Genomic DNA, 117,992 nt, shown 5'->3' with positions numbered 1-117,992 from the left:
CTGAAAATGACACAGGATACATGAACGCAAAACATTCAAGTCAAGGGAATTCCCACATGAAATACATTGGTTCAGGACAACAGGACATTTCACTGGACAGTAGAACATAACATTTGCTTCCATACTGACCCTGCAGGATCAGAGACAGAACAGTAGAGGTGTGAGCCCCTTCTTTGTTCCTGGCCTCACAGAAGTACTGTCCACTGTCAGAGGAGGTTAGAGAGGTCAATTTCAACACCTCTCCTGACCCTGTCTGTGAGATGTCTGTTCCATCCTTCTTAAACCAGGTGTAGTTATCCACTCCTGGGTTGGCATGACTGCTGCAGGTCAGGTTCACAGAGCTTCCCTCTACCACTGGACCAGAGGGACTGACTGACACCAAGGTGTTCCTTGGGGCATCTAAAGCAAGTAGAAATGATAAAAAGGTCATATCTGCTGTATATTTGGTTATGATTATTCCAAACAGTCCTTCCCAACACGGTTGTGTTAATTTCATCTATATTCCACTGTAACGTAAAACCGTTCCTATGCAGTATCTTGGAGATTACACTGTCTCTTGCCCAACAACATAACATTTTAACAATCTGCTTCCCTTTTAAGCAAGCACAAACAACTTTGGACAAAAAAGGAACATCCCCGCAAGCAGACTTAACCTACACAGAACACTAAGAACCATGAAGGATGAGTTGAGGGCTCCAACTTTGTTCCGTGCCTCCCAGTAATACCTCCCTGAGTTAGCAGGAGAGACCTCCTCAAGTATCAAATACGTCCCTGACTGGATAGGGCTGCTCCCATTGACAAGGTACCAGGTGTAGCTCACTGCTGCGTTAGCATGGCTGCTACAGGTCAGATTCGGAAACCTGCCCTCTCCCACTGGACCAGAGGGACTGACTGACACAGAGGTGTCCTAAAGGGTCTGAAAGTGACAACAAATTATACATTGGGGAAGAGAATGTTCTTTCGCAGACTTTGTATTCAAAGGTCCTATTGGCACCACAGTCTTGTTGGCCTACAGCTCATACATTCTGACGGTGGAGGCTGCTGAGGGGAAGACAACTCATAATAATGCCCAGAATGGTGTGAATGTTGTATAGCATTCCATTCACTTGATTCCAGCCATTATTATGGACATCCCCTCAGCAGCCTCCAGCAGCCTCCACTGAATTCTGACGGTCAATTAAACTGCCAATACCCACAATGAACATCGAGGTTAGTTACATTAGATCTGGCTGTGTTGATACTGACTGTGCTGGTGTCAGACTTGCAAGAGGCTGTGCATTCTCCCTATATAGGTTGTAGGTCAACACAGGGGGGTTTGCACTGCAGCTGTAGGTGAGAGTGACTGAGCTACCCTTAACAACATCTCCAGATGGACTGACTGACAATGTGACATTATTTGGAGCATCTGTAGAAGAGGAAGTAATGATGAGCATATCTCTAGAACAACACTACTACAGTACCTCTCCCCACACATTATGTTGCCCATATATTTCACAGAATCATAACACTGAACTTTCATCCCCGTAAGTGGTTCCAGTATATCTAATAGGTCGGAATATTTTCTATACATTCTGTTAGTAGCCTATAATTCCCTGTGTTATTTCCTCTCACCATACCCTGTCATCATGAACACCATTGTCACTTTGCATAACTTCCCCTACAAGTAACCACAATGTAAACACACAAAGGCACACTCAGCAAATAGGCACTGCCATTGTCATTCAGACCAAACTGACAAAAGCTGATATTGGAGAGCACTATTTCATCAATACAGTTCTTTCAAAATCACTCCTATTATTTTACCAGAAATTCATAACAGACCTTGAATTTAACTTTATTTGCAACATAATGCAATTAAATGAACACATTTCAGAATCACCACATCTTTGGTGCAGAGCTTTGAACGTAGCTAGCTGCTTGAATATGCCTAAAATGATCTCCTCACATTAATTAGGTGAGGTATTTACTCACATTGTATATCAAGAAACACTGAATCAGAGGAGAGATGATCTTGACCTCGAACAGCACATTGGTAGCTGCCAGCATCCTGAATGCTGGCCAGGAACTCTGAGTTGGATACTGAGTGTCCATCCCTGAACCAGACAATAGTGGGATGGTCACTCAGTGTACAGGTTGTGACACATGTTAGTGTCACCCTCTCTCCCTCTCACAGTGGCAGGGTTTACATCAGCTGTCAGCCCTTGTAGAGAGAAGAAAGAAACCAGGCAGGAAGTCACTGAAACCGTTTATGTAGCCTATTCATGATAATGAATGGTCAAACAATTCGACTGATTTCAACATTACCTGTAACTGACAACACAACTCCTTTTCGATCCGACCATTTATCATGGTCTGTCAGAAATCTGAATTGGTATTTTTTTGCATCACTCAGTCTTAAGGTACATATTCTCAATGTGCAGTTGTGCTTGTTGTTGCCAAGGTATTCTACACACCCACTAAATGCCTGGTTCTGAAAGATGTCCGTCCATGTGTTGGTCTCCTTAGCGAACCAGATGGTGTCTCTTGAGGGGTAATCATAGCTACAGTTGGGAGAACAAGTATTTGATACACTGAGAGAGAAAGAGAGAAACAACACTACTCACCCTCCTGCAGAACTCATAGAGAGATACTTACCATGCAAATAAATACCATGGAGAGATGTGATAATAACCATGTCACAAGCAGAATGCAGAAGTTGGAATGAGAATGAATTGTCTGTGGAGCCTTTTGGTGCTATTGTACTTCCTGTTACCATACACTTGATATATTATAGTATATTTAAAACTTCACTAGGGTAGGGGGCAGCATTCGGAATTTTGGATGAAAAGCATGCCCAAATTAAACTGCCTGCTACTCAGGCCCAGAAGCTAGGATATGCATATAATTAGTAGATTTGGATAGAAAACACTCTAAAGTTTCCAAAACTGTTAAAATAATGTTTGTGAGTATAACAGAACTGATATGGCAGGCAAAAACCTGAGGAAAATCCAACCAGGAAGTACTATTATTTTGAAAGGCTGTTTTTCCATTGAAAGCCTATCCACCATAAAAAGACTTTAGGACCCAGTTCACAATCTCTATGGCTTCCTCTACATGTGGCCAGTCTTTAGGCATTGTTTCAGGCTTTTGCTCTGAAAAATGAGGGAGATACACCACTTTCAATGAGTGGACAGTGGAAATTTCCAGACATGAGCCCAGCGCGTGATCGGGAGCGCGCATTTCTTGTTTACCTTTTCTTTTGACGAAGCTTTTGTCCGGTTGAAATATTATTGATTATTTATGACAAAAACAACCTGAGAATTGATTTTAAACATCGTTTGACATGTTTCTACTAACTTTTATTGTACTTTTTTGACTTTTCATCTTGATGTTGAGAGAGCGCATTGTGCTTTTGGATTTCTGAACTAAACGCATCAACAAAACTGAGGTTTTTGGACATAAAGAGGGACATTTTTGAACAAAACAAACATTTATTGTCTAACATGGAGAACTGGGAGTGCCACCAGATGAAGATCATCAAAGGTAAGTGATTAATTTTAACTCTATTTCTGGCTTTTGTGACACCTCTCCTTGGTTGGAAAATGGCTGTATGGTTTTTGTGGCTAGGCGCTGACCTAACATAATCGCGTGGTGTGCTTTCGCCGTAAAGCCTTTTTGAAATCTGACACAGCGGTTGCATTCAGGAGAAGTTTATCTTTAAATGTATGTTAAACACTTGTATCTTTCATCAATGTTTATGATGAGTATTTCGATAATTTGATGTGGCTCTCTGCATTTTCACCGGATGTTTGTTTGAGACAATGATTACTGTACATAATGCGCCAATTTCAACTGAGGTTTTTGGACATAAAGATGAACTTTATCGAACAAAACACACATTTATTGTGTAACATGAAGTCCTGTGAGTGCCATCTGATGAAGATCATCAAAGGTTAGTGATTAATTTAATCGCTATTTCTGACTTTTGTGAGCCCTCTCCTTGGCTGGAAAATGGCTGTATGGTTTTCTGTGACTAGGCGCTGACCTAACATAATCGCATGGTGTGCTTTCGCTGTAAAGCCTTTTTGAAATCGGACACTGTGGTTGGATTTACAAGAAGTTTATCTTTAAAATGGTGTATAATACTATATGTTTGAGGATTTTAATTATGGAATTTCTGTTGTTTTGAATTTGGCGCACTGCAATTTCACTGGCTAGCGCTAGCGTCCCACTTGTACCAGAAAGGTTAACTTTTTAGGGATAGGGGGCAGTATTTGGAAATTCGGATGAATGGCGTGCCCAAAGTAAACTGCCTGTTACTCAGGCCCAGAAGCTAGGATATGCATACAATTGGTAGTATTGGATAGAAAACACTTTGAAATTTCTAGAACTGTTAAAATAATCAAGGTATTTAATTTAATATCAGTCCGAATGCTCAATCCCTCTGTCTTACTCCTTCAAATTACAAAAAATATTGCATTATTGGATTGCTATCTGAAAGCCAATTACCATTCACCTTGTTACTTTCACTAGTCTCCAAAATCTGTTTCTTTCAACTGAAACACTTCTTCTCTTTCTGTAAGGGGTGCGTACTGGCGGCAGAGAAGTCAGGCGCAGGAGAGCAAAAACTGATTTACAACGGCGCAGTTTAATAAATAAAACCACCGTTAACAGTACAATAATCAATGGGTAAAGCCCATCACACACCAGCATAACGTGCACAAGCATTACAATAAACAATTCCGGACAAGGACATGGGGGGAACAGAGGGTTAAATACGCAACATGTAATGATGGAATTGAAACCAGGTGTGTGGGAAGACAAGACAAAACAAATGGAAAATGAAAGGTGGATCGGCGATGGCTAGAAGACCGGTGACCGACCTCGGAGGAAGTCGTGACACTTTCCAGTAAAAAAAAAAACCATTCTCAATCACTACTCGTAATACACACGGACCACTCTCAAACAATGTTCTGCTTTTCCCCCTCTTGCAAGGGCTACAACAAAACAAAAGAAACATGATAACTTTCTCCATATCGGAAGGCATTGTTTTCATTTTAGTATACCTTAAAAAAATTGCTCTGTATTTGTATTACCAATCTCTGTTGGATATTCCCTTTCTGCTTCAATATTTATTAAATGTCTATTTTTTTATTCATATGTAATGCTTTAGAGGGATCAATATGTATTAACTGGGTTGGCAATGTCTTAGTCCCCAGTAGATGTCGCGCTCCGTCCATAATAAGTCTGGCACCTGAGACAACAGGGGAACAGATGCAGTCTCCATATTGCCTACTCACAAATTGGTTTAGAATGTCATCATTTGGGATATCAACGAAAACTGTTTCAGGAGTACAATAAATTGTAGCCTTTTAAGTTTAGATACTTTTTTCACCACTTGTGTGGGTGTGCTAGTTGTATATTATTATTTTTGTTCTATTCTTAGTTCATCAGATAATCATAATAACACATTATACAAATATTATGTTACTTTATCTCTAGTAACGTTCATATATCCATACATAATAACGTTATACATTAAACTCCACCTGTAGATCCAACGGCTGTGTTGGACAGACCCATAGTTAACATTACAGATGGAAAAACTCAGCTCACAGAACTGTTGGGTGCATTCATTCATCTCTTTCACACATGAGCTAGTCCCCTGAAAGCTCTCATTCATTCAATATTTAATAGCTCAATTTCAAACCTCTTACATCCAAATTTCAATCAATCATTTTAATATCCAAATTCCAAAGAGCTTAATGAAACCCACATTTCAATCAATCAGCTTATTATCTAAATTCCAAACAGCTTAACACGTCCTTTCCACACTCACACAACTCTCACACTGGGAAAACACCTGTTCAGTTAATTAGTCAAGCACACAATACATTCATCCACATTCACTTAGTACTATTCCCAAACACACTCAGTAATCTCCTGTATAACTCGGTGTTACCTTCTATGCATACATGTGTATCTTCTGCAGTTCCTCTATAGTCTCCATAGTAGCCATAGTCTCTACAGTATCAATGGTACCTGAGCATCAATCATTATTAGTCCCAATGGCATCCATAGTCCCTATAGGTACAGTATAGCAATGGTCCCTACAGCATCTATAGTCTCTCAGCATCTATAGTCCCTCGGCATCTATAGTCCCTCAGCATCATAGTATCAATAGTTTATATAATCATAAATGCTATGGTCTCCATAGACTCTATAGTCTTGCCGCTTCCCATACATATAGAATAGCACCTTGTGCACCTTATGCTATTCCCACATAGACACTTCTCATAAATGCCTAAAATAAGACCTTGTGCTACTACCAGTGGTTCTCAGACCACGTAGACACTTCTCATATAAATGCCTACAGACAATTGTCAGTGGGGCCTCTCCTGCCCTCACTCTAGCTTTCCTTACATTTAATTATTTACATTTAAAAAATATATAGATATATACAGATTCATTTAAATAGATTTACTGAAATCAGTTGCCGTCCCTCAATTGTTTGCAGATGATGTCACGCCCTGACCATAGTTTGCTGTGTATATTTCTGTTTTGTTTGGTCAGTGTGTGATCTGAGTGGGCATTCTATGTTGTTTGTCTAGTTTGTCTATTTCTATGTGTTTGGCCTGATATGGTTCTCAATCAGAGGCAGGTGTTTGTCGTTGTCTCTGATTGGGAGCCATATTTAGGTAGCCTGTTTTGTATTGTGGGTTGTGGGTGATTGTTCCTGTTTCTGTGTTTGTTCACCATACGGGACTGATTCGTGTTCGTTAGTTTATTCGTTATTTTGTTTGTTTGTTTTAAGTAAATAAATATGAATACTCACCACGCTGCGTATTGGTCCGATATCTCCTACTCCTCCTCAGACGAGGAGGATGAAGAATTCCGTTACAGAATCACCCACCACCAAAGGACCACGCAGCGTGGTAACGGGTAGCAGCAGCAGCAGCGATCGCAGGACGCCTGGACCTGGGAGGAAATTCTGGACGGCAAGGGACCCTGGGCACAAGCTGGAGAATATCGCCGCCCCAAGGCTGAGCTGGAGGCAGCGAAAGCGGAGAGGTGGCGGTATGAGGAAGCAGCACGAAAGCGCGGAAGGAAGCCCGAGAAGCAGCCCCAACAATGTATTGGGGGGAGGCACACGGGGAGTGTAGCTAAGTCAGGTAGGAGACCTGAGCCAACTCCCCGTGCTTACTGTGGAGAGAGATGGTCTGAGCAGACACTGTTTTATGTGGAGATACGCACGGTGTCTCCAGTACGTGTGCATAGCCCGGTGCGGTACATAGCAGCACCTCGTATCGGCCGGGCTAGAGTGGGCATCGAGCCAGGTGCCATGAAGCCAGCTCTACGCATCTGGTCTCCAGTGCGTCTCCTCGGGCCGGTGTACATGGCACCAGCCCTACGTGGTGTCTCCAGTACGTGTGCATAGCCCAGTGCGTCCTATTCCACCTCGCCGCACTGGCAAGGCTACGGTGAGCATTCAGCCAGGTAGGGTTGGGCAGGCTCGGTGCTCGAGACCTGTAGTGCGCCTCCACGGTCCGGTCTATCCGGTGCCTTCTCCACGCACCAGCCCTCCTGTGGCAGCCCCACGCATCAGCTCTCCTGTGGCAGCCCCACGCACCAGCCCTCCGGTGGCAGCACCACGTACCAGGCCTCCAGTTCCTGGTCCCCGCACTCGCCTAGAGGTGCGTGTCCCCAGCCCGGTACCACCAGTTCCGGAACCACGCACCAGGCCTACAGTGCGCCTCCAGGGTTCAGTATGCCCTGTTCCTGCTCCCCGCACTCGCCCAGAGGTGCGTGTCCCCAGCCCGGTACCACCAGTTCCAGCAACACGCACCAGGCCTACAGTGCGCCTCGTCTGTCCTGAGCCGCCCGTCTGTCCTGAGCCGCCTGAGCCGCCCGTCTGTCCTGAGCGGCCTGAGCCGCCTGAGCCGCCCGTCTGTCCTGAGCCGCCTGAGCCGCCCGTCTGTCCTGAGCCGCCTGAGCCGCCCTTCAGTCAGGAGCCGCCTGAGCCGCCCTTCAGTCCAGAGGCGCCTGAGCCGCCCTTCAGTCCAGAGGCGCCTGAGCCGCCCTTCAGTCCTGAGCTGCCCCTCAGTCCTGAGCTGCCCCTCAGTCCGGAGCTGCCCCTCAGTCCGGAGCTGCCCCTCAGTCCGGAGCTGCCCCTCAGTCCTGAGCTGCCCCTCAGTCCGGAGCTGCCCCTCAGTCCGGAGCTGCCCTTCAGTCCGGAGCTGCCCTTCAGTCCGGAGCTGCCCCTCAGTCCGGAGCTGCCCCTCAGTCCGGAGCTGCCCCTCAGTCCGGAGCTGCCCCTCAGTCCAGAGGCGCTCCTCAGTCCAGTGGGGCCCTTTATTAGGGTTCCCAGTTCAAGGTCGGTGGCGAGGGTCGCCGCTCCAAGAGGTCACTGAAGCGGGAAATGACTATGGTGGAGTGGGGTCCACGTCCCGCACCAGAGCCGCCACCGCGGACAGATGCCCACCCAGACCCTCCCCTATAGGTTTAGGTTTTGCGGCCGGAGTCCGCACCTTGGGAAGGGGGGGTACTGTCACGCCCTGACCATAGTTTGCTGTGTATGTTTCTATGTTTTGTTTGGTCAGGGTGTGATCTGAGTGGGCATTCTATGTTGTTTGTCTAGTTTGTCTATTGCTATGTGTTTGGCCTGATATGGTTCTCAATCAGAGGCAGGTGTTTGTCGTTGTCTCTGATTGGGAGCCATATTTAGGTAGCATGTTTTGTATTGTGGGTTGTGGGTGATTGTTCCTGTTTCTGCGTTTGTTCACCATACGGGACAGTTTCGTGTTCGTTAGTTTATTCGTTATTTTGTTTGTTTGTTTCAAGTATTCTAAATAAATATGAATACTCACCACGCTGCATATTTGTCCGATATCTCCTACTCCTCCTCAGACGAGGAGGACGAAGAATTCCGTTACAGATGATGTGTCTTCTCCTGGGCATCTCACAGTAAGGGTCTGGTCTGGACGGGTCCTCATCCTCTTTTGGTCAGACGGGAATTTTTTTCACGCTTTATAAAATGTGCCACCGGTTTCGCTCGCAGACCCCCACTGGAAAGCTCCACAGGCAGAATCAATCATATTGTTCGTTGACTGCAAATTGTCATGAAAATTCTTCCACAGGGACACTCGAAGTCAATCTTAAGTTAATCATTGTTTATTTGTCAGCGCACTGAAAAGGTTGCAACCAACTCAAAACATCATAGTACACATGCCAATCAGGACCTCTGCCTGGGCAGTCCCAATAGTTGTCTTATATACGGCTATACACAGACAAGTTATATTTGCATGATGTAGCATAATTAATCATTAATGTTTTGTTTAATTCATGTGACAGACCAATACTGGTTCATAATGCGTGACAGACCAATACCTCACGAGGTTTCTTCTCTCTAAGCTGAGACCTTGAAACTGAGATATCTTTCAAAAAAAGGACTAATTCGTAACATATCATATGTTAATGGGTGATGGATATTCACAAATTAATACATACCATATGTAACAGTATAACTTTAAACCGTCCCCTCGCCCCGACACGGGCGCGAACCAGGGACCCTCTGCACACATCAACAACAGTCACCCACGAAGCGTCGTTACCCATCGCTCCACAAAAGCCACGGCCCTTGCAGAGCAAGGGGCACACTACATCTAGGTTTCAGAGCAAGTGACGTAACTGATTGAAACGCTACTAGCGCGTACCCGCTAACTAGCTAGCCATTTCACATCCGTTACACTCACCCCCCTTTCAACCTCCTCCTTTTTCCGCAGCAACCAGTGATCCGGGTCAACAGCATCAATGTAACAGTATAACTTTATGGCGTCCCCTCGCCCCGACACGGGCGCGAACCAGGGACCCTCTGCACACATCAACAACGGTCGCCCACGAAGCATCGTTACCCATCGCTCCACAAAGGCCGCGGCCCTTGCAGAGCAAGGGGCACACTACATCTAGGTTTCAGAGCAAGTGACGTAACTGATTGAAACGCTACTAGCGCGTACCCGCTAACTAGCTAGCCATTTCACATCCGTTACACATACAAAACGTAACGTATCATACTAAATGGAGTGTTTCGGAATTACTTACAGAATAATAGCAAATGCTCTGAGACCAGGTTGGTTCCAAAGGCCTAGACCATAATGACTGAACGCAGCCACACCCTATTTTTTCAAACCTGGCAGACAGGCCGGCAGGACCTACCTACCTGGCCGGCTGGCCGGACCTACCAACCTGGCCGACCGGACAGACCTACCTACCTGGCCGGCCGGACCTACCTACCTACATGGCAGGCAGGCCGGACCTACTTTAATGGCCGGCTTTACCTATCTTTCTGGCCGGCTGACCATACCTACCTACCTGGCCGGCCGACTGGTCCCATTTGGCTGGATGGCGGTCCTATCTGTCCATGGTCTCATCTGGCCGTCCGTGCGGTCCTATCTGTCCAACAGGCCGACTGGACCTATCTATTTATGTTATATTATCTTGTTGCATTTTCACCTATGTTACATTATTTTTCTGCATTATCATAATATTACATTGTCTTGTTGCATTGTCATTTATGTTACATTATCTTGTACATTATCAATGCTACATTGTCTTGTAGTATTACTGTTTGTTACATTATGTTGTTATATTGTCATTATGGTACATTATCTTGTTACTTTATAGTGTATGTTACATTATCTTGTTGCATTGTCATTTGTTACATTATCTTTGTTACTTTATCTTCTTATTCTTCAATCAACAGTCTTTGCTGTTTTTTTCCTGTGTTCACTTACCATAAATACATGCTTTAAGCATCTCTTTTGTTATAGTTTTACCTTATTACAGTATCAAATGTACAGTTTTGCATCATATCAAAGAAAATAAGTACTTGAATTTCTCTGAAATTTTTGCACTGAAGAGTCATCAATAAGTACAATAATTCAATGTGACTGTTACTGGTGTAGTTCAAAATATCACCATGGGGTTGCGCCCAACTCCTATCCAGACTATGGTACCTCCGCATTAGATGGACAGCATTTCTGCCTGACTCAGTCTTTCCCCACCCCTAACCATTCCCTGTCAGCTCACCCACACAGGCCTCCTCTAAGCATACTGAGCTGCCAGGGACGGACAGGGGAGGGGAATAGAGAGCATAATTGCTTGCTTTACTCAGCTTGTAGGCAGGCAGACCGTTTAGGCAGAGAGACACAGAAGAACACTTGGAGAGATTGAGAGGAGGCACAAAATAAAGAAAGAGAGAAGTAAGATAAAAGGGAAACAAATCCCCAACAGCACAAAAAAATGGATCCCAACAAGATGCCAAACGCCCCACCACCAGGCTGGAACCCAGATGAGAAGTCTGGGATGGGACAACCAGCTCCTCCACCCTACCAGGACCACCCCCAGTACCCCAACGCAGGATACCCCGCACCAGCAGGCTACCCCGCACCAGCAGGCTACCCCACCAATCCCCAGGGCTACGCACCACCGCCACAGTATGGAGGAGCTCCTGGGGCCCCTTACAGCCAGCCATACCCCCAGGGACAGTACCCCCCGGGACACCACCCCCAGTCCACCATCACAGTCCAGCCTACGGTGTTTGTGACCCATGGAGCTCTGCCTTACCCTCTGCCAGACTACCTGGGCTACTCCATTTTCACCATGCTGTGCTGCTGCCTGCCACTTGGCATCGCTGCACTTATCTACTCCATCTCGGTGAGTGGAACTTTTATTGCTGTTTTAAGAGTATTCAAATGTAATGTAGACTAATGTGTTTCTAGTAGAGATGTATCCCAAATAATCCAGAGAACATAACTTGTTTCATTTTGTAGAGTAGTCAGTAGTGTATTTCTCACTCTAGTCTTTTTATAGCATTATCCAAGAAACCCAGTTACCGGTTTTGTTTAAATAAGGGCCCGTCTCGCTCTCTCTCTTTAGAGTTAGTGATCTGACTTTTGACTTGGTGGTGGGCTGCATAGCTGGGGAGAGGGACGGACATGTTTGTGATAGTTTTAGCCTTACAGTGTGGGTGTCTCACAGTCTTGAGTTCTGTTTTGAATAAGATCCTGAGGACAGGTTGGTTTGGGGGGAGCGGGGGAGGGGAGATGGGGTGCGGAGTGGGAGTCAGGGAGAGTGTGTGTAAGAAAGGGAGGGACCCTTCCCGGAATATGGGTGATTAAAAATAGGGGCGTGACGATGCGGGTGCCTTGACTGTGAGTGACGTAAGAGGGGGAGGTATTCAACATTTAAAAGGTATTCTGGGATTATCCAGTTGCAGAAGACGAAAGGAGAACTCCATCAACCCTCCATCTTGTCCTTTGCCAAACCTCACCCTCGAATGGACAGCCACACTGAGAAGAGGGATAGGAAAGGGCTGGAAACCCTGATCTATCCCTACAAGCTCCAAGTCAATTTCAATTTAAGGGGCTTTATTGGCATGGGAAACATATGTTTAAATTGCCAATGCCAGTTAAATAGATAATAAACAAAAGTTGAATAGACAATAAAAAATGTACAGGTAACATTACACTAACAAAAGTTCCAAAAGAATAAAGACATTTCAAATGTCATTATGTCTATGTACAGTGTTGTAATGATGTGCAAAATGTTAAAGTACAAAAGGGAAAATAAATAAAACATAAATATAGGTTGTATTTACAATGGTGTGTGTTTTTCACTGGTTGCCCTTTTCTTTTGTCAACCGTTCACAAATCTTGCTGCTGTGATTGCACACTGTGGTATTTTACAGATTGTACTCTGTGTAATCTGAGGGAAATATGTGTCCCTAATATGGTCATACGATTGGCAGGAGGTTAGGAAGTGCATCTCAGTTTCCACCTCCTTTTGTGGGCAGTGTGCACATAGCAAGTCTCTTTACTTACTTACTAGGATTACAAACGCATATCAGGATAGACAGCTAATTGTTGACCGGGTATGACTCATATAGATCAATGTGGGTAATGGTGGAAACATCCGGGTCAAAGCCTGGTAAAGAGAGAAAGGAGGTTGAAGACCTCTAAGATGTTATTATGGGCATCTTTATTTCACAATGAGAAAGTGACTTATTATCAAGTATCAAAACCTAGTGGATGACTTCTAATGTAATAACAACATCAACTGAGGTTGAACAATGTGCTGGTGAATTGACTTCATCTACATCCATCATAGACATAATCGCTCAGTAAAGTTCCTCCTCTCCTGGGCAAGTCAAGGGCTATTTTATACTGTAAGATATTTCATATTTTCATATTTGTATCATATTTGTACTGTGTACTTGAGCTTATGTCCTCAAAAGTGACTACACCTCAGCAACTATTTTTGCCAGAAAGGTGAGATGTTAACCTTTCTTTGACTATGTAGGATTACTAGTTTTTGCTGATGGCCCTCTCATGATAAATAATTACTTTTGGGGCCGCATGGAATATTCAATACATTTGATTTTATATATAAATAAAGACTTGCTAAAGCGCAAATTTTCTGCGTTTTGACCCGTCCCTGTGCATTTTAACCCACTTAACGCCAACATTTCTCAAATTTTTCACCATTCTAAAGCTCTAATTATTTTGTTACTTTCACAACGTCATTTCTGTAGATTATTATTTATTTTGAACATCTAATAGTCAAATAATATTGTAAAAGCAGATGAGCTCGTCTACTCTTTTTGACCATGTTCTGGTGTTTTGTGGTGGAATGCCCAATCTGTGGTGGAAAACTGAGTGTGTTGAGCATAACAGGTCAACCCTGTTACACATAGAAAGTGTCACGTTCCTAACCTTATTTCCTTTGTTTTGTCTTTGTTTAGTTGGTCAGGACGTGAGCTGGGTGGGCATTCTATGTTATGTGTTTCTATGTTGGGTTCATTGTTATCTAGCCTGATATGGTTCTCAATCAGGGGCAGGTGTTTTACGTTTCCTCTGATTGAGAACCATATTAAGGTAGGCTGTTCTCACTGTTTGTTTGCGGGTGATTGTTCCTGTGTCAGTGTTTGTGCCACATGGGACTGTTTTCGTTCGTTTCGTTATTTCATTCGTGTGTTCCTTCCTGTTCGTGCGTTCATGTTATATGTTCTCAAGTTCAGGTCTGTTAACGTCGTTTATTGTTTTGTAGTTTATCAAGTGTTTTTTCGTGTTCGTCTTTCTTTAATAAAACAAGTATGTATTCAAACCACGCTGCGTTTTGGTCTGATCCATGCTCCTCTTCAGACGAGGAGGAAAACGACCGTTACAGATAGACAGGCTAGAAATGTTTTCACAATAATAATAAACATTGTGAAGTTTGCATTCAATTGCCCCTCCCTGTTGAACACAACAAACTTCCATTTCCCCTGTAACAAGGGGATTTATGGCTGATCAACAGTGTTACGATCATACCTGTTGGCACTTAAAGTATATTAATAGGCACTGTTAGCAGTTGATGTTATTCTTCAATAACACAGACCCCAAAGCAAAAAAAAAAAAAACGTCATAGTTGTTATCCTGGAAAGTAGATGACAGATGTTCCTTCTTCCCTGTCCTCAGTGATTCTCCACAGAACAAGGAGACAGGATGTAATCTATAACCCAACCCTAGCCTGTGGTTGACCAATTAGAATTCCTTGCACTAAAATTGGGCCAATGGCTAAATAACAAGTACCTTGTTTCAGGCTCAATGTATAGGCAATTTGAACCAATTAGAACTTGCCACACGTAGCTATGAGTCCCGGACTGAAATTCCTCCCATGTCTCTGACCCATTAATCAATGTTTCCCTATTACAGAAAAACAGCTATTTCCATCGATCGTTAATTCCCTCTTGACCTTTAGTCCTCTGCGTTGTTTATTTATCTTTAAATGATCTTACAGCACTTACTATAGTATTTTTTTAATTTAACCTTGAGGTGGGAAAACATGTTTTATATTAAGTTGAACATGTGCTCATTATGACATCATGTTAAAATTAGGTTTAAAACATTTTTGGTGGAACGACCCACATCACAGACTGAATCATCTTGGCATGCTCTTGTAATCTCATATCCATGACTCACTGCTATAAAGTTATGTTTCATTTTCTCCTAAACTGAAGCCACCAGAGCGGATTCTTATCTGTGCAACACCCTAAAGTCATTGGGAAAACAAATTCATGTCTCCTTATCTTTTGGGTATCAACACAAACAACAGACTATTGTTTCTGCAATTTTCTTCCAGTTTTACACAACTGAAAAGGCTATCTGGGGACAGATAGCATGAAAGCATCCATAAGATACTCTGGAATCAATCTGTCAGACCTAGGTTTGATTTGACGCTTAAAACCTCTTAAGGATCTGACCCTTTAAAAAAAGAAAATCATCTAAAATGACATACCCAAATCTAACTGCCTGTAGCTCTTGACCTGAAGCAAGGATATGCATATTACTGGTACCATTTGAAAGGAAACACTTTGACGTTTGTGGAAATGTGAAATTAATGTAGGAGATTATAACACATTAGATCTGGTAAAAGATAATGCACCAACTAGAATAGAAATTGTGATAAATATAATGGGATAATTGCCTACTTATAGTAAACAGTTGAGCACCTGTCACATATACGCCAGGAGTCAGGAAGCAGGTGCAGAAGGTGATTTTAATAATGAAGAATGCAGATAAACAAAACATGAGAAGTGTACAGACCGTGAATGAAAACAAACCAATACTGCCTGATGACAGAGGCTACAGAGGGCTAAATAAAGGGGAAGTAATCAAGGTACTGATGAAGTCCAGGTATGCATGACGATGGGAGCGGGAGACCGGGAGTAGGCGTGACCGCACCCAGTTCAGACCTGGCGGAGACATAATGTGTGAGTGGTGTATTATCTCTCTAAGAGGCTACTTGACGCTCTGCCAGGGAGTTTGGGCATGACTATCCCACACCGAGCCCTTCCCACCCTGACTCAGTTGTGGCAAGCTGCAGTTGCCAGTTTTTGGTGGGCACTGCGTACAGAGGTGACAAGCCGCACTGTTTTCTCTTCTGTCTCTCCCAGTCAGCAGCACTGTCCGACTGGCACATAGACTTAATGCCCACTCACATAGAGTACACTACCGGCCCATCTTAAAACTATTCCCAGACAGAGAGAGATACAACGGAGTTATGTATCTAGGAAAATGTATGTTCCAAAAAATGTGTTACTGTACATTGTTTCTTCCTTAAAAATAAATGTAGAAAGAAAAGGAGGTATGGAGTTATGTCCTGTATGAGAAAGCTGGTGAAATTATGACTTCCTATTTCCTGCCGGCTACTGTTGTGGAAATGATTCCCTTAGATTACATACAGTGCATTCGGAAAGTATTCAGACCCCTTAACTCTTTCCACATTTTGTTACATTACAGCGTTATTCTAAAATGGATTAAATAGTTTCCCCCCCCCCCCCCCTATCAATCTACACACAATGACCCATAATGACAAAGGAAAAACTGTTTTTTAGAATTTTTTGAAAATTTATAACAAATAAAAACAGAAATATCACATTTACATAAGTATTCAGACCCTTTACTCAGTACTTTGTTGAAGCACTTTTGGCAGCGATTACAGCCTTGAGTCTTCTTGGGTATGATGCTACAAGCTTGGCAAACCTGAATTTCTGGAGTTGCCGCTGAAAAAACGCCCCCGCAGCAGGATGCTGCAGACACCCACCCATTCAGGCCAAATAGTTCAATCTTGGTTTCATCAGACCAGATCATCTTGTTTTTCATGGTCTGAGAGTCCTTTAGGTGCCTTTTGGCAAACTCCAAGCGGGCTGTCATGTGCCTTTTACTGAGGAGTGGCTTCCATAAAGGCCTGATTGGTGGAGTGCTGCAGAAATGATTGCCCTTCTGGAAGGTTCTCCCATCTCCACAGAGGAGCTCTGGAGCTCTGTCAGAGTTACCATCGGGTTCTTGGTCGCCTCCCTGATGAAGGCCCTTCTCCCCCGATTGCTCAGTTTGTCCGGGCGGCCAGCTCTAGGAAGAGTCTTGGTGGCTCCAAAATTCTTCCATTTAAGAATGATGTTTTCTCAGGGACCTTCATTGCTGTAGAATTCTTTTGTACCCTTCCCCAGATCTGTGCCTCAACACAATCCTGTCTCGGAACAATTCTGCTCTGACATGCACTGTTAACTGTGGGACCTTATATAGACAGGTGTGTGCCTTTCCAAATCATGTCCAATAAATTGAATTTACCACAGGTGGACTCCATTCAGGTTGTAGAAACATCTCAAGGATGATCAATGGAAACAGGATGCACCTGAGCTCAATTTGGAGTCACATAGCAAAGGGTCTGAATACTTATATAAATAAGGTATTTCTATTTTTTATTTGTAATAAATTTGCAAACATTTCTAAACCTGTTTTCGCTTTGTCATTATGGGGTATTGTGTGTAGATTGATGAGGGAAATGTTGTATTTAATCCATTGCAGAATAAGGCTGTAATGTAACTAAATGTGGAAAAAGTGAAGGGGTCTGAATATGTTCCGAATGCACTGTAGATAGTTGCATTCCCTATTTTATTGAGTTTGGATTGTTTGAGGTTAGTTCGAGATCTATGCAGGATATTGTTATGTTTTGATTTATAGGATTTTCCACGTTTCAGCATGTTTTTCCTGGCCTAACCCGCGAGAGGGGGAGTTGCTTTATAGCTGAGGTGAGGGTCTGTTGTGTTTGGAATTTGCGCCAGGTTGTCTGGGAAGGGTAGGAGGAGGGGAAAAGGCCTGTGGGAGAGTCAACAGAGGTACAGGCCTGGGGAGGGGAGTGCAACAGGAATCTGCCTCTTGGATATTCAACGTTCACACAGTGGGGCCTTTCTAACATGGTGGACAAGAGGGCATAATCAGAGAGCAGAAAGAAGCTATTGTGTGTGTGTGTGTGTGTGTGTGTGTGTGTGCTCGTGCTTGTGTGTTTGTTTGTGTGTGTGCTCGTGTGTGTGTGTGTGTGTGTGTGTGTGTGTGTGTGTGTGTGTGTGTGTGTGTGTGTGTGTGTGTGTGTGTGTGTGTGTGCGTGTGTGCTTGTGCGTGTGTGCTCGTGCGTTTGTGTGTGTGTGTGTGTGTGTGTGTGTGTGTGTGTGTGTGTGTGTGTGTGTGTGTGTGTGTGTGTGTGTGCTCGAGCTTGGTTGCGTGTCTGTGTGTGTGTGTGTGTGTGTGTGTGTGTGTGTGTGTGTGTGTGTGTGTGTGTGTGTGTGTGTGTGTGTGTGTGTGTGTGTGTGTGTGTGCTCGTGCTCGTGCTTGTGTGTGGTTGAAAGTGGTGTCTGTGGCTGAAAGTGTTTTTAGATTTGTGTCTGTGTGTCGCAGGCTGTGTGTTTTCCAGTCAGTATGTTTTGAAATGTTTTAGTGTGATTTGCCATGAAATAAGGACAGGACGATGAACAGATCCCTTTTGGAGATTGCACACAATTTCCTGGCAATTGTCTTCAAAAGGAGTAGCTTGTCTGTTGTTTCCCTTGACAAGTTTCAAGTTCATTTAGTAATCCATTAAGCATATTTTCCTGTCTTCGTAACATTCTGAAGAAAACGGTGCTTACACAGTTATTATTTTAATATTATTTATACTGTACTCTGGCATTATCAGAAAATGATTACACACACTAACTATTAACACCAGTTGCTAGGATACCCCAGCCTCCTTTTATGAAGCGGCCCCTGTCTGGGCCCCATGGGTTGTTGGGAATGAATAGGGTCATTACCACAGGTCCAAATAGGATGTTGCTTACACTGTTGGTATTTGCTCTAAACCCTGAACTTCATTGTGAATGTTATCTTTATTGTGACTTTCATGATATTTTGAGAATGGTACTTCAATATTTGGCAACATCCGTTTATGACATATTCTTTTTCATCAGTTTGTCTTTTAGGCTCAGATTTTTTGTGTTTAACGTCACAGAGTGCACTTTGAGGAAACAGAGATGCGGAAAATAAGTTATAGTGGCCATGCCTTAGACTAGAAAAACATAAGCAATCACAATCACAACTAACAAATCTATGAATTTGAAACATTGTCGAACACAGCTCGTTTGTAAGCAGGACCGTTAGTGGCATGAATCCGGCATGTGTTAAGCTGAACCTATAAGCAACATGTGGTGAAAAGGGAAAGTGGCTGAGAATTAGGTAATTTAAGGGAGAATAATTTAAGGGAGAGCCCAGGTGCACCAAACCACACAACTTCTGTGTTCCACTCCCAGTAATTCTCCAATTAATACAGTCCACACTCCAAATGTTTCTGTCATATTTTAGGTGAAGTGTAGAGACTTAGCTGTCAATGAAAATAGCAACAGCATTGTTTCAGTTAACCCTTCGATAGCCACTTTATCGATCCATCCATTGTTTATACACACTCATCCCTCTTATCCCCATTACTGACAGTACCCTACTCTACCCTCATGTACGTGTAACAGTATAACTTTAAACCGTCCCCTCGCCCCGACACAGGCGCGAACCAGGGACCCTCTGCACACATCAACAACTGACACCCACGAAGCGTCGTTACCCATCGCTCCACAAAAGCCGCGGCCCTTGCAGAGCAAGGGGAAACCCTACTTAAGTCTCAGAGCAAGCGACGTAACTGATTGAAATGCTAGTAGCGCGTACCCGCTAACTAGCTAGCCATTTCACATCCGTTACACTCACCCCCCTTTCAACCTCCTCCTTTTCCGCAGCAACCAGTGATCCGGGTCACGGCACCAATGTAACAGTATAACTTTAAACCGTCCCCTCGCCCCGACACAGGCGCGAACCAGGGACCCTCTGCACACATCAACAACTGACACCCATGAAGCGTCGTTACCCATCGCTCCACAAAAGCCGCGGCCCTTGCAGAGCAAGGGGAAACCCTACTTAAGTCTCAGAGCAAGCGACGTAACTGATTGAAATGCTAGTAGCGCGTACCCGCTGACTAGCTAGCCATTTCACATCCGTTACATACGTACTGTATATTAGGTAGAATTTGGTAGAGTTTGTTTTTGGTCTACTCTTGTAAATATTGATTAATTGATTATATCTTAGTGGAATAAGAAAGGATGTAGTTACTAAGCTAACGCACTTCTGTACATTTCTCTGTAATGTACAATTGACCTTATTTTAGAACCCCAAAAAAGTAATAAATCAAATAAAAATGTATTTGTCACATGCGCCGAATACAACAGGTGTTGTAGACCTGACAGTGAAATGCTTACTTACAAGCCCTTAAACAACAATGCAGTTTTAAGAAAATCTCTAAAAAAGTAAGAGATAAGAATAACAAATAATTAAAGAGCAACAGTACATAACAATAGCAAGGCTATACACAGGGGGTACCGGTACAGAGTCAATGTGTCAATATGTCAATGTGCGGGGGGGCACTGGTGTCGAGGTAATTGAGGTAATTATGTACATGTAGGTAGAGTTATTAAAGTGACTATGAACTGCAGCCTCGTTTGAATGCCACGGTTGCGCAAATATGTACGCAATGGGGTTAGTCAACAGTATCTTCCAGTAAACCAGATTAGCCGGTTAGCTCTATTCTATGATTTAACATTAGTAAGAGATAGATATCTGCTAGCCAACTAGCTCTGTTTAGCTTAGCATTTTAACTGTCCATAACTGTCCATTTTTTTCATTTCACCTTAACATTTCAACAAAACAAATGTTAGCTGACATACTTGTATATCTATTAATTCAACATAAGTAGCTAAGAGGTTGCTAAATGCTTATCTAGCTAGCTTGCTCTGATTAGCTTAGCATGTTGCTGCTAGCTTGCTACAATTTACTCTTTGCTTCAAGTCTAAGAGATGTTGTCACATTTGTCTGACTACTGTATCACAATAATTATTTCAAAACGTTACAACTTTTAACTCAAAGTTTTATTTACAAGATGCTCAGTTCAAACCTCCGCTATGATTTCAAGTTGTGCATCTGTTAAACTCCGCCCATTGACCTTTTAGAAACCAATCGGATTTGTTCTTCCCTAAACCAATCAGATTCTTTCTGTTGACTACATGTTGACAACCTTCTCTTCAGTCACAGAGAAGAGCAGAAATCTGTTGACACTGTAAATCAATAGTAGTCCCGTGTGGCTAATTTGGTAGAGCATGGTGCTTGCAATGCCAGGGTTCTGGGTTTGATTCCCACCGGTGACCTGTACGAAGTCACTCTGGATATGGTTGTCTGCTAAATGACCCCAAAAATATATAAATGCTCCCTGGGTCACTCAATGGATGGTCCATTCACCAGTATTTCTGTACTGTCACTGAGAAGGCCCTTTATGTCGCAGAGATTAGAAAGACAGACTCCCACAACGATCTGATTATGTTCGATCTTGGGATTTTCTCACATATCACCCATCTCACATCCTGCCCCTCCCTCTCCATGAGGTCACACACAAACACCATACAATGTGTTCAGTTATAGATCCTCCACAAAAACAATTCATGAAATGTTCACTTTGTCGTCCGATTGCACTCCCCACATTGCTTAGAACAAATCACAGATTGCAGATACAGTATTTTATATTTTATAAAACACTAGAATAACCAGTTAATTGTTCAGAATATTTTATTTAGGCTTTAGTTGGTATTGAATGTAATGTGGTTTTCAAGGAGCCTGGCCCGACAGATTATATTATGATGAGTCATATGGACAATATGCTGCAGTGCTGATAGAGGCCCATGGGGAAATTAGTATTACGTGGGTAAGTGAATGGTATCAAGCTTCCAGTAGGTTTCTGGGGCCTCATTTATAAACTGTGCATATATACAAAATATACCCCAAAATGTGCATGTGCAAGTTTTATTTAAAAAATGTACTTGACGTGAGAATGTACTCACCTCCCTGCAAACTTCAGACCATGCATACTTACATCTGCTAGTGGTTGAAATATTGTATTGGAAGCTTGCAAGTGAGTACTTTGTGCGAATGGGGGATATGATGAAAATAAAACACATTTAACAGGAAAACATATTAACAAGAACGCAACTATTTGCCATCAGTGAGAAGAGCAAAAATATGTTTTATTTTCAGAATCTAAAATAATTTGACATAATCTTATAATTAGACATAGGAATATTTTTCCTATTTATTTTATTTTCATAACCATTGCAGAATATACAGTGTTCCAGAATACACAGTATTCCAGAATATACAGTATTTCTCACCTTTTCTGGCGGTGATGGTTTCATATTCCATACAACAAATTACCAAGCACATCTCTTATTTAATTGTACATAGTAGCCTAGTAAATGGATAGGCTATATGTATTTCAGGTTTTGCAATATCACGGCAAACAGAGCATACAGACAGACAGATGGGATGGAATATCAAACAGAGCATACAGACAGACAGATGGGATGGAATATCAAACAGAGCATACAGACAGACAGATGGGATGGAATATCAAACAGAGCATACAGACAGACAGATGGGATGGAATATCAAACAGAGCATACAGACAGACAGATGGGATGGAATATCAAACAGAGCATACAGACAGACAGATGGGATGGAATATCAAACAGAGCATACAGACAGACAGATGGGATGGAATATCAAACAGAGCATACAGACAGACAGATGGGATGGAATATCAAACAGAGCATACAGACAGACAGATGGGATGGAATATCAAACAGAGCATACAGACAGACAGATGGGATGGAATATCAAACAGAGCATACAGACAGACAGATGGGATGGAATATCAAACAGAGCATACAGACAGACAGATGGGATGGAGGAAATCTTGTGAACCTCAAGGAAATGGAAGAAAACCGTTTGGTGGAGTGCCCAGATAATTATTCAAGACACGCAAGTACACAGACCCTCAGAAACACAACAACTGTCCAGTGCTAAGAGAGCCAACAAGCCCTTCTCCTCCAACTAGCCGTGTAGAAACAATTATGATCCAGCTGTCAGTAATCAGGAGGAGGGTTTACAATAGCAGGCAGGCCTTCTCACGCCACACTACCCTAAATTAACACAGAACCTCTCTGCCTAAAGCCTTCTGTCAACCCTCGCCCTGCTGTGGAAGCCAACTCAAATATTTCACCAGAGGACGGAAACAGATTGAGGCTATGTTAACAACGTCATGTGACTAGGGGGAGGGAGGTTGATTAAATTGAGACTTAAATTAAATTGAGTCAGTCACTATTGAGTGGGAGAGACCTTATAGGGGGGTGGGAGGTCATGTTGTTATTTTTTAAACATGGACTAAGGTGGCAGAAACGCTACATTTATTTCACTCTGAGAATTTTAGCTTCTGCTGCTTAAAAAAATAATGCTTTGAGGGGGAATTTTGGTGCCTGTTTGTGTTTTACAGCCACTTCATGTTTGGCACAAGACTCTTCCTGACATCATCCAAGACCACATGAGACACACATATACTGTTCAACTTTTTCTTAGAGCTTTACTGTTGCTTAGTGTGTGACTCATACTGACTCTTGTAGTCAGCTGCTCAGAGATGTCTATAGTGTAAAGTCAATGGCAAGGAGAGTGACGGACACTGAGACTTCAGTTAGTTGACTCAATGTTTAGCATCGCCTGTCAACTCTTGTTCTTCCCCCAAGAGAAATAATAACAGGTGTCAAAATATGTCTCACAATATAGCACCATTCCTAAGACTGTAGCTAGGGGAGAGAGCTCCATGTTTGTGCTCCATCCACAGCTGTTTCAACTTAGTGCTGCTTGAGGTGTGGCCACAGGAAATCAGCATTCTAGTTGTTATATCATCACTAGTAGGTATTAATATGATATATTATAGATGCTCTGCAGTGAGAGAAAAATGTCCCTATTTGGTTTTTATTTTCTGACTTTGTTGGCATGTTGGCTAAGTATTGTGTTTGTGAATTAATACTGCATCTCCTGAAATAACTCCAATCAAATAAGAGCATGGCACTGAATCATCGTTGAACTCTCTCCGTTGAAGTCTCTCTCTATCTTTTTCCTGAATGACGATTACAACAATTACAACTCTCTCTCACACTCTCCCTCCATCCCTCTGTCCTTCCATCCCTTCGTCCTTCCACCCTCCCTCCCTCCCTATCTCTCTGCTCTCAGACTAGAGACGCCAACAACCAGGGTCACCAGCAGATTGCTGAGAAGAATTCTCGTCTAGCGCGGATACTGAACCACACCGCCCTGGGTATCGGCATCACCATCATCGTCCTGTACATCGTCTCCGCCCTCATCCTGGGAAACCGTATCGACTGATCTGACACCTCAACACCGGCTAGCACCACAGCCACCGCTTCTCTCAACCCCAGCACCCAAAATCATCCTAACCTTGACCACATACAATAGGTGCCGGTGACAGGCACTTTCCAAAGAGATACATCCCACTGGGGACACACTGGTTGAATCAACGTTGTTTCCACGTCGTTTCAATGAAATGGTGTTGAACCAACGTGGAATAGACGTTGAATTGACGAATGTGCCCTGTGGGATATATCATAATGCTGTTTATTCATCAATGTTTATGACATACATTTTGAAAAACTACATCTAATGACTTACTTTTTTTAATACCTGCAGACCAGATAGTTTAAATCATTCATTATGTTGCCTGTTTAATTGTATATTTAATATACATAAATAAACACCAAATTATTGACACTAATTGTATTTTGGAATATTTCTAATAAATTTCTGAAGGATAGTGTATGTATATTCAGTGTGTATGGATAAGTCATATCAGAGTTCAAAGACAGATTTGACAATGTTATGAGAATGCAGCAGAAAGAGACTATTCTTAAAGTCTGAGAGGATGTAACGGCAGCCTTCATCCTCTTCGTCTGAAGAGGAGGTGTAGCAGGGATCGGACCAAGACGCAGCGTAGCTCGTGCTCAACATGATTTTAATAAACAAGACAAAACTGTGAACACTTACAAAATAACAAACGTGGCTTACCGATACAGCCCTATCTGGTGCAGAGAAAACACAGAGACAGGAAACAACCACCCACAAAATCCCAACACAAAACAAGCCACCTATATATGATTCCCAATCAGAGACAACACAAAACATCTGTCTCTGATTGAGAACCATATTAGGCCAAACATAGAAACAGACAAACTAGACACACAACATAGAATGCCCACCCAGCTCACGTCCTGACCAACATTAAAACAAGCAAAACACACAAGAACTATGGTCAGAACGTGACAGAGGACATGTATTACTGGTTGTCATTACACAGAGTGCCAGTGAGGTTACCGCTCACAAGAGTAAACATTTTACAACTCAATGTCAAATATTTACTTCTTGTTACACAAGTGTATCAATTTCCTCAATTCAGTGTTCTTTGCTGTCGGCAATGACACAAGCAATATCTAATTCAACTTATTTTGGACAACTGTGGAGACTAAGGCCTACATTCAATCTGTAGCATGGAAGGTCTGTTGTATAGCACGATTGAAATTTAAAGTTAATTTCTGATTGAGTCAACATATGCAAGATTTACCGTGAACGCAGTCTCCTCGAACGCAGGAACATTTCTTTTTTCCTTTTGGTACGGATTGAATCTAGCTCTAGAAGTCAAAAGGAATTGCCACGCTGTTCCAGTTTGGCCTTACAGTTGTTTAATTTGGTAAAAATGTCCCCACTATCAATGTCATTTATAGTCACATATTGTCAGATTATGTTTAACGCCGTATAGATATATATTTTATTTTACTATATATTCAGTGATGCTCACCTCTTCTATTTACCAAGGAAATGTATTTTATCCTTCTCTAAAGTGTGTAGTTGATGGAAAAAAAATTGTTTGTTTGTGAAAACACAAAAGAAGAGGCCATTATCAGAATACAGATATGTAAACCAAATTTGTTTTTAAATAAAGCTCAAAGGGTAAATAAATCACACACTCTAATTTCTAACACAATTAGATCAACAGCCTTTTGTCTGGCAGCAGGGTACAATTAATAGTCCGCTAAAAAGCATGATTAATCTTAACACTGAATATTTCTCTCTTTACTCTCTGATTTATGTATATTAGCATTTGTAATATCTATACAGTACCAGTCAAAGGTTTGGACACACCTACTCAATCAAGGGTTTGAGTAGGTGTGCCTGGAAAATTGAGCATGCCTGGAAAATACAATAGGAAATTTATATCTAAAATGAAAAGTTATATTACAGATATATGGATTATCTCTTGAAAATAACGTACTGCCCGAGAAATCAGTGCACTATGAACTGAACAAAAAAGGAGAACCTAAACTTAATGGTAGAAAACAAGCACAGATTCAATGCCAGTAAGTCTGCTCACCCACATGGGAGAGTCTATTTACACACAAAGCCACACAGCGTCAATGCCAGTAAGCCTTGCTCAAGGGGCGCAATGCACCCACATGAGAGAGTCCATTGGCCTGCTTTGGATGGGGGTGTGTCCTGGTTTATCAGTGTTGCCTTGGCTGCCCTCTGTTGGTTTGTGTAGACAACTGTATAGCTTAGCTTGCCAGGTTTATGTGGAAGACATGGCTAGGAACAATACTCACTGCAATAATACTAACTACAGTAACAAGGAGGAAAATAGTATTTGGGAGTAACAAAGATCCCCCCCCCCCCCCACACACACACACACTAATATGCTCTCCCTAACCTTATTGTTCTGTAGGAGAAAGGAAGTGCAACTCGAGAAGTGGAACATGACATGACAGACATGAGGTTAAAACAGCTTGTAGAGGTTAACTGAGGCTACTGTGTATGTGTGCACTCTCTCTCTCTCTCTCTCTCTCCCGCAATTAAATTAAATTCAAATGGCTTTATGGGCATACCCTGATGAAGACAGGCTGTCGAAACGTTGGATATTACATTTTTGCATTTGAGCTCCTAGAGTGTGCAGCTCTCCTTTATTTTTACGTTTTCTACTCCGCTAGCCAGCACTTCGCCTAAATAGGTGTGCGTTTTCTTTTTCTTCTAGATTTTATTGGCATGGGAAACATTTTAAATTGTCAAAGCAAGTGGAAATGATAAACAAAAATGAAATAAACAATCAGAAATTACCAGTTAACATTACACTCACAAAAGCTTCAAAATAATAGAGACATTTCAAATGTTAGATTTTTTAATTTTTTTTATTTCACCTTTATTTAACCAGGTAGGCTAGTTGAGAACAAATTCTCATTTACAACTGCGACCTGGCCAAGATAAAGCATAGCAGTGTGAACAGACAACAACAAAGAGTTACACATGGAGTAAACAATAAACAAGTCAATAACATGGTAGAAAAAAAGAGAATCTATATACAATGTGTGCAAAAGGCATGAGGAGGTAGGCAATAAATCGAATAATTACAATTTAGCAGATTAACACTGGAGTGATAAATCATCAGATGATCATGTGCAAGTAGAGATACTGGTGCGCAAAAGAGCAGAAAAGGAAATAAATAAAAACAGTAAGGGGATGAGGTAGGTAAATTGGGTGGGGCTGTTTACAGATGGACTATGTACAGCTGCAGCGATCGGTTAGCTACTCAGATAGCAGATGTTTAAAGTTGGTGAGGGAAATAAAAGTCTCCAACTTCAGCGATTTTTGCAATTCGTTCCAGTCACAGGCAGCAGAGAACTGGAAGGAAAGGCGGCCAAATGAGGTGTTGGCTTTTGGGATGATCAGTGAGATATACCTGCTGGAACGTGTGCTATGGGTGGGTGTTGTTATCGTGACCAGTGAACTGAGATAAGGCGGAGCTTTACCTAGCATGGACTTATAGATGACCTGGAGCCAGTGGGACTGGCAACGAATATGTAGCGAGGGCCAGCCGACTAGAGCATACAGGTCGCAGTGGTGGGTGGTATAAGGTGTTTTAGTAACAAAACGGATGGCACTATGATAAACTGCATCTAGTTTGCTGAGTAGAGTATTGGAAGCTATTTTGTTGATGACATCGCCGAAGTCGAGGATCGGTAGGATAGTCAGTTTTACTAGGGTAAGTTTGGTGTCGTGAGTGAAGGAGGCTTTGTTTCGAAATAGAAAGCCGATTCTTGATTTGATTTTGGATTGGAGATGTTTAATATGAGTCTGGAAGGAGAGTTTACAGTCTAGCCAGGCACCTAGGTATTTATAGATGTCAACATATTCTAGGTCGGAACCGTCCAGGGTGGTGATGCTAGTCGGGCGGGCGGGTGCATACAGTGAACGGTTGAAAAGCATGCATTTGTTTTTACTAGCGTTTAAGAGCAGTTGGAGGCCACGGAAGGAGTGTTGTATGGCATTGAAGCTCGTTTGGAGGTTAGATAGCACAGTGTCCAAGGAAGGGCCAGAAGTATACAGAATGGTGTCGTCTGCGTAGAGGTGGATCAGGGAATCGCCCGCAGCAAGAGCAACATCATTGATATATACAGAGAAAAGAGTCGGCCCGAGAATTGAACCCTGTGGTACCCCCATAGAGACTGCCAGAGGACCGGACAACATGCCCTCCGATTTGACACACTGAACTCTGTCTGCAAAGTAGTTGGTGAACTAGGCAAGGTAGTCATCAGAAAAACCGAGGCTACTGAGTCTGCCGATAAGAATATGGTGATTGACAGAGTCGAAAGCCTTGGCCAGGTCGATATCATAACCGCCATCTTTTATCGATGGCGGTTATGATATCGTTTAGTACCTTGAGCGTGGCTGAGGTGCACCCGTGACCGGCTCGGAAACCGGATTGCTCAGCGGAGAAGGTACGGTGGGATTCGAGATGGTCAGTGATCTGTTTATTAACTTGGCTTTCGAAGACCTTAGGCAGGGCAGGATGGATATAGGTCTGTAACAGTTTGGGTCCAGGGTGTCTCCCCCTTTGAAGAGGGGGATGACCGAGGCAGCTTTCCAATCCTTGGGGATCTCAGACGATATGAAAGAGAGGTTGATCAGGCTGGTAATAGGGGTTGCGACAATGGCGGCGGATAGTTTCAGAAATAGAGGGTCTAGATTGTCAAGCCCAGCTGATTTGTATGGGTCCAGGTTTTGCAGCTCTTTCAGAACATCTGCTATCTGGATTTGGGTAAAGGAGAAGCTGGGGACGCTTGGGTGAGTAGCTGCGGGGGGGGAGAGGGCGGAGCTGTTGGCCGAGGTTGGAGTAGCCAGATGGAAGGCATGGCCAGCCGTTGAGAAATGCTTGTTGAAGTTTTCGATTGTCATGGATTTATCGGTGGTGACCATGTTACCTAGCCTCAGTGCAGTGGGCAGCTGGGAGGAGGTGCTCTTGTTCTCCATGGACTTTACAGTGTCCCAGAACTTTTTGGAGTCAGTGCTACAGGATGCAAATTTCTGCTTGAAAAAGATAGCCTTTGCTTTCCTGACTGACATGTACAGTGTTGTAACAATGTGCAAATAGTCTCTCTCTCTCCCTCTCTCTCAGTTAGTGATAACACAACCTCTGTGATCAGATAGCAGGACAAAGTGCCTGGTAGACTTAGAAACTCAGACCCAGGTCCTACTGTAAGTCTGTTTACCCACAGTATGCAGGCTAAAGGAGCCCCCATAGGCCTGCATGGGAGGGGTCACCACCACCTTAGCCAGGATATTCTGACCATTTCACTTTAGGTGAAACTTTAGGTGAATGTGCTTAACCTATTAGTGAAAAGCCTACATTTCACAGAACTTGTTTTTTAATGTATTTGCATATAGTACATTGTATTTCAACATATTAAACTCTACTCACAATTCTGTACTGTCACAGGACCAGTTCGTGCATTTATCCAATGTGTTCCAAGCGGTGGGCACTCCACTCAGAGCAGTTTATTTTTAATATCTCGGACTTGTAAACTAGAACACATTCCAGCTCCAGCCCACTCTACCTTACTGAGATTAGGATGCTAGTGTCCTGTTTGAAAGCAACTCCATGTTGTTTCATGTCGTTCTAATAGTTCCACCAGAGTTAGAACAAAGACCCAGAAATTTCACCGGACATATACAGTGGGGAGAACAAGTATTTGATACACTGCCGATTTTGCAGGTTTTCCTACTTACAAAGCATGTAGAGGTCTGTAATTTTTTATCATAGGTACACTTCAACTGTGAGAGACGGAATCTAAAACAAAAATCCAGAAAATCACATTGTATGATTTTTAAGTAATTAATTAGCATTTTATTGCATGATATAAGTATTTGATACATCAGAAAAGCAGAACTTAATATTTGGTACAGAAACCTTTGTTTACAATTACAGAGATCATACGTTTCCTGTAGTTCTTGACCAGGTTTGCACACACTGCAGCAGGGATTTTGGCCCACTCCTCCATACAGACCTTCTCCAGATCCTTCAGGTTTCGGGGCTGTCACTGGGTAATACGGACTTTCAGCTCCCTCCAAAGATTTTCTATTGGGTTCAGGTCTGGAGACTGGCTAGGCCACTCCAGGACCTTGAGATGCTTCTTACGGAGCCACTCCTTAGTTGCCCTGGCTGTGTGTTTCGGGTCGTTGTCATGCTGGAAGACCCAGCCACGACCCATCTTCAATGCTCTTACTGAGGGAAGGAGGTTGTTGGCCAAGATCTCGCGATACATGGCCCCATCCATCCTCCCCTCAATACGGTGCAGTTTTCCTGTCCCCTTTGCAGAAAAGCATCCCCAAAGAATGATGTTTCCACCTCCATGCTTCACGGTTGGGATGGTGTTCTTGGGGTTGTACTCATCCTTCTTCTTCCTCCAAACACGGCGAGTGGAGTTTAGACCAAAAAGCTCTATTTTTGTCTCATCAGACCACATGACCTTCTCCCATTCCTCCTCTGGATCATCCAGATGGTCATTGGCAAACTTCAGATGGGCCTGGACATGCGCTGGCTTGAGCAGGGGGACCTTGCGTGCGCTGCAGGATTTTAATCCATGACAGCGTAGTGTGTTACTAATGGTTTTCTTTGAGACTGTGGTCCCAGCTCTCTTCAGGTCATTGACCAGGTCCTGCCGTGTAGTTCTGGGCTGATCTCTCACCTTCCTCATGATCATTGATGCCCCACGAGGTGAGATCTTGCATGGAGCCCCAGATCGAGGGTGATTGACTGTCATCTTGAACTTCTTCCATTTTCTAATAATTGCGCCAACAGTTGTTGCCTTCTCACCAAGCTGCTTGCCTATTGTCCTGTAGCCCATCCCAGCCTTGTGCAGGTCTACAATTTTATCCCTGATGTCCTTACACAGCTCTCTGGTCTTGGCCATTGTGGAGAGGTTGGAGTCTGTTTGATTGAGTGTGTGGACAGGTGTCTTTTATACAGGCAACGAGTTCAAACAGGTGCAGTTAATACAGGTAATGAGTGGAGAACAGGAGGGCTTCTTAAAGAAAAACGAACAGGTCTGTGAGAGCCAGAATTCTTACTGGTTGGTAGGCGATCAAATACTTATGTCATGCAATAAAATGCAAATTAATTACTTAAAAATCATACAATGTGATTTTCTAGATTTTTGTTTTAGATTCCGTCTCTCACAGTTGAAGTGTACCTATGATAAAAATTACAGACCTCTACATGCTTTGTAAGTAGGAAAACCTGCAACATCGGCAGTGTATCAAATACTTGTTCTCCCCACTGTAAATGTGAAGCATCCGGTTGGCTTTTCCACTCACTACCAAATATGGTAACAAGAGGAAGCCCAGTGGCTAACAGTGTGATATGATGGAGCTAGATGGATTTTTGCTTCAATTTTGCACATTTTCTACATCGATGAACAGCAGCAGTGTGTGGGTAAAATCTCTGGGGAAGTCCACAAAGCATATTGCATGTAACAGACAGTTACATGACCTAGAGCATGGTCAAGCAAGTTGGGACCACAAAACAAGTATTGATTTAGAACCACAGAGAGTTACCACAAGTTGCAAAGAAAACAGCAGCTGCTTCCCCTATTCCAGCACCATTTCAACTTCATCATTTCAACATCATCAAATCACCTCTGCTTAGTCTAATACAGCGACAACTAAAATATACCTAAAACAATTTAGTTCAATCAAGGTAAGCTAAATAAGATGTGGCTGTCCATGGTTCTGATTTCTGTGTGCGTGCATGTTCGTGCAAGTAGAAAACATGTTGACTCACCCTACTGCATTTGTAGAGAAACACCATTGCAATCCACCTCTCTTTCATGTTGACGAAACTGTCTATCACTCTGTCATACAGTACATGCTTTCTATTTTTTGTTGTCCTAGGCTACCTGGCTAAAATGCTTGCTTGCTAGCCTGACTTCCATTCATGGGCAACGTTAGCTAGTTAACATTAGCCTTCTACATCTAGCTACATATTGAACTTGCATCCTCTCAGGCCAGAGGCACAACAATGTATGAATTAATGGTTGGATCGGAGTTGCTTATAATCATTGGCCAGCACGGAGAATTAAGTAACACCTCAAGTCCAAATCCCTATCTCCATCAATGGCTAATTTAGGAAAGGGTCCATTTTAGCTAGCTAGCTAGCCTCCAGAGTACAACAACAAAACCAGATTCAACTATTCAAATTTTTCTGAAAATGATGTATGCTCTCAACTGGATTTGATAGGAGTGACGCCAAAATCCAAGCTGGCTTCCCATTACATGTTTTTGTTGGTGTGCCAGGACCATTCACAGTTGAGCTCGCTCAGTTTAGCTCAACACTGATTGACACATTTTTTCTACTTTTCTAGGGAGGCCAAATGCTCGCTGGCTTCCCTTGCCTTCAATGCTACGGGTGGCAACGATTTTATACTCGTTTAGACCAGACAGCATCAGATAGATGGCCTACAGTTAGAGAGACAGAGGGGCACTGTTTCGCTCGCTCGGATGCTTTCTCCTGTGAGATACATTCAGCCTCTTGAGAATTGAAGGAAAATTATGAAACACAGAGAGAAAATATAAATTATTATATATTTTTTTTTATTGGTAAATTTTTTTCGGAAGCCTGGTTTCTCTTGGCATCCATGAATACATGCCACTGTCGATGAAATATTTGCTCTCCATACATTTTTCTGTTTAACTTCTTATGGCTGAAGGGGCAGTATTGAGTAGCTTGGATGAAAGGTGCACAGAGGTGCCCAGAGTAAACGGCCTGCTCCTATGTCATAGTTGCTAATATATGCATATTATTATTAGTGTTGGATAGAAAACACTCTGAAGTTTCTAAAACTGTTTGAATTATGTCTGTGAGTATAACAGAACTCATATGGCAGGCAAAAACCTGAGAAGTTCCACTTCCTGTTTGGATATTTTCTTTGGGTGCCAGATTTTCAACCAAGCTCTCATTGAAAATACAGAGAGATATGGATGGGTTTTCACTTCCTACGGCTTCCACTAGATGTCAACAGTCAATAGAACTTTGTCTGATGACTCTAATGTGAAGGGGGGCCGAAGGAGACAGGAATGAGTAATCACTTCCATGAGGTGCCCACGCATTGAACTGGCGCGTTCATGTGAGAGTGAGCTCCGTTCCATCGGTTAATTGAAGTCGATGTAATTCTCCGGTTGGAACATTATTCAAGATGTATGTTAACAACATTCTAAAGATTGATTCAGTACATCGTTTGACATGTTTCTACTGACTGTAACGGAACTTTTGGACATTTCGTCACGTTATAGTGGACGCGCTTTGAGACTTTGGTTAGGGTGTTTGGTAAACAATTCGAAAGTAGCTAATTGGACATAAATAACGGACATTATCGAACAAATCAAGCATTTATTGTGGACCTGGGATTCCTAGGACTGCATTCTGATGAAGTTCATCAAAGGTAAGGAAACATTTATCATGTATTTTCTGGTTTCTGTTGAGTCCAACATGGCGGCTAATTTGGCTATTGTTCTGAGCTCCGTCTCAGATTATTGCATGGTTTATTTTTCCGTAAAGTTTTTTTGAAATCTGACACAGCGGTTGCATTAAGGAGAGGTATATCTATAATTCCATGTGTATAACTTGTATTATCATCTACATTTATGATGAGTATTTCTGTTGAAACAATGTGGCTATGCAAAATCACTTGATGTTTTTGCAACTAGTGAATCTAACGCGCCAATGTAAACTCAGATTTTTTTATATAAATATGAACTGTATCAAACAAAACATGCATGTATTGTGTAACATGAAGTCCTATGAGTGTCATCTGATGAAGATAATCAAAGGTTAGTGATTAATTTTATCTCTATTTCTGGTTTTTGTGAAAGCTATCTTTGGCTGGAAAAATGGCTGTGCTTATTGTGGTTTTGTGGTGACCTAACATAATCGTTTGTAGTGCTATCGCTGAAAAGCCTATTTGAAATTGGACACTTTGGTGGGATTAACAACAAGAATACCTTTAAAATGATATAAGACACATGAATGTCTGAGGAATTTTAATTATGAGATTTCTGTTTTTTGAATTTGGCGCCCTGCACTGTCACTGGCTGTTGTCATATCATCCTGGTGACGGGATTGCAGCCATAAGAAATTATTAAGAAACTATAATCTGTAACAAACATAGTGGATTGCATTTGTAGACTTTACCCTTTGCCAAAGTTTCTAAAAATGGTGTTGTTTAGAAGGAGTGCAAGGCCGAATGGAGTTATTACACGTGCGCACTTCACAGAGCAGGCATTCCCTACGGGAAAAATGCAAATAAATGCCAGAACGCGCCGATAAGATCTCACTAGCTCATACTTGGCTCTGCCCACCTCCTTGCTTGTTCTGCCCCAATGATTAATTTGCTCCCATTGGAAACAACAGGCTCTGGTCTATCTTGGGTTAGTTATAAAAATCACCTGTTCAGGGTGCTTACAGTATATGTCTTACAAACATGATGGAAAATGATTGATAAATTGGCAGATGATAGAATTCACTGTTGGATGGATATTGCCGTTGAATAAACATTATTTCACTTAACACTTTGTTCAATAACAGTAATAAAAGTATTACGTCAGTTCATCTCCCGCCCACTGGTGTCTTTGTGATGGGAACATGGTGCAGTACAAAAGAGGTTGTGAGTGTCTATTTGCTTTTAATGTTCAAATGTCCTTTCCTTATAAGGGCAGATGACGCAGCAGTGACGCCACCTTTCAGCAGTCTGAGGCACAAATAAGTATTTACACACTCTTCCACCGATAAGGGGTTCTCACATTGGACCCTAAACAGGAAATGTAGAAAAACAGTCTCCATTTCTAAACGCTTACTGGACTGGCATGACCATACCACTGTATTTTATTTGAATTGACCATTACAGTTTTTTACACTGATATACACTGTAAGTTAGGCCCTCCTGAGGGCAAATAATGAACTATAGTATATACAAGGCATTTTAATCTACTTTTCACTAGATGTGTTTCATTCAATTCATGTCTTCTATATCTGTACCAGTCATTGAATGGGATGAACCAGTCATTGTCTCAGTGTCAATGTATCAGTCAATTAATGTGTATCTGAGTTGAAAAGAAAATCACCCTTGATGTAATACAGATTTGTCCTATCACAAGTGAAAGAAGTAGTTGTGACTTTGGAATGGCATTGACCTTTACAGTTAATCAGGGAACGTAGAAACGTGTGTATTCTGATAAGACAGGTACAAGGCCTACGCACAAGGCCATTGGCACTGATATGAAGGAGCCACCAAAGTGGGTAGGGGACACTTTGCCACTCACCTTAATAGGGGTGACATTGGCTACTCTTAAAATAACACTGCCATTTTGGGGCGGGTAGAGGAGGTGAAGGTGGTGCAGTAGTATATAAAGCTGAGCCAACAGTCTGGTCCTGCTCTGGAGGTTGGGGATTTTACTGTGAGGAACGTCCCTAGAGCTGCTATAAAGACGCTTCCAAGATTTCGGGGGAAAAGAGGACTGAGCGTTGGACTTCAATAGATTTGGGCAGGCCCTCCACCATGAGTAAAGGGGTAGGTGACCCATTTATGTGATTAATCAAAGCTCTGATCAAATTGCCATGAATTAAATTAGATTTTCCTTCAATGATCAAGGATATTGATTATTCACCCCTAGCAAGATGATACAGGATGTCATCTCTTTGTCTCCAGGACTCTTACGACATGTTTGAGATGAATGGAGAAGTGGATGTCAAGATGAAGAAAAAGAAGAAGATAAAGAAAAAGGATAGGCTAGAGGGCATGAAGAAGGAGATGGACATTGTGAGTGTGATTCACAAGACCAGAAGGAGAGAGAGCTGGAGAGAATATGCCAAATTAAATGAAATGGGACAGAATTGCAGCATAAATACATTGCAGCTTTTACAGTCTGTCAATCTTTACAGGATGACCACGAGATCACAATAGAAGAGCTAGAGATGAGGTATACCACCAGTGTTACCAAGGTAACTAAATTACAGTTTATGTCCGTCCGTCCGTCCGGCCGTCCGTCTGTCCGTCTGTCTGTCCGTCCGTCCGTCCGTCTCTGTCTGTCTGTCTGTCTGTCTGTCTGTCTGTCTGTCTGTCTGTCTGTCTGTCTGTCTGTCTGTCTGTCTGTCTGTCTGTCTGTCTGTCTGTCTGTCTGTCTGTCTGATGAAACAGACTTGCTAATATAAAGTAAATGCCCCCTCTCTCCCTCTCACTCACTCTCTCCACCCTCCTCCTCCTCCTTCCCTCCCCTCAGGGCCTGACCTCCAGCAAAGCAGCAGAGGTTCTGGAGCGGGACGGCCCCAACGAACTGCTCCCCCCCAAAGGGACCCCAGAGTACGTCAAGTTTGCCCGCCAGCTGGCCGGAGGGCTGCAGTGTCTGATGTGGGTGGCAGCCGTCATCTGCTTCATTGCTTTCGGCATCGAGTTCTCCAGGGGAACCCTTGGCTGCTTTGACGATGTGAGGAGGATGGGCGGGGAGAGAAAAATAGGGAGGAGAGAGGAAGGGTAGGAGGAGAGATGTGGAGGCAGAGGTAGAGTAGGAGTAGGAGACTAAAGTTACACTGGGAGGGTGAAGGAGATGCTAAAGTTACACTGGGAGGGTGAAGTAGATGCTAAAGTTACATTGGGAGGGTGAAGTAGATGCTAAAGTTACCTTGGGAGGGTGAAATAGATGCTAATGTTACACTGGGAAGGTGAAGGAGATGCTAAAGTTACATTGGGAGGGTGAAGTAGATGCTAAAGTTACATTGGGAGGGTGAAGGAGGGGCTAGTTACATTGGGAGGGTGAAGGAGAGGCTAAAGTTACACTGGCAGGGTGAAGGAGAGGCTAGTTACATTGAGAGGGTGAAGGAGAGGCTAAAGTTACAATGAGAGGGTGAAGGAGAGGCTAGTTACATTGAGAGGGTGAAGGAGAGGCTAAAGTTACAATGAGAGGGTGAAGGAGAGGCTAGTTACATTGGGAGGGTGAAGGAGAGGCTAAAGTTACACTGGCAGGGTGAAGGAGAGGCTAGTTACATTGAGAGGGTGAAGGAGAGGCTAAAGTTACAATGAGAGGGTGAAGGAGAAGCTAAAGTTACAATGAGAGGGTGAAGGAGAGCCTAAAGTTACACTGGGAGGCTGAAAGAGAGGCTACAGTTACACTAGGAGGCTGAAGGAGAGGCTGAAGGAGAGGCTGAAGTTACACTGGGAGGCTGAAGGAGAAAATACTGTATGTGAAGAAAGGGGAATACATACGAATACAACATGTATTACAGCGTCAATATAATGTAACTGTTTATTTCATCACTATTGCTCTGTGACCACACCTGTCTACAGCTGTACCTCGCCATCACTCTGATCACTGTTGTTGTGGTGACTGGCTGTTTCGGTTACTACCAAGAGTTTAAGAGCACCAACATCATCGCCAGCTTCAAAAATCTAGTGCCACAGGTAAAGATATGGAAATGCATTATAACTAGAGAAATACATTATAACTAAGGAAATACATTATAACTAAGGAAATACATTATAACTAGAGAAATACATTATAACTAAGGAAATACATTATAACTAGAGAAATACATTATAACTAAGTAAATACATTATAACTAAGGAAATACATTATAACTGGAGAAATACATTATAACTAAGGAAATACATTATAACTAAGGAAATACATTATAACTAGAGAAATACATTATAACTAAGGAAATACATTATAACTAGAGAAATACATTATAACTAAGTAAATACATTATAACTAAGGAAATACATTATAACTAGAGAAATACATTATAACTAAGGAAATACATTATAACTAGAGAAATACATTATAACTAAGTAAATACATTATAACTAAGGAAATACATTATAACTGGAGAAATACATTATAACTAAGGAAATACATTATAACTAAGGAAATACATTATAACTAGAGAAATACATTATAACTAAGGAAATACATTATAACTAGAGAAATACATTATAACTAAGTAAATACATTATAACTAAGGAAATACATTATAACTAGAGAAATACATTATAACTAAGGAAATGCATTATAACTAGAGAAATACATTATAACTAAGGAAATACATTATAACTAGAGAAATACATTATAACTAAGGAAATACATTATAACTAAGGAAATGCATTATAACTAGAGAAATACATTATAACTAAGGAAATACATTATAACTAAGGAAATACATTATAACTAAGGAAATACATTATAACTGGAGAAATACATTATAACTAGGGAAATACATTATAACTAAGGAAATACATTATAACTAAGGAAATACATTATAACTGGAGAAATACATTATAACTAGGGAAATACATTATAACTAAGGAAATACATTATAACTAGAGAAATACATTATAACTAAGGAAATACATTATAACTGGAGAAATACATTATAACTAGGGAAATGCATTATACATTGTTAACAGACAAGGAAATAACAGCCCTAAATACCCATACAACAGTTATTTTGTTATTGTAAGAAATTGTTTACTTTCATGACAAATATATTCCTTTCATCAAGACTGATCATAATCCACTCACTACTGCACTGAGGCAAGGCAGTCAGTCCATCAATCAATCATTGAAATACAGGGATTTGGTATAACCATCTATCTCTTTCTAGCAAGCCCTGGTGATCCGTGACGGGCAGAAGAACCAGATCAATGCCATGGACCTGGTGGTGGGAGACCTGGTGGAGATTAAGGGTGGTGACCGCGTGCCTGCTGACATCCGCATCATCTTTGCCCAGGGCTGTAAGGTAGGTACACTAGGCCACCAGTTCCCATTATAGACCACTAACACACTTTCAACCCAGAAGTAATGGCTAAGGGTGTTGATGCAGGTTGAGCAGGAATGTGAACATATGGCTAGAATTCCGGTTAGGATTAGTGTTAGGGTTATAGTTAGAGTTAGGGCTGAGGCTAGGATTAGGGTTGATCCGGGATGTGGACATGAAGCTAGGGTTAGGGTTAGGTTTACGGTTGACCCGGGGTGTGGACATGAAGCTAGCGTTAGGGTTAGGGTTAGGGTTAGGTTATGCAGAAGACCCGGGCTTGAACCCTGGTTGGTTTCATATGTTATAACCCTGTCAGTTCCTTGATCTCATCATCCCCTCCAGGTGGATAACTCATCTCTGACAGGAGAGTCAGAGCCCCAGAGCAAAACCCCGGAGTGTACCCACGAGAACCCCCTAGAGACCAAGAACATCGCCTTCTTCTCCACCACCTGCCTGGAAGGTAGACACATCACAGGAGGCTGCTGAGGGGAGGACGGCTCATAATAATGGCTGGACTGGAGTAAATGGAATTGCATCAAACACATGGAAACAATGTGTTTGATGAGTTCGATACCATTCCATTTATTCCGGACGATGAGCCCGTCCTCACCAATTAAGGTGCCACCAACCTCCTGTGCTACCTAAACACGCACACGCACACACGCACACGCACACGCACACGCACACGAACACACACCTACACATACACACTGCCACCACTGCCTGAAAGGTACTACAGAAGGACACCAGAGGAGGTTGGTGGGAGGAGCTATAGGAAGATGGGCTCATTTTAATGGCTGAAATGGAGTAAATGGAACGGAGTCAAGCATGTTGCTCCCATGTGTTTGATGTGTTTGGTAGTATTGGTACCATTCCATTGATTCCACCACCAGCTTCCTTTGACAGACACACCCCTTATTCAATCACACACAGAAACGATTCACACAGAAACACTTACACTCATAACAACAAAAATTTGCAAAAACATCAACATTATACTTATAATGTAATCTAAAATCCCCTTTCCTCTGCTTGGCCCCTACCAGGAGTGGCCACAGGAACGGTCATCAACACGGGTGACCGCACCATCATTGGCCGCATTGCCAGCTTGGCGTCAGGCGTAGGCAATGAGAAGACGCCAATTGCCATAGAGATTGAGCACTTTGTTGACATCATTGCTGGGCTGGCCATCTTCTTTGGCTTCACCTTCTTCGTGGTGGCCATGTTTATCGGCTATGCATTCCTGGAGGCTATGATCTTCTTCATGGCCATCGTGGTGGCCTATGTACCTGAGGGGCTGCTGGCTACTGTCACTGTGAGTCAACACTGAGGCTCTGGTCTGTCTAGGCCTATATCAAGTTGGTTATAAACAGTTTTCATCAACCATCTCCCTCTCTCTCCCTCCAGGTGTGTCTGTCACTGACGGCCAAGCGTCTGGCCAGGAAGAACTGTGTGGTGAAGAACCTGGAGGCTGTGGAGACCCTGGGCTCCACCTCGGTCATCTGCTCTGACAAGACGGGCACTCTGACCCAGAACAGGATGACCGTGGCCCACCTGTGGTTCGACAATGTGATCCATGCCGCAGACACCACAGAGGACCAATCAGGTCAGAGCTTTGACCAATCATCCGAGACATGGCGATCGTTGGCGAGAGTGGCAGGACTCTGTAACCGGGCCATCTTCAAACCCAACCAGGAGTCTCTGCCTATTCCTAGGGTGAGCAGATAGACACCAACCTCAACACACATTCATTCACAGACACAGCATCAATGAAAAACGATATGATTTATGAGTTACCTTTTTTCCAATGCATCTATGTGCAACAGAGAATAGTGGTGGGCGACGCCTCAGAGACGGCTCTGCTGAAGTTCACTGAGCTGGCCATAGGGAACATGATGGAATACAGGGAACGCTTCAAAAAGGTTGTTGAAGTACCATTCAACTCCACCAACAAGTTCCAGGTAAGAGGCCTGATTTTCTGATCTGATTTCAAGTCAGTCTGTTGAAAGTGTTTATATAATCTACAGTATGTTGTATAGGTGTATCATGTGACTATGAGAAATAATTTAATGGCATGACCAGAATGAGCTATTTGTGTTTGAATCGTACTCTGTCTCCCCCCGGTGGCGAGTAGCTGTCAGTGCATGAGTTGGAGGACCCCATGGACCTGCGCTACCTGCTGGTGATGAAGGGGGCGCCAGAGAGGATCTTGGAGCGCTGCTCCACCATCCTGATCAAGGGCCAGGAAATGCCTCTGGAGGAACAGTGGAAAGAGGCCTTCCAGACCTCATACATGGACTTGGGGAGCCTGGGGGAGAGAGTGCTGGGTAAGGGACAGTGTTGGGGTGTAGTGAACTACATGTAATTCAACTAGTAATTGATCTACATTTTGCAGTAACTTGGTGGTAGTTGAACTATATTCAAATCTTGGAAGTGTTTTCAGTAGTTTTCCTTTTTTAGTGTTACTTTTTGGGCCATGTAGCTTTGTAGCTAACTACTGGAACTACACAGTACTTTTTGGGGCTAAAATAGAATATGGGAGAAGTAGGCAAAAATTTCCTTTCTTTTTCAGCATCAGACCTGCCAAATATTTTGTGTTTAATAGGTTAAATGACACATTCTGTTAACATCTGACTGCAGAGTGAACTGTTCTTGCAATTTGTAGTCTATGACATTTCAGATTTCACGTAGTTATCACAACGTGAATAACTTTTCTAAGTAACTTTAGTTGAGTAAACTGTTTTTTTATGGTGGCTTTAGTATAGATTAACTTGTATTATTTTGTAGCTTGGTAAACAATATTTTCAGAGTAGCTTCCCCAACACTGGTAAGGGACCGTACAAGGCTATAGGAAACCATGCACGAAGGTTGAAGGAACAAGCCAAGAGAGAAACGCAACAGGATCAATTGACTACAAGAGAGGATGAGGGGAGAAAAATCACATCTAGAAAATGTGAAAATACAAGATAGTACCACAAAAGCTTTATAAGCTATCAGGGGGAAATTGGTACCTTAATGGTATCTCTTCTTTGGGCCCATAAATACCCACTAACCCCTCCAATCTGTCCAAACATTTATCTCCAGGTTTCTGTTACATCTATCTAAATGAGAATGAGTTCCCTCGTGGTTACAAGTTTGACTCTGATGAGATGAACTTCACCACGTCTGGTTTGTGTTTTGCTGGACTCATCTCCATGATCGACCCGCCCCGCGCCACTGTGCCTGACGCTGTCATGAAGTGCCGCACGGCTGGAATAAGGGTACGAGGGTAAAATGGGGGAGAGTTCGGGCAAAAGAGAAAGACAGAAAGAGAAAAATGGAGAGAGAGAGTTAGAACGTACAGTGCCTTGCAAAAGTATTCACCACCCTTGGCGTTTTTCCTATTATGTTGCATTACAACCTGTAATTTAAATATATTTTTATTTGGATTTCATGTAATGGACATACACAAAATAGTCCAAATTGGTGAAGTGAAATTTAAAAAATTACTTGTTTCAAAAAACAAAACGGAAAAGTGGTGCGTGCATATTTATTCACACCCTTTGCTATGAAGCCCCTGAATAAGATCTGGTGCAACCAATCACCTTCAGAAGTCACATAATTATTAAATAAAGTCCACCTGTATGCAATCTAAGTGTCACATGATCTGTCACATGATCTCAGTATAGATACACCTGTTCTGAAAGGCCCCAGAGTCTGCAACAAAACTAAGCAAGGGGCACCACCAAGCAAGCGACACCATGAAGACCAAGAAGCTCTCCAAACAGGTCAGGGACAAAGTTGTGGAGAAGTACAGATCAGGGTTGGGTTATAAAAAAATATCCGAAACTTTGAACATCCCACGGAGCATCATTAAATCCATTACTAAAAAATGGAAAGAATATGGCACCTCAACAAACCTGCCAAGAGAGTACCGCCCACCAAAACTCACGGACCAGGCAGGAGGCCATTAATCAGAGAGGCAACAAGGAGACCAATGATAACCCTGAAGGAGCTGCAAAGCTCCACACTTTAAGCCGTACACTCTACAGAGCTGGGCTTTACAGAAGAGTGGACAGAAAAAAGCCATTGCTTAAAGAAAAAAATAAGCAAACACGTTTGGTGTTCGCCAAAAGGCATGTGGGAGACTCCCCAAACATATGGAAGAAGGTACTCTGGTCAGATCAGACAAAAATGTAGCGTTTTGGCCATCAAGGAAAATGCTATGTCTGGCACAAACCCAACACCTCTCATCTCCCCGAGAACATCATCCCCACAGTGAAGCATGGTGGTGGCAGCATCATGCTGTCATGCATCATGCTGTGGGGATGAAACTGGTCAGAATTGAAGGAATGATGGATGGCGCTAAATACAGGGAAATTCTTGAGGGAAACCTGTTTCAGTCTTCCAGAGATTTGAGACTGGGACGGAGGTTCACCTTCCAGCAGGACGATGACCCTAAGCATACTGCTAAAGCAACACCTGAGTGGTTTAAGAGGAAACATTTAAATGTCTTGAAATGGCCTAGTCAAAGCTCAGACCTCAATCCAATTGAGAATCTGTGGTATGACTTAAAGATTGATGTACACCAACAGGAACCTATCCAACTTGAAGGAGCTGGAGCAGTTTTGCCTTGAAGAATGGGCAAAAATCCCAGTGGCTTGATGTGCCAAGCTTATAGAGACATATCCCAAGAGACTTGCAGCTGTAATTGCTGCAAAAGGTGGCTCTACAAAGTATTGACTTTGGACGGGTGAATAGTTATGCACGCTCAAGTTTTCAGTTTTTTTGTCTTATTTCTTGTTTGTTTCACAATAAAAAATATTTTGCATCTTCAAAGTGGTAGGCATGTTGTGTAAATCAAATGATACAAACCCCCCAAAAATGCATTTTAATTCCAGGTTGTAAGGCAACAAAATAGAAAAAACTCCAAGGGGGTGAATACTTTCGCAAGGCACTGTAGCTTATACAAGGTAACAGGCCATCATAGTCTCCCTCATTGTGTCACGTCAACCTATATCAACTCATTCCACTGTGAACTCCCTCAGGTAGTCATGGTGACAGGTGACCACCCGATCACGGCCAGAGCCATCGCTGCCAACGTTGGCATCATCACAGAGGGCAGTGAGACAGTAGAGGACATCGCTACCAGGAAACGCATCCCAGTGGAGCAGGTCAACAGGAGGTGGGTCTTGTTCCCCAACACCAACACGGTCTGGCAGGGTTAGGACTCTGACTCTCACTGTGGTTGATCAATCTCCTGTGACAGATTTGACTATTTATGCAGAGTTTGTATATCAAGTAAGAAGGAGTGAGAACTCCTAATACTTCCTGGAGGTAATAACACTAAACACTGTCAGTGGATTAGACATGTATATTCTATTCTATCATATTCTAATCTATTCTATGTGGTCTTCAGGGATGCCCGTGCCTGTGTGATCAGTGGTGGTCAGCTGAAGGACATGAGCAGTGAAGAGCTGGACGAAGCGTTGAGGAGTCACCCTGAAATGGTGTTCGCCCGCACCTCCCCCCAGCAGAAACTCATCATCGTGGAGAGCTGTCAGCGCCTGGTGAGCCCCCCCCCCCCCCCCCACACACACACACACACACACACACACATATACCAAGTCTTTAGTCACACTGCATTCCAGAGAGGTTTTTGGTTTGGCTAACCCTTCTTTTTTGTCATGTTATCTCTCTCAAACCCTCTCTTTCTCTCTCACTCTCTCACTTTCTCTCTCACTAAGGGCTCCATTGTGGCTGTGACAGGCGATGGGGTGAACGACTCCCCTGCATTGAAAAAGGCAGACATCGGTATTGCCATGGGCATAGCTGGCTCTGATGCAGCTAAGAATGCAGCTGACATGATTCTGCTGGATGACAACTTTGCCTCCATCGTCACAGGGGTGGAGCAGGGTGAGTGAGAGTGTCTTAGCAAATCACAAAACACAACAATAGCCATTTTAACAGGCAGATTACAATTGAAATGTATCCTGTGAACCAATATTTGGTTTCACAAAGTTAAGCCTTCATGATACTAAGTAATACTGATATTGAGGGATTGATTTCGACCATATCTGACACCCAGGCCGTCTGATCTTTGACAACCTGAAGAAATCCATTGCGTACACACTGACCAAGAACATTCCGGAGCTCACACCCTACCTCATCTATATCACTGTCAGTGTTCCTCTGCCATTGGGCTGCATCACCATCCTCATGATCGAGCTGGCCACTGACATTGTGAGTCTCCTCCTCTTCCTCTTCCTCACCCCTCATCCCCCTGCACTATAAGACCATTCTAGAATGATGCCGATTATCCTTCTTCTATCCCACAGTTTCCCTCTGTGTCTCTGGCCTATGAGAAGGCAGAGAGTGATATTATGCATCTGAAACCCAGAAACCCGCGTAAGGATAGGTTGGTGAACGAATCTCTGGCTGCCTACTCCTACTTCCAGATTGGTGAGGGTCCATGTCTGTTCCTGTAGTAATAAAATGTCTGGAAAAGGCCTTGCTTTTTAACTAGGTCCTTTGAGTCCAATTGATCCTTGAAGCTGAATGATTTATTGACCAATATTCAAGGTGATAACCTACAAATAGTCTATTAGTACATTTTTCATGTCCAATTTTCTCCTCCCTCCCTCTATTTTGGTTTATCTCTCCCCCTCTCCCCTTATCCAGGAGCGATCCAGTCTTTCGCTGGTTTCACAGACTACTTTACAGCGATGGCCCAGGAAGGCTGGTATCCCCTGCTGTGTGTGGGGCTCAGGTCCCACTGGGAGAACGTCCATCTGCAGGACCTGCAGGACAGCTATGGCCAGGAGTGGGTGAGTGTGTGTGGCTTAAGGTAGGATAGATATGGCCAGGAGTGGGAGAGTGTATGTGGCTTACTGTAGGATAGATATGGCCAGGAGTGGGTGAGTGTGCGTGGCTTACTGTAGGATAGATATGGCCAGGAGTGGTTGAGTGTGTGTGGCTTACTGTAGGATAGATATGGCCAGGAGGGGTTGAGTGTGTGTGGCTTACTGTAGGATAGATATGGCCAGGAGGGGTTGAGTGTGTGTGGCTTACTGTAGGATAGATATGGCCAGGAGTGGGTGAGTGTGTGTGGCTTACTGTAGGATAGATATGGCCAGGAGGGGTTGAGTGTGTGTGGCTTACTGTAGGATAGATATGGCCAGGAGGGATTGAGTTTGTGTGGCTTACTGTAGGATAGATATGGCCAGGAGGGGTTGAGTGTGTGTGGCTTACTGTAGGATAGATATGGCCAGGAGGGGTTGAGTGTGTGTGGCTTACTGTAGGATAGATATGGCCAGGAGGGGTTGAGTGTGTGTGGCTTACTGTAGGATAGATATGGCCAGGAGGGGTTGAGTGTGTGTGGCTTACTGTAGGATAGATATGGCCAGGAGTGGGTGAGTGTGCGTGGCTTACTGTAGGATAGATATGGCCAGGAGGGGTTGAGTGTGTGTGGCTTACTGTAGGATAGATATGGCCAGGAGTGGGTGAGTGTGTGTGGCTTACTGTAGGATAGATATGGCCAGGAGGGGTTGAGTGTGTGTGGCTTACTGTAGGATAGATATGGCCAGCAGTGCGTGAGTGTGTGTGGCTTACTGTAGGATAGATATGGCCAGGAGGGGTTGAGTGTGTGTGGCTTATTGTAGGATATATATGGCCAGGAGGAGTTGAGTGTGTGTGGCTTACTGTAGGATAGATATGGCCAGGAGGGGTTGAGTGTGTGTGGCTTACTGTAGGATAGATATGGCCAGGAGGGGTTGAGTGTGTGTGGCTTACTGTAGGATAGATATGGCCAGGAGTGCGTGAGTGTGTGTGGCTTACTGTAGGATAGATATGGCCAGGAGTGGGTGAGTGTGTGTGGCTTACTGTAGGATAGATATGGCCAGGAGGGGTTGAGTGTGTGTGGCTTACTGTAGGATAGATATGGCCAGGAGTGCGTGAGTGTGTGTGGCTTACTGTAGGATAGATATGGCCAGGAGGGGATTTGTGTGTGTGTCTTATGGCCAGTACTGGACGAGTGCGTGTAGCTTTACAGCGCCCTCACTTACCTGTAACTCTTGGAAATGTCTATTGAAAATCTCCTGTCTTCTCTGTTCTGCAGACATACGCCCAGCGTCTGTATCAGCAGTACACCTGCTACACTGTCTTCTTCATCAGTATCGAGATCTGCCAGATCGCTGACGTGTTGATCAGGAAAACCCGCCGTCTGTCCATCTTCCAGCAGGGCTTCTTTAGGTCTGTGGATGTTGACTGCATGGAACAAATGTCTCTTACTCCCTACATACAATCATATACTCCATGTTATGCATCGTTCATGAAAGGATAGTGGCAGAGAAGGCTTCCAACAAAATAACTTAGGATGTACCAATCTTGATGGGACTAATAAAACATTGTTTGACCATCCTCCATGTTTTCTGTTTGTGTGCAGGAACAAGGTGCTAGTGAGTGCAATCGTCTTCCAGCTGTTACTGGGTAACCTGCTGTGCTACTGCCCAGGGATGCCCAACATTTTCAACTTCATGCCCATTAGGTACTGTTACACTCTGTTTGACTTGAATGGTTATCGATTCATCTTCTCTGTCATTGTTTTAATGGCTTTCATGTTGGTTTGTTCATGCATGTAACTCCCCCTTACAGGGGCCAATGGTGGTTTGTTCCAATCCCATACGGAATTCTAATCTTTGTCTATGACGAGATAAGAAAGCTGGGGGTCAGAAGACATCCAGGAAGTAAGTAGCCTTGCTTGCTTCTGTCTTATCCATCCATTCATCCATCCATGCATCTATCCATCCATTCACCTACCCATCCATCCATCTATTTATCATGCATCTATCCATCCATTCCTTGCAGTAGTCCGCCCTAATTCTGATTATTTCCATTCCCCTCTCACAGGTTGGTGGGACCAGGAGCTGTATTATTGAGAGAAGAGGGCAGATATCTAGACCAAAGCCATAGGTAGAAAGATGCAGGTTAGCGTTTTCCGTCATGAATCTTGTTCTGGAGGCAGCTCTGCTCTGCAGTGGTCACTAGTTGGCCCAGCCACAAAGTCATAAAATATGATTTTAATCCTAACCCTAGCCTTAACCACACTGCTAACCCTAGCTAATGGCTAACCCTAAACTTAAATTCATTTTTGTTTTCATGAATTTTTACAATAAGTCCAATTTGACTTTGCAGCAGGCCTATGAGAAAATCTCTCAGTTCTGCCTCTAGGACAAGACTCATGACAATAAACGTCAACCTGTTGACGTTTATTGTTATACAAACTGAGTCTGGCTAGCAAACTGTCCTCCATCTTGGCCCCAAACATTCCATTACAAACATTGGTGCCATGGTGTCTATTACAATTTAAATATCAAACAAGGTTTGCCAAACTCTATACAAGTGTAGCTCTGAATATCCTAAACCATTTCTGATATGGAACCAAATATTATACATTGAAATAATAACCATAAATTCTTATGTGATATGTTTTTAAAGACACACCTCCATGTTCTAATACAAAAAAAATAAGAATGCTTGATGTGAGTTTGTCATATCAATTATAATTTAGAATCCTTTCCTTTTGTAAATCCAGTATGTATATGTCTGTGTGTGATTGCCTTTTGCTTCTGAATTCCATTGCCTTTTTATGTATAACATCAAACATATTTGCCATCAAGGGTTCTTTCTTAGTGATAATGTTGGAGGTACAGTAGCCTATATGCATTGTATTTCTGTATTTGTATGAATAAAGTGTGTCAAATATAATGTATTGTATGACTTCATATTCTAGAGAGATACCTGAAATGTTTCTTCACCATTCTAATTTCAATTCAAATTAATGAATCACTTTTATTAAAAGCCAGACACTCAGGGGTTTTGTACATTGTGTAGCTCAGTCTACCTCTGGTTGATCAAATCTTATCCTGTCCTACATCTGTCCACACAGATGGTAATATGGCTTTGACACCTCCACAGTGAAAAAAAGCTTACCAATATTGAGGGATATGATGTCATTGATGTACTTCCTTTCCTTTTAGGTCATTTCAACGCACGATGGCGCCATTGAGAAAAGTAGGCTACAACGTGTTCAACGTTTGACACGACTATGGTTTGACAGCTTCACATTATTATTCCTATACATATATTTTTACGCAACTCACCATATGTGATGTAACATTTAATATACACACTGTTCAGTCAGATTAGAGAGTAATCTAGTCGATTTAAAAACTCAACGTTTAGGTAGCATACTACCATAGCGGTTAAGAGCTTTAGGCCAGTAACCAAAAAGTCGCAGGTTCGAATCCCCGAGCCGGCAAGGTGGAAAGATCTGCCGTTCTGCCCTTGAGCAAGGCAGTTAACCCCCAACAATATCTGTTTCCCGTGCGCCGATGACGAGTGAGGCAGAACACACTCGGGTAGGGTAGGGTTTAATGCGGAAGATACATTTCAGTTGAACGCATTCAATTGTGCAACTGAATAGGTATCCCAGTTACCATAAAATAATTATATATTTTAAATGTTTTTTCCCCAGAGATATTATTTTACACTGGGAAATTAGATTAGTTAAATTCGCTATTACATTGAGATCGTGTGTAACTACAATGGAGGGATGATGATTCATCAAAATGTGGTCTCAGACGGTTTTCATCCATGGGGTTTCCACAGAGGCACGCATCATATCTCACGTAGCCCAGCAGCCGGATGCTCTGCAGAACACTAGCCCAGATAGTCACGTGCTGCAGCATGTGGAATTTTAGAGCAGTACTCAGATTTTTCCATCAAATTATGCAAACTAACGACTTTGCCATTAATGATCCGTTATTATGGTTATGGTTCCGTGTGTGAAAATAATATAAAATACTAATTTAAATTTCTGTCCATAAAAAAACAAACATTCGTAGCATATTTTGATTATATTTCTAAATACTCTTGCATATTGATGCATCATCAGGCTCCCGAGTGGCGCAGTGGTCTAAGGCACTACAGACACCATGGTTCGATTCCAGGCGATATCACAACTGGCCGTGATTGGGAGTCCCGTAGGGCGACGCACAATTGGCGCCATGTTTGTCCGGTGTAGGCTGTCATTGTAAATAAGAATTTGTTCATAATTGACTTGCCTAGTTAAATAAAAGTTACATCTTAAAAAAATCTGCAGAAAAATCTGCAGAAACTGGGGATGTCGCCAAACCATGGGAGGATATTGGTATCCTCCCATTGTTTGGCAACATCCCCAGTTTCTCTATGGTTTCCATAGCAGCCGTGCCCCAGCAAAAGATAATGTGACGTCATGTTTCCAGGGCGATTAGACCAATGCTCGTGTCACGTGTCTGCTATAAATTCGGAAATCTGTACTCTCAGTTTGCACAGACACTGCAGCATCTCCCTTCAAGGTAGGCATGAAAGACAAAAGGGGTTATTATACAACAATAATTGTAATACTTATTGCTTAATATGTGGCTTTGTGTTTTTTGAATGCCGTAGCAGTAGATACTTTTGAGCCTCTCCTTTCTCTTTAACATTACAAAGCCAGGAAATAAATGATGGAGGCGGGGAAAAGATGCGCCCATGGCCTTGTGTAATAATTCGCGTTTCTGTACAACAATTTCTGAAAATATGAAAATATTTGCTAACTAATGCATAGCACGTACAAATCTTGTTTATTAAGACACGAGTTGAGCATTTAGTGAGAACAACAAGATAATGCATTATTCATTAATTAGAAGGCAAAATGTGCCGAGGTTACGTGACACTGTAGTTTGAACGATGATGCATTTTGCGGAAGACTGTTGACAACGAATATTGTGGCTTCATGCAACGTCTAGATTATGTCTTCATGAACCTAAATAGTTGTATCAAATGGTCGGTGTAAATCAAGAGTTCTGGCATAGATGACTGTACAGGAAATCCCAGAAATGTTGCTCTAGCTAGCTACGTGCCTCACCACATACTCATGATGAATTCTTTTGATTGCGTCATAGCATTCTAGAACGTTACGGTCGAAATGATGAAAATCTAAACAAAAAAATGTAGCAAAATTAAGCCGAGACCGCTTTTTTTTATGAAGTGGATGTTGAATTGTAATTGATACATTCACGTTGAAAGTTTTAATTTTGGGGGTGAGATTAATGATAATTGAAGATTAATTGTATTGTTCCAGTGATGTTCTTTCTCTCTGAAGGTGGAAGCAATGGTGCGGTGTGTCGCATCAATGTGCCTACCGATTAGGTTACTCTTTCCGAATTGTTGCAAATTGTATTAGTTGCTCAAATATACATACTTTAATCAAGATGTCAACCGTTTGCAAAGACAGGAACAACAGGTTTCGGCTCGGTGTCACTATGGAGGATGGAGAGGCAGCCATCTCCAGACTATGGGCCTTTTTCATCACTGCGATGGTGAAGGTCGTATCATACTGTAAGGTTATTTTACAGACCCGGCCTATTTTCCAGGAGATGCCATAAAGAGTGACTGATTCCCTGCTGCGTTAGTTGCCTCGCTCATAAAACACTTATTATCATTTTCTGGATATAAAATTATTCCTCATCTAAAAGGACAGAAAAATGGGATGTTAGAATTGTTGAAATAATTATATATTTCAAAATGAAGTGATTTTAAAGTAAAAATATGTAATGCACATCATCATCAGTAAACTGCTAATTTATCTAGTTTGGCCTGCTGATATTTATGCACACTGTGTCAATTATCATTCTTGAAGAATAACTGCTAATGACATTGATTGCATAGGCCTAATGTAAACAAGCTGATGATGTACTGGTTAGGTCGTGTGACTAAATAAGGCCTAGTCCTATTTTCCTGCTTGAACGTGCCTGCAGCTGACTCAATGGCCGTGTTCGAGTTAATCAAAACTGTGATGTATCATGGGAAAATTGAGCCTGACTGACTGATTTACAAATAATATTGAATAGTTATATATGATGCAAGTTAATCAGCCAGTCTCGACTTTCCTTTAAAGTCGCCTGCAATGTCGAACACGGCCAGTCTCTTCCTGGGTAAAAAGAGGTGGTTCCCTCAAACTCTCTACTCCCTCTCTCTGACCTGCTCAATGCGCTTTCCTTTTTTTGGTATGCACTTACCATCACCTTGAGGTTACCATGGAGATATTTCCCCCACCATTATTTACAGTACATGTGTGTGAAGAATCCTATCAGTGTGTTCTTTATACCTGTATTGTTAGTGTCTGGTTTTGTCCAGACAAAGCTGACTACGTTAGTCTATTACTAGGCCTTGATGATGTGATATTTAGTGGCGTGAGTTGACTGGCTGTCTGCAGTGAGGGCAGTCATGTGACAGTAAAGAGGCAAGGTGCTGAGGCTGGCTGGTCCTGAGGCTTGTAGAGGAGGACTGGACAGCATGCCGCTCTCTGACAGCTGTCCAACCATATTAGACTGATAACATTCTCAGATGAGAACCAGTAGCCTATACAGAGGTTCATTTTATGTATTTGAGATTAGCCCACATACTATAGTTTAGCTGCAGGCAATAAGATCTGATTATTTCCAAACAAATCAGAATGATCTTGAAAAACATGCTTTTGACCATAAGTGGATTTCTTTTAGGTAATCATGTTTGATGTTTCACAAATACACAAAAGGTTTGATACATTGATTTACTGAAAATAATATTCTAGATGTAGGTTTGTGTGAGACTTAATGTAGTTTATTTTCCAAAGGGGCGTGGCAGTCAGTGAGCAGGTTGAATGGTGAGTACTGAGCTGTGTCTTCAGTCTCTAGTATCAGGGCCTGCCCCTCATGGCTCAGGTCTCAACAGTGGAAAACTACTGAGCTACAATCAATACAAGACATGCCTGGGAATGTAGAAAATGCCAGTGAGAGGGTGTGTGTGAGGCAGCACGTTTTCTTTCTCTCTCTCTGCTGAGGTTAAGACAGCTTGTAGAGGTCAACAGAGGTTACAGTGTGCTCTCTCTCTCTCTCTCTCTATGCAAGTGACAACACTGGTTGATAGTATATTTGTTGTTATTACATTGTAAATATCTATATATTATTACCTACAATTACTCCGCCTGCCTCTTGCATCATATTTGCCTGGTTGTGTGTCATTCTTCCTGTGTGCAGCACACTAAATGGACGTGGTGGTATGACACAGCACTTCCTCAAAATGGCTCCCAGGCTCTGCTAACAGGAATGGTCTCCATCTGCCTCATCCCTCAACACAGCCACACACAGGTTTTTGCTTTGTTTCTTGATTGCCAGCATTTTTGTGAATACCGTAGTAAAAGGCCAACTCGTTCATAAACGCTTCCATATTGAGACGCTCCCACACTGCACCCACTTTATTTTTGTCCCATTGTCTGGGACATTTTCTGCCTGAGTGGGTATCTGTATGCCCCTGGGGTGAATGACCCACATACTACAGGCACCCTGTTTCTCCCCAGTAATTGGGTTGGTGCTGTAGCTGTGTACCATTGCCTGTCTGGGTGAGTGGAGGGGTGGACGGCTACACCCCAACAGAGGAGTAGCCCCACAGCACTTGACTGATTGGCTAGACAGACTTAGAACAGACAACTACCATGGTGGATGTTTGAAACAAAGTACTCATTATTGAGATTTGTTCCCCCAGGCATTTTGAATACTTTGCTATGAAATATTATTGGTATGATGGTCAATACACCTAGGGATATGACGGTCAGGTCATGGAATTTTGGATGGCGGTTATTGGTCAACCAAATGACCGCTGTCACCAGAATAGATATAAGACTCACATTTTATCCTCGTCTCCTGACTGGTATGTTCTGCTGATGGGAGGGGGGAATCACCTAGGCAACCAAAGATTAGTTTGCTACAGCATCTTGCTTGTTTCAGAAAGGAGCAACAAAGTTGAATTAAGTTGTAGAGTCCATGTTACAGCAGAAACAGAGTCAACCGCATGAATGCCCAGCTCTCCTGTTTTCAGTCAGCTGTTCTTTCCACACACCAAAACATTTAAATGTATATACAGTACCAGTCAAAGGTTTGGACACACCTACTCATTCAAGGGTTTTCTTTATTTTTACTATTTTCTACATTGTTGAATAACAGTGAAGACATCAACACTACACAATAACACATATGGAATCATGTAGTAACCAACAACGTGTTGAACAAATCCAAATATATTTTAAATTTGAGATTCTTCAAAGTAGCCACCCTTTGCCTTGACAGCTTTGCACACTCTTGGCATTCTCTCAACCATCTTCATGAGGTAGTCACCTGGAATGCATTTCAATTAACATGTGTGCCTTGTTTGTATTTGTATTTATTATGGATCCCCCATTAGCTGCTGCCAAAGCAGCAGCTATTCTTCCTGTGGTCCAGCAAAATTAAGGCATTTTATACAGTTTAAAAAATATTACAATATATTCACAGATTTTACAATACACTGTGTGCCCTCAGGCCCCTACTCCATCACTACCACACATCTACAGTACTAAATCCATGTGTATGTTATCGTGTGTGTGTATGCATGTGTTTGTGTTGCTTCACAGTCCCCGCTGTTCCAAAAGGTGTTTTATCTGTTTTTTTAAATCTAATTGTACTGCTTGCGTCAGTTACTTGATGTGGAATAGAGTACCATGTAGTCATGGTTCTATGTAGTACTGTGTTCCTCTCATAGTCTGTTCTGGACTTGGGGACTGTGAAGAGACCTCTTGTGGCATGTCTCATGTGGTATGCATGGGTGTCCGAGCTGTGTGCCAGTAGTTTAAACAGACAGCTTAGTGCATTCAACATATCAATACCTCTCATAAATAAAAGTAGTGATGAAGTCAATCTCTCCTCCACTTTCAGCCAGGAGAGATTGACATGCATATTATTAATATTAGCTCTCTGTGTACATCCAAGGGCCAGCTGTAATGCCCTGTTCTGAGCCAATTGAAATTTTCCTAAGTCCTAAAAAGTTAATTTGTGGAATTTCTTTCTTTCTTAATGAGTTTGAGCCAATTAGTTGTGTAGCGACAAGGTAGAGGTGGTATACAGAAGATGGCCCTATTTGGTAAAAGACCAAGTCCATATTATGACAAAACTGCTCAAATAAGCAGAGAAATGACAGTCCATTACTTTAAGACATGAAACTGTCTCATGTGGACCGCCAATGGAATGGAAGACCCAGAGTTACCTCTGCTGCAGAAGGTAAGTTCATTAGAGTTAACTGCACCTTAGATTGCAGACCAAATAAATGCTTCACAGAGTTCAAGTAACAGACACATCTCAACATCAACTGTTCAGAGGAGACTGCGTGAATCAGGCCTTCATGGTCGAATTGCTGCAAAGAAACCACTACTAAAAGACATCAATAGGATGAGACTTGCTTGGGCCAAGAAACACGAGCAATGGACATTAGACCGGTGGAAATCTGTTTTTTGGTCTGATGAGTCCAAAATTGAAATTTTTGGTTCCAAACACCCATGTCTTTGTGAGACAGAGAGTAGGTGAACGGATGATCTCTGCATGTGTGGTTCCCGCCGTGAAGCATGGGGGAGGTGTGGGGGTGCTTTGCTGGTGACAGTCAGTGATTTATTTAGAATTCAAGAGACAATTAACCAGCATGGCTACCACAGCATTCTGCAGCGATACGCCATCCCATCTGGTTTGCCTTAGCGGGAGTATCATTTGTTTTTCAACAGGACAATGATCCAACACACCTCCAGGCTGTGTAAGGACTATTTGACCAAGGAGGGTGATGGAGTGCTGCATCAGATGATCTGGCCTCCACAATCACCCGACCTCAACCCAATTGAGATGGTTTGGGATGAGTTGGACTGCAGAGTGACGGAAAAGCAGCCAACAAGTGCTCAGCATATGTGGGAACTCCTTCAAGACTGTTGAAAAAGCATTCCAGGTGACTACCTCATGAAGGTGGTTGAGAGAATGCCAAGAGTATGCAAAGCTGTCGTTTTTGTTTGTTTAATACTTTTTTGGTTACTACATCATTCCATATGTTTTTTTCATAGTTTTGATGTCTTCACTATTCTACAATGTAGAAAATATGAAAAACCCTTGAATGAGTAGGTGTGTCTAACTTTTGACTGGTACTGTATATATTTTTTATGCTTATGAAGGTTATTTTATTTTCATGGCCGTCTTCATCAATAACCATCGGTTCAACGTTATACAGTAATTGTGCCAGCCCTAAAAAATACCATGGCTCATGCTCAATCTTTTGCTTGAATGACACAATCAGAAAAACATGGGCCTACTCTTTTCAGTGTTTGGAACTTGATCATGGGGTGTTGGTATGGAGATGTTAATTTTCACCTGACGTTGTGTGTCAGTTTTCAGTAGAACAGGCAGATAATTGATTGAGGTTGAGTCAGAAGCAGAGGTGGATCCTATAGGCCTGTATAAACACAGTGGCCATTTGTCTGTGCTAAGAGTCACCACCATGTTGCCACCAGCCTGCGCCTGTTGAATTCCTCCACAGTTCAGCTCTTAATTGAAGGTCGTTTGACATCTTGAGGCATCCAGGACACAAGTCCAGTATTGATTGGTCCCCTCGACAAAGGATTATATTTGTCAGCCCACTTGCGTACTCTTGAGACCAAAAGAGGGGTGGTAGTACTTCAGACAATAGTACACACAGACACAATAACAGAACCCACCGACATTTTCTTTTGTAGACCACAGCAGCCTTGACAAGACAGGCGTGAGGCTTGTCTATTCTGTTTTTCTCAAGAAACAAAATGAAGGTGATAGAACTAGTGCAGTGGACTTGATATGTGGATTGGACCATACTGCAGCTGAAGGGGGAGAGCGGGAAGGTGTGAACAGAATATAAAGGAGGGAGGAATGTGAGAACCCGATACTAACATGGAGCCTTCTCTGACTGCCTCTCAGCCTGCTTGCCTGTATCACTAATGGCTGGGTCAATTTATGATGCCTGTGTGGCAAGGAGAATTGAATATGGCCTGACAGTCAAACTTGATGACATCTTTTTAATGTACTAATCCAAACTTTCAATGTTACTGAAAATTTCAAGCTCCAGACTAGTACTTTTAATTCCCCACTGGTGCAGTGAATGGAGTTGAGGCACAGATGCCATTCATTTGTAGTCAGTGTGACTGCATTATGTGAGGAGGATTCACTGTGAGCTTGGCCCAGTCGGCTCATTATTGGCCAGTCAATCCAGGCAGCATACGCAGTGCATTCTGGGGCTCTTTAAAAAGACCACAGGCTGGAGGAACAGGCAGATTAGGATAAGCCATCTGGGTAAATTGCGGTGCAGTGGGAGCCACACACACAGGCATACAGGCACACAAACTCACACAGGCACAGATTATCAAGTTGTCTAACGTACACCAACCAGATGCAAGGGCAATCCTGTGTGTCCTTTCAAAGACGGCGCTAAATCCTACCTTGCTGCTGCACAGCAGTCTTACATAGAGGCCTGCAAGCTGTGGAGAGGGGAGTCCTAAGGAGTTTTTTGACTTATTGCTCATAGGAGGATACTACAGATTCTAAGCATATTCAGTAAGGTACTTGACCTTATGACACTAGTCCAATTAAATATGTAGCCTATGTAGTGTTGCATAGCTTACTACACTTAGTTAACCAGGTAAATAAATTGTCTATTGAGGATATATATATTTTTTTCATTTGACCTTTATTTAACTAGGCAAGTCAGTTAAGAACAAATTCTTATTTTCAATGATGGCCTAGGAACAGTGGGTTAACTGCCTTGTTCATATGTTGCTTTTGCATAACCCTCACGTTATAGCCTACACCCAGACAGTTTGAAACGGGTGCTAGACATTAGACAACCGGACAATCCGTTGGAAAAATCTAAGCCTATTTATAGCTATTTTGAGTTGATTGTCTAAAGTGTTGCTTCGATTGGTTTGAGGTGTTTTAGCCCCAAGGGCTTTGTCCGTACTAGTCTAGCCTAATGCTCGGAGAGTTCAGTACTAGTTCTGTCCCGTGTATGGATTGTTTCTGTGCTTCCATTTCGGTGACCCTCCACTCAGAGTGGAAAAGCTAATGGAGGATAACTGGGACTCCCTTCATATAGGGTCATGGCTAGAAGGGATCCAGATTTTGTCAAATGAACATCAGATTTGACTATTCGTAACTGATTAGGAAAGCTTGCGCAGCAGGTTAGGAGAATTAGGTTACTGTTAGGGAAAGGATTAGAGTTGTAAAATAAATCTACTTTTGATGTTAATTTGACAAAAGCTGGATCCCTTCTAGCCATGACTCTAATATAGCCTATCTGTCCAGGGTTCTTCTTTGAACACTGTGTTAACAAACCTCCAGACGAGCTTCAATGCCATACAACTCTCCTTCCGTGGCCTCCAACTGCTCTTAAATGCAAGTAAAACTAAATGCATGCTCTTCAACCGATTGCTGCCTGCACCCGCCCGCCCGTCTAGCATCACTACTCTGGAAGGTTCTGAGTTAGAATATGTGGACAACTACAAATACCTAGGTGTCTGTTTAGACTGTAAACTCTCCTTCCAGACTCACATCAAACATCTCCAATCCAAAATTAAATCTAGAATCAGCTTCCTATTTCACAACAAAACCTCCTTCACTCATGCTGCCAAACATACCCTCGTAAAACTGACTATGCTACTGATCCTTGACTTCGGCGACGTAATTTACAAAATAGCCTCCAACACTCTACTCAGCAAATTGGATGTAGTCTTTCACAGTGCCATCCGTTTTGTCACCAAAGCCCCAAATACTGCCCACCACTACGACCTATATGCTCTCGTTGGCTGCCCCTCGCTTCATATTCATCGCCAAACCCACTGGCTCCAGGTTATCTACAAGTCTCTGCTGGGTAAAGCCCCACCTTATCTCAGCTCACTGGTCACCATAGCAGCACCCACCCGTAGCACGCGCTCCAGCAGGTATATTTCACTGGTCATCCCCAAAGCCAACTCCTCCTTTGGCCGCCTTTCCTTCCAGTTCTCTGCTGCCAATGACTGGAACGAATTGCAAAAATCACTGAAGCTGGAGTCTTATATCTCCCTCACTAACTTTAAGCATCAGCTGTCAGAGCAGCTCACCGATCATTGCACCTGTACACAGCTCATCTGTAAATAGCCCACCAACTACCTCATCCCCATATTGTTATTTTATTTTTTTGCTCCTTTGCACCCCAGTATCTCTACTTACACATTAATCTTCTGCTCATCTATCACTCCAGTGTTAATGCTAAATTGTAATTATTTCACCATTATGGCCTATTTATTGCCTTACCTCCCTAATCTTACTACACTTGCACACACACTGTATATAGATTTTTCTATTGTGTCATTGACTGTACGTTTGTTTATCCCATGTGTAACTCTGTGTTATTGTTTGTGTCGAACTGCTTTGCTTTATCTTGGCCAGGTCACAGTTGTAAATGAGAACTTGTTCTCAACTGGCCTACTTGGTTAAATAAAGGTGAAATAAATCAAATAAAAAATAAAAGGTTACAGCGAAGCTAGGTTATGGCCTAATGATTTATCCTAACTTGAGAGAAGAAACAAACCACATTTACCTTTCCTTTGAACTGGACATGGTCATGGATTTTTTTTATATACCTAAATGTTATTTTAGTCCTGTTAGATTGGACCTAATTGGACCTCCATGTGCAGCCAAAATCCCTATCTGTCATCATGGCAGAATAGGACAAATCAATAGTCTCCTTTGTTGAAACGAGAACAGTTTATTTTTCAGTTGAAATTGATTAATAATGAGTCTGTCATTTGCTTTATTGGTTTAAATGTCACATATAGAGCAAAGCAGATTATGGTAAATATGATGCATTGAAAGATCTATAGCCCAGGGCTATGACTTGTTTAAACAGCATTGTTTCTACATTGATATTCACAAGAGTTTGCCACATCAATTTCCAACAAACGTTTTCATCGATGCAAAATGAAGAAGCAGGAATTTCCTGATTGTTGCATCACTTTGTGTTAGCCAAAGGTAGTAACTTACTGTTATGCGGTCCATCCTCCATCACGTACCTGACATTGATGTTATTGGCCAACTGTATTTTGCAAGTATTGCCTCAAAAATGTGTTCAAACCTCTCCCGACCTCATATTACCTTCAGCATTACTAACCAACACTTGTTTTGCTAGGCTACATAATTTGGTTGAACATTTATCTTTGGCTTGCTCAAACAGTATGTAAAGACAGAGTTAAACTATAACGCCTTATTTGTCTCAGCTGTAATAACTTGCTTTGTTGTTACAGGAAGTGTCTCATATCTAACTTGTTCACACACAAATCTGCTTCCTGTGTCTCTGGCTAATGGTCCCTTCCTCCACAAAAATATCTCTGTTTGACTCCTCTCCCTCTCCAGTCCTTATAGGGCTGATGAGGTTACATGCTTGACTATGTTGCAACCCTCCCTCTTTTTTGTTTAGTAGACATGTCTGTCTCTCTTACATAACCAATAGCCTATCTCAGTGTCTTTAGAAACCTCAACATGCTCCTGCACAGCCACTCACTCTGTCAGAAATACCACACATGCAGCAGCTTGCCCATAAAGTAATGTGCATATGATCACAATACAGATTGTCACTGAAAACTAGGCACTACCCAAGGCTCATATTTATACGTTTCCAGGCAAGTTGAGCTGAGAACAGAAAGGCATGTCTGTGTCCAATCCTCCAATATGGACCATTGGAGAAGTCAAAGTAGACAAATAGCCTAGTCTCCTATTAAACCAGAAGGTTAAAGTGGAAGGCTGTGTTTTATCATTCCTTACACACCGCAGCCTCTGGAAAGTAATGAGACTGGCCTGGCACCACAGGCCTTCAGGCTGGTAATACAGTGAGAGCTAACATTGCGGAGGAGAGGAGAGCTACTGATTTGTATCCCCTGTGGATTCAGACAGGTTCCAAGGGAGGAGCCCAGAACCCAGTGTTTGTTTCATACTGGGCTGGTTTCCCCTGGAGTCTACAGAAAGGAAGTCCTCTGAATAGGAAGTCTGGGCCTGTTGCTTCAGTTCCTCAAGTCTCTGCTCTCTGTCTGGCATGTTAAACAGGCCTGGAGACAATGGAGCCTTCCATAGCCAAGTTAGGGACACAAATCTAGCCTACACCTCCCAGCACGAGGCCACCTAGGCCTGCACTACATAGCAGAACAAGTGTTTGACTTAGCTAACTGCAGTTATATAACTGGACAAATTAAACTTTTGCACTACTTTCTCTGCTGTTATAGAAAAAAAGATTGATTGCAGATTCTAGGCACTGTGCTCTGTGAGAATAGACGGCGTGGAAAATTTCAGTGTTAGTTAGGCCTACCCTCTTTGTGAAAGCTGTACATTTGCAAGACTGCTGTTTCTACAGGGAGAGACACTTTTGTTGCAATACGCTTCCTAATGTTTTCTAATGTCTTGTTTCAGGTTCACCACTACAACCCAATCAACAGCAACTATGTCAGACCTCTGTGTTGGAATCAACGGGTGGGTATTACATTCACCTCTAATATACAAATTGTTGCATATTTATCAGAAAAGGTGTTAAACACTGCCATTCAAAAAATGGGAAATGACTCATGTGCACCAACAGAAGATATCCAGCCCCAGTTAAGACTAGTTATGTAATAATAACAGGCTATGAAGCAATATAAAGGTGCAAAGCAATTGCAAAACACACTGAAAGCTCTATGGTGTAAGTCACATTTGGGAGCAGCAAACAATGAACACTGAACAGACATTGGTCGTTTTCCTATGGGTATCTGTCGGCCCCCACAGAGCTTGTGGTTGTCATCAGGGGCCAGTTGCACCAGTTGGGTGTTAAAGAAGTTGGCCTTAAATGCTAGTTCGGGCGTAGCTACGTCCAACTTTGGGATCAGAATTTAGTCGTAGCTAAGTCCGGCGTAAGCAATGGCCGTTCATGAGATTTGATGCTTCATACTGATGGTTGCTAGGCTGTTACCATCATCGTGTGTCACGCTCGTCGTTAGGTGGAAGAGAGGAGGACCAAGGCGCAGCGTGGTAAATGTTCATGATGAAGAATTTTAATGATGATCCAACAAACAGAACACTGACAAAATGACGTGAACAAATGAACGAAAACAGTACCGTGTGGCGAACAAACACAGACACGGCAACAATCACCCACAAACAAACAGTGAAAACAGGCAACCTTAATATGGTTCCCAATCAGAGACAATGACAAACACCTGCCTCTGATTGAGAACCATATTAGGCCAAACAATAAACCCAACATAGAAACACATAACATAGAATGCCCACCCAGCTCACGTCCTGACCAACTAAACAAAGACTGAACAAAGGAAATAAGGTCAGGAACGTGACATTGTGACAGTTCTGAACTTTGCGAGGCACGTCCCATCACTTTGCAAAGCCCACCGCTATGAATGCATGTTTTCTAAACCACATCTGGATGGGTCAATCAATAATTACTGTGGGAATGAATATCACTAAATTACGAAAATATTGGGATAAATTAATTGAAATACTTTAAAGTAACGATGTGTGTGGTCAACTATAATTTCATCACCGTTATGATTGGGACAGCGCCATCTCACTGCTTTGAGACAAGCATGAGGACTCGTCTTGATAATTAATGAATGTCAGATTTTTGTTTTCACTGTATCTCCATTTGGATATTTGGTGACAATTAGGCTGGGAAAATGTTACCCAGTTGAGGTGAGTGTTCATGATGATAATCTTTAGTCTAGTTTGCTCATCTAATAGTGTTATCAGAACATTTTGCTAGCATGTTATGTAGCCTACACTGGCCTAGTATAACAGGGGGGTCATTTTTGCTCTTCACTGGCGTAGTAGCCAAGGCTATATCCCCATGAAAAGCCTTTGACTTGTCTGATCAATCAATGTGATTTTGTTTCACAGAATCTCTGTTGTATACAGTATTTGGTTATTTGATCTCTGGTTGGGCAAATAAGTGGAGGTTGCAGCTCAGCTATTCGTTTGCTAATATCTGATCAGACACATTCAGCATGGTCTGTAACATAAGTCAAGTGTATTATTGACTCACTCATAGGAAACTCAAAAAGCCCGCAGAGGTTGTGAAATATGAACACGAGACTCGCATCCTTTTGAAAATATAGATTTTCAGAGCATGTCATGAAAGAAGATTCCCAATTTAACGCCTGCTCCCTACTAGGTGTAGAATCTCCGCCAGGCATAGCTCATAGAAGGGAGGTGTATCAGGTATCATTTTTAGGTCCGGCGTAGAGCATGTTTTACCTTGGACGTAGAGTTACGACCAACTTGTGCAACCGGCGCCAGAAGGTGTGGTGTTGAGGGGAGTCAGTAGTGTTAGATGGGAAGAGGAGGACAGCACTGTGAACAGATAATGAGGATTACACTGTAAACCATCACCCCAAGGAAAGCACGCCAACGCACGTACAACAGAGTCACACGACTAAGTACACACACATTTCTTCACTCACCACATGATGTGTAAATCCTAACTCAAAACATTTTCATTTAGCATCATCTGGAATTTTTCACAGCAGTCCCAATACACAGAGGCCGGACAAGGGAATTTTAGAACGTTTTTAGGGGAGCAATACCATGTCGCCCTTTGTCTGTGTACTGAATCCAGCTCTTCCCTCTCTCTGTCCAGATTTGGCCGCATTGGCCGCCTGGTCCTCAGGGCCTGCCTGCAGAAGGGAATCAAAGTTGTTGCCATCAACGATCCCTTCATCGACCTGCAGTACATGGTGAGCTGAGTCTCTTTCAGTTCCTCAACCAACAGCCTTCATACAATATGGCACCCTGCCATATTAATCAGAGGCCAGATCAAGCTACCTGTGTGCTTATGTGGTAGTATTTATTGTAAAAACGCACCAATTACCCCATCATGTGTAATGAACTGATAACCTTGATGTTCTCTGACATTTTCTTTCTCCACAGGTTTACATGTTCAAGTATGACTCCACCCACGGCCGTTACAAAGGTGAGGTGAGCATGGAGGACGGGAAGCTGATTGTGGACGACCACTCCATCTCCGTATTCCAGTGGTGAGTGATGGCATCATCACGTGTGCTCGGGTGTGCTTGCCTGTATGTGTGTGTGTGTGTGAGGGCCACTGGAACAGCGTTTCTGTACGTCTGAGTAAAGTTCCATTCTATGGGGCTAGGTTGATTTGGGATTGAGCGTGTGTGTGCCCCTTTCTCCCTGGCTCATAGAGTATTACCTCAGTGGTCTGTAACCCCTCTGGCCATTATCTCCTCAGTGTTGCTATCGGCCTTTGAGGGCTGGCGCCACCTGTCTGCAAGGCCCAGCTCACAGCGATAACACTGAGGCTTAAAGGAAATATTCACCCATTTTGAATGTTACTCCCAAAAGTTCCAACGGAATAGACATTTAAAATGTGTCTATGTACAGTGTTGTAACGATGTTCAAATAGTGAAAGTACAAAAGGGAAAATAACTAAACATAAATATGGTTGTATTTACAATGGTGTTTGTTCTTCACTGGTTGCCCTTTTCTTGTGGCAACAGGTCACAAATCTTGCTCCTGTGATGGCACACTGTGGTATATTACCCAATAGATATGGGAGTTTATCAAAATTGAATTTGTTTTCGAATTCTATGTGGGTCTGTGCAATCTGAGGGAAATATGTGTCTCTATGGTCATACATTTGGTAGGAGGTTAGGAAGTGCATCTCAGTTTCCACCTCATTATTTTGTGGGCAGTGTGCACATAGCTTGTCTTCTCTTGAGATCCAGGTCTGCCTACGGCGGCCTCTCAATAGCAAGGCAATGCTCACTGAGTCTGTACATAGTCGAAGGCTTTCCTTAATATCTCTCTCTCCCCATTAGTATGAAGCCCCATGAGATCCCATGGGGTAACGCCGGTGCCGACTACGTCGTTGAATCCACCGGAGTCTTCCTCAGCATTGACAAGGCCTCTGTAAGTAGCAGTACCCAGACAGACAGAAGACACTGACACTCGTGTGTCCCCGTCAAGCACTGATAACTATAGCGCTCACCAAGGCCTTGCAACAGCCAAATAAGTAACCCTAATGTACTTTGTCAAAATAAAGCTATGAAACTCGAAAGACTTTATCAACAGTTCTCAAGTGTATTAGGACCAGTCAGATCCAGACACAAACATTCAATATGATGTATTAGATGTGCATGCAAGATTTGAGACTTTCTCAATGTGTTTTCTTTTCTGTTTTCACAGTCCCACATCCAGGGTGGTGCCAAGCGGGTGGTTGTGTCTGCCCCCTCCCCCGACGCCCCCATGTTCGTCATGGGAGTCAACGAGGACAAGTATGACCCCTCCAGCATGACCATCGTCAGGTGAGTCCCTTTATTCCTGACCAATACATGCATGATCAAAGGGCGAACTCTTCACAAGAATAGTCGACCTTTAATAACGCTAGCATAATTGATTCATCTGAATTGGTGACCTATTGTAATTCTCTCTGGTCATCCACAGCAATGCATCCTGCACCACTAACTGCCTGGCCCCCCTGGCTAAGGTCATCCACGACAACTTCGGCATCGAGGAGGCCCTCATGGTCAGTGTTTTTCTTCCATTAGACTGTCTGTCCATGCATCTTCATGACCAGTATGCAGGGAGCATCGGAATGTCTTTTTGTCCTGTGATCCATATTGACACATCCGCTGACGCTATGGAACCCATGCTCATCTTTCCCTTTTTCTCTATCTCCTGTCCTCTCAGACCACAGTCCACGCCTACACCGCCACCCAGAAGACGGTGGACGGCCCCTCTGCCAAGGCATGGCGCGATGGCCGTGGTGCCCACCAGAACATCATCCCTGCCTCCACCGGAGCTGCCAAGGCTGTGGGCAAGGTCATCCCTGAGCTCAACGGGTCAGTAGTTTGAGTGTGTGTGTGTGTCACAGGAGGCTGGTTGGAATGAATGGAATGACATCAAACAATAACATTTCATTGACTCCATTCCAGCCATTATTATGAGCCATCCTCCCCTCAGCAGCCTCCTGTGGTGGGTGTGTTGCATACATTTATGTGATTGTGCCTGCTACTTATCAAAGATGCTGAATGCAGATGTGTGCTTGACGAAAAATACTGCTTATATAAGTGCTGATGTGAGCCTTCTCTCTCTCTCTGTCAGCAAGCTGACTGGCATGGCCTTCCGTGTGCCCGTGGCTGACGTGTCAGTGGTGGACCTAACCTGCCGCCTGTCCCGGCCCGGCAGCTACGCTGAGATCAAGGCGGCTGTCAAGAAGGCCGCCGAAGGACCCATGAAGGGATACCTGGGATACACTGAGGACTCTGTAAGTTAATTACAAAATATGTATGTCAACATGAAAGATGAGCAGAGGTGGCAATAGAGCTCAATTTCACTGGAAATTATATGCAATTATAAGTTGTAGTTTAAAAGCAGGGCTCCTAGATTACATAGATCTCTGTATACTGCAGCTGTTCTGTTGGTGGGTTTCTCACTTTTCATATTTCCTGTCCCACCAGGTTGTGTCTTCGGACTTCATTGGAGACACCCACTCCTCCATCTTTGATGCTGGCGCCGGTATCTCCCTCAACGACAACTTTGTCAAACTCATTTCCTGGTAAGTTCCTCCCTTAGAATTAGAGTAAATATTCAATCGTTCTTCATTCTAATTCTATAGTTCCTCCCCTGCTAACGCTGAACCCCTTTTTGGTTATTCTCAGCCCTCAACTAAACTATGACACCATCTGTCTGTTTCCCCAGGTATGACAACGAGTTCGGCTACAGCCACCGCGTCGCTGACCTGTTGCTGTACATGCATTCTAAGGAGTAACTTTCCGGCTCCAGAAGCTGGGATGGGACCACCCTCCTCTTTTACATGCACTCACACCCTCCAGTGTCACAACCCTAGCACCCCCAGCCCTCCACCACTCTCTACAACACAAATTAGTCTCTGTAGTAGGCTGTGTGTACGAGTATTTGTTTTTTCCTTTACGAAAAAGTCCCACTTTGAGACTGTTTTGACTTGACAGTATGAGTTCCTGTGTCTTCCCAGAGCATTGCCGTAGATGTTTCCATACTGGCTGTTACCATGTAGTATTGGTGTTAAACTAGAAATCTTTAAAAGTCAAGTGAGAAAGACAAGCTATTGTAACTAAAAAAAATAATACTTCTGGAAAATCTTTACAAATATCTCTGTCTTGCCTTGTTGTTGTTCATGTTTCCTGTTTGCCAGTGTTATAAGAACATGTTTTCACACAATGGAAAATAAGTCGTCATCTGCATTCAAGATAATCAACAGGATGCAGAACATGAAGATGATGCATTATAAAGTGACAATTGTATGATAATGTGTTTGTTACATGAATGACAGGATTAGACTTAATTTGATCTACATTTGCATTATTTGAAAATCCCAGTTTTTGTGAAAATTATCTTGAAACAAATGCTATTCCCTAAACTTCAGTTTTAATAGCTGATGCTTTAGCCAGGCCACAGTTTTAATACTATGCTGGAACAAAAGTCTGCATACCATGTTGGTACCTAGGACCAGGAGTCAAACATGATTGATATTGAATTTGCCAATCTGGTTGTGCACATTGCACTGGATGACTTCTCAGACAGGTTTTCTGCCAGAATTTAATGGGTGTAAGGCTATGGGACTGACAGTTTCTCAGTCAAGTGTCAACTCTCCATCAAGGACATATGCAAATGCATTCTGAAATCTATCTGGAAGTCCACTATTGAAATTTATTTTATCCTGCCCTAACGGGAATCGCAGGAGACATCTAGTGGCAAATATTGTAGCACAATAAGGTAAACCAAATGACAGGTGGTATATTTTCTGCATTCAACACTGTTCACATGAAAAACCACAACACCCATTATTTTGGAATGACATTATAGCATGGTTGTACATTTCTATATTAATTAGACTAGCCTAGACTACTGCACATTGTGGATGCCTGAACGACCATAATGAGCTTTAAAGGTCCAGTGTAGTCATATCTCAATATCAAATCATTTCTGGGTAACAATTAAGTACCTTACTGTGATTGTTTTCAATTAAAATGGTCAAAAAGAAACAAGAGTGTTTCTTAGCAAGAGCAGACCAAAACTTCATCCCACCAAAAGAGGTTGACATTTCAGGCTGTCTTTTCAAACAGCTCTTACACTAAAAGGGCATTATCATAATTTGACAGTTTTCAGAGTACTATTCCAAGCTCATAGTTTGGAAATATTTTTGAAACAGACAATCACGTTTTTGACTGCACTGGGCCTTTAACTCTGACGTTAGACTACTACATATAGTGTAGCCCTGCTGCCGCCAGATGGCGCTATTATTGCTAACGTCGTTTGTCAGTGAAGAATAGCGGATGTCCAGGCTAGCTATAGTGCTGCAAATATCCTTAAGCTTATAAATTGTCATTAGTTGTATTTGTCATGTCAACGTCGATGCATGAACTATTTACTCGTTGCATGAACAACAGAAACCACCGAGTTTTAAAACATTTTCATACTAAACAATCTTTGCAGAAACTGCCGAAGTCCTGCCCTGCAAGTATTACGGTTAACCATGGTGACTCCGTTCTGTTGTTCCGTCCATTTGCTTTACAAGACCCTCTTTGAGTACCTGTCCTAAAACGCTAACAAACGAGCGGAACTATAGGGTCGGAGACATCAAGGGATAGCGGAATCATTTAAAGGTAGGACTTTGGTAGTTTCCGAGTCGTCACTAGTTACCACAGCCACGAAGTTATTAATCCCGCCTATTTCTACAATTTATCTTCTTAAAATCTGATTTGGAACATTACTCAATCCACACTGCTAATCGTATGCCTAACCCTGAATTAATACCAAAACGCACATTTTTGATTTTATGAATTTTCTACAATACAGCCAATTTTGGACATTGTGGCTGTGGTAACTAGTGGAAAACTAGTTTCCGTCGTTCATCCAACGAGTTAGCAAACCAGCATTAGCATCTCAATAATTCCTCGGTCAACCTGAGTAAATACAGGTATTTCTGAATGATTCGTGTCGATCTTCATTTAGACGTGTGTTATTTTTATGCATTTAACTTATCTAACAGATTTCAATTTGTAATACGAGGGGAATGAATATGTTAGGCCTTGCTTTTTGAGTGTGCAGGAAGAGAGGACGCTAGCAAGTAACGTTACTTTCAGATTATCTGCTCCAATGCTTCATAAATCTTAAATAACTAACGTTAGCTAGCTAATGTTGTGTCAATAATTGTTGCTAGCTAATAGCTATCATGTCTTCATTCCTTCAGACTCGTTGGAGAATTGGCCAGTGTTGGACTCCCTGGCAATATGACGCTATTTCATTTCGGAAATTGCTTGGCCTTGGCTTATTTCCCCTACTTTATCACCTACAAATGCAGTGGACTGTAAATATCAGCACCTCTCATACTATATAAACTGCATTAGATTAATTTGTTAGTTGACCCCGTACATTTAGCTACTGAACATGTCTTTTTTTATGATCTGTTCACTAGCTAGTCACCCTTATTGGGCTCCCGAGTGGCGCCGCGGTCTAAAGCACGGCATCTGTGCAAGAGGTGTCACTACAGTGCCTGTTTCGAATCCAGGCTGTATCATATCCGGCCGTGATTGGGTGTCCCATAGGGCGGCGCACAATTGGGCCAGCGTCGTCCGGGGTAGGCCGTCATTGTAAATAAGAATTTGTTCTTAACTCACTTGCCTAGTTAAATATATATATATATAGTAGAGGGTGAAATGTAATCTACATGGAAATGTCAGCAGATTGAGAGGAGGTCAGCCAATCCTCCTGCCACTCTAGGCAACCATGTTCAAACCATTCTAGTGTACAGATGCGTCTCTCTCTATCCATATTATAGATCAGAATACAATGCATTCTGGAGATGTGTTCAAGCAGGAGCTACCTACCTATTTGTGCAGCTATGCAAGGTGAGCATTGACTGTCCAAACTGTCTGTTTTCTGAAAAGCAATAAAAGTATCATCATTCTGTCAAAGGAACTAATGATCGATCACATTGGGATGCAGACTAAAAACTGCTTGATTACTAATGTAGCCCACTAGTTATTAGTTATTACTAGTTAATATGTATCCTACTAAGGTGGCACGTAGCCTAGTGTTTAGTAACCAAAAGGTCGCTGGTTTGAATACTCGAGCCGACAAGGTGAAAATGTGCCCTTGAGTATGCCAATTAACCCTAATTTGCTACAGGGGCGCCGTACTACTATGGCTGACCCTGTAAAACAAGACGTTTCACTGCACCTATCCTGTGTATGTGACAATAAAAAATAAAAATGAACAATGTCTCTGTTCCAGATGCTATTTCTAGCCACATTCTTCCCCACATGGGAGGGAGGAGCTGGTGTGTATGACTTTGTTGGTGAATTTATGAAGGCCACGGTGGACCTAGCTGACCTTCTGGGCCTGCATCTGGTCATGTCCAGAAATGCAGGGAAGGGAGAGTACAAGATCATGGTGGCAGCGATGGGATGGGCTACAGCAGAGCTTGTTATGTCAAGGTACATTCTCTTTATCTTTCTCTGTCCCCCTGCTGTTTCTCTTTCAATCTCTTTGGGTGCATTCCAGATTCACATTCATTTCTGTGTAGATTATAGTCATTCACTACCCAAGCTCACTAGTATAGTTCCCATTATGTTTATTTGCAATGGTGTCTCTTGTATTTAATCCTCTTGCCCTGTCATCCAGGTGTATACCTCTATGGGTGGGTGCCAGAGGCATTGAGTTTGACTGGAAGTACATACAGATGAGCTTCGACTCCAACATCAGCCTGGTAAATCCCCTTGCACTGACACTTATACTGCTGAATCAAATAGACATTTATTTTGACTTCCAATAAATACTTAGATAATGAATACTCATCAACATTACATTTCCTGTGGAGGGCTTAGTAGAAGTATAGTTTCTAAGGAAATTCGGTGTTGCGTTCTAATTCAGGTGCACTATATTGCCATGGCAGCAGTGGTGTGGATGTTCACGCGGTACGACCTCCCGAAGAGCTTCCGTCTGCCTGTGACTGTACTGCTAGGGCTGTGTGTATACAAGGCCTTCCTCATGGAGTGAGTATCACATACTTCAACGTACCCAGGGAAGGGACCTGTGGAACTGCATACTGTAGAAATGGTCACCCTTACAGAGCTGGTTTTCAGCTCATCTGTTCTGGGGAGGGAACTGAAGTTTTTCTGAACACCGCTAGAGGTCATTATAAACACTGATAGCTACAGTTGTGTAACGGTCTGGGTGACCAACCCCTATTTTTCAAAAGAAACAATACATTATTGAAATGGTCCTGAAAACAATGACGCCTCCAAGTTCATGTCATAATCCATTGTAATTATATGATGTTAGCAACAATCAGTTACATAGTAGTCAACAATTGACATATTGGTATAAACATAGCTACACATCCATCATAATAATTGTTCATAGACATCTACTAATTTTCTCCTCTGTCCTCTAACTTCTCTCAGGTTGTTTGTCCACGTGTTCCTGCTGGGGAGCTGGACAGCCCTCCTGGTGAAGGCGGTGCTCACTGGATCCATCTCCCTCTGTTCTCTCTTCCTCTTCGTCACACTGGTGCACAGCAACTGAGACTGGCTGCGACCCCAAACAAAGAGGGTCTTTAACACACACACACAGGGCCTTTCAACCAGACTTTGCCTGCAAAGATACATTTTGTATCACTCAGAAAGAGGGCAGGAATGTGAGCATTCATGATTTGACTTTTTTTAATGTTATGATACTACTTTTTTATGTATGATTTATTATTGTGCTGAATTAGTACAGTAGATTGAGTATTTATAACAAGTGGATGAAAGTGGATGCCTCTTAAGCGTTGTAGTACAGTTACTAAACTACTTTGACATCTAAGCTGATGGTACAATACTGTTGTTACTCTGTGTGCTCACCTGCATTACTGCAGATATGAAGAAGATTAATTTAATCTCATTCGACATGATGAAATACAAATGTTGGTGCGCTTATCACGACTGAAGCAGCATAATGGCGTACTTATGTTGTCGTAAGATTACATAAAACATGGTAGCAGTGGGTTATCCTACTCTATGGAAACTTAGTGAGGTGTGAGTGAATGGCCAATAAATGACTTAATATGCTACTTTTGATTGTGCACAGTGTGCTTATTACATAAGATAGACAATGTTTTAATTAGATTTTGTATAGTATATTTACAAAAGGCAGGAGATAGAGGTCAAATTTGTACTCAACATTGAGGTGTAGTTCGGGCTCCTCGTATGAGAGCTTTATGTGTGGTGTAGGGAGATAATCAAATCACATCTGACTTGCTGTCACACCTGACATATTGTTACTACAAACCCTATTATGTACTGTGGGGCCCAATTCTGCTGATTTCCATGGTGACTTGGTGTCTGTACAGTAGTGGACTTGTCCTTGAATGATGAATACTCTTGTGTCCAGATTCCCACACATATTGCCTTTCCAATCGAAAGAATCGCCGCTCCACACCTACCACCGGAATGCCACTTCTAATTCACGCCGGAGATAATAGATTTGTTCCCCTTGTAGTTAGCCTTAAAATGACTAGTCTGGTCTGTATAGAAACCTGTTGACCAGTCTAGTCTGTGTAGAAACCTGTTGACCAGTCTAGTCTGTGTAGACACCTGTTGACCAGTCTAGTCTGTGTAGACACCTGTTGACCAGTCTAGTCTGTATATAATCCTGTTGACCAGTCTAGTCTGTATAGAAACTTCATGACAGTCTAGTCTGTGTAGAAACCTGTTGTCTAGTCTTTATAGACACCTGTTGACCAGTCTAGTCTGTGTAGACACCTGTTGACCAGTCTAGTGTTTATGGAAACATGTTGTCTAGTCTGTGTAGAAACCTGCTGACCAGTCAAGTCTTTATAGAAACCTGTTGACCAGTCTAGTCTGTGTAGACACCTGTTGACCAATCTAGTCTGCATACAAACTTATTGACCAGTCTAGTCTGTGTAGACACCTGTTGACCAGTCTGGTCTGTATAGAAACCTGTTGACCAGTCAAGTCTGTGCAGAAACCGGTGACCAGTCAAGTCTTTACAGAAACCTGTTGACCTGTCTTGTCTGTGTAGAAACCTGTTGACCAGTCTAGTCTGTGTAGAAACCTGTTGACCAGTCTAGTCTGTGTAGAAACCTGTTGACCAGTCTAGTCTGTGTAGAAACCTGTTGACCAGTCTAGTCTGTATAGAAACCTGTTGACCAGTCTAGTCTGTATAGAAACTTGTTGACCAGTCTAGTCTGTATAGAAACTTGTTGACCAGTCTAGTCTGTGTAGACACCTGTTGTCTAGTCTGTATAGAAACCTCTTGACCAGTCTAGTCTGTGTAGACACCTTTTGACCAGTCTAGTCTTTATGGAAACATGTTGTCTAGTCTGTGTAGAAACCTGATGACCAGTGTAGTCTTTATAGAAACCTGTTGACCAGTCTAGTCTGTGTAAAAACCTGTTGACCAGTCTAGTCTGTATAGAAACCTGTTGACCAGTCTTGTTTGTATAGAAACCTGTTGACCAGTCTAGTCTGTGTAGAAACCTGTTGACCAGTCTAGTCTGTGTAAAAACCTGTTGACCAGTCTAGTCTGTATAGAAACCTGTTGACCAGTCTAGTCTGTATAGAAACCTGTTGACCAGTCTAGTCTGTATAGAAACCTGTTGACCAGTCTTGTTTGTATAGAAACCTGTTGACCAGTCTAGTCTGTGTAGAAACCTGTTGACCAGTCTAGTCTGTGTAGAAACCTGTTGACCAGTCTAGTCTGTATAGAAACCTGTTGACCAGTCTAGTCTGTATAGAAACCTGTTGACCAGTCTTGTTTGTATAGAAACCTGTTGACCAGTCTAGTCTGTGTAGAAACCTGTTGACCAGTCTAGTCTGTGTAGACACCTGTTGACCAGTCTAGTCTTTATGGAAACATGTTGTCTAGTCTGTGTAGAAACCTGATGACCAGTCTAGTCTGTGTAAAAACCTGTTGACCAGTCTAGTCTGTGTAGAAACCTGTTGACCAGTCTAGTCTGTGTAGACACCTGTTGACCAGTCTAGTCTTTGTAGAAACCTGTTGACCAGTCTAATCTGTGTAGAAACCTGTTGACCAGTCTAGTCTGTGTAGACACCTGTTGTCTAGTCTGTATAGAAACCTGTTGAGCAGTCTAGTCTGTGTAGACACCTGTTGTCTAGTCTGTATAGAAACCTGTTGAGCAGTCTAGTCTGTATAGAAACCTGTTGACCAGTATAGTCTGTGTAGAAACCTATTGACCAACCTGTTTCCTCCCTCACTTCAAAAAGGTCTCATGCTTTGTGATTGTTGGCGCTCCACTATGTTGACCGGGGACTTGGGCTGTATTCAGTGAAGTAAAACATTCCTATATAAATGTAAGAAACTGAGCCAACACGATTACATTCTACCTGACACAATAGTTTCTGTTTTACATAATACATTTCTATCTGAACATTCATTAACCCCTAACTAAAAGTCCTTCAAGATTCCTGTAGGATTATTTTGTAAGGTACTCTACACCCTTCTAAACAGGCCCCTGCTAAACCAGCACTTTGTAACCTTGTATTACACTCATGTAATGTAGCATGCTTTTCAGCCAAGAGGCACTTGGTCAATCCTGTAAATGTATGGGAAGAGGAAGCCATTACATATCTTTTATCAAGTAAGTTCATGCAACAGATTTGAATGTCTTGGTATGTGGCATCTTAACTCTGCCATATTTAAGCTCTAAGGATCAGATCTTTTTCAGAACTGATCTGATTGGTCAAAAGGCATATTAGTGGAAATGATCAGAAATGGGCTGCCTGTATAAATGTAGCCTAAATTACAGGATGGCAAACACAGGGCCATATCCTATCTCTCAGGCCCCCTCTCTGGCATTCTGCCCCAGACTTGCAGTTCTGCCCTGGACAAAGGCTCCATTGAGTGAGTCCTAGTCACAATGACTGACCTACAGTATCTGCTAGTCAGTTTCAGTTAGGCCTGGCTGCATCAAATGTGCATTACATCACAATACAAGAGTTGTTCATGCATAATAACATTATTGTGCGAAATGTTACCATATCTCAGTGAAAGCAAGGAAGTGAAGGAACAGGAGTGAGGTGAACTCAGTCTTCTGGACAGACAAATGGTAGCTCCTCCTGCAGCAAGGTAGAAGGCCATGGCGAAACACATCACACTTTTTTAAGCTTTTCAACTGATCATCCCATAGCAATAATGGTATCTCAAATATTATGGAGAGTGCTTCTCCTTGTTATTCATTGGCAACATAGACCTATTTGTAATGGTTGCAACATTAGGTGGGATGTCTCATTGTTTGCATACCCTATGGCTGTGGGGAATAGATAGAGACAGTGAAAAGGTTTACAAACACTCCTTCCTTTCTTGTATTGGGTTTACTGCTCCTGCAGGGGCCATCCATCCCATCTCAAGCCCTTCTCTGGGTGATTCTGCCCTTGACAAAGGCCCCATTGCAAGAAAGAGCTACAAGAGGGGGAGGGATTCTTTCCTCTCTCACATTTGCATTGATGCATTAAACATATGTCTCTAGGTCAGGGCTGAACTTGCAGAACTTTACTGCAGGCTATACCTGAGTGTGTTCCAGTTATGCCATGGCATCAGACAGGTACTTTCTTCACCATGGAATTTTGTTACCAACTGTGGTTCACAATGAGGAGAGTCTGAAATATGCCAATGATTTCAAAGTTCAGGACAGCGATGTGTTTGCCATTACTTACCCCAAATCAGGTAATTTATGCAACAGATTTCCATATCTCATTGTGATCTGCCAGCTTTGAGACACCTTCTTCAAATCCAGGGATCAACATCTTGACATAATTTTCAAACATGACATAATTTACCAATTTTGGTGTTGTAACTGCATCTTGGGATGGGTCCAAATCTATCTATTCAACATTTGTATTATTAGTAGTAATATTAGTATGAGCAATTATTTTACTTATTATGAATTACTATTATTATTAGTGTATTATTGTCAATGAATTATGCTGCCATCGGCTGAGTGAATTGTTGGAATGTTTTGGCATCTGCGCACAAATTGCACAAAAAGGAATGCACTTCCCTCCCATTTTACTGACTCACGGACATTGTTTTTCACCGAAAATTAGCATACGTTAACTGTGTAAACTGTGTTTAAGTATGGCGAATGATGGAAATTATATCGTTTATCACGGTCTTTTGTGCCCGAAAGAAACTCACTCTTTTGAAAGTTTTAAATACGCGGAGGAAATTAAAGTTGAAGATGAAGATATTTTCACAGTGACCTACCCAAAGTCTGGTAAGAACATACTGTACTTTAACGTTAGTATGGCTTCATGTCATTTACAGTTTATGACCTACCCAAAGTCTGGTAAGAACATACTGTACTTTAACGTTAGTATGGCTTCATGTCATTTACAGTTTAGTAGTGGTGGAAAAAGTACCAAATTGTCAAACTTGAGTAATAGTAATAGTTCATAGAAAGTTACTAAAAGTGAAAGTCACCTAGTACAATACTAACGTTACCTGAGTAAAAGTCTAAATGTATTTGGTTTTTAATATACTTAAGTATCAAAAGTAAATCTAATTGCTAAAATATACTTAAGTATCGAAAGGAAAAGTATAAATAATTTCAAATTCCTTATATTAATCAAAGCAGACGGCACCATTTTCTTGTTTTTAAAATGTACGGATAGCCAGGGGCACACTCCAACACTCAGACGTTATCTACAAAAGATGCATTTGTGTTTAGTGAGTCAGCCAGACCAGAGGCAGTAGGAATGACACGTTCTCTTGATAAGTGCATGAATTTCAAAATGTTCCTGCCCTGCTGCATTGAAAATGTAGTATTTTTGGTTGTCGGAGAAAATGTAAAAAGTACAATACTTTCTTTAGGAATGTAGTGAAGTAAAAGTAAAAGTTGTCAAAAATATATATAGTAAGGTACAGATGCCACCAAAAAAATACTTTAAAGTACTATTTAAGTAGTTTACACCAATGCAGTTTTGTCTCCCAGGCATTGCAGTTGGACATTTTTACATCCTAAAAACTTGTCAGACGAAAGAAAATATGTAATGTGTTTTTTATTACTATAATAGGACTTACTTACAATAACTGATTAAGGTAATGTTTCCCAGGCACCACATGGATGCAAGAGATTGTACCTTTAGTCCTAAATGGAGGAGACCTTACTCCAGTGCAAACTATTCCCAACTGGGACCGGGTTCCCTGGCTGGAGGAGACACGAGCAGCCCTAGTTCTGGACCGTCTGCCCTCACCACGGGCAATGGTCTCTCATATGCCCTACCATCTCATGCCCCCCTCCTTCTTCCCCTCCAAAGCCAAGGTAGGGCCCTGATCCAGGAACTGAGAGCAACTACTAGACAGTAACAACTGAAGAGACTCTTGCAGTACGTTTAATGGACTGACTTCAGCATTGCAAATTAATAAAACAATTGGAAAAATGTACCTACATGCAATGTAATTAACTTATAATTTAGCTATCACATTGGGCTCTTGAAGTTTGTCTATGGAACTCATATTTAAAACTTTATTTGCTTTCATTTAGGTCATCTATGTTACCCGGAACCCAAAAGATGTTATGGTGTCATCATTTCACTTCCACAAGATGGCCAGTTTCCTGGATGACCCTGGGACTTTTGATGAGTTTCTAAATAAGTTTCTCTCTGGGCAAGGTGAAAAATGCTAGGATATATAAATACATTTGAGAGACCTTTTGATGCCCATACTAAAAGAAGAGGGTAACTGGGTTTGATTGCAATTAACATTTGTTTATCTACACAGTGTTGTTTGGGAAGTGGACAGACCATGTGAAAAGCTGGCGAAATTCAGATCTGGGAGATAGAATCCTATACATTACCTATGAAGAAATGGTCAAGGTAAAACACCAATCAATGCAAACCGCCTCAACCCTGCGTGACCAGACTAATGGATAGTGAACTAAGCTAACCCCAGGCCAAACTGCTAACATATGTTTGTTTCTCTCCTGAAGGACCTGCGTGGAGTGCTGGAACGCCTCTCACGGTTCCTTGGTCGGGACCTAAGTGAAGAAACTCTGGATCGTGTAGCCAACCACTGCTGTTTCAGCAACATGAAGTTAAATGCAATGTCAAACTACTCCCTGGTGCCACAGGAGATCATGGATAGCAGCAAGTCCACCTTCCTTAGAAAAGGTAGTGGAAACTGGCAAGATAGGGGTTAATCACTCCCTGCAGTGGGATAGGAACCCAGAATGCTGCTAGTAGTATAATGTTCTCTCATCATGCGCTACTGCAACCACTCTTTGCTTCCATGTATTTCACTGTTCAATTAAAGCACATTCTCCTTGTTCTTTCAGGAGTTGCTGGAGACTGGAAAAATCATTTCAGTCCTGAGCAGGATTCCAAATTCACAGCGGTCCTAAAAGAGGAAATGAACGGAACAAACATAAAATTCCCATGGGATGAGGAGTGAACAGGTGGAAATGTACCGACAACATTTTCTTGACATTGCAGGCAGTTAGACAGTGGAGAATTTAAAACAAATTGACTTTCTAAACGCATCTCTGCATCCACAGCATAAGTGTAATGTCACTGGCCGTGCCCTGGAACCTCAGCAGTACACTAGCCGTGCCCTGGAACCTCAGCAGTACACTAGCCGTGCCCTGGAACCTCAGCAGTACACTGGCCGTGCCCTGGAACCTCAGCAGTACACTGACAATACAATAAAAAGCACCTGGGCTGGGTTTCCCAAAAGCATCGTAGCACTAAAATCATAATTGCATTGGAACAATTCACGAAAACCCAGCCCAGGTCAAGTTGATCTAAAAAGTCACCACCAAATACAAGTACATTGTCTCGGTACTGGTACACTGTGTATATAACCAAGTCATTGTTACTCATTGTGCATTTATTCCTCTTGTTATTATTTTTCAATAATTTTTCTTTTTTTTGCTCTGCATTGTTGGGAAGGGACCGTAAGTAAGCATTTCACTATTAGTCTACACCTGTTGTTTATGAAGCATGTGACAAATAAAATTTGATTTGAAATGGTCCAAAAGTCCTGCTGCCACAGGAATGACTTGTGGTTAACTGGATATTTTGTAACTTTGTTAGTATTTTGATTGAACTCGGTGCTTGTTGGTTTAGTCAAAGACCGGCTTTCAAATCAAAGTTTATTGGTCGCGTATACAGTTCTGCAGATGTTATCGCAGGTGCATGTGCTGATAACAATGCTTATGTTTCTAGCTCCAATAGTGCAGTAATATCTAGCAATACAATAATAATACAAGAACTCAAGAACTTACGAAACATTCTGAACTATTCTTGTGTAGTACTTATTTCACATTTCTTTTCATTTTTATATAAACATCTGGTAGTTGAATACATTTAAATGAGCCATAATCTGGTAATAACAGACTTATCATAAATAGTAAAATACTGTAAGTTATATTACACATTGTATACATCTGACAGTCACATGGTACTTTTTTACTGCTGAGGATTTGGCTAAAGGGTTGTGCTCACATAAAAAGTTTATTGACTTGCAGGCATAGTCTTCAGATGACAACAGTCCTAATGTAACCATAATAAGTTTCTTGTACAAAAACTTGAGGGTCCTCACTGCGGGAGACAACACTTTGGGGATTAGCATTCACTTTCCGGCTGTGTCAGTTAGGAATCTCCTTATTGACTTCACGAACCATTTGGCATTGAACACATGGTTCGCAGAAAGCAGTCATACACCAGTCATCGCAAATGGTTCCCTGTAGAAATCAACATATTATTAGGGTGGCTAAGGTGATATCAACTTCTCACAGTCCTATGTCATAGGCTTATAACGATCAGTCTCTAAGCCCTGACTAGCCCTGGCCCTGACAGTGTGAGGATGAGGCAGGTAACACAAAGGTCTGATTTACAGGACACAGATTACACCTAGTCCTGGACTAAAAAGCATGGCCAATGGAGAATTCCCATTGAAATAGCATTTTATTTCCAGGATTTAGATTAATCTTAGTCCAGGACACCACTCCAAAGTGTCACGTTCCTGACCTGTTTTCTTTTGTCTTGTATTTATTTAGTTGGTCAGGGCGTGAGTTGGGTGGGTTTGTCTATGTGTGATTTTCTATGTTGGGATGTTTGTGTTCGGCCGGGTATGATTCTCAATCAGAGGCAGCTGTCAATCGTTGTCCCTGATTGAGAATCATACTTAGGCAGCCTGGGTTTCACGTGTGTTTTGTGTGTGTTTTGTGCCACACAGGACTGTTTCGGTTTTGTCACGTTTGTTGGTTGTTTTGTATTTTGAAGTGTTTTGTTGACTTTCAGTAAATAATGAACACTAACCACTCTGCGTTTTGGTCCTCTCCTTCTGTCAGCGAGGACAGCCGTTACAGAAACACCCACCACCAAAGGACCAAGCGGAGTGGAAAAGGGCAGCGACAGCAGCAAAGACAGACACAGGAATGGACATGGGAAGACGTCTTGGACGGCAAGGGTTGCTACACATGGGAGGAGATCCTGGCTGGAAAGGATTGCCTCCCATGGGAACAGCTGGAGGCAGCGAGGAGAGCAGAGGCAACCGGAGAGAGGAACCGGCGATATGAAGGTACGCGGCTAGCACGGAATCCCGAGAGTCAGACCCAAAAATTTCTTGGTGGGGGCACACGCGGAGTGTGGCAAAGCCGGGTAGGATACCTGAGCCAACTCCCCGTGCTTACCGTGGAGTGAGAGGGCGTCGTACTGGTCAGACACCGTGTTATGTGGTAAAGCGCACGGTGTCCCCAGTACGCGTGCTTAGTCCAGTGCGGGCTATTCCACCTTGCCGCACTGGCCGGGCTAGGTTGGGCATCGAGCCGGGTGTCATGAAGCCGGCCCAACGCATCTGGCCTCCAGTGCGTCTCCTCGGGCCGGCGTACATGGCACCAGCCTTACAAATGGTGTCCCCGGTTCGCCAGCATAGCCCAGTGCGGGCTATTCCACCTCGCCGCACTGGCAGGGCTACGGGGGCCATTCAACCAGGTAAGGTTGGGTGGGCTCGGTGCTCAAGAGCACGTGTCCTCCTTCACGGTCCGGTTTTTCCGGTGCCACCGCCACGTACCAGTCCTCCGGTGGCAGCCCCCCGCACCAGGCTGTCTCTCCGTCTTCTCTCTCCAGTTGCTCCCACCTGTCCAGCGCTGTCAGAGCCTTCCTCCTCTCCAGCGCAGCCAGTGTCTGAGATGTGCATGTGTCTGCTCAAACGGTCAGAAACAGACTCCATGAGGGTGGCATGAGGGCCCGACGTCCACAGGTGGGGGTTGTGCTTACAGCCCAACACCGTGCAGGACGTTTGGCATTTGCCAGAGAACACCAAGATTGGCAAATTCGCCACTGGCGCCCTGTGCTCTTCACAGATGAAAGCAGGTTCACACTGAGCACATGTGACAGACGTGACAGAGTCTGGAGACGCCGTGGAGAACGTTCTGCTGCCTGCAACATCCTCCAGCATGACCGGTTTGGCGATGGGTCAGTCATGGTGTGGGGTGGCATTTCTTTGTGGGGCCGCACAGCCCTCCATGTGCTCGCCAGAGGTAGCCTGACTGCCATTAGGTACCGAGATGAGATCCTCAGACCCCTTGTGAGACCATATGCTGACACATGCACATTTGTGGCCTGCTGGAGGTCATTTTGCAGGGCTCTGGCAGTGCACCTCCTTGCACAAAGGCGGAGGTAGCGGTCCTGCTGCTGGGTTGTTGCCCTCCTACGGCCTCCTCCACGTCTCCTGATGTACTGGCCTGTCTCCTGGTAGCGCCTCCATGCTCTGGACACTACGCTGACAGACACAGCAAACCTTTTTGCCACAGCTCGCATTGATGTGCCATCCTGGATGAACTGCACTACCTGAGCCACTTGTGTGGGTTGTAGACTCCGTCTCATGCTACCACTAGAGTGAGAGCACCGCCAGCATTCAAAAGTGACCAAAACATCAGCCAGGAAGCATAAGAACTGAGAAGTGGTCTGTGGTCACCACCTGCAGAATCACTCCTTTTTTGGGGGTGTCTTGCTAATTGCCTATAATTTCCACCTTTTGTCTATTCCATTTGCACAACAGCATGTGAAATTTATTGTCAATCAGTGTTGCTTCCTAAGTGGACAGTTTGATTTCACAGAAGTGTGATTGACTTGGAGTTACATTGTGTTGTTTAAGTGTTCCCTTTATTTTTTTGAGCAGTGTATATAAACTGCATTAGATTAATTTGTTAGTTGACCCCGTACATTTAGCTACTGAACATGTATTTTTTTATGATCTGTTCACTAGCTAGTCACCCTTACTGGGCTCCCGAGTGGCGCCGCGGTCTAAGGCACGGCATCTCAATGCAAGAGGTGTCACTACAGTGCCTGTTTCGAATCCAGGCTGTATCATATCCGGCCGTGATTGGGTGTCCCATAGGGCGGCGCACAATTGGGCCAGCGTCGTCCGGGGTAGGCCGTCATTGTAAATAAGAATTTGTTCTTAACTCACTTGCCTAGTTAAATATATAGTAGATGGTGAAATGTAATCTACATGGAAATGTCGCAGATTGAGAGGAGGTCAGCCAATCCTCCTGCCACTCTAGGCAACCATGTTCAAACCATTCTAGTGTACAGATGCGTCTCTCTCTATCCATATTATAGATCAGAATACAATGCATTCTGGAGATGTGTTCAAGCAGGAGCTACCTACCTATTTGTGCAGCTATGCAAGGTGAGCATTGACTGTCCAAACTGTCTGTTTTCTGAAAAGCAATAAAAGTATCATCATTCTGTCAAAGGAACTAATGATCGATCACATTGGGATGCAGACTAAAAACTGCTTGATTACTAATGTAGCCCACTAGTTATTAGTTATTACTAGTTCATATGTATCCTACTAAGGTGGCAGGTAGCCTAGTGTTTAGTAACCAAAAGGTCGCTGGTTTGAATACTCGAGCCGACAAGGTGAAAATGTGCCCTTGAGTATGCCAATTAACCCTAATTTGCTACAGGGGTGCCGTACTACTATGGCTGACCCTGTAAAACAAGACGTTTCACTGCACCTATCCTGTGTGTGACAATAAAAAATAAAAATGAACAATGTCTCTGTTCCAGATGCTATTTCTAGCCACATTCTTCCCCACATGGGAGGGAGGAGCTGGTGTGTATGACTTTGTTGGTGAATTTATGAAGGCCACGGTGGACCTAGCTGACCTTCTGGGCCTGCATCTGGTCATGTCCAGAAATGCAGGGAAGGGAGAGTACAAGATCATGGTGGCAGCGATGGGATGGGCTACAGCAGAGCTTGTTATGTCAAGGTACATTCTCTTTATCTTTCTCTGTCCCCCTGCTGTTTCTCTTTCAATCTCTTTGGGTGCATTCCAGATTCACATTCATTTCTGTGTAGATTATAGTCATTCACTACCCAAGCTCACTAGTATAGTTCCCATTATGTTTATTTGCAATGGTGTCTCTTGTATTTAATCCTCTTGCCCTGTCATCCAGGTGTATACCTCTATGGGTGGGTGCCAGAGGCATTGAGTTTGACTGGAAGTACATACAGATGAGCTTCGACTCCAACATCAGCCTGGTAAATCCCCTTGCACTGACACTTATACTGCTGAATCAAATAGACATTTATTTTGACTTCCAATAAATACTTAGATAATGAATACTCATCAACATTACATTTCCTGTGGAGGGCTTAGTAGAAGTATAGTTTCTAAGGAAATTCGATGTCGTGTTCTATTTCAGGTGCACTATATTGTCATGGCAGCAGTGGTGTGGATGTTCACGCGGTACGACCTCCCGAAGAGCTTCCGTCTGCCTGTGACTGTACTGTTAGGGCTGTGTGTATACAAGGCCTTCCTCATGGAGTGAGTATCACATACTTCAACGTACCCAGGGAAGGGACCTGTGGAACTCCATACTGTAGAAATGGTCACCCTTACAGGGCTGGTTTTCAGCTCATCTGTTCTGGGGAGGGAACTGAAGTTTTTCTGAACACCGCTAGAGGTCATTATAAACACTGATAGCTACAGTTGTGTAACGGTCTGGGTGACCAACCCCTATTTTTCAAAAGAAACAATACATTATTGAAATGGTCCTGAAAACAATGACGCCTCCAAGTTCATGTCATAATCCATCGTAATTATATGATGTTAGCAACAATCAGTTACATAGTAGTCAACAATTGACATATTGGTATAAACATAGCTACACATCCATCATAATAATTGTTCATAGACATCTACTAATTTTCTCCTCTGTCCTCTAACTTCTCTCAGGTTGTTTGTCCACGTGTTCCTGCTGGGGAGCTGGACAGCCCTCCTGGTGAAGGCGGTGCTCACTGGATCCATCTCCCTCTGTTCTCTCTTCCTCTTCGTCACACTGGTGCACAGCAACTGAGACTGGCTGCGACCCCAAACAAAGAGGGTCTTTAACACACACACACAGGGCCTTTCAACCAGACTTTGCCTGCAAAGATACATTTTGTATCGCTCAGAAAGAGGGCAGGAATGTGAGCATTCATGATTTGACTTTTTTTAATGTTATGATACTACTTTTTTATGTATGATTTATTATTGTGCTGAATTAGTACGGTAGATTGAGTATTTATAACAAGTGGATGAAAGTGGATGCCTCTTAAGCGTTGTAGTACAGTTACTAAACTACTTTGACATCTAAGCTGATGGTACAATACTGTTGTTACTCTGTGTGCTCACCTGCATTACTGCAGATATGAAGAAGATTAATTTAATCTCATTCGACATGATGAAATACAAATGTTGGTGCGCTTATCACGACTGAAGCAGCATAATGGCGTACTTATGTTGTCGTAAGATTACATAAAACATGGTAGCAGTGGGTTATCCTACTCTATGGAAACTTAGTGAGGTGTGAGTGAATGGCCAATAAATGACTTAATATGCTACTTTTGATTGTGCACAGTGTGCTTATTACATAAGATAGACAATGTTTTAATTAGATTTTGTATAGTATATTTACAAAAGGCATGAGATAGAGGTCAAATTTGTACTCAACATTGAGGTGTAGTTCGGGCTCCTCGTATGAGAGCTTTATGTGTGGTGTAGGGAGATAATCAAATCACATCTGACTTGCTGTCACACCTGACATATTGTTACTACAAACCCTATTATGTACTGTGGGGCCCAATTCTGCTGATTTCCATGGTGACTTGGTGTCTGTACAGTAGTGGACTTGTCCTTGAATGATGAATACTCTTGTGTCCAGATTCCCACACATATTGCCTTTCCAATCGAAAGAATCGCCGCTCCACACCTACCACCGGAATGCCACTTCTAATTCACGCCAGAGATAATAGATTTGTTCCCCTTGAAGTTAGCCTTAAAATGACTAGTCTGGTCTGTATAGAAACCTGTTGACCAGTCTAGTCTGTGTAGAAACCTGTTGACCAGTCTTGTTTGTATAGAAACCTGTTGACCAATCTAGTCTGTGTAGAAACCTGTTGACCAGTCTAGTCTGTGTAGAAACCTGATGACCAGTCTAGTCTTTATAGAAACCTGTTGACCAGTCTAGTCTGTGTAGACACCTGTTGACCAGTCTAGTCTGTATATAATCCTGTTGACCAGTCTAGTCTGTATAGAAACTTCATGACAGTCTAGTCTGTGTATAAACCTGTTGTCTAGTCTTTATAGACACCTGTTGACCAGTCTAGTCTGTGTAGACACCTGTTGACCAGTCTAGTCTTTATGGAAACATGTTGTCTAGTCTGTGTAGAAACCTGTTGACCAGTCTAGTCTGTGTAGACACCTGTTGACCAGTCTGGTCTGTATAGAAACCTGTTGACCAGTCAAGTCTGTGCAGAAACCGGTGACCAGTCAAGTCTTTACAGAAACCTGTTGACCTGTCTAGTCTGTGTAGAAACCTGTTGACCAGTCTAGTCTGTGTAGAAACCTGTTGACCAGTCTAGTCTGTGTAGAAACCTGTTGACCAGTCTAGTCTGTATAGAAACCTGTTGACCAGTCTAGTCTGTATAGAAACTTGTTGACCAGTCTAGTCTGTGTAGACACCTGTTGTCTAGTCTGTATAGAAACCTCTTGACCAGTCTAGTCTGTGTAGACACCTGTTGACCAGTCTAGTCTTTATGGAAACATGTTGTCTAGTCTGTGTAGAAACCTGATGACCAGTCTTGTTTGTATAGAAACCTGTTGACCAGTCTAGTCTGTGTAAAAACCTGTTGACCAGTCTAGTCTGTATAGAAACCTGTTGACCAGTCTAGTCTGTATAGAAACCTGTTGACCAGTCTTGTTTGTATAGAAACCTGTTGACCAGTCTAGTCTGTGTAGAAACCTGTTGACCAGTCTAGTCTGTGTAAAAACCTGTTGACCAGTCTAGTCTGTATAGAAACCTGTTGACCAGTCTAGTCTGTATAGAAACCTGTTGACCAGTCTTGTTTGTATAGAAACCTGTTGACCAGTCTAGTCTGTGTAGACACCTGTTGTCTAGTCTGTATAGAAACCTCTTGACCAGTCTAGTCTGTGTAGACACCTGTTGACCAGTCTAGTCTTTATGGAAACATGTTGTCTAGTCTGTGTAGAAACCTGATGACCAGTCTAGTCTTTATAGAAACCTGTTGACCAGTCTAGTCTGTGTAAAAACCTGTTGACCAGTCTAGTCTGTATAGAAACCTGTTGACCAGTCTTGTTTGTATAGAAACCTGTTGACCAGTCTAGTCTGTGTAGAAACCTGTTGACCAGTCTAGTCTGTGTAGACACCTGTTGATCAGTCTAGTCTGTGTAGAAACCTGTTGACCAGTCTAGTCTGTGTAGAAACCGTTTGACCAGTCTAGTCTGTGTAAACACCTGTTGTCTAGTCTGTATAGAAACCTCTTGACCAGTCTAGTCTGTGTAGACACCTGTTGACCAGTCTAGTCTTTATGGAAACATGTTGTCTAGTCTGTGTAGAAACCTGATGACCAGTCTAGTCTTTATAGAAACCTGTTGACCAGTCTAGTCTGTGTAAAAACCTGTTGACCAGTCTAGTCTGTATAGAAACCTGTTGACCAGTCTAGTCTGTATAGAAACCTGTTGACCAGTCTTGTTTGTATAGAAACCTGTTGACCAGTCTAGTCTGTGTAGAAACCTGTTGACCAGTCTAGTCTGTGTAGAAACCTGTTGACCAGTCTAGTCTGTGTAGACACCTGTTGACCAGTCTAGTCTTTGTAGAAACCTGTTGACCAGTCTAATCTGTGTAGAAACCTGTTGACCAGTCTAGTCTGTGTAGACACCTGTTGTCTAGTCTGTATAGAAACCTGTTGACCAGTATAGTCTGTGTAGACACCTGTTGACCAGTCTAGTCTGTGTAGACACCTGTTGTCTAGTCTGTATAGAAACCTGTTGACCAGTATAGTCTGTGTAGACACCTGTTGTCTAGTCTGTATAGAAACCTGTTGACCAGTCTAGTCTGTGTAGAAACCTGTTGACCAGTCTAGTCTGTGTAGACACCTGTTGTCTAGTCTGTATAGAAACCTGTTGACCAGTCTAGTCTGTGTAGACACCTGTTGTCTAGTCTGTATAGAAACCTGTTGACCAGTCTAATCTGTGTAGAAACCTGTTGACCAGTCTAGTCTGTGTAGACACCTGTTGTCTAGTCTGTATAGAAACCTGTTGACCAGTCTAATCTGTGTAGAAACCTATTGACCAACCTGTTTTCTCCCTCACTTCAAAAAGGTCTCATGCTTTGTGATTGTTGGCGCTCCACTATGTTGACCGGGGACTTGGGCTGTATTCAGTGAAGTAAAATATTCCTATATAAATGTAAGAAACTGAGCCAACACGATTACATTCTACCTGACACAATAGTTTCTGTTTTACATAATACATTTCTATCTGAACATTCATTAACCCCTAACTAAATGTCCTACAAGATTCCTGTAGGATTATTTTGTAAGGTACTCTACACCCTTCTAAACAGGCCCCTGCTAAACCAGCACTTTGTAACCTTGTATTACACTCATGTAATGTAGCATGCTTTTCAGCCAAGAGGCACTTGGTCAATCCTGTAAATGTATGGGAAGAGGAAGCCATTACATATCTTTTATCAAGGAAGTTCATGCAACAGATTTGAATGTCTTGGTATGTGGCATCTTAACTCTGCCATATTTAAGCTCTAAGGATCAGATCTTTTTCAGAACTGATCTGATTGGTCAAAAGGCCTATTAGTGGAAATTATCAGAAATGGGCTGCCTGTATAAATGTAGCCTAAATTACAGGATGGCAAACACAGGGCCATATCCTATCTCTCAGGCCCCCTCTCTGGCATTCTGCCCCAGACTTGCAGTTCTGCCCTGGACAAAGGCTCCATTGAGTGAGTCCTAGTCACAATGACTGACCTACAGTATCTGCTAGTCAGTTTCAGTTAGGCCTGGCTGCATCAAATGTGCATTACATCACAATACAAGAGTTGTTCATGCATAATAACATTATTGTGCGAAATGTTACCATATCTCAGTGAAAGCAAGGAAGTGAAGGAACAGGAGTGAGGTGAACTCAGTCTTCTGGACAGACAAATGGTAGCTCCTCCTGCAGCAAGGTAGAAGGCCATGGCGAAACACATCACACTTTTTTAAGCTTTTCAACTGATCATCCCATAGCAATAAAGGTATCTCAAATATTATGGAGAGTGCTTCTCCTTGTTATTCATTGGCAACATAGACCTATTTGTAATGGTTGCAACATTAGGTGGGATGTCTCATTGTTTGCATACCCTATGGCTGTGGGGAATAGATAGAGACAGTGAAAAGGTTTACAAACACTCCTTCCTTTCTTGTATTGGGTTTACTGCTCCTGCAGGGGCCATCCATCCCATCTCAAGCCCTTCTCTGGGTGATTCTGCCCTTGACAAAGGCCCCATTGCAAGAAAGAGCTACAAGAGGGGGAGGGATTCTTTCCTCTCTCACATTTGCATTGATGCATTAAACATATGTCTCTAGGTCAGGGCTGAACTTGCAGAACTTTACTGCAGGCTATACCTGAGTGTGTTCCAGTTATGCCATGGCATCAGACAGGTACTTTCTTCACCATGGAATTTTGTTACCAACTGTGGTTCACAATGAGGAGAGTCTGAAATATGCCAATGATTTCAAAGTTCAGGACAGCGATGTGTTTGCCATTACTTACCCCAAATCAGGTAATTTATGCAACAGATTTCCATATCTCATTGTGATCTGCCAGCTTTGAGGCACCTTCTTCAAATCCAGGGATCAACAACTTGACATAATTTTCAAACATGACATAATTTACCAATTTTGGTGTTGTAACTGCATCTTGGGATGGGTCCAAATCTATCTATTCAACATTTGTATTATTAGTAGTAAAATTAGTATGAGCAATTATTTTACTTATTATGAATTACTATTATTATTAGTGTATTATTGTCAATGAATTATGCTGCCATCGGCTGAGTGAATTGTTGGAATGTTTTGGCATCTGCGCACAAATTGCACAAAAAGGAATGCACTTCCCTCCCATTTTACTGACTCACGGACATTGTTTTTCACCGAAAATTAGCATACTTTAACTGTGTAAACTGTGTTTAAGTATGGCGAATGATGGAAATTATATCGTTTATCACGGTCTTTTGTGCCCGAAAGAAACTCACTCTTTTGAAAGTTTTAAATACGCGGAGGAAATTAAAGTTGAAGATGAAGATATTTTCACAGTGACCTACCCAAAGTCTGGTAAGAACATACTGTACTTTAACGTTAGTATGGCTTCATGTCATTTACAGTTTAGTAGTGGTGGAAAAAGTACCAAATTGTCAAACTTGAGTAATAGTAATAGTTCATAGAAAGTTACTAAAAGTGAAAGTCACCTAGTACAATACTAACGTTACCTGAGTAAAAGTCTAAATGTATTTGGTTTTTAATATACTTAAGTATCAAAAGTAAATCTTATTGCTAAAATATACTTAAGTATCGAAAGGAAAAGTATAAATAATTTCAAATTCCTTATATTAATCAAAGCAGACGGCACCATTTTCTTGTTTTTAAAATGTACGGATAGCCAGGGTCACACTCCAACACTCAGACGTTATCTACAAAAGATGCATTTGTGTTTAGTGAGTCAGCCAGACCAGAGGCAGTAGGAATGACACGTTCTCTTGATAAGTGCATGAATTTCAAAATGTTCCTGCCCTGCTGCATTGAAAATGTAGTATTTTTGTTTGTCGGAGAAAATGTAAAAAGTACAATACTTTCTTTAGGAATGTAGTGAAGTAAAAGTAAAAGTTGTCAAAAATATATATAGTAAGGTACAGATGCCACCAAAAAAATACTTTAAAGTACTATTTAAGTAGTTTACACCAATGCAGTTTTGTCTCCCAGGCATTGCAGTTGGACATTTTTACATCCTAAAAACTTGTCAGACGAAAGAAAATATGTAATGTGTTTTTTATTACTTACTTACAATAACTGATTAAGGTAATGTTTCCCAGGCACCACATGGATGCAAGAGATTGTACCTTTAGTCCTAAATGGAGGAGACCTTACTCCAGTGCAAACTATTCCCAACTGGGACCGGGTTCCCTGGCTGGAGGAGACACGAGCAGCCCTAGTTCTGGACCGTCTGCCCTCACCACGGGCAATGGTCTCTCATATGCCCTACCATCTCATGCCCCCCTCCTTCTTCCCCTCCAAAGCCAAGGTAGGGCCTTGATCCAGGAACTGAGAGCAACTACTAGACAGTAACAACTGAAGAGACTCTTGCAGTACGTTTAATGGACTGACTTCAGCATTGCAAATTAATAAAACAATTGGAAAAATGTACCTACATGCAATGTAATTAACTTATAATTTAGCTATCACACTGGGCTCTTGAAAGTTTGTCTATGGAACTCATATTTAAAACTTTATTTGCTTTCATTTAGGTCATCTATGTTACCCGGAACCCAAAAGATGTTATGGTGTCATCATTTCACTTCCACAAGATGGCCAGTTTCCTGGATGACCCTGGGACTTTTGATGAGTTTCTAAATAAGTTTCTCTCTGGGCAAGGTGAAAAATGCTAGGATATATAAATACATTTGAGAGACCTTTTGATGCCCATACTAAAAGAAGAGGGTAACTGGGTTTGATTGCAAACATTTGTTTATCTACACAGTGTTGTTTGGGAAGTGGACAGACCATGTGAAAAGCTGGCGAAATTCAGATCTGGGAGATAGAATCCTATACATTACCTATGAAGAAATGGTCAAGGTAAAACACCAATCAATGCAAACCGCCTCAACCCTGCGTGACCAGACTAATGGATAGTGAACTAAGCTAACCCCAGGCCAAACTGCTAACATATGTTTGTTTCTCTCCTGAAGGACCTGCGTGGAGTGCTGGAACGCCTCTCACGGTTCCTTGGTCGGGACCTAAGTGAAGAAACTCTGGATCGTGTAGCCAACCACTGCTGTTTCAGCAACATGAAGTTAAATGCAATGTCAAACTACTCCCTGGTGCCACAGGAGATCATGGATAGCAGCAAGTCCACCTTCCTTAGAAAAGGTAGTGGAAACTGGCAAGATAGGGGTTAATCACTCCCTGCAGTGGGATAGGAACCCAGAATGCTGCTAGTAGTATAATGTTCTCTCATCATGCGCTACTGCAACCACTCTTTGCTTCCATGTATTTCACTGTTCAATTAAAGCACATTCTCCTTGTTCTTTCAGGAGTTGCTGGAGACTGGAAAAATCATTTCAGTCCTGAGCAGGATTCCAAATTCACAGCGGTCCTAAAAGAGGAAATGAACGGAACAAACATAAAATTCCCATGGGATGAGGAGTGAACAGGTGGAAATGTACCGACAACATTTTCTTGACATTGCAGGCAGTTAGACAGTGGAGAATTTAAAACAAATTGACTTTCTAAACGCATCTCTGCATCCACAGCATAAGTGTAATGTCACTGGCCGTGCCCTGGAACCTCAGCAGTACACTAGCCGTGCCCTGGAACCTCAGCAGTACACTAGCCGTGCCCTGGAACCTCAGCAGTACACTGGCCGTGCCCTGGAACCTCAGCAGTACACTGACAATACAATAAAAAGCACCTGGGCTGGGTTTCCCAAAAGCATCGTAGCACTAAAATCATAATTGCATTGGAACAATTCACGAAAACCCAGCCCAGGTCAAGTTGATCTAAAAAGTCACCACCAAATACAAGTACATTGTCTCGGTACTGGTACACTGTGTATATAACCAAGTCATTGTTACTCATTGTGCATTTATTCCTCTTGTTATTATTTTTCAATAATTTTTCTTTTTTTTGCTCTGCATTGTTGGGAAGGGACCGTAAGTAAGCATTTCACTATTAGTCTACACCTGTTGTTTATGAAGCATGTGACAAATAAAATTTGATTTGAAATGGTCCAAAAGTCCTGCTGCCACAGGAATGACTTGTGGTTAACTGGATATTTTGTAACTTTGTTAGTATTTTGATTGAACTCGGTGCTTGTTGGTTTAGTCAAAGACCGGCTTTCAAATCAAAGTTTATTGGTCGCGTATACAGTTCTGCAGATGTTATCGCAGGTGCATGTGCTGATAACAATGCTTATGTTTCTAGCTCCAATAGTGCAGTAATATCTAGCAATACAATAATAATACAAGAACTCAAGAACTTACGAAACATTCTGAACTATTCTTGTGTAGTACTTATTTCACATTTCTTTTCATTTTTATATAAACATCTGGTAGTTGAATACATTTAAATGAGCCATAATCTGGTAATAACAGACTTATCATAAATAGTAAAATACTGTAAGTTATATTACACATTGTATACATCTGACAGTCACATGGTACTTTTTTACTGCTGAGGATTTGGCTAAAGGGTTGTGCTCACATAAAAAGTTTATTGACTTGCAGGCATAGTCTTCAGATGACAACAGTCCTAATGTAACCATAATAAGTTTCTTGTACAAAAACTTGAGGGTCCTCACTGCGGGAGACAACACTTTGGGGATTAGCATTCACTTTCCGGCTGTGTCAGTTAGGAATCTCCTTATTGACTTCACGAACCATTTGGCATTGAACACATGGTTCGCAGAAAGCAGTCATACACCAGTCATCGCAAATGGTTCCCTGTAGAAATCAACATATTATTAGGGTGGCTAAGGTGATATCAACTTCTCACAGTCCTATGTCATAGGCTTATAACGATCAGTCTCTAAGCCCTGACTAGCCCTGGCCCTGACAGTGTGATGATGAGGCAGGTAACACAAAGGTCTGATTTACAGGACACAGATTACACCTAGTCCTGGACTAAAAAGCATGGCCAATGGAGAATTCCCATTGAAATAGCATTTTATTTCCAGGATTTAGATTAATCTTAGTCCAGGACACCACTCCAAAGTGTCACGTTCCTGACCTGTTTTCTTTTGTCTTGTATTTATTTAGTTGGTCAGGGCGTGAGTTGGGTGGGTTTGTCTATGTGTGATTTTCTATGTTGGGATGTTTGTGTTCGGCCGGGTATGATTCTCAATCAGAGGCAGCTGTCAATCGTTGTCCCTGATTGAGAATCATACTTAGGCAGCCTGGGTTTCACGTGTGTTTTGTGTGTGTTTTGTGCCACACAGGACTGTTTCGGTTTTGTCACGTTTGTTGGTTGTTTTGTATTTTGAAGTGTTTTGTTGACTTTCAGTAAATAATGAACACTAACCACTCTGCGTTTTGGTCCTCTCCTTCTGTCAGCGAGGACAGCCGTTACAGAAACACCCACCACCAAAGGACCAAGCGGAGTGGAAAAGGGCAGCGACAGCAGCAAAGACAGACACAGGAATGGACATGGGAAGACGTCTTGGACGGCAAGGGTTGCTACACATGGGAGGAGATCCTGGCTGGAAAGGATTGCCTCCCATGGGAACAGCTGGAGGCAGCGAGGAGAGCAGAGGCAACCGGAGAGAGGAACCGGCGATATGAAGGTACGCGGCTAGCACGGAATCCCGAGAGTCAGACCCAAAAATGTCTTGGTGGGGGCACACGCGGAGTGTGGCAAAGCCGGGTAGGATACCTGAGCCAACTCCCCGTGCTTACCGTGGAGTGAGAGGGCGTCGTACTGGTCAGACACCGTGTTATGTGGTAAAGCGCACGGTGTCCCCAGTACGCGTGCTTAGTCCAGTGCGGGCTATTCCACCTTGCCGCACTGGCCGGGCTAGGTTGGGCATCGAGCCGGGTGTCATGAAGCCGGCCCAACGCATCTGGCCTCCAGTGCGTCTCCTCGGGCCGGCGTACATGGCACCAGCCTTACAAATGGTGTCCCCGGTTCGCCAGCATAGCCCAGTGCGGGCTATTCCACCTCGCCGCACTGGCAGGGCTACGGGGGCCATTCAACCAGGTAAGGTTGGGTGGGCTCGGTGCTCAAGAGCACGTGTCCTCCTTCACGGTCCGGTTTTTTCCGGTGCCACCGCCACGTACCAGTCCTCCGGTGGCAGCCCCCCGCACCAGGCTGTCTCTCCGTCTTCTCTCTCCAGTTGCTCCCACCTGTCCAGCGCTGTCAGAGCCTTCCTCCTCTCCAGCGCAGCCAGTGTCTGAGATGTGCATGTGTCTGCTCAAACGGTCAGAAACAGACTCCATGAGGGTGGCATGAGGGCCCGACGTCCACAGGTGGGGGTTGTGCTTACAGCCCAACACCGTGCAGGACGTTTGGCATTTGCCAGAGAACACCAAGATTGGCAAATTCGCCACTGGCGCCCTGTGCTCTTCACAGATGAAAGCAGGTTCACACTGAGCACATGAGCACATGTGACAGACGTGACAGAGTCTGGAGACGCCGTGGAGAACGTTCTGCTGCCTGCAACATCCTCCAGCATGACCGGTTTGGCGATGGGTCAGTCATGGTGTGGGGTGGCATTTCTTTGTGGGGCCGCACAGCCCTCCATGTGCTCGCCAGAGGTAGCCTGACTGCCATTAGGTACCGAGATGAGATCCTCAGACCCCTTGTGAGACCATATGCTGACACATGCACATTTGTGGCCTGCTGGAGGTCATTTTGCAGGGCTCTGGCAGTGCACCTCCTTGCACAAAGGCGGAGGTAGCGGTCCTGCTGCTGGGTTGTTGCCCTCCTACGGCCTCCTCCACGTCTCCTGATGTACTGGCCTGTCTCCTGGTAGCGCCTCCATGCTCTGGACACTACGCTGACAGACACAGCAAACCTTTTTGCCACAGCTCGCATTGATGTGCCATCCTGGATGAACTGCACTACCTGAGCCACTTGTGTGGGTTGTAGACTCCGTCTCATGCTACCACTAGAGTGAGAGCACCGCCAGCATTCAAAAGTGACCAAAACATCAGCCAGGAAGCATAAGAACTGAGAAGTGGTCTGTGGTCACCACCTGCAGAATCACTCCTTTTTTGGGGGTGTCTTGCTAATTGCCTATAATTTCCACCTTTTGTCTATTCCATTTGCACAACAGCATGTGAAATTTATTGTCAATCAGTGTTGCTTCCTAAGTGGACAGTTTGATTTCACAGAAGTGTGATTGACTTGGAGTTACATTGTGTTGTTTAAGTGTTCCCTTTATTTTTTTGAGCAGTGTATATAAACTGCATTAGATTAATTTGTTAGTTGACCCCGTACATTTAGCTACTGAACATGTATTTTTTTATGATCTGTTCACTAGCTAGTCACCCTTACTGGGCTCCCGAGTGGCGCCGCGGTCTAAGGCACGGCATCTCAATGCAAGAGGTGTCACTACAGTGCCTGTTTCGAATCCAGGCTGTATCATATCCGGCCGTGATTGGGTGTCCCATAGGGCGGCGCACAATTGGGCCAGCGTCGTCCGGGGTAGGCCGTCATTGTAAATAAGAATTTGTTCTTAACTCACTTGCCTAGTTAAATATATAGTAGATGGTGAAATGTAATCTACATGGAAATGTCGCAGATTGAGAGGAGGTCAGCCAATCCTCCTGCCACTCTAGGCAACCATGTTCAAACCATTCTAGTGTACAGATGCGTCTCTCTCTATCCATATTATAGATCAGAATACAATGCATTCTGGAGATGTGTTCAAGCAGGAGCTACCTACCTATTTGTGCAGCTATGCAAGGTGAGCATTGACTGTCCAAACTGTCTGTTTTCTGAAAAGCAATAAAAGTATCATCATTCTGTCAAAGGAACTAATGATCGATCACATTGGGATGCAGACTAAAAACTGCTTGATTACTAATGTAGCCCACTAGTTATTAGTTATTACTAGTTCATATGTATCCTACTAAGGTGGCAGGTAGCCTAGTGTTTAGTAACCAAAAGGTCGCTGGTTTGAATACTCGAGCCGACAAGGTGAAAATGTGCCCTTGAGTATGCCAATTAACCCTAATTTGCTACAGGGGCGCCGTACTACTATGGCTGACCCTGTAAAACAAGACGTTTCACTGCACCTATCCTGTGTGTGACAATAAAAAATAAAAATGAACAATGTCTCTGTTCCAGATGCTATTTCTAGCCACATTCTTCCCCACATGGGAGGGAGGAGCTGGTGTGTATGACTTTGTTGGTGAATTTATGAAGGCCACGGTGGACCTAGCTGACCTTCTGGGCCTGCATCTGGTCATGTCCAGAAATGCAGGGAAGGGAGAGTACAAGATCATGGTGGCAGCGATGGGATGGGCTACAGCAGAGCTTGTTATGTCAAGGTACATTCTCTTTATCTTTCTCTGTCCCCCTGCTGTTTCTCTTTCAATCTCTTTGGGTGCATTCCAGATTCACATTCATTTCTGTGTAGATTATAGTCATTCACTACCCAAGCTCACTAGTATAGTTCCCATTATGTTTATTTGCAATGGTGTCTCTTGTATTTAATCCTCTTGCCCTGTCATCCAGGTGTATACCTCTATGGGTGGGTGCCAGAGGCATTGAGTTTGACTGGAAGTACATACAGATGAGCTTCGACTCCAACATCAGCCTGGTAAATCCCCTTGCACTGACACTTATACTGCTGAATCAAATAGACATTTATTTTGACTTCCAATAAATACTTAGATAATGAATACTCATCAACATTACATTTCCTGTGGAGGGCTTAGTAGAAGTATAGTTTCTAAGGAAATTCGATGTCGTGTTCTATTTCAGGTGCACTATATTGTCATGGCAGCAGTGGTGTGGATGTTCACGCGGTACGACCTCCCGAAGAGCTTCCGTCTGCCTGTGACTGTACTGTTAGGGCTGTGTGTATACAAGGCCTTCCTCATGGAGTGAGTATCACATACTTCAACGTACCCAGGGAAGGGACCTGTGGAACTCCATACTGTAGAAATGGTCACCCTTACAGGGCTGGTTTTCAGCTCATCTGTTCTGGGGAGGGAACTGAAGTTTTTCTGAACACCGCTAGAGGTCATTATAAACACTGATAGCTACAGTTGTGTAACGGTCTGGGTGACCAACCCCTATTTTTCAAAAGAAACAATACATTATTGAAATGGTCCTGAAAACAATGACGCCTCCAAGTTCATGTCATAATCCATCGTAATTATATGATGTTAGCAACAATCAGTTACATAGTAGTCAACAATTGACATATTGGTATAAACATAGCTACACATCCATCATAATAATTGTTCATAGACATCTACTAATTTTCTCCTCTGTCCTCTAACTTCTCTCAGGTTGTTTGTCCACGTGTTCCTGCTGGGGAGCTGGACAGCCCTCCTGGTGAAGGCGGTGCTCACTGGATCCATCTCCCTCTGTTCTCTCTTCCTCTTCGTCACACTGGTGCACAGCAACTGAGACTGGCTGCGACCCCAAACAAAGAGGGTCTTTAACACACACACACAGGGCCTTTCAACCAGACTTTGCCTGCAAAGATACATTTTGTATCGCTCAGAAAGAGGGCAGGAATGTGAGCATTCATGATTTGACTTTTTTTAATGTTATGATACTACTTTTTTATGTATGATTTATTATTGTGCTGAATTAGTACGGTAGATTGAGTATTTATAACAAGTGGATGAAAGTGGATGCCTCTTAAGCGTTGTAGTACAGTTACTAAACTACTTTGACATCTAAGCTGATGGTACAATACTGTTGTTACTCTGTGTGCTCACCTGCATTACTGCAGATATGAAGAAGATTAATTTAATCTCATTCGACATGATGAAATACAAATGTTGGTGCGCTTATCACGACTGAAGCAGCATAATGGCGTACTTATGTTGTCGTAAGATTACATAAAACATGGTAGCAGTGGGTTATCCTACTCTATGGAAACTTAGTGAGGTGTGAGTGAATGGCCAATAAATGACTTAATATGCTACTTTTGATTGTGCACAGTGTGCTTATTACATAAGATAGACAATGTTTTAATTAGATTTTGTATAGTATATTTACAAAAGGCATGAGATAGAGGTCAAATTTGTACTCAACATTGAGGTGTAGTTCGGGCTCCTCGTATGAGAGCTTTATGTGTGGTGTAGGGAGATAATCAAATCACATCTGACTTGCTGTCACACCTGACATATTGTTACTACAAACCCTATTATGTACTGTGGGGCCCAATTCTGCTGATTTCCATGGTGACTTGGTGTCTGTACAGTAGTGGACTTGTCCTTGAATGATGAATACTCTTGTGTCCAGATTCCCACACATATTGCCTTTCCAATCGAAAGAATCGCCGCTCCACACCTACCACCGGAATGCCACTTCTAATTCACGCCAGAGATAATAGATTTGTTCCCCTTGAAGTTAGCCTTAAAATGACTAGTCTGGTCTGTATAGAAACCTGTTGACCAGTCTAGTCTGTGTAGAAACCTGTTGACCAGTCTTGTTTGTATAGAAACCTGTTGACCAATCTAGTCTGTGTAGAAACCTGTTGACCAGTCTAGTCTGTGTAGAAACCTGATGACCAGTCTAGTCTTTATAGAAACCTGTTGACCAGTCTAGTCTGTGTAGACACCTGTTGACCAGTCTAGTCTGTATATAATCCTGTTGACCAGTCTAGTCTGTATAGAAACTTCATGACAGTCTAGTCTGTGTATAAACCTGTTGTCTAGTCTTTATAGACACCTGTTGACCAGTCTAGTCTGTGTAGACACCTGTTGACCAGTCTAGTCTTTATGGAAACATGTTGTCTAGTCTGTGTAGAAACCTGTTGACCAGTCTAGTCTGTGTAGACACCTGTTGACCAGTCTGGTCTGTATAGAAACCTGTTGACCAGTCAAGTCTGTGCAGAAACCGGTGACCAGTCAAGTCTTTACAGAAACCTGTTGACCTGTCTAGTCTGTGTAGAAACCTGTTGACCAGTCTAGTCTGTGTAGAAACCTGTTGACCAGTCTAGTCTGTGTAGAAACCTGTTGACCAGTCTAGTCTGTATAGAAACCTGTTGACCAGTCTAGTCTGTATAGAAACTTGTTGACCAGTCTAGTCTGTGTAGACACCTGTTGTCTAGTCTGTATAGAAACCTCTTGACCAGTCTAGTCTGTGTAGACACCTGTTGACCAGTCTAGTCTTTATGGAAACATGTTGTCTAGTCTGTGTAGAAACCTGATGACCAGTCTTGTTTGTATAGAAACCTGTTGACCAGTCTAGTCTGTGTAAAAACCTGTTGACCAGTCTAGTCTGTATAGAAACCTGTTGACCAGTCTAGTCTGTATAGAAACCTGTTGACCAGTCTTGTTTGTATAGAAACCTGTTGACCAGTCTAGTCTGTGTAGAAACCTGTTGACCAGTCTAGTCTGTGTAAAAACCTGTTGACCAGTCTAGTCTGTATAGAAACCTGTTGACCAGTCTAGTCTGTATAGAAACCTGTTGACCAGTCTTGTTTGTATAGAAACCTGTTGACCAGTCTAGTCTGTGTAGACACCTGTTGTCTAGTCTGTATAGAAACCTCTTGACCAGTCTAGTCTGTGTAGACACCTGTTGACCAGTCTAGTCTTTATGGAAACATGTTGTCTAGTCTGTGTAGAAACCTGATGACCAGTCTAGTCTTTATAGAAACCTGTTGACCAGTCTAGTCTGTGTAAAAACCTGTTGACCAGTCTAGTCTGTATAGAAACCTGTTGACCAGTCTTGTTTGTATAGAAACCTGTTGACCAGTCTAGTCTGTGTAGAAACCTGTTGACCAGTCTAGTCTGTGTAGACACCTGTTGACCAGTCTAGTCTGTGTAGAAACCTGTTGACCAGTCTAGTCTGTGTAGAAACCGTTTGACCAGTCTAGTCTGTGTAAACACCTGTTGTCTAGTCTGTATAGAAACCTCTTGACCAGTCTAGTCTGTGTAGACACCTGTTGACCAGTCTAGTCTTTATGGAAACATGTTGTCTAGTCTGTGTAGAAACCTGATGACCAGTCTAGTCTTTATAGAAACCTGTTGACCAGTCTAGTCTGTGTAAAAACCTGTTGACCAGTCTAGTCTGTATAGAAACCTGTTGACCAGTCTAGTCTGTATAGAAACCTGTTGACCAGTCTTGTTTGTATAGAAACCTGTTGACCAGTCTAGTCTGTGTAGAAACCTGTTGACCAGTCTAGTCTGTGTAGAAACCTGTTGACCAGTCTAGTCTGTGTAGACACCTGTTGACCAGTCTAGTCTTTGTAGAAACCTGTTGACCAGTCTAATCTGTGTAGAAACCTGTTGACCAGTCTAGTCTGTGTAGACACCTGTTGTCTAGTCTGTATAGAAACCTGTTGACCAGTATAGTCTGTGTAGACACCTGTTGACCAGTCTAGTCTGTGTAGACACCTGTTGTCTAGTCTGTATAGAAACCTGTTGACCAGTCTAGTCTGTGTAGAAACCTGTTGACCAGTCTAGTCTGTGTAGACACCTGTTGTCTAGTCTGTATAGAAACCTGTTGACCAGTCTAGTCTGTGTAGACACCTGTTGTCTAGTCTGTATAGAAACCTGTTGACCAGTCTAATCTGTGTAGAAACCTGTTGACCAGTCTAGTCTGTGTAGACACCTGTTGTCTAGTCTGTATAGAAACCTGTTGACCAGTCTAATCTGTGTAGAAACCTATTGACCAACCTGTTTTCTCCCTCACTTCAAAAAGGTCTCATGCTTTGTGATTGTTGGCGCTCCACTATGTTGACCGGGGACTTGGGCTGTATTCAGTGAAGTAAAATATTCCTATATAAATGTAAGAAACTGAGCCAACACGATTACATTCTACCTGACACAATAGTTTCTGTTTTACATAATACATTTCTATCTGAACATTCATTAACCCCTAACTAAATGTCCTACAAGATTCCTGTAGGATTATTTTGTAAGGTACTCTACACCCTTCTAAACAGGCCCCTGCTAAACCAGCACTTTGTAACCTTGTATTACACTCATGTAATGTAGCATGCTTTTCAGCCAAGAGGCACTTGGTCAATCCTGTAAATGTATGGGAAGAGGAAGCCATTACATATCTTTTATCAAGGAAGTTCATGCAACAGATTTGAATGTCTTGGTATGTGGCATCTTAACTCTGCCATATTTAAGCTCTAAGGATCAGATCTTTTTCAGAACTGATCTGATTGGTCAAAAGGCCTATTAGTGGAAATTATCAGAAATGGGCTGCCTGTATAAATGTAGCATAAATTACAGGATGGCAAACACAGGGCCATATCCTATCTCTCAGGCCCCCTCTCTGGCATTCTGCCCCAGACTTGCAGTTCTGCCCTGGACAAAGGCTCCATTGAGTGAGTCCTAGTCACAATGACTGACCTACAGTATCTGCTAGTCAGTTTCAGTTAGGCCTGGCTGCATCAAATGTGCATTACATCACAATACAAGAGTTGTTCATGCATAATAACATTATTGTGCGAAATGTTACCATATCTCAGTGAAAGCAAGGAAGTGAAGGAACAGGAGTGAGGTGAACTCAGTCTTCTGGACAGACAAATGGTAGCTCCTCCTGCAGCAAGGTAGAAGGCCATGGCGAAACACATCACACTTTTTTAAGCTTTTCAACTGATCATCCCATAGCAATAAAGGTATCTCAAATATTATGGAGAGTGCTTCTCCTTGTTATTCATTGGCAACATAGACCTATTTGTAATGGTTGCAACATTAGGTGGGATGTCTCATTGTTTGCATACCCTATGGCTGTGGGGAATAGATAGAGACAGTGAAAAGGTTTACAAACACTCCTTCCTTTCTTGTATTGGGTTTACTGCTCCTGCAGGGGCCATCCATCCCATCTCAAGCCCTTCTCTGGGTGATTCTGCCCTTGACAAAGGCCCCATTGCAAGAAAGAGCTACAAGAGGGGGAGGGATTCTTTCCTCTCTCACATTTGCATTGATGCATTAAACATATGTCTCTAGGTCAGGGCTGAACTTGCAGAACTTTACTGCAGGCTATACCTGAGTGTGTTCCAGTTATGCCATGGCATCAGACAGGTACTTTCTTCACCATGGAATTTTGTTACCAACTGTGGTTCACAATGAGGAGAGTCTGAAATATGCCAATGATTTCAAAGTTCAGGACAGCGATGTGTTTGCCATTACTTACCCCAAATCAGGTAATTTATGCAACAGATTTCCATATCTCATTGTGATCTGCCAGCTTTGAGGCACCTTCTTCAAATCCAGGGATCAACAACTTGACATAATTTTCAAACATGACATAATTTACCAATTTTGGTGTTGTAACTGCATCTTGGGATGGGTCCAAATCTATCTATTCAACATTTGTATTATTAGTAGTAATATTAGTATGAGCAATTATTTTACTTATTATGAATTACTATTATTATTAGTGTATTATTGTCAATGAATTATGCTGCCATCGGCTGAGTGAATTGTTGGAATGTTTTGGCATCTGCGCACAAATTGCACAAAAAGGAATGCACTTCCCTCCCATTTTACTGACTCACGGACATTGTTTTTCACCGAAAATTAGCATACTTTAACTGTGTAAACTGTGTTTAAGTATGGCGAATGATGGAAATTATATCGTTTATCACGGTCTTTTGTGCCCGAAAGAAACTCACTCTTTTGAAAGTTTTAAATACGCGGAGGAAATTAAAGTTGAAGATGAAGATATTTTCACAGTGACCTACCCAAAGTCTGGTAAGAACATACTGTACTTTAACGTTAGTATGGCTTCATGTCATTTACAGTTTAGTAGTGGTGGAAAAAGTACCAAATTGTCAAACTTGAGTAATAGTAATAGTTCATAGAAAGTTACTAAAAGTGAAAGTCACCTAGTACAATACTAACGTTACCTGAGTAAAAGTCTAAATGTATTTGGTTTTTAATATACTTAAGTATCAAAAGTAAATCTTATTGCTAAAATATACTTAAGTATCGAAAGGAAAAGTATAAATAATTTCAAATTCCTTATATTAATCAAAGCAGACGGCACCATTTTCTTGTTTTTAAAATGTACGGATAGCCAGGGTCACACTCCAACACTCAGACGTTATCTACAAAAGATGCATTTGTGTTTAGTGAGTCAGCCAGACCAGAGGCAGTAGGAATGACACGTTCTCTTGATAAGTGCATGAATTTCAAAATGTTCCTGCCCTGCTGCATTGAAAATGTAGTATTTTTGTTTGTCGGAGAAAATGTAAAAAGTACAATACTTTCTTTAGGAATGTAGTGAAGTAAAAGTAAAAGTTGTCAAAAATATATATAGTAAGGTACAGATGCCACCAAAAAAATACTTTAAAGTACTATTTAAGTAGTTTACACCAATGCAGTTTTGTCTCCCAGGCATTGCAGTTGGACATTTTTACATCCTAAAAACTTGTCAGACGAAAGAAAATATGTAATGTGTTTTTTATTACTTACTTACAATAACTGATTAAGGTAATGTTTCCCAGGCACCACATGGATGCAAGAGATTGTACCTTTAGTCCTAAATGGAGGAGACCTTACTCCAGTGCAAACTATTCCCAACTGGGACCGGGTTCCCTGGCTGGAGGAGACACGAGCAGCCCTAGTTCTGGACCGTCTGCCCTCACCACGGGCAATGGTCTCTCATATGCCCTACCATCTCATGCCCCCCTCCTTCTTCCCCTCCAAAGCCAAGGTAGGGCCTTGATCCAGGAACTGAGAGCAACTACTAGACAGTAACAACTGAAGAGACTCTTGCAGTACGTTTAATGGACTGACTTCAGCATTGCAAATTAATAAAACAATTGGAAAAATGTACCTACATGCAATGTAATTAACTTATAATTTAGCTATCACACTGGGCTCTTGAAAGTTTGTCTATGGAACTCATATTTAAAACTTTATTTGCTTTCATTTAGGTCATCTATGTTACCCGGAACCCAAAAGATGTTATGGTGTCATCATTTCACTTCCACAAGATGGCCAGTTTCCTGGATGACCCTGGGACTTTTGATGAGTTTCTAAATAAGTTTCTCTCTGGGCAAGGTGAAAAATGCTAGGATATATAAATACATTTGAGAGACCTTTTGATGCCCATACTAAAAGAAGAGGGTAACTGGGTTTGATTGCAAACATTTGTTTATCTACACAGTGTTGTTTGGGAAGTGGACAGACCATGTGAAAAGCTGGCGAAATTCAGATCTGGGAGATAGAATCCTATACATTACCTATGAAGAAATGGTCAAGGTAAAACACCAATCAATGCAAACCGCCTCAACCCTGCGTGACCAGACTAATGGATAGTGAACTAAGCTAACCCCAGGCCAAACTGCTAACATATGTTTGTTTCTCTCCTGAAGGACCTGCGTGGAGTGCTGGAACGCCTCTCACGGTTCCTTGGTCGGGACCTAAGTGAAGAAACTCTGGATCGTGTAGCCAACCACTGCTGTTTCAGCAACATGAAGTTAAATGCAATGTCAAACTACTCCCTGGTGCCACAGGAGATCATGGATAGCAGCAAGTCCACCTTCCTTAGAAAAGGTAGTGGAAACTGGCAAGATAGGGGTTAATCACTCCCTGCAGTGGGATAGGAACCCAGAATGCTGCTAGTAGTATAATGTTCTCTCATCATGCGCTACTGCAACCACTCTTTGCTTCCATGTATTTCACTGTTCAATTAAAGCACATTCTCCTTGTTCTTTCAGGGGTTGCTGGAGACTGGAAAAATCATTTCAGTCCTGAGCAGGATTCCAAATTCACAGCGGTCCTAAAAGAGGAAATGAACGGAACAAACATAAAATTCCCATGGGATGAGGAGTGAACAGGTGGAAATGTACCGACAACGTTTTCTTGACATTGCAGGCAGTTAGACAGTGGAGAATTTAAAACAAATTGACTTTCTAAACGCATCTCTGCATCCACAGCATAAGTGTAATGTCACTGGCCGTGCCCTGGAACCTCAGCAGTACACTAGCCGTGCCCTGGAACCTCAGCAGTACACTAGCCGGGCCCTGGAACCTCAGCAGTACACTAGCCGTGCCCTGGAACCTCAGCAGTACACTGGCCGTGCCCTGGAACCTCAGCAGTACACTGGCCGTGCCCTGGAACCTCAGCAGTACACTGACAATACAATAAAAAGCACCTGGGCTGGGTTTCCCAAAAGCATCGTAGCACTAAAATCATAATTGCATTGGAACAATTCACGAAAACCCAGCCCAGGTCAAGTTGCTCTAAAAAGTCACCACCAAATACAAGTACATTGTCTCGGTACTGGTACACTGTGTATATAACCAAGTCATTGTTACTCATTGTGCATTTATTCCTCTTATTATTTTTCAATAATTTATCTTTTTTTTGCTCTGCATTGTTGGGAAGGGACCGTAAGTAAGCATTTCACTATTAGTCTACACCTGTTGTTTATGAAGCATGTGACAAATAAAATTTGATTTGAAATGGTCCAAAAGTCCTGCTGCCACAGGAATGACTTGTGGTTAACTGGATATTTTGTAACTTTGTTAGTATTTTGATTGAACTCGGTGCTTGTTGGTTTAGTCAAAGACCGGCTTTCAAATCAAAGTTTATTGGTCGCGTATACAGTTCTGCAGATGTTATCGCAGGTGCATGTGCTGATAACAATGCTTATGTTTCTAGCTCCAATAGTGCAGTAATATCTAGCAATACAATAATAATACAAGAACTCAAGAACTTACGAAACATTCTGAACTATTCTTGTGTAGTACTTATTTCACATTTCTTTTCATTTTTATATAAACATCTGGTAGTTGAATACATTTAAATGAGCCATAATCTGGTAATAACAGACTTATCATAAATAGTAAAATACTGTAAGTTATATTACACATTGTATACATCTGACAGTCACATGGTACTGTGTCTTGTTTTTTCTTACTGCTGAGGATTTGGCTAAAGGGTTGTGCTCACATAAAAAGTTTATTGACTTGCAGGCATAGTCTTCAGATGACAACAGTCCTAATGTAACCATAATAAGTTTCTTGTACAAAAACTTGAGGGTCCTCACTGCGGGAGACAACACTTTGGGGATTAGCATTCACTTTCCGGCTGTGTCAGTTAGGAATCTCCTTATTGACTTCACGAACCATTTGGCATTGAACACATGGTTCGCAGAAAGCAGTCATACACCAGTCATTGCAAATGGTTCCCTGTAGAAATCAACATATTATTAGGGTGGCTAAGGTGATATCAACTTCTCACAGTCCTATGTCGTAGGCTTATAACGATCAGTCTCTAAGCCCTGACTAGCCCTGGCCCTGACAGTGTGAGGATGAGGCAGGTAACACAAAGGTCTGATTTACAGGACACAGATTACACCTAGTCCTGGACTAAAAAGCATGGCCAATGGAGAATTCCCATTGAAATAGCATTTTATTTCCAGGATTTAGATTAATCTTAGTCCAGGACACCACCCCAAAGGGCTTTGTGATATGACCGAGTTGATGCTGGACAATGAATGCTGAATAGTGTGCATGGGGTAGTGGAGAAACAGGTAATGGAAATGTTCAACAATACATGAAGATGCATATCTATACATCTGTACAATCAGCAACATGCCATATGCATACCTCTATGTTATACCGCTCCCGATTGCTGGTTCGCAACATAAAATGTGTCCATGGAACATGAGAGAGTAGGAAACACTCCGTATTTCTCTGCCATCTTAACGGCCTGAATGCATGGACAGAACACTCCACAGAGACCTGTTGGTATGAATGAACAGGCAAGTAAAGGATGAATGAAACCGGCCCAATTACACTCCTCTGTAAATGTACCATATTTGGACAGTGAAGCTTAAACTTTTAACTTGGCTCTGTACTCCAGCATTTTGGATTAGACAAATGTTTTAGATGAGGCGACAGTACATAATGTCACATTTTATTTTAAGGTGTTTCCATACATACCCGTTTGGAAATGAATGCACTTTATGTATTTTAGCATATTCACTCAGGCCCAGATTCTGACCCAAGTTAAGCAAGCGTAAATAGAATGTAATCATCTTTTTATGCGCTTTTCTCTATGCATATTCTGACCTTGAATTTAAGTATGAGAATAGCATGCTATTCACCCACTATATAATGAATGAATAAATTAAGGTGTGGCGTAGGTGTGTCTACAGATACGCCGTATTCTGACCTTGACTTAATTCCCTAATAATTCCACCACCTTTACACGTGAAGGAACCATAAATAAGGTCCAGCGAACCTACCTGTTCCATGTCTCGGCGGTCTAGGGACAATTCCTTAGACCTCATGGCTTGGTTTTTGCTCAGACATGCACTGTCAACAGTGGGACCTTATATAGACAGTTGTGTGCCTTTCCAAATCATGTCCAATCAATTTAATTTACCACAGGTGCACTCCAATGAAGTTGTAGAAACATCTCAAGGATGATCAATGGAAGCAGGATGCACCTGAGCTCAATTTCGAGTCTCATAGCAAAGGGTCTGAATACTTATGTAAATTCAGTATTTTAATACATTTGAATACATTTATAAAAACCTGTTTTCACTTTGTCATTATGTGGTATTGTGTGTATATTGTTGAGAAAAAAATATTTAATGCATTTTAGAATAAGGCTGTAACGTCACAAAATGTGGAAAAGTCAAGGTGTCTGAATACTTTCTTAAGACACTGTATATAAGGTCCCACACTTGACAGTGCATGTCACAGCAAAAACCAAGCCATGAGGTCGAAGGAATTGTCCGTAGAGCTCCGAGACAGGATTGTGCCGAGGCACAGATCTGGGCAAGGGTACCAAAACATGTCTGCAGCATTGAAGGTCCCAAGAACACAGTGGCCTCCATCATTCTTAAATGGAAGAAGTTTGGAACCACCAAGAATCTTTCTAGAGCTGGCCGCCAGGCCAAACTGAGCAATTGGGGGAAAAGGGCCTTGGTCAGGGAGGTGACCAAGAACCGGATGGTCACTCTGACAGAGCTCCAGAGTTCATCTGTGGAGATGGGAGAACCTTCCAGAAGGACAACCATCTCTGCAGCACTCCACCAATCAGGTAGAGTAGAGTGGCCAGACAGAATCCACTCCTCAGTAAAAGGCACATGACAGCCCTCTTGGAGTTTGCCAAAAGGCACCTAAAGGACTCTCAGACCATGAGAAACAAGATTCTCTGGTCTGATGAAACCAAGATTGAACTCTTTGGCCTGAATGCCAAGCATCACGTCTGGAGGAAACCTGGGACCACTCCTACGGTGAAGCATGGTGTTGGCAGCATCATGCTTTGGGGATGTTTTTCAGAGGCAGGGACTGGGAGACTAGTCAGGATTGAGGGAAAGATGAATGGAGCAAAGTACAGAGAGATCCTTGATGAAAACCTGCTCCAGAGCGCTCAGGACCTCAGACTGGGGCGAAGGTTCACCTTCCAACAGGACAGCAACCCTAAGCACACATGCGAGAAAATGCAGGAGTGGCTTCGGGACAAGTCTCTGAATGTCCTTGAGTGGCCCAGCCAGAGCCCAGACTTGAACCCAATCGAACATGGAGAAACTTGAAAATAGCTGTGCAGCGACGCTCCTCATCCAACCTGACAGAGCTTAAGCGGATCTGCAGAGAAGAATGGGAGAAACTCCCCAAATACAGGTGTGCCAAGCTTGTAGCGTCATACCCAAGAAGACTCGAGGCTGTAATCGCTGCCGAAAGTGCTTCAACAAAGTACTGAACACTTAGAGTTCAGTCAAAAGTTTGGACACACCTACTCATTGAAGGGTTTTTCTTTATTTTTACTATTTTCTAAATTGCAGAATAATACTGAAGACATCAAAACTATGAAATAACACATATGGAATCACGTAGTAACCAAAAAAGTGTTAAACAAATCAAAATATATTTTATATTTGAGATTCTTCAAAGTAGCCACCCGTTGCCTTGATGACAGCTTTGCACATTCTTGGCATTCTCTCAACCAGCTTCATGAGTTAGTCACCTGGAATGCATTTTAATTAACAGGTGTGCCTTCTTAAAAGTGAATTTGTGGAATTTCTTTCCTTCTTAATGCATTTGAGCCAATCAGTTGTGTTGTGACAAGGTAGGGGTGGTATACAGAAGATAGCCATATTATGGCAAGAAGAGATCAAGTAAGCAAAGAGAAACGACAGTCCATCATTACATTAAAGAACTTTGAAAGTTTCTTCAAGTGCAGTCGCAAAAAACATCAAGCGCTATGATGAAACTGGAAAGGAAGATCCAGAGTTACCTCTGCTGCACAGGATAAGTTCATTAGAGATACCAGCCTCAGAAATTGTAGCCCAAAAATGCATCACAGTTCAGCATCAACTTTTCAGAGGAGACTGCGTGAATCAGGTCTTCATGGTCGAATTGCTGCAAAGAAACCACTACTAAAGGACACCAATAAGAAGAGACTTGCTTGGGCCAAGAAACACGAGAAATGGACATTAGACCGGTGGAAATCTGTCCTTTGGTCTGATGAGTCCAGATTTGAGATTTTTGGTTCCAAACACAGTGTCTTTGTGAGACGCAGTGCTTTTATTTCTGAATGGTAAAACAGAAAATACCCTCAAATAGAAGGTGACATTCTGTACTGTTGCCTCATATAAGTTAACATGTTTGATCGTAAACCAAAATGCTGTAATATAGAGTCAACTTAAAAGTTTTAGCTTCACTGTCAAAATAAATATGTAGTGTACATCTTGGCTTGTATTAATCAAATAGTATGTAAACAATCAAAATGTGTAGGTACCATTCTAGCCATTGCTTACAGCCATCAGAAATGGGGCAAAAGAAGTGGCTAATAAATCTGGCTGTATATCTGACTGGCTTACTTACTGCAAATTGAGAAATTCTGTGACTAAACTCAACAAAAAGAAGAAGAAACTTCATTATGAAGCAAAGATCAATTATATAAAGAATGATGGAAAAAAACTTTGGAGTACTTTAAATGAAATTATGGGCAGAAAGACAAATTCAACTCCATCTTTCATCGAATCAGATGGCTTATTCATCACATAACCATTTGATGTTGCCAATTATTTTAATGATTATTTTATTGGCAAAGTGGGCAAACTTAGGCAGGAAATGCCCACGACAAACAGTGAGCAATTATATTCATGCATAAAAAAACAAATACTTTTGCAACAGCTAATACGGATCCTAATAAAATACCATATACCACTCTAGAGCTCCATGTCTTTTTCTGGATCCCGGCAAACTGGCCCCCAGCTAAAGTCCTTGGTTCTTGTAGTGGCGTCTTGAAATACATGGCACATATTTCCTGCAACTACCCTGCTCAATTAATATAAATGAATACAGAATTAATATAGGCCTACATTTTACTTCTAGCTAGCTAGCTCGTCATACGAATAACTAGCTAGCTACTGTGGCTAGCTAGCTTTAAGGTGTCAATAGCTAGCTAGCTAGCTACCTAGCAACAGTAACCAGTTACTTGAGCAAATGTAAATATTATAAAATAAAATTAGCTGCAAAATAATTCATTTACACTCTTAATGTTCACTCTTTAGTAAACTTTTCTTTTGCATTTCAAAACGTACCTAGAGGTTAACAAACAAACCTAACTTTGCTAGAAAGTTAGCTTATGGCATTCTTTGGTGTTTAGGATGTTACTAGGCAACGCTAATTCATAAATTGCATTCCACAGCCAAGATCATCCCTCCATCCATTGCCATTACTATGAAAATGTGTTGAAAATTCTGTGCGAGTATTTCCTCATGTATATTAATCGTACTTTACTTTGTCATTGTCTTAGCAACAAACAATAATCAATAGTCAAATCGACAACTGCATGTGCAAGAATATATACAAAAACACATTTATTATGGTTGTGCACTATATACAAAAGTTGTGTAATCGTACATGCAGGTTTATTAGGCCTTTTTGTAAATTCCATGCATGACTTATTCAATTGGAATTCATCAGCTTGTCAAGCCCTGATCTGTTTCACCTGCCTTTGTGATTGTCTCCACCCACCTCCAGGTGTCACCCGTTTTCCTCATTAGTCCCTGGGTATTTATTCTGGTGTTCCCAGTTTGTCTGGTCAAGTCAAGTCAAGTCAAGCAGTGTGTTTTTCCGTGCTCCTGCTTTTTCTGATCTCTCTTTTGCTAGTTCTCCCTGTTTTGACCCTTGACTCTGAACCCGCCTGCCTGACCTCCTGGACTCTGACCTTGTTATGATCTTTTGCCTGTCCCTTGGATTATAATAAATATCAGAGACTTGAACCATCTGCCTCCTGTGTCTGCATCTGTGTCTCGCCCTGTGCCCTTATACAGATACTGTAAAGCCATCAGTGTTTTTCTTTTATTAGGTATGCACAGACCCCCAAAACTCAAATGGATTGATTGCCTTTCAATCTCAACCCAGCTGATGTTTCATCTCTCTTGCCATCTGACAGAGCACAGGGTCCACAGAACATGTGCCCTGCCCAGTCATCAATTAAGCTGCCCTAGAAATAGAGGGATGACAAAAAATATATATATATTTTGCTTACTGGTGACTACTGTACTGTATAAGTACACATACATCATGCAGTCAAACCAAGCTATTAAACATTGACAATGATGGTGTCCAGCAATCTCACTGTGATGATAAAAAGTAGTTGTTCAATAATACACAGATGTGTTTTAGGTTTGTTGCAATGTACTAGACAGCTATCTCACCGGGATGTTGTATCTCTCTCTCATTGATGTGCGCATCATCATCATAGTTGTTGGCACCAGGGGGAGACAAGCATTCGCCATACCTCTCAACCATCTGACAGGCTAGGCACATTGAACAGAAGGTACCACACAAACCTGGAAGATACAAGTTATTATGAAATTGTTGACATTAAAGATTTTAAATAAGGTTTATGTTTGTTATTACAGCCTACACTTACAGACTCTCCTGTCAATGCAACAGTCCAGAATCCTTGGGTTCCACTTTGCCGGAATGTTTGGTTGACTCATTACTGCTCTATCACACACTCCATATCCAGATTTGCAGGCTGAAATAATAAGAAATGTATAGGTACGTTGAAGACAATTGGGACCTGCAGCAATCATTAGAACATTTAACAGGGCTCTATAGTGTGACCATTTAACTCACATATATGCCTAAATATTTAGCACCAAATTTAGGAGCATCAATGAGCCTAGAAAAATCAAGGATTCTAGTATTATTACCTCAAATGTTTTTTATTTTGCTCCTAAATTTCTTTATGTGCGCCTACATATTTTAAACCAAGGCGCACACGTGCTCCTTGTAAAAAAAGGTAATCGTAGCCCTATTTAAATATTCTATTTATTTTACAAATATTGTCTGTTTGGGGTCATTTTGAACAGGGTAGGGTAGATTACTGAAGTGATACTGTAATCTGAAATACAGGGCATGATTATCCTAGAGCTGCGGTTAATAGGAACTTTACCTATCATACCAATTAGCAAGAAAAGTGGGTTGTAAGTGTGGAGCTCTCTTGTTATTTTGTTATTATTAGGCCTGGCTATGTTCTTCTCACCCGCCATCTACAGGGAATCTAGCTTACTGCGTTAGGACCGAACTTGTGCAGAGGTCTGAAATGTACTTCCTTCCGAGGAAGGGTTTGTTTGATTGACAATTGGCGAAAAAAAGAAAAAACACTGGTAGCTAGCTAGTTACAAGCTCAATTCCAGTTGCTAACCAGAGCATCATTACAAGTTGAGCTCTAACGTTAGCCTAGTACGACTACAGCATTATTTCCTAAGGGACCTTTATTTCAACAACCACAAAACTTTACAAACAATTATTGTAATCACTCAACAGGCTTGTACTCAACGATGTGTTTCCGTTTTAACTTATTTTTTCTCCATTTGAAATCACTCCATTTGACAACCTCATCCAGCGAAGTTGATAGGCAACGACAGTGTCAGTGAATTGTTATTAGAACGGTTGCCAAAATTAAATCTAAACACTAACGTGATTGATTGATTGGCGAGAGACTGGGTGGGAGCTTGAAAAGTGTTCTCTGATAGATTTTAGCACATGACATGGCTATTTATTTGTACATAAATGATTAACTCCAATCAGTTAAACTGTTTTGTTAGTCAAAGGCAATTATTAAAGTTTTAATGTTACATGCACAAGTACAGTGAAATGCCTTACTTGCACATTCTAACACACGTTGAATAATTTGCCAAAAATAGATCAAAATATTTGCAATACAATAATGTAGCGTATAGATAATCAAGATTGGCCTACAGAAATTAAATGAAAATATATTTACTCTAGTATGCAGGCTGCCTTAGGTTGAATTATATTTTCTTCAAATTTTGAAAATGCAGTACAGGTAATTAGTTGAATAGACAATTTTACTGTTTTATTTTTTTTAATTGTGTTTAGTATGCCACAATTTCATTCAATGACTGGGTGTACGAACACTGCAGAAGGCCAACAGTGTTTTTTCTTGGATTTCCGTTTAGGATGTTTCTGCCAAACACTTCCCTCATTTTACACACATCATTAAGCTGGGTGCCTGTCTGTGAAACTTTTAATTTTCAATGAAATATCTGAGATTATGTGAGGAAATAGGGGGAAAAAAACACTGTTTTATGAATGAAAACATTTGTTCATTTTAGAAACATATTGTGTAATGCCCAGTGTAAATCCTATGTACTTTTAGTGATAATAAAGTAGGCTACCTCTGTAAGGTTTGTGTCAAATATATTTTCCCATTTCTTATATCAAGTACCTACTGGGCACAGATGTCAATTCAACGTCTATTCCAAGTTGGTTCAACGTTATTTAATTGAAATGACGTGAAAACAACATTGATTCAACCAGTGTGTACCCAGTGAGTAAGGTTTCTACTTCACTTTTCTGAACAGATTACATAAAAGGCAAAGGTGAAGAAGTAATAGGCCTTATTATATGTTTATCAGTTAACTTACCTATTTATTTGGTTGTGTCAAAGACCCATTGCTGTTGAACAATACTTTTTGTACTTTACCTTGAGTCTCAGCAGCAACTTACAAAGGCCATCATCTCTACTGTTTATTATCAACCCCAGGATTAAATCTTTTCTCCTAATTGCATAAATAAAATGTATGATAGATGGCCATAGTGTTTTGTATTTATTTGTATGACATTTGGTTGAGTACATTCCCTACTGCACTCTTGCCTCTCTGGATAATACATAGGTGACTTCTATTTTGTGGTAACCTCAACATGGTTTAGTTAGTTATGGGATTTCTTGTGTTTATTTTGTTTTTCTTTTGTTCCTACTTGATGCCATACACAGAGCCTTGATTGATTTTAGGTGGGTTTCCATGGCCAATTGTTTCTGTGTCACTTTGTTTCTGTGTTTCTGTGTTGGAATGAAGCTAGGAATTCTGCTTGACATATTGTGAGGTTATGCTTTATGCTAAAATACTGTCTCTGTGGTGTGGCTTTTAGGTTTAAATGGGCCACATGCAGACGTCATGCATTTCCTTTTTCCCATTTAATCTATATGCTAAATCTATCAAGTTAGTGCCTACAGGAAGTGTGTATCCCTTACGTAATGGATGAGCGAATTCGTGTGCCCTGGTCATAGGCCTACGTGCTTTCCCCCCTCCTATATGGAGCATGCGTCCTAACTACCACATCGCAGTGTTTGCGTAATGTTGAGAGTTCACATGTTTTTATTAATAAGCGATGAGGATACCAATTTTACAAAGCATTGTAAGTTTGGCCTTATAATACATGAGAAATAGGTTACATATGAATATGCCATCTGCACTGTGAGACTATGGATGTGATAATATAATGTTATTAATATCATGACAAAGGTATAGGTAACTGTTCAAATAAATCAAACACCAACATGAAGTGTCTTAATAGTGTGTTGGGCCACCATGAGCCATATATTTGACAAGTTTGGGCAGTAGCGTAGCCTAGTGGTTAGAGCGTTGGACTAGTAACCAAAAGGTTGCAAGTTCAAATCCCTGAGCTGACAAGGTACAAATCTGTTGTTCTGCCCCTGAACAAGGCAATTAACCCACTGTTCCTAGGCTGTCATTGAAAATAAGAATTTGTTCTTAACTGACTTGCCTAGTTAAAATAAATAATAATATATTTGACAAGTGTCTGGAACTCTGTTGGAGGGATGCAACACTTCCACAAGAAATTCCATAATTTGGTGTTGACAATGCTGTCTCAGGCACCGTTCCAGAATCTCCCATAAGTGTTCAAATGGGTTGAGATCTGGTGACTGAGACAGCCATGGCATATTGTGAAACAACAACAAGTTGAGCAGTCTTTGTCGTTGCTGAAGCTCCTGCCAAATGCACCCCAACTATCAATCCTCTTTCAAATTCACTCAGACCTCTTCTTCTAGACATGAGAGCCAAAATAATGGGCAACTGGGCCTGCCCAGCATTTTTATACATGACCCTAAGCTGATGGGATGTTCATTCCACATCTATGTGGAAGCACCTGCTTTCAATATACTTTGAATCCCTAAATTACTCAACTGTTTCCTTTATTTTGGCAGTTACCTGTACATTTTCACAGTATTTTTGGGAAGATAAATCGTATAGCAAACTATTTTAAAAATGTTCTTCTCTCGGTATGGGTATGCTCGTGTGTGTGTGTGTGTGTGTGTGTGTGTGTGTGTGTGTGTGTGTGTGTGTGTGTGCGTGTGCTCTCCTCCTTGGGCATATCACCCAAGGTTCTCGGCCGTACGTGACTTGAGCAGGGTCCAGCTCTGCCAGCTGCAGCCTCGCCATCCACAGATAACACAAATTAACTTCCTGTAATTTCCTCTAATTGCCGATGTCCAGGACTGAGACACCCAGGTTGGAGTGTGTGTGTGTATGTGTGTGGGTGAGTGAATGAGATAGACAGAGAGAGAGAGAGAGAGAGTAGACTGTATACATCCATCCATCATACAGTGGCTTGCAAAAGTATTCACCCCCCTTGGCATTTTTCCTATTTTGTTGCCTTACAACCTGGAATTAAAATAGATTTTTTGGGGGGTTTAATCATTTGATTTACACAACATGCCTACCAATTTGAAGATGCAAAATATTTTTGATTGTGAAACAAACAAGAAATAAGACCAAAAAAATGAAAACTTGAGCGTGCATAACTATTCACCCGCCCAAAGTCAATACTTTGTAGAGCCACCTTTTGCAGCAATTACAGCTGCAAGTCTCTTGGGGTATGGCACATCTAGCCACTGGGATATTTGCCCATTCTACAAGGCAAAACTGCTCCAGCTCCTTCAAGTTGGATGGGTTCCACTGGTGTACAGCAATCTTTAAGGCATACCACAGATTCTCAATTGGATTGAGGTCTGGGTTTTGACTAGGCCATTCCAATACATGTAAATGTTTCCCCTTAAACCACTCGAGTGTTGCTTTAGCAGTATGCTTTCAAATCTCTGGAAGACTGAAACAGGTTTCCCTCAAGAATTTCCCTGTATTTAGCGCCATCCATCATTCCTTCAATTCTGACCATTTTCCCAGTCCCTGCCGATGAAAAACATCCCCACAGCATGATGCTGCCACCACCATGCTTCACTGTGGGGATGGTGTTCTCGTGGTGATGAGAGGTGTTGGGTTTGCACCAGACATAGCGTTTTCCTTGATGGCCAAAAAGCAAAATTTTTGTCTCATCTGACCAGAGTACCCTCTTCCATATGCCTTTTGGCAAACACCAAACGTGTTTGCTTATTTTCTTCTTCAAGCAATGGATTTTTTTTATGGCCACTCTTCCGTAAAGCCCAGTTCTGTGGAGCGTACGGCTTAAAGTGATACCATGGACAAATACTCCAATCTCCGCTGTGGAGCTTTGCAGCTCCTTCAGGGTATGCTTTGGTCTCTTTGTTGCCTCTCTTATTAATGCCCTCCTTGCCTGGTCCATGAGTTCTGTTGGGCGGCCCTCTCTTGGCAGGTTTGTTGTGGTGCCATATTCTTTCCATTTTTTAATAATGGATTTAATGGTGGGATGTTCAAAGTTTCAGATATTTTTTTTATAACTCAACCCTGATCTGTACTTCTCCACAACTTTGTCCCTGACCTGTTTGGAGAGCTCCTTGGTCTTCATGGTGCCGCTTGCTTGGTGGTGCCCCTTGCTTAGTGGTGTTGCAGACTCTGGGGACTTTCAGAACAGGTGTATCTATACTGAGATCATGTGACACTTAGACTGCACACAGGTGGACTTTATTTAATTAATTATGTGACTTCTGAAGGTAATTGGTTGCACCAGATCTTATTTAGGGGCTTCATAGCAAATGGGGTGAATACATAGAGTTGAAGTTGGAAGTTTACATACACTTAGGTTGGAGTCATTAAATCTCGTTTTTCAACCACTCCACAAATTTCTTGTTAACAAACTAGAGTTTTGGCAAGTAGGTTAGGACATCTACTTTGTGCATGATGCAATACATTTTTCCAATAATTGTTTACAGACAGATTATTTCACTTATAATTCACTGTATCACAATTCCAGTGGGTCAGAAGTTTACATACACGAAGTTGACTGTGCCTTTAAACAGCTTGGAAAATTCCAGAAAATTATGTCATGGCTTTAGAAGCTTCTGATAGGTTAATTGACATCATTTGAGTCAATTGGAGGTGTACCTGTGGATGTATTTCCAGGCCTACCTTAAAACTCAGTGCCTCTTTGCTTGACATCATGGGAAAATCAAAAGAAATTAGCCAAGACCTCACCGAAAAAATTGTAGACCTCCACAAGTCTGATTCATACTTGGGAGCAATTTCCAAATACCTGAAGGTACCACGTTCATCTGTACAAACAATAGTACGCAAGTATAAACACCATGGGACCATGCAGCCGTCATACCGCTCAGGAAGGAGACGCGTTCTGTCTCCTAGAGATTAGTGTACTTTGATGTG

At 42.3% G+C, this 117,992-nt stretch overlaps 9 protein-coding genes across 20 annotated transcripts; all 9 read left to right on the top strand.

Annotated features, from left to right (window-relative positions):
* The first annotated feature begins 11,090 nt into the window (after nt 1-11,090).
* On the top strand, nt 11,091-24,537 carry LOC120030818 (cysteine-rich and transmembrane domain-containing protein 1-like). Its single transcript, XM_038976272.1, has 2 exons — nt 11,091-11,691; nt 23,979-24,537. Exons 1-2 carry the CDS (start codon nt 11,278-11,280, stop codon nt 24,129-24,131), a joined length of 567 nt encoding a protein of 188 aa, XP_038832200.1. The 5' UTR covers nt 11,091-11,277; the 3' UTR covers nt 24,132-24,537.
* Nucleotides 24,538-35,456: 10,919 nt separating this feature from the next.
* LOC120031708 (potassium-transporting ATPase alpha chain 1-like) lies at nt 35,457-48,687 on the top strand. Of its 2 annotated transcripts, XM_038977507.1 has the most exons (22): nt 35,457-35,704; nt 35,843-35,953; nt 36,076-36,135; nt 36,414-36,617; nt 37,475-37,588; nt 38,791-38,925; nt 39,286-39,403; nt 39,990-40,258; nt 40,351-40,659; nt 40,770-40,904; nt 41,078-41,270; nt 42,028-42,203; nt 43,971-44,107; nt 44,342-44,492; nt 44,670-44,838; nt 45,011-45,165; nt 45,261-45,384; nt 45,604-45,749; nt 47,039-47,172; nt 47,366-47,467; nt 47,575-47,666; nt 47,830-48,687. In XM_038977507.1, the coding sequence occupies exons 1-22, from the start codon at nt 35,693-35,695 to the stop codon at nt 47,856-47,858; spliced, it is 3,075 nt and encodes a 1,024-aa protein (XP_038833435.1). In that variant the 5' UTR covers nt 35,457-35,692; the 3' UTR covers nt 47,859-48,687. The 2 variants fall into 2 exon arrangements, with proteins under 2 accessions (XP_038833435.1, XP_038833436.1); XM_038977508.1 differs by lacking the exon at nt 37,475-37,588 and having other exon boundaries at nt 35,458-35,704.
* Nucleotides 48,688-50,223: 1,536 nt separating this feature from the next.
* Nucleotides 50,224-67,168, top strand: LOC120030777 (glyceraldehyde-3-phosphate dehydrogenase-like). The gene is made up of 11 exons (XM_038976207.1): nt 50,224-50,318; nt 61,290-61,349; nt 63,505-63,601; nt 63,795-63,901; nt 64,706-64,796; nt 65,073-65,191; nt 65,331-65,412; nt 65,577-65,728; nt 65,991-66,153; nt 66,347-66,444; nt 66,588-67,168. Exons 1-11 carry the CDS (start codon nt 50,239-50,241, stop codon nt 66,655-66,657), a joined length of 1,119 nt encoding a protein of 372 aa, XP_038832135.1. The 5' UTR covers nt 50,224-50,238; the 3' UTR covers nt 66,658-67,168.
* Nucleotides 67,169-68,562: 1,394 nt separating this feature from the next.
* Nucleotides 68,563-71,979, top strand: LOC120030779 (transmembrane protein 147-like). Of its 2 annotated transcripts, XM_038976208.1 has the most exons (7): nt 68,563-68,844; nt 69,118-69,234; nt 69,706-69,775; nt 70,161-70,363; nt 70,551-70,635; nt 70,800-70,921; nt 71,333-71,979. In XM_038976208.1, the coding sequence occupies exons 2-7, from the start codon at nt 69,158-69,160 to the stop codon at nt 71,451-71,453; spliced, it is 678 nt and encodes a 225-aa protein (XP_038832136.1). In that variant the 5' UTR covers nt 68,563-68,844; nt 69,118-69,157; the 3' UTR covers nt 71,454-71,979. The 2 variants fall into 2 exon arrangements, with proteins under 2 accessions (XP_038832136.1, XP_038832137.1); XM_038976209.1 differs by lacking the exons at nt 68,563-68,844; nt 69,118-69,234 and adding an exon at nt 69,486-69,504.
* Nucleotides 71,980-75,936: 3,957 nt separating this feature from the next.
* LOC120031110 (sulfotransferase 2B1-like) lies at nt 75,937-79,412 on the top strand. Of its 2 annotated transcripts, none has more exons than XM_038976690.1 (7): nt 75,937-76,164; nt 77,003-77,211; nt 77,434-77,560; nt 77,670-77,764; nt 77,878-78,058; nt 78,223-78,350; nt 78,442-79,412. In XM_038976690.1, the coding sequence occupies exons 1-6, from the start codon at nt 76,026-76,028 to the stop codon at nt 78,336-78,338; spliced, it is 867 nt and encodes a 288-aa protein (XP_038832618.1). In that variant the 5' UTR covers nt 75,937-76,025; the 3' UTR covers nt 78,339-78,350; nt 78,442-79,412. The 2 variants fall into 2 exon arrangements, with proteins under 2 accessions (XP_038832618.1, XP_038832617.1); XM_038976689.1 differs by having other exon boundaries at nt 75,938-76,164; nt 78,223-78,342.
* A 1,000-nt stretch (nt 79,413-80,412) lies between these two features.
* LOC120031311 (transmembrane protein 147-like) lies at nt 80,413-84,785 on the top strand. 4 transcript variants are annotated; one of them, XM_038977012.1, is made up of 6 exons: nt 80,413-80,468; nt 82,514-82,583; nt 82,967-83,169; nt 83,357-83,441; nt 83,606-83,727; nt 84,139-84,785. In XM_038977012.1, exons 3-6 carry the CDS (start codon nt 82,967-82,969, stop codon nt 84,257-84,259), a joined length of 531 nt encoding a protein of 176 aa, XP_038832940.1. In that variant the 5' UTR covers nt 80,413-80,468; nt 82,514-82,583; the 3' UTR covers nt 84,260-84,785. The 4 variants fall into 4 exon arrangements, with proteins under 4 accessions (XP_038832940.1, XP_038832939.1, XP_038832941.1 ...); XM_038977013.1 differs by lacking the exon at nt 80,413-80,468 and adding an exon at nt 82,303-82,321; XM_038977011.1 differs by lacking the exon at nt 82,514-82,583 and having other exon boundaries at nt 80,423-80,468.
* Nucleotides 84,786-89,338: 4,553 nt separating this feature from the next.
* Nucleotides 89,339-92,662, top strand: LOC120031105 (sulfotransferase 2B1-like). 2 transcript variants are annotated; one of them, XM_038976683.1, is made up of 7 exons: nt 89,339-89,573; nt 90,329-90,537; nt 90,761-90,887; nt 90,994-91,088; nt 91,202-91,382; nt 91,547-91,666; nt 91,766-92,662. In XM_038976683.1, exons 1-6 carry the CDS (start codon nt 89,435-89,437, stop codon nt 91,660-91,662), a joined length of 867 nt encoding a protein of 288 aa, XP_038832611.1. In that variant the 5' UTR covers nt 89,339-89,434; the 3' UTR covers nt 91,663-91,666; nt 91,766-92,662. The 2 variants fall into 2 exon arrangements, with proteins under 2 accessions (XP_038832611.1, XP_038832612.1); XM_038976684.1 differs by having other exon boundaries at nt 91,547-91,674.
* A 1,074-nt stretch (nt 92,663-93,736) lies between these two features.
* Nucleotides 93,737-98,118, top strand: LOC120031312 (transmembrane protein 147-like). 4 transcript variants are annotated; one of them, XM_038977017.1, is made up of 6 exons: nt 93,737-93,792; nt 95,847-95,916; nt 96,300-96,502; nt 96,690-96,774; nt 96,939-97,060; nt 97,472-98,118. In XM_038977017.1, exons 3-6 carry the CDS (start codon nt 96,300-96,302, stop codon nt 97,590-97,592), a joined length of 531 nt encoding a protein of 176 aa, XP_038832945.1. In that variant the 5' UTR covers nt 93,737-93,792; nt 95,847-95,916; the 3' UTR covers nt 97,593-98,118. The 4 variants fall into 4 exon arrangements, with proteins under 4 accessions (XP_038832945.1, XP_038832944.1, XP_038832946.1 ...); XM_038977018.1 differs by lacking the exon at nt 93,737-93,792 and adding an exon at nt 95,636-95,654; XM_038977016.1 differs by lacking the exon at nt 95,847-95,916 and having other exon boundaries at nt 93,747-93,792.
* Nucleotides 98,119-102,618: 4,500 nt separating this feature from the next.
* On the top strand, nt 102,619-105,999 carry LOC120031207 (sulfotransferase 2B1-like). 2 transcript variants are annotated; one of them, XM_038976851.1, is made up of 7 exons: nt 102,619-102,853; nt 103,609-103,817; nt 104,041-104,167; nt 104,274-104,368; nt 104,482-104,662; nt 104,827-104,946; nt 105,046-105,999. In XM_038976851.1, the coding sequence occupies exons 1-6, from the start codon at nt 102,715-102,717 to the stop codon at nt 104,940-104,942; spliced, it is 867 nt and encodes a 288-aa protein (XP_038832779.1). In that variant the 5' UTR covers nt 102,619-102,714; the 3' UTR covers nt 104,943-104,946; nt 105,046-105,999. The 2 variants fall into 2 exon arrangements, with proteins under 2 accessions (XP_038832779.1, XP_038832780.1); XM_038976852.1 differs by having other exon boundaries at nt 104,827-104,954.
* The last annotated feature ends 11,993 nt before the right edge of the window (nt 106,000-117,992 follow it).

Source organism: Salvelinus namaycush, chromosome 37 (genome assembly GCF_016432855.1).
Source record: "Salvelinus namaycush isolate Seneca chromosome 37, SaNama_1.0, whole genome shotgun sequence".
NCBI lineage: Eukaryota > Metazoa > Chordata > Actinopteri > Salmoniformes > Salmonidae > Salvelinus > Salvelinus namaycush.
This window is presented reverse-complemented; position numbering and strand designations above follow the sequence as displayed.

Coding starts and splice junctions, on each gene's coding strand:
- LOC120031110 (XM_038976690.1), top strand. CDS start 76,026: ATGGCGAATGATGGAAATTATATCGTTTATCACGGTCTTTTGTGCCCG. Junction 77,212..77,433: donor TCTTCCCCTCCAAAGCCAAG/GTAGGGCCCTGA, acceptor GCTTTCATTTAG/GTCATCTATGTTACCCGGAA. Junction 77,765..77,877: donor CCTATGAAGAAATGGTCAAG/GTAAAACACCAA, acceptor TCTCTCCTGAAG/GACCTGCGTGGAGTGCTGGA.
- LOC120031311 (XM_038977010.1), top strand. CDS start 82,404: ATGGAAATGTCGCAGATTGAGAGGAGGTCAGCCAATCCTCCTGCCACT. Junction 82,584..82,966: donor TATTTGTGCAGCTATGCAAG/GTGAGCATTGAC, acceptor TCTCTGTTCCAG/ATGCTATTTCTAGCCACATT. Junction 83,442..83,605: donor TCGACTCCAACATCAGCCTG/GTAAATCCCCTT, acceptor GTTCTATTTCAG/GTGCACTATATTGTCATGGC.
- LOC120030818 (XM_038976272.1), top strand. CDS start 11,278: ATGGATCCCAACAAGATGCCAAACGCCCCACCACCAGGCTGGAACCCA. Junction 11,692..23,978: donor CACTTATCTACTCCATCTCG/GTGAGTGGAACT, acceptor CTCTGCTCTCAG/ACTAGAGACGCCAACAACCA.
- LOC120031105 (XM_038976683.1), top strand. CDS start 89,435: ATGGCGAATGATGGAAATTATATCGTTTATCACGGTCTTTTGTGCCCG. Junction 90,888..90,993: donor TAAGTTTCTCTCTGGGCAAG/GTGAAAAATGCT, acceptor TTATCTACACAG/TGTTGTTTGGGAAGTGGACA. Junction 91,383..91,546: donor GTCCACCTTCCTTAGAAAAG/GTAGTGGAAACT, acceptor TTGTTCTTTCAG/GAGTTGCTGGAGACTGGAAA.
- LOC120031207 (XM_038976851.1), top strand. CDS start 102,715: ATGGCGAATGATGGAAATTATATCGTTTATCACGGTCTTTTGTGCCCG. Junction 104,168..104,273: donor TAAGTTTCTCTCTGGGCAAG/GTGAAAAATGCT, acceptor TTATCTACACAG/TGTTGTTTGGGAAGTGGACA. Junction 104,369..104,481: donor CCTATGAAGAAATGGTCAAG/GTAAAACACCAA, acceptor TCTCTCCTGAAG/GACCTGCGTGGAGTGCTGGA.
- LOC120031312 (XM_038977015.1), top strand. CDS start 95,737: ATGGAAATGTCGCAGATTGAGAGGAGGTCAGCCAATCCTCCTGCCACT. Junction 95,917..96,299: donor TATTTGTGCAGCTATGCAAG/GTGAGCATTGAC, acceptor TCTCTGTTCCAG/ATGCTATTTCTAGCCACATT. Junction 96,503..96,689: donor GCAGAGCTTGTTATGTCAAG/GTACATTCTCTT, acceptor CCTGTCATCCAG/GTGTATACCTCTATGGGTGG.
- LOC120031708 (XM_038977507.1), top strand. Junction 38,926..39,285: donor TCTTTGCCCAGGGCTGTAAG/GTAGGTACACTA, acceptor CATCCCCTCCAG/GTGGATAACTCATCTCTGAC. Junction 39,404..39,989: donor CTCCACCACCTGCCTGGAAG/GTAGACACATCA, acceptor GGCCCCTACCAG/GAGTGGCCACAGGAACGGTC.
- LOC120030779 (XM_038976208.1), top strand. CDS start 69,158: ATGACGCTATTTCATTTCGGAAATTGCTTGGCCTTGGCTTATTTCCCC. Junction 69,235..69,705: donor ACCTACAAATGCAGTGGACT/GTAAATATCAGC, acceptor TCCATATTATAG/ATCAGAATACAATGCATTCT. Junction 70,364..70,550: donor GCAGAGCTTGTTATGTCAAG/GTACATTCTCTT, acceptor CCTGTCATCCAG/GTGTATACCTCTATGGGTGG.
- LOC120030777 (XM_038976207.1), top strand. CDS start 50,239: ATGCTCGTGTCACGTGTCTGCTATAAATTCGGAAATCTGTACTCTCAG. Junction 63,602..63,794: donor TCATCGACCTGCAGTACATG/GTGAGCTGAGTC, acceptor CTTTCTCCACAG/GTTTACATGTTCAAGTATGA. Junction 66,445..66,587: donor TTTGTCAAACTCATTTCCTG/GTAAGTTCCTCC, acceptor CTGTTTCCCCAG/GTATGACAACGAGTTCGGCT.